This window comes from Dermacentor albipictus, chromosome 1 (assembly GCF_038994185.2).
Source record: "Dermacentor albipictus isolate Rhodes 1998 colony chromosome 1, USDA_Dalb.pri_finalv2, whole genome shotgun sequence".
NCBI classification, from domain to species: domain Eukaryota; kingdom Metazoa; phylum Arthropoda; class Arachnida; order Ixodida; family Ixodidae; genus Dermacentor; species Dermacentor albipictus.
The window spans coordinates 240,240,139-240,347,544 of record NC_091821.1 but is presented as its reverse complement, the minus strand read 5'-3'; the positions used below and the strand labels follow the sequence as shown (position 1 = coordinate 240,347,544).

Genomic DNA, 107,406 nt, shown 5'->3' with positions numbered 1-107,406 from the left:
CACATCTGAAGCCCAACGTGGGGCTAGATCCGGAGCTCGCCTTCAGCCCTAGCAGCACGCAGAGTGGAACCCCCGCACACTCGGCGTGGACAAAGTCCACCTCGCAGAGCAGTTCTCAACACAGCTGTTGCGACCGGCGTGTCTCGGGGACGTGCTATGTCAAGAGTCCATTTGGTACGCCTCATAACGCATGTAACGCGACGTCTGGCGCTGCTTTTACCACTATTCGCTCTCGAAAATGTCACTACGATGAACGTTAGGTGTAATACAAGGATTCTTTTCGTTCTGTTCCATATTTTCCTAATGAACCACCGTTGACGGCTGGCCGATCCCGGTGATCACATGGGTGGAAAGCCGCTTGCACAACTGACGAAGCGCTAAAAGAAATAGCAATGGTTGGAATCGTTATTCTATTTTGAACCCTGTTACCTTTACACCAGACAAAAACAAAAGACCGGGAACATAAAAGGTAGTAAAGATGTTATAAGTGGTTATAAGAACGCAGTTGTAACACATAAAAGGGGAAATGTGCGTGCGCAGAATGGCTACACTGTAGACTTACGTCACGTTAACCTTGACTCGTATACTTATAAGGCAGTTACCCGCCGTGGTTGCTCAGTGGCTATGGTGTTAGGCTGCTGAGCACGAGGTCGCGGGATCGAATCCCGGCCACGGCGGCCGCATTTCGATGGGGGTGAAATGCGAAAACACCCGTGTACTTAGATTTAGGTGCACGTTAAAGAACCCCAGGTGGTCGAAATTTCCGGAGTCCCCCACTACTGCGTGCCTCATAATCAGAAAGTGGTTTTGGCACGTAAAACCCCATATATTATATTATTATTATTATTATTATAAGGCAGTTAGCTAGTGCACCCTGCAGAGCGGCTTGTAAGAACCGACGTCGGCCAGCGAAAATCGGTTCTTAGTTGGAGAAAAGGCTTTGCGGATTCGAGGCCTGGCGATCTGATATTCGAAAGGAAAACGAGCATATCGGCGACGCCTCACACTGTTTATAGTCGAATACTTGGGTGTCACAACGAAGATAGTTGAGCCTGAAGGCTGAGGGTATACCGCGATCGTTACCTCGGCAGGCGTTGACTGATAAGCCGCGCTCTTAAAGGAAAAAAAGAAGGGGGGGGCGGGGGGGAGGAAAAGAGTCTGCGCTGGAGTTGTGCCGGTGTCAAGCATAAAGATAAATCGGGTGCCAAATCCGCGTGGGGTAGCGTTGATAGAGGCCGCGGCTTCCGTGGCCACTCGTTGGATTCGCCTCCGCGCGGGATGTTTGCTCGGCCCGTTGGCGCCCTCGGGCTCGCCCGGGGAGGTGCGGGAGGCGCGCGGCCAGACCTGTTCGGGTCTCTGGCGCGCGCGCCATTAGGATGCAAAGCGCGTCTTCGCATTTCGCTTTCAAATCGACGCGCGGGGCGCAACGAGGCGGAGAGCGAAAAACCAAGAAAGGCAACGCGGTTTGCTGCCGTCGCGGAATACTGATGACGCCCCGGCCCGGTCGCAAAGTTTCCCAAATTATCTCTCGGAGCAGGCGATTAGAGGGGGGCGCGAATTCCGCCACCGGCAGGTTTCGGCAGTCCTTCCGCGACGCGCGCGCCCGCCGTTGAGGCCTCGCACACAGGCGCTGCACGCCTGTTGCCGGGCTCGCCTCCCGTTCCTCATTTTTCGTTACATTCGCGGGATCCCCAGGCAGCCTTGTGCATCCGAGGTCACGACGGTAGGCGAAAACTTTGATGAATGAGGCCGGAAAGACTGCCGACAAAAGAGCGGCGCCGAGTGGCATCACTGTTACATGCAACGTCGAAGGCGCGGTGGCGTCAGTTCCGAAGGACGGATTAATAATGCCGAGTCTGGGAGGAGCCGCGAAGCTTTGTGGTTTAAATATTGACTACACATGTGTTCTCTCATAAATGTAGATTTCGGCAGCACAGATGCCAAACGAATTCGAAACAACGACCGCACTTCATTTTAAGCATTAGAACACAACCCCGTGAGCTGCATATGCAACCGACGATGGATTCAACTCGTTGTTGACGATAAATGTGTAGCTGTGTTTCAACAGACTGTAAGTACATTCAGTGTGCAACCTGTACGCTTACACAGAGCATGGAATGAGTGCCATTTTCAATGCTTATTTCACTCTAGTGCGGATATATATAGGTATACTAGATGGGCATCCATTTATCGACGTTGCAGCATTTCCCTTCAAGGTACATCAAGAACTCTAGATATCGTCATGCTATTGGGACGGTGAATAATAAATGGAACTGCCAAACGCGCTAGTTAGTGTTTTAACTGTGGATTTATTCGTCAATATCAATGCTCATTCGATGCCCTTCATCTCGTTCAATTTCAGTGTCCCATCAAGGAGTCACAAAGTCTTCGACTTTGCTTCACTTTCAGCAGCACTAGTTCCGCTGCGGTATGTATATAGTTCCTGTCAAGTATGCCTGCACTAGCGCAGTACGTTTATTTCAAAAATGAATACAAAGGTGCAAGCCTTGTTGTCTGCTCGGCGCATTTCGCGCGTTTGGCGCATTGTGTCGCAGCGTCGGCTTTTGTGACGCGCCACAGCGTGCTGTGGGGCGTGTCGTGACGTCTGCTGCTGTCGCCACATCGTTCTACGGACGCTTTTTGAATTGATGCGGTTCCTCGCGGTTCGAGGTATGTTTTGTTTTTTACTACGCTCGAAGTTTGCCTCCAGTGCTAACATGGTTCTGCATTCTATCAGCACCACCCATCAACTTAGTACAGGCCTGTCGTGAACTATTTCGACAAATTCCCTTGTAGCGAAACAAGAGCATTTCCTTTTCGTTGTCGCAATAAGAGCTGTCATAATAGTACTACCATACTACGTATAGTGAGAACGGAATGGTAGCCGTGGATGCTGGTTTTTAAGTCGGACAACGTCCCAAGCAATTTAACGATCGAGAGCAACTTAACGCATCACACGACTTTACTAAACTGCCCTTACAACCATTCAGGTATCGAAATCGCACCTCTCATTGTTATGCCTGCAACTATAAAACTGTTGTAACCAAAGCGGGAGATATTCACGTCCGCGCGCCATTGTTAAACTAGCGCTGTGCCGTGTCGTCTGCTGCCGAGAGCTTGCGCGATGCCTGCACTTCCAAAGTACTTTGTGAGTGCAGGAGAACCGGGAACTCGTGCAGAACTTGCCTTGCACGAAGTCAAATCGAAGAGCGCAGTGCACAACGCGCGCTGCAGTGTAAAATCGAGGACAAAAGTATTCCACTCCCTGAGCGCAGGACATACGTCACGCAAAAGCAGCATCATATATGGAACGCGTCAGCCAAAAATACGGCCGCAATTTTCCGCCGCAGAAGAAGCTTATAGTGGGACGCACCGTGCAAGTGAGCCACCTCGTTTGTTCCGTTTGATACTATAGCGTTATAGGCACGTTACAACTGTTGCTACGGGCCATGCCTGTCGAAGTAAACGTATATCTTCTGCAGTTTTCCTTTTTTTTTGTACATTCAGAGCATTTCTTCACAGCCGGATTCCGCAACAATGCCGCCGATGCACCCACGCCCCTGTTTTTTGCCCACGATATCTCCAGCAGCCTGTTCAGCGGCTTGCGCGCACCGCCGACCCCAGAACATCCATCACCGAAATTATACAACAGAGTTCGTTTTCTCGCTGCGCGCATATTCGTGTGTGGCAAGCACTGTAGCGAGCTGTATACGCTCGTGAGCCGCAATCCTAAAATTATGCACGCCGCCACAGTGTCCAAACCGGGGGCGGTTGCAGCCGGCGGAACATGTCGCAACCGTTCAACTTCCAGAGTGCGCCGCGATATGCGGCCGGACACGCATGGCGCGTCGCCCGCGTGACGTTCTTGCGCGGAAGAACCAAAACGGTCGTGCTCGGCAACACCGTCGCGACCGGCCTTCGTGTCCATGTTCCCATCGGCCGGCGTTACTAATGTAGATAAGGAAACTCAACCATCCGAAAGAATAAATGTCGGCCGATGACGCAAGGCGCAAAAGTTCGGGCGCAATGTGCGCAATCGACCGGCGGGCGCGGGAGACAAAGCAGAGGTGTGGCCAGAATGTGTGTTACACCTATGGCCCGGGTTAGCGCAAGGCGGCGTCCTTGACGTCGCCGTGTCCAGCCGTCCAGTTTTGTCGCCCGAGACGGCCTCGATGGTTTCAGTTACGCGCAATCAGTTGATTGGTAAGTTTTAGTTTGCTTATCATTAACGTATACGTAAACCGGTCGTGGAGACTCAGCTACGTTTGAGGTGCCGGGGTAAAAAAAGAAAAAGATCGCGGAAAGAGGCAAAATACAAACGCGACACAGTAGAGCTCGAAAGCACGAGCAGGTCGGAATGCAATACAGCAAAGTAGAGCACATATAACAGAACACGTATACTACTTGGAGTTGCGGTGCGGTATCATGTAGCGTGAGCAGTAGTGAACATTAGTTGTAGTAAAACAACAACAACAACAACAAGAATTGCTTAGTTCCTGGTCCTGTCACTATAAACACAGAGAAGCTGTGAAAGCCTTGCGCGATTTTCTAGTGGTCGGTGACCTCATTAGTTCCTTGTGAATAATGCTATTTGAGTGACGCAATCTTTTGACTCAGGATAACCGCATCATGACTTTGTAATGTCACCGACATTTTGCGTGCTTTGGTGTGTTTTTTCCTTCTTCATCTCAATTTATTATATGACACTTTTTCCGCGTTAGTGAATTTTTAAGCGCTGTGCTTCGAGAACAAACTACTGTTGCTTGTCACAGGTCATACGCTGACTCTGCTTTATGCATGATTTATATGGATTTACAACTTTACATAAAGTTCTTTGTATATTTGTAGCGTGAATGTAGAGTGGTTGTTTCACTCTATAAGCCACTCTAAAAGCTTTTGGCTCTTTCTTTTTAATTACATTTTCTACTGTAATGATTTTTAAATGTGTGTGTGTTTAGCAACGACCTTGAGATAGTGGGGCTCTTCAGTATACCCAGACACTGAACACTGCAGAGGAGGTCAGCGCCTATTCGCGCGTGCACTGGGTCCAGACACTGATGAGTAGCAAGAGTTCAGCAATATATACCATATAATTTTTAAGCAACAACATATAATGCAACATATAAGCAACATATAAGCAACATATAATTTTTAAGGTTGCCTGTGTCAGATAGCACAACTCTATAGTTCGTGAGCTGGTCTACTCGAAGCGGCGAACACTAAAAATTGCGCAAAAAATTGAAATGCATAATATACTAGTTATCAAAAATCACTAATTAACTTTGAACTAATTACCTTATGGCCCCTATAACAATTTACAAATTCTAGCCATGGAGTTCACAAGGCAAATCCTTAGGAACGCATTCTCAGGATGGCACCACATTCGAATCATTAATTCTTGAACTTCGCGGAGAAAAGCATTGGCGTTTATTTATTTATTTAGTGTGAATACTTTCAGGGCCCCAAGGCACTACAGAAAGGAGTGGTATGGAAACAAACGTGTGCAGTGAAATAACAGAAGAAAAAAAACGTTACAAGGTATTTTTCCAAGGCGATCTTGAATCGTACTGTATCTGCAATGGCAGAAAAGGGAGGCGGGAAGGCGGTTCCATTCGGTGGCTCTTCTTGGGACGAAAGAATCTTGATATAAGTTAGTGCGACACGACCGCAATCTTACTTTGAAAAAGTGATCTGTTGTAGCTAAAACACAACAAGGTGGTGAAAAGAGAGCGACTTTCAATGCTTGATTGTAATGGCAGATTTTATGAAAAAGAGTCAGGCGGAAGCATCTGTGGCAGAAGGAAAGGTCGGGTAAGTTTAACGTTCTTTTCGGCTATGGTATTGGGCTGGTGAGCACGAGATCGCGGGATCGAATCCCGGCCACGGCGGCCGCATTACGATGGGGGCGAAATGCGAAAACGCTTGCAGAGGCAGAAGAAAAGTTGTTCGATGTCACATACTGGGGGCGGTTAGATAGAAATTATTTTATTTATTCTAAGACATTGGGATCTATATTAAGCTGACTAAGTTTGAAGATAAGTAAATCATGTGAAACCGAATCAAAGGCCTTTGCGAAATCAATGAATATACAAGGTGTTCAAATCCGAGGTCTGCATTAGTGAACAGATCATTAGTGAAAGACAGCAGGTCCGTTTCGCACGCAAACGTTTTGCGGTACCCATGTTGGGAATTACTGAAAAAAACTATTGGACTCAAGTTAGTTCCAATTACTTTCTTAACAAAACATCGTTCTATGCATTGAAGCACAAAAGAACTTATGAGGAACGCCTTAGCGAAGAACATCGGACAAATTTTGGCTTCCTGGGGTTCTTTAACATTCACCTAAATCCAAGTACACGAGCCATTTTTTTTTAATTTTATGTTTGCTCCCAATATATGCGCGTGTGCGGCAGGCGACAGAGACAGAGCGTCCCATTGGGCCCTTGGCCGAAATATATGTAAACTAAGCAGGCTACACGGGTTTATGTTCGCGACGACGGTGATATACGGCCTCCAGGTCGCGAATTTTCACATACTAAAGTCTTACTGCTTGTCATAACCACTGCGATATCTCATTGGCTATAGCCACATTCATAGCCACTGAGCTAGCCACATTGCGAAGGGGGCGGAATGCAAAAACCCTTGTCTACCGTGCCTTGGATGCACTTTAAGAAACCTAGGTGGTCAAAGTTATATATGGAAACTAGAGTGTGCTTTTGGCACGTAAAACCCTCGCATTTATTTCATCAACCGTAATAGCCGTCATTAGTAACCCCATTGCCTCCGCGCATAGTAGCAAGCCATGGAAAGCGTTGAGCTCAGGCCGACCTTTCTGCCGTTTATCAAACAAATCTCGCCTCTCTGTTCAGCCATGTTAGCCTTTTGAATCACTCGCTGTTCATTTTTTATTACACCCATATAGTCCACTCGATGATAAATGCGCAGTGTGCAAGACAACATATAGCGCACGCGGATACTTTTGCCGAGAAATAATCCAGACGGTGTTCGTAAAAGCAATGCTAACTGACCTCAGTCTTTTATGCGAACAGCCCGCTTTCAAGAGTGGCGCATGCGGGCTTCCCGGAGTTGCCGAGTCTATTCAGATGAATCAGCCTGGGCGGAGCACGGGCCGGCTGCGGAAGCCACGCCGTCACCAGAGACGGAGGCGAACCGCTCATATATGACGACGGATGCCGCGCTGGGACTCTCAGCTGCCACTTCGCAAAGAATCAGAGCCGGTCTTCTGCTCGGTTCCTGTGATTAAACTGGGCGCCGAAGGCGGACGCCGGGCTGTTCGCCTCTCGCAATGCACGCTGTAACAGGGTTCATTATGCGGATCTAATTAAGGAATCAATTACCGACGAGAGGACGATGCCTGAAAAGGTGCCCGCAGCGCTATAGCTTCCTTCCGACAAAGCCGTCGCAATTTTTGCGTCGTGGCGCGCACAATTTCAACCCCCCCCCCCCCCATTACTCGACAATCTCAAAAGCTCAGTGGGCTTGTGCGTCTTCTGTGGACGCAGCCCAACGCGCACTATGGCTTGGGCGCAACTTTGCCTCGGTTGTGCGCGTTTTCATTAAATCCGACTGAACCGGCGACGAAGCACGCGCGTTCTGTGAATGGGATCGTGACGTCACGGGCGCGCCCGGGCACCCAGCGCAGCGAGACGGCAGCTGAATGCGGCCTGGGAAGATGCCGCACACTTGCGAGCGCGCACAATGCGTGCTTGTGCGCTACGTCTTGTGTGTTCGTGTGTGCGCGTGCGTCTCACGAAATACGAGCCATTTTCAGAGCGCTCAGTTCTAGATACTACAGAAGTTGCAAATGTTGGATTATTTAAATTAGAGGGTTTTAGGCTCTAAAAACACGATCTCATTACGAGGCATACCGTAGTGAGGGACTCCAGAAATTTAGACCGCCTGAGGTTCTGTAACGTGGACCTAAATCTACGTACACGGGTGTTCTCGCATTTCGCCCCCATCGAAATGCGGCCGCCGTGGCCGGGATTCGATCTCGCGACCTCGTGCTTCGCAGCCCAACGCCATAGTCACTAAGCAACCACGGCGGGTACAGATGTTTGTAACAGTGGAAGAACGCACAGCTTTCATAACTTCCAGCCCCGTTCACATGACTACCTCACCTATATATGTGGGTGCCGTGTGCCAGTAGGAATGCACGACTACCGCAGTACATGTACTAAGTGGCATGGGTTCAGTGTGGCAAGGCACAAACGTCGGGCTATATCAACAATTTGAAGAGCCTCGGCGACTTATTAACGCAATGAATTACATCCGCTGCTGCTTGGTAATAAGCTGCCAAACGCGAAAGAAAAGAAAAAGAACGCGAAAGGTAACGAAAGGAAAGAAAGCAAAATGCTCGAGCAGATGGCACACAACTGCAGCGATATGAAATAGGCCAATTTCGTAAATGAAGAGAATAACAAAAGTTTAGTTGGCGTGTCAGTAACGCAATCAACTTGCGGCGCGTTCAAGCCACATCACTCTCGTGCATTTTTGATGATGAGCGATGATGCTTTATGGCACAACGGCATCTAGGCTGAAGAGCGTCATTAACTTTGTATCAACTGTTCACCAGGTTATATAAATCAAGAGTAAATTTTGATTCATACCGCGCATTTTTATTGCTTAAGGTCACAAGCGGGTGTCAAATTGCACCTGTCGCATTCTTCTGGCTGGACTGGCTTCCTAGGCGTTCAACTGGCGACATAAGTCTTTTGAGAGTGAGTTTCGTGACTGCTGCATATTTACATTTTTTTAAGACTCCAACGCAAAGAAAGCGCTGACACACAAGCGAGAACTAATATATTGCCGTAAAGGGGAAAAAAAAAGAAAAAAGAAGTAAAAACGGTGGCCACCGTTGGTTCGCTACGGCGGCACCCCGAGTGACACCCTCCGCTTTCATTCTTTGCCGCCAGCATAAGGGGGCGTGTTGTCGGTGGCAGTGTTGCCATGGCAACCGCCGAAGAAGCGTAGCACATTTGATGGATTACCGGTCGCGAACCCCATCCTGTTACGAAGCCGCGCGCCTGGCAGCAGCAGTAGCGAGCTGCACCAGCCAGCTTGCCTGATTTATTGATTGGCGCCCTCATATGCGCGAGAAACCGTGAACCCCCCCCCCCCCCCCTCCCCAAGCGTCTGTGCTGCAGGGCACCGCTGCCGCCACGTGCTGAGTCGGCTGCGTGCCCGTGGCTCTCAAAAGTGTCCGCGTATTTCAAGTGCTCGAGCGCTATACCGGTACACGGGTTCTGCTGTAAAAACTTGCGAGGTCACTGCGCCAGTGACAAAAGCTGTCAGCCGAGCTCCGTGTCGGCGCTTCTGTAGCTCTGGTCGTGCTCACTCGGGTCATAAGGGAAACCGGCACATACCGGTAGCACTGAAAGTTATGGGAATTCCACGACGGCGCAAGCGTACGCGCCAAGATGACAGCTCCGGTCGCTTGCGCGATGGCTTACGAGCTCTGGGAACGTACTGTACATGCTAAGAGCAAACCCCTTTGATACTGAGCGCGCTCTAAACAGCGTACTCGTGACTGCGGCACATCTGAACAGCATACTTGTCAAGAAGTCATGCAGCGTTCAGTCTGAATGATATCGTTCTCAACTGTGAGAAGGAACAAAAAATCAGTTTCGCCCAACCGGTGAAGCATTGACAGAGATAGCAAACTACTAAAGAGCGAAACGAAGTATAAGATTAGTAGTTTTATCAGCTGCATAAACTGCTGTGAACATTCGCTTACTAACGTAATTATTTAAATTCTGGGGTTTTACGTGCCGAAACCACGATGCGATTATGATGCACGCCGTAGTGGGGCACTCCGGATTAATTTTGACCACCTGAGGATTAGTTTTGACCGCCTGACCGCCCAACGCACGGCACACTGGCGTGTTTGAATTTCGCCACCATCGAAATGCGCTCGCCGTGGCCGCGGGATTTGATATCGTGCTCTCGGGTTTAGCGGCGCAACGCCATAGACACTACGCCACCATGGCGGGTTAGTAATTAAATTACCAAGCACTTTGTCACGCACGCACCGGCAATCGCCGTCAGATGATTGCGGACACTCGCAGTCAGAACGTTGCTGTGAACAAGAGCGGCAGCAGCGGCGAGCGAATTCCCCCATTCGTGCTGCGTCTCGCTTCAACGCGAAGTAGGCGCGCGAGAACACAGCTGACACGAAGCAATCAGCTATCACTGGTCGGCTAGCCTCGAAACCTACCACAGATTGCCTCCAAGATAGGAAGCGCGATGCCGCGCTCAGCCACCGCAGCTGGAGTGGAAGTGGAGAACCGCACTAACCTGCTCCCTTGCCACCCCCCCCCCCTCTCTTCTAGCGCACGCACATCTCCCGCTCCCGCCCTTGCGGCTTGCGAGAAGACGGCGCGCACTTTCCCACCGTTTCCTCCCTTGCGAGCTCGAGAAGACACCATCGCATCAAGGCACCATCCTTCTCGGCTCACACCGTAAGCTTTTGCTCGCACCTATAGAGCATACGGCGCGCGGCCGCGATATTATCGCACTTGGACTTTATACGGAACATCACGGCGACGGCGATGACGACGGCGGAAATTCTCCTGGAGTGTCCGCATATATTTCGGCGACGAGAGGCAAAAGTCGAAAGCTATAGTTTATATTTTAATGCAGAGATGCTAGTGTGATATTAGTAATCCCAAAGAATGAATCTAGCAGAACGGTCCTAGGGTTTTCTAGAGCTTTAGTGAGATTAGATTGGCGTGTGGTTCGAAAATAGCGCATGAGTATTCAGATTTTGGTCGTACGAGTTCTTTATAAGCAACTGATTTTACGGAAGACGGTGCCACGTAAGAGATTACGGCGAAGATAAACAATAACCTTCTTATGTGAATTGATCGTGTGGGTTACATGTTTCGATGAAGACAAATATTTGGCCTAAGCACTTGGAGGAGTCAACGGTAGCTATAATACAGTTATTATTCTTGTAGGCAGGGGAGGTATAGTGAGGTCGACGATGGAATTAAATATATAGTCTTACTAGCACTCTGTGACGGGAGCCTAGTTGCACACCAATCTTTAATGTGAAAGGTTATCCTGGAGGGAAGAGACCTCAGTGAGGTTGTTGACAGGGCGGTTAAATACAGTTATCGGTAAGAACGCGGATCTATGAGGTTACTGAAAATGACAGGCCATTGCTGTATATAGATAACAAATACGAGAGGCCCAAGAACAGTGCACTCAGGTACACCAGACAGAATGGGAAAAACAGAAAATGCATGGTTGTTAGCGTATACGAACTGCTTTCGGTTGGTTAAGCAACCATAGATCCAGATAAAAACAGGGTGAATATTTACGCATGATAACTTCAGCAAAAGACGAGAGTGTGGCATCTTATCAAACACATTTTTGAAATCTAAAAATAGGTGATCAGTTGGAATATTAATCAAGAAGTTGTGTTTTCTTTTGTTTTTTCTTTACTACAAACACTTTATTTTTTATAGAAGCCCACAAATGTTCTCGGATCACGTCATTATGCATCATTATGTCCCTAGGCGGACATCATTTGAAAAAACAACAAAGCAATCAATTCACAAATTAGACTTATACTTTCATTAACCCTCTTAGTTACAAACTTCACAGCACATGTTTATGTTAAATAGTTGAAGAGAATCGTGATGGAAGTCTAATTCCGTGTTTCAACATTTCAAAACGGCCATGTAAAACGAGATAATTGGCCTGAAATAATTTGTTGAATTTACCTGATTACGTCACTCAGCACTGAAAAGCGCCGCTGGTGCTGCAGCTCTCCTGTGACGTAGCAGGGCGGCGTATAAAACTGGGGACAGATGCATAAAGCGGAGACGGGTGAACCGATCACGTGCGTATCTTTAATGTACACTAGTACAGTCAGCAAAAAAATCAGGTAGAACGATTGTGCAGGTTGTTAGGAATGGCCGTACGGGGTGGCAACGTGCCATTTTCAGCCCGCTGCACGTGTTCCAAGCCCCCCAGACGGGGCGCCCTTCAGAGAACTGCGGATGACCGGCAGCCACGTGACGCGCGGTCAGCTCAGGAATGTGGTACTCGGCAGCGCCACCGGGGACGGAGCAGAGTTCCACGAAGCCCTCTGACGTCGGCGCCGGACATCAGAATGTGTGTGCCTATGTGTACGTAAACTGTTCCGCAGAACGGCGCCCCTCTGTCGTCGGCGCCGGACATCGGAATGTGTGTGCATATGTGTGCATAAACTGTTCTGCGGGGCGGCGGCAAGTTTACAATGACTGGACGAACGTTTCCGTCTACTGGGACTCCGTCCACGTGGCCCTCGAACGGTGACGTCGAACGGTGACGTCGAACGATGACGTCGAACTATGACGTCAAGCGGAGAGGATATAAGCAGCGTTTGCCGGCTGCTAGAGTGCGCTCGTGTCGTGCTCGTCGTCGGGAGCTGAGTGCTCGTTGTCATGCTCGAAATGTAGTAGTGAGCTGTGTGCTCGTAAACTGTTTGCTGTATGTTAGTTTTGCGGGCTCCATATGGGAGTCGCGCTAGACTGCCAATGTATCTTGCTTAAAATGTAAAATCCTGTAAATAAATCCTGTTCACCGAGTTCTTCTCTACGACCTTCAACTCCTTCAAATGGTGGCAGCGACGAGATAGTCCGACGACTCCTACATCTGGTTGACAGCGGTAGGATCGTCCGCCAAATCTTACAAGGTTAAACTCGGAAGGTAGATTTGACAGAAATCGCACGCAATATGACAAGCATCTTGGAGAAAACTGCAAGGCGCTCGAAACATCGAACAAGATTTCCCATTTTGGATACAGAGTGAGCCGTTTGAGTTGATTTTTCTTTTTTAATCATCTACTTCTAATGCTGTTAACTGAAAACGAAGAATATTGCGGGTTGGTGGCCGGCACCGATGCAAGACCGATGGTTGCAGAACGAACCAGACGAAGTAGCCGGGGCCAGCGTACGGCAGACGGCGCATTAACGAGGACGCTGCATAGTGTGACAAGGAGCCAACGCCCTGCTTCGGTGGCGGCCTTAATTGCGCCCAGATGCGGGCTAGCGGTGATAGGGCAACGCGTACGTGCGCCGAAGAAAAAAAAAAAAAACACGAACGCGTCCGCAGCGCGTGATGAGCGGCTGGAGCCGATATGCGCGCGCACGGCCTCGAGCAGGCGGCGCGCAGCCGTGAGACAACCAGCGGTGGCATGCGCCCACGGATCAGCCGGCCGCCGCTGCTGTACGGCATCTTGGCCGCAAGACTCGAGTGTCGGTTGCAGCCGCGCTCTCCCGCCCGGCTTCGCGTGGACCACCGCTGTTCCCGCTCCTTCTCGTGCACGGAAGCACCCCAACCACGCTGCCGTGTCTGGACGCAGACTGCCTGTACTAGTAAAGCCGTCGAGAAAAAAAAAAACGAAGTACGATACGCCTAGCATGGATATCATCGAGTTTCCTACAAAAATCACTTCGGGAAACTATAGCGCTATACCGTGGAAACAGTGGGTAGTAGTAGTTCAGCTACCATGGGAATAATTGTGTAGTGCATAGCTTCAACGAGCCTGGTGGCACCACCAGCCATCCTGTTTCAAGGAGGTCGCTCACAAAATGTATCCGTCGATCCAATTCAAATCTATCCATCAATCCGCCCATTGACACATTCATCTGTCCTTACTGCTGCTTCTGTTATTACTGCTTCTCTGATTCCTCCACAATATATAGTCTTTCAAAATGTTGCAGTGTAATTGCCATTCGAGTCCATCCAAAGCAATACCTCATAATGGAGCTGCGGTCTCTCACCTATTTTTATTTTTTTGACATTATTGTGTTACGGAAACTTCGCCTTCTTCATTTCTAGAAAAATTGGTACCGATAACGCAGTACTATATTCGTGTCTACAATGTAAAATATTTGCCTACGATAGCGCTGCCAGATTTCGTCTCATAACTTTGGTAATCTATACTTCGATGAACACGCGCGGGATATTTGTTCTTTGGACTCCGTAATTACTGCATGCAGAAATTACTTTACGACTTGAGACTGACTCCAACCAAATAACTGAATTTTATTAGCCCGACGTTTCGGAGCCCATTCGGCTCCTTCTTCAGGGGGGTTTGTTCTTCGGGGGTGGCGGTGTGCCGCTTTTAAAGCATCTTTTTTGAAGAAAGGAGGGGGGCGGGAACACGGGAGGTGGGGAGACACTTCACAGACGGAAAGGTGGGGGGAACAAAAGGAAAGGGGGGGTGTGTTGTTGAGCGCTTCCATGGTGCTGGGATGACCGGTGCTGGGGGGAGTGCTCGCGACGGTGCCCTTGATGGGGGGGGGGAGGTTACAGGGTCGCGCCGACGTTCTGTGTTGGTGAAACAAGCGGGAGTCTATCTGGCTGCGCGTCCTTTTCTTCTTTTCGTCAGGTCGCCAAGGCCATGGACATACACCGAGGGTAGGTTGCCCTTCACGCGGTTTATGTTATTCCCCGTATTCTGAATGTGCCATGACTCCAGTAGTAGTCTCTTTCGCCAGTTCGTTTCTGTTTGAAGGATTTCAGTTTCCTTGAAAGCGATTTTGTGGTCGGCGACTTCAGAGTGTTCAGCGACGGCGCTGCGAATACGGTTGAATGTCCTGACGTCGTTCTCGTGCTGTCTGATCCTTTCTTTTAGATTTTTGGTTTCCCAAAAATCTAAACCAAAAATCTAAAAGAAAGGATCAGACAGCACGAGAACGATGTCAGGACATTCAACCGTATTCGCAGCGCCGTCGCTGAACACTCTGAAGTCGCCGACCACAAAATCGCTTTCAAGGAAACTGAAATCCTTCAAACAGAAACGAACTGGCGAAAGAGACTACTACTGGAGTCATGGCACATTCAGAATACGGGGAATAACATAAACCGCGTGAAGGGCAACCTACCCTCGGTGTATGTCCATGGCCTTGGCGACCTGACGAAAAGAAGAAAAGGACGCGCAGCCAGATAGACTCCCGCTTGTTTCACCAACACAGAACGTCGGCGCGACCCTGTAACCTCCCCCCCCCCATCAAGGGCACCGTCGCGAGCACTCCCCCCAGCACCGGTTATCCCAGCACCATGGAAGCGCTCAACAACACACCCCCCCTTTCCTTTTGTTCCCCCCACCTTTCCGTCTGTGAAGTGTCTCCCCACCTCCCGTGTTCCCGCCCCCCTCCTTTCTTCAAAAAAGATGCTTTAAAAGCGGCACACCGCCACCCCCGAAGAACAAACCCCCCTGAAGAAGGAGCCGAATGGGCTCCGAAACGTCGGGCTAATAAAATTCAGTTATTTGGTTGGAGTCAGTCTCAAGTCGTAATCAATTTCCCAACCAGACAGGCAATTCTGTCGAAATGTTTAGCTTCAAGAAATTACTTTGTTTCACGTCAAATTTTATATTCCCACTGCGTCTCTATTGCCCCATCCTGCAGGAATCACTTGTCGGAATGAACTAATAACTTATTTCGCTTAAATTCTAACGTTTCTTGTGTTTTCAGATTCGCTCTGCTTGAAGGTGCCTTGAAACGATTCAGAGTCTTGTGCAGGTTCACATGAATTTTGTCGACAAGTTACTTGAGGCTACTGTCGATCATGTTTAGGCCTGATCAACAGTGAACATAAGAGGGAGGGAACAAGGGGATGTCTCTTTGTAAGGACCCCTTGTTGTCCACATGTCGAAGCGTTGGTTTCAGGCTGCGAACTGTCTCCATATTTTAAGCTCTCTTTCCATAATTCTGTAATACATATACGAATTTTGAAGATATCTCATCCCTACCGATCAAAGTGACAGCTCTCCATGCATTTTATCACTCCTGTGTGCATTTCTACGTAGCATGGGTTAGTCATAATACTCGAGCAAGCGATCTCATTGGTGGCCTATTAGACGTCATTCAGAACATTAAAGCATGCAGTTCCTCTCTAATCATGTTTTCAATTGTATAGGTATACGTAATTTGTTTACCGGTCAAAATTAAGTAAACAAATGTAACAAACTTGAACGGTTTCTTGAAACTAATGCCGCATGTCCACCTGAGAACGCGGATTGTCTGCTGCAGCTGTCCGTACTGTTGTGCCACACAGCGCGCCTGTCGTTCAGGCAACGGGCGCTCTTCTCGCCCCCCTCGTTCTTCTGAAGGGGTTGTGCTGGGCTTCAAACATGCACTGACGACCTGCAATGTTCCAAGAAACTTTCCGTGAGTCGAAGTCAGGAGCCCAGGGGCACAGAGCACCACGACGAAGCTATTGACAGCCTTCAGAATTCCACAGAACGGCTGATCCCTTGCAGTGGAGACCAGTGGTATGCAGCTTGGACTTCTACCGCGACGAAAGAGGAAAGCGACGTGGTTGACGTCAGCACCGGTCCTGCCTCATTCCTGCCGACGACGGGACACCTGCCCCATTGTTAGGAAAGAGTCGCCACCAGCCCGTGCGCGTCGGTTTGGTGCGCTCTTCGACACCGCTACTTGTATGCTATTACCTGCTATATATGTATATATTTTATTGTATTGTGCATATTGTACATATAGTATACGTATACATATACATATTGTACATATTGCTATTTTATTTATTTATTTATTTTACAATACTGCCGCTCTCAGCCGAGAGCCTAGCAGACGGGCATGAACACTTTCTTTTCCCGACATAAATACATGTGCGAGTTACACAAAGAATGAAAAAGCAACAATATTCAACAAATTACAAAGGATAAGGTAGATAAGCTATACAACAGAACACTAAACAAAGCAGAACAAAATGAACAACAACCGGGGCATATCATAGTCGAAGCAAAAAACGTGAAGTATTGGAAACAAAGAAGTGTATACATTTTTTTTTTCTAAGCACTGTTAGTTTAGCATAAAGAGAACAGGGAACAAACATGAGAAATCATTAATAATCTCTTGTGATGAGCTCCAGTTGTGAAACGAACAGGGATAAAGAATTTGTCGCTGTTAATGATGAGTTAAGTTCATTCCATTCTCTGATTACTCGAGGAAAGAATGAGTACCTGAATGCGTCATTAGAAAAGGAATATTCAGTTAGCGTATGTTCGTGTTGATGCCGTGTTATTCTAGATTGCGAATATGAAATGTACCGGGTGATATCAATTTTATACTGATGGTGCAGCATTTGAAACAGAAATTTTAATCGACCTTGTTTCGCTCTCGTCGATAATGTGTTGAGGCCTGAGGAAGCTAAGAGACGTGAAGGAGAGTCAGTAGAACGATATTTACTATGAATGAACCTTGCGGCTTTTCTTTGTACAGCTTCAAGTTTAGCTATGTTAGTTGCTGTGTAAGGAAACCAAACTGTGTTAGCGTATTCTAAAATAGGTCTCACAAATGTTTTGTAGGCCAGAAGCTTAATGTTCGTTGGAGCGATCTTTAGGCGTCTTTTTAGATAAAATAGCTTTCGTAGTGCAGTAGTTGTAATATTAGTTATGTGTGTTTCCCAATTGAGGTTTGATGTCAGCGTTATTCCTAAATATTTCTGTTGCTCAACCATGGAAAGAGGCGTGCCATTAACGATATAGGTGAAATGAGAGGGTTGCTATTTCTTGTTATTGTCATTGCCACTGATTTATTGACGTTAATAGACATTTGCCACTGGGAACACCACTCGGCTAGCGTGTTAAGGGAATCAGAAAGATCGAGATGGTCGTTATGGCTGTTAATTTCCTTATATATCACGCAGTCATCCGCGAAGAGTTTGAATTTGCACCCTATATTATCGGTTATATCGTTAATAAAGATTAGAAATAACAGCGGCCCGAGTACCGAGCCTTGTGGTACTCCAGATGTGACAGGAACGACATCAGATGGCATGTGGTCAAACATAACAAATTGTGAGCGGTGTGTTAGAAAAGCTGTTATCCAAGCAGAAACTTCTCCTTTCCCGATGGCATGCTCCACTTTTGCAATTGATTTAGTGTGACTCACGCAATCAAAAGCTTTAGATAAGTCAAGTAAAATCATGTCAATTTGAGAACGATTATTAATACTAAGAGCGAGGTCATGAACTACCTCTGTTAGTTGAGTGATGGTTGATAAGCCAGATCGAAAACCATGCTGGTGAGGCGATAGGATGTTTTCACGTTCTAGAAATACTGTCATGTGTTTTAGAATGATGTGTTCTAGTATTTTGCATGAAGTGCTGGTGAGAGATATGGGTCTGAAATTGGCAACATTATTTTTGTCTTTTTTCTTGTGGATTGGTATTATTTTAGCCTTTTTCCAGTCATGTGGTAGATTAGAAGTTGCTAGTGATTTACGAAAAATGTGTCCCAGATATCTAATGCACCACTCAGCATATTTTTTTAGGAATTCGTTTGGAATTTCGTCAGGCCCCGTTGATTTCTTAGGGTCAATGTTGAGGAGAAGATTGTGGATGCCGGCATCCGTTATTATTAACCGATCAAGCACTGACGTACAGGATGGTGGAAGAAGGGGGAGTGTACCATTGTCTTCCGTGAAGACTGATTTGAAGAAATTGTTATATTTGTTTGCCGTGGCACTTTTTTCTTCTTCAGTTAGTTTGGTTGTTGTCTGCTCTGTACTGCGCAGATGTTTCCAGAATCTTTGTGGGTTATCTTTTAGGAAGTTAGCAAGAGTGACACTGTAGTAATGTTGTTTCGAATCTTTTAGTTTCTGCTTGAAATGCATAACTGCAGATTTTAACTTCAAGGTTGTAGATGGTTTTGGGTTATTCTTGTTATAATAATAATAATTGGGGTTTTACGTGCCAAAACCACTTTCTGATTATGAGGCACGCCGTAGTGGAGGACTCCGGAAATTTTGACCACCTGGGGTTCTTTAACGTGCACCTAAATCTAAGCACACGGGTGTTTTCGCATTTCGCCCCCATCGAAATGCGGCCGCCGTGGCCGGGATTCGATCCCGCGACCTCGTGCTCAGCAGCCCAGCACCATAGCCACTGAGCAACCACGGCGGGTCGGTTATTCTTGTTAGCCTTACGAAGCCGATTTGCGCGCCGCTTAGCATGGATTATTTCGCGTGTGATCCATGGATTCTTAAGGTGCTGTTTTTTCTTTTGCATTGGAATATAATTAGTTATACAGTGCAGGACGATGGTTTTAAAATGTAGCCACAATGCATCTACATCAGTAGATTCCTGAGATGCTTTTTCCGAAAAGGAATCGAATTCATGCGACAGATAAGTTAGTATGCTTGCGTCATCTGCTTTATGAAAGTTAAAAAAGCTTTTTACTGTTGACTGGGTAGTAATACAATGATCAAGCTGGAATGTACACATAGGTATACTATGATCAGATATTCCTTCAATAATGTCTATTTGTGCTTGACTTGTAGCAAAATGGTTGCTAAGAAATATGAGGTCGAGGATATTTTTCGTTGAGCCTTGAACGCGGGTAGGACGAGTGACAAGTTGTTGTAGGTTAAAATTTAGCATTAAGTCTATTAGCACTTCGGAGGCTTCTGGCGTACGATGCATTATGGACCAGTCTATGTCAGCTAGGTTAAAGTCGCCCGCAAGAATAATCCTGGATTGATGGACGTGACGCTGCATATATTTTTGAATTGCTGAAAGGCATGCACTGCCAGAGGAAGGGCTCCGATAAACGCAACCGGTTACGATTGACGTCCCGTCGCACAAAAGTTTGCAGAAAATGGCTTCAGCGTTGTCCACCTCGGGAAGAAGGACAAAGCGAAGACAGTTTTTTATCAGTAAGGCCACTCCTCCACCTCGTGAAGGTCGGTCTTTCCGGATGATTGTGTAGTTTGGCGGCGCAGTCTCGTGGTCGAATATGGGCTCCCTGCAATGGTCAGGCGGCGCGGCGATCGGCTCAGCCGTCAGCGCCACCGTGTCAGTTGCGCGAAACACTGAGGCGGCCGCTGCTGCGGAGGCATGCTTTTGCGGCGCTCGTTTGAAGCATTTCGAACGTTTTAAATTCCGGTTTTAAGGCAATGGAAAACGTAGAGGCCCATTTTTTACCACCGACGCTTGAGAAAGGACGTCAAATTTACGACTGCAACCACGTATACCGTGTCAAAGAAGTAAACAGCACGGACATTACAGTGAGGTGCTTAAATCAAATTGTGTTTTAGGTGCCAAATCCACGATCTGATTAGGAGGCACGCCATGGCGGGAGACTCCGGAATAATTTGGACCACCTGGGGTTTTTTAACGTGGACCTAAATCTAATTACACGGGTGTTTTGGTATTTCGACCCCATCGAAATTCGGCCGCCGTGGCCGGGATTTACTCCCGCGACCTCGCGCTCAGCAGCCCAACACCGTAGCCACTAAGCAACCGCCGCAGGTCGCGAAGTATTTAGCAGAACAAAGTAAGTATGCTTACGACGTCGATCTCAAAGTGCGTTAACAAATCATTATTTTATGCCACTTAAGTGAGCAGATACGGCCGTGGACGTCATTGAACTGTAATTTGTCGCTTCCTTACTTGGAGCGTGCCTTGCACCTCACATTGCAGAGGTTCTGGCGAATTGGCCGGTAAGTGCTTTTTTCTCCGTTGACAAAGTGCCTCGAGCATATTCTGGTGTTGTCGTTCGGGCTCGAATGTGAGAGACAGGCATTACCGCTGAAGCATCATAGATAGCAATCAGCTGAGATTAAACAACGTGAAGACTTAACAAATATGCGCTTGTGTGTGCGAGGGAAATGCTAATTTTCGAATATTCGACGTGTGCTGCAGTGTACTCCAACCTTAGTTCAGTTGTTCTAAGCGCGAGTAAACATCGGCACGAATGAGCTCGGTTCCAGCATTTGCGTCTTGATCTTGGCGCAGGAAGAAGCACAGCGCATACAAAGCTCCAGCACGGAGCGCTTACGAAGCTAGATTTGACACCTAACAACCACTGCGCGTTTGTTTTGGAGCAAGACGAGCTAAACAACTATCAAAACTGACTTACAACAGCCGGAATCAATTCACGCGTTTTTATGCAGCTGACGCTTTATTGCGTGTTTTTATAGATGCCGCTGCTGGCTCTTTTTCATTTCTTTTTCTTGTTGCACTTACGTCTTCGTTCTTTTAACAGAAAGTCGCAAGACCGACACGAACTGCGACGATCCACTTCAGCCGCCGGGTTGCTTCCCCTGGTTTTGAAGGGAAGCGGTACAATTTGATGCCGACATCCCCTTCGCGGTTGTGACAGTCCTTAACGCAGCAGTATCTGCGCTTGTTCTTTTTGTTCATGCTTCCCCCGAAGGAGCTGCGAAGAGGCCGCGGGGAATCCATTGGAAAATTGGAAAAGCAGGCTTGCAGGCGGGCCTGAGCGCACCACGGGCAATGGTGAAATGACGGTGAGGGCCTACCCGCGGGTGCTCACCGCCGCTGCCAGGTGGCGCGACATGTACAAGCAAACTGCATTGCAGGGAGCCTATAGCGGGTGATAGCCATGTTTCCGTGATGGCCACAATATCGGGCTCGTAATCGACTAGAAGGCTTTCCAAGGCTTCTGTTTTATCTAGGACACTGCGGGCGTTTACATTTATCAATGTTAATCTTTTGATTGTGCGGCTTGTGCCGCTTGTGCGGCTCTGCGGGTTATTCGGCGGTTTGTTTCTGCGTCGTTTTTTTGCATCAGTACTTTGTCCTTCTTCTCTTCGTCCCAAATATATGCGCGTTTGTTAATGTAAAGTTTGTCAAAAGAAAGTGATACTTTTTCCTTTCTTTCACGGTTTGGTATAGCACTATCCCAAAGTTTCTTCCGTATGTCTCTTATTCTTTTAGAGAAGTCTTCACCAATTGAGTAGTCAGTTGTTTTTAGTTTGAAACCTCGGCTTAAGATTGCCACTTTTTGTCTGTAGTCAAGTAACTTAATTATTACCGGTCGAGTTTTATCTGTGGCTCGTTTCCCCAACCTATGTATACGCTCGATGGCAACTTTTTCTAGTCCCAGGGTGTCTTCGATAATGTCTTTGTTTACAGTTTGCTCTAACGACTCGCTAGTTTCATCGTTTTTTTCCTTTAGGCCATAAATAATTAGGTTAGATCGCCTACTGCGGTTTTCAAGGTCGTCAATTTTATGTTGAAGAATGTCTATTACTTCGCTCATACAGGCGATTTCTTGTTGACAGGATTCGACTCTATTTTCAAGGACTGCAAGGAGGTCAAGCTTGTTTTCTATATCTACTAAACGTTTTTCTTTAATATCTTTGATGTCAGCTGCAATATCCTTCAGCTGTTTTGAAATTTGGGTTAGATCGGGGCCAGGGTTAGTTTCAATATCACCACCTAATAGCAGCAATTTTGTCAAGGCCAAGGCGACATCAAAAACCAGGATACAAAGCGGTGGGCACGGCAGCACTAGCAATAAAGGGTCGCTTGAGCGGATGCAATATCCAAAATCCTTTCTCACCTGTACAATGAATGCAAACGGGTTAGCGTGCCGCATACTGGCAGTGCCACCGTGCCCAGTGGCCGAGTCGATCCCAGGCAGGCTATTTAAGGCAGCGGAGAGCAGTGGCGCTGAACGCAGATCATGGGCCAATATCTCCAAGCATGCTATCTTCCGGTGTTGATGGTGCAATTCCCACGATGAGTATGGCGGTGGATCCAGCACGTGGCATCGGGTAGCGTAGAGCTCCTGCGCCACCCTGGTAGCCCCGGCTTGCGCAGTGCCGCCATCCCCGGCATGAAGCAGCAGGCCGAAGGACAGCTGTACAATGAATGCAAACGGGTTAGCGTGCCGCATACTGGCAGTGCCACCGTGCCCAGCCTGATATATGTACAGCTTTTCGTCTCCTCTGCGCCTGCTCCAAGAGTACGTCCCTCGTCTTCGACGCCGAGTCGCAATAGTACACGGGCATTTGTATGCGAGAGAGACTAATGGAGCGAAATAAAAATTTCTTCCAAAGATATGTGCTCCATGATGGATGTGTGAGGATGCATGTAGGCAGGGGAGGCATGAGAAATAATGCGACAATGGTTAATAATTGTGCATTGCTGAAAGAGCCCGGTGGGAGGCCACCACTATTATCTCACACGAACCTGTGATCCTGACCTCGAGAATAGAAATAAATGCCGCGATGTGTTCTACTCGCTTGAGAATGAATCGTGTCAACGGTATACTCTTATATCCCCATGCGTATTCTCAGAAACCAGGGTTCTCATTTTTGCGCTTCTGGTGTGTGCAATGAGTGAAATAAAAAGAATTATGCAGTTTTACGTGCCATAACCATGATTTGATGCGCCGCACAAACCGAGGCTACCTTGGCTGGTCCTGAACCCTGCGGCCTCCGTGCAACAAATCAAGTCACCAGAACTAGCGAACTCCTCCACCCAAGATTCTCGGTTTCGTGTACCGCAGTGGCTACATGTTGGGGAGGTTCCAGAACACTTGATGTTGATCGCATTGATCTTGCAGCTGATCTTGTACCCTCGCTGTCAGCGTGGCCAAACCTCTCGCGCACGAGTGGCACGCGGTGCTCGTCGCTTCCTGAAGGCAGAAAGCGGTTGACAATTCCCAGTCAAAATTTGTTTCAGAAAAGCCTGCGTGGAGAAAGAGAGTGCTATTCTTTCTTTTTCGCTTTTTTTTTTCAACAAAGCGGCATCAAGATGCGCAAACGTAATAGAGAATATAATAATAACATGATATTATTCTTAGTACTAGCACAAGTTGGCATTGCGTTATCCGTATCGATAACGGCTCGGCTTCACTTCAAAATACAGAGAAAAAAAAATGATGTCATTGTGGCAGAATATTGTCGCCTCATTTTCTGCATTACGTATATATGTCGCAATTCTTAATGGCTGGAGCTGCTAGCCTCTTGGCCTGTGATACATGAGAGGGATGAATATTGCTCAACGAATGCAAGCACGTAACGTGAGAAAGAAGTCTTCATCGTGGATCTGCGGTGTCTTTTGGGGGTGGACTATATACCCCTTTCACCGTTGATCACTGGAGAAAAAAATATTACATGGCTCGTGGATTTTCCCAATACGTGCCCATGTTTGTGATGTTTAGCAATGGTGCCTTCAATTCTAGCTGGCACCTTATTCGAAATGACTGGCGTGGCGATGACTACTGCGGGCACATACTTTTATTACGTCGTCTGCTATACGAAGTATAGGGCTCCTTAAAGTTTGTATGGCGCATTTGTTCCAGAGGCTGACTGCACAAAGTTTTTTGCCTATTGACTGTCACCTGAAAAACGTCCCGCGGGTCACCGTATGTTGTTGTATGGTCAGTTTCAAACAGGAGCTACCCGCCTCCCTGGCTCAGGTGAGATGGGCCGCTGGATCATGGCAGGAAGACAGTCACCCAGAGAGGAAAATTGAAGAATGGTATATCGGTGAACGTGGCATGGTTGAATGTTCTTCAGTTGGAAACGTTTTCAAGTATTACTCCTGGAGGGGTTAGTGAAAGAAACTTGGAAGGGTGAAGCGGTATGAACCTTCTGATAGAAGATGAAGCAGTGCAAGAGCCTGGGGAAGGGAGAAAAGATGATAATGTTGGCAGAAAGAAGCGACACTCAAAATATTGTAATGCTTAAGTTGCCTAATGTTTTGTTTTTTGATACTCTGCATTTTAGCCTTCTTTGTCTTTTGTTGGGTGCACCTTTCAATACCACAAGCGTGGTCGATCCCCCTCGTGTACGAGCAACAATAAGACGGATGCCAGGTTCACAACAAATCTTTGTATTGCGTCCTTTTAGATAGTAACCTACAGTTATGTCACCACAGACACATTTACGCCAGCAGATCAGTGGTGTCCAGAGCGGCAGAGGGTTAGAGGGAGGGACGAGTTTTATGAACTTTCCAGGCGTAGAATTAACTCGGCTAACACTGCACAGGAGTAATGGTAATTAATACAAGAGACCTTACTCCTGCAATGGCATTAAGCAGCAAATTAACCGTGATCAATCGGACAGTATACAATAAGTTTCTGCGTTTATTGGACAAGCACAGTGTGACGAGATGTCACTATCACAAGCGCTGCTCATTGCGGCCACGTATACGTAGACGCTCGCAGGTCTCCCTTATGCTATAAGCGATCAACACTTGTAAAACAAATAAAGTTGCTGGCGCCAACGTTTCGACAAAGGAACTTGTCCTCGTCAAACGAAAACGAAGTCCCGTTGTCGAATACATTAACTTCCGCAACATTCCTTGTTCGAGCATTGTTAATCTCTTCAAGCCTCCATCTTCCTATGAACATCTATCTTGTTTATTCATCCTACAAGAGCATCAGTAATGTACAAGGAACAGGGAACATCATGTAAACACTCTTTCAAATCATTAGGCGAGAGGACGCTTAAACGTGGTTTTATTAAGTATATTCGGTACCGTTAATCAATTGCAGTTTTTTATACACTTGCTGGCGAAACCGACAAGACTGACGAAGGTCGTAACCAAATGGCACAAGAACTGAACACATTTCCAAAAACATTTTTGGCACCGTAACGTTTACTAGCTGGAGAACTGCATCGCAACTGGAACATTTGCTTGCACAGTCAGTGAAAATGAAGGGTGACTGCAGGCACTTCTTTCCACTTTCGCTCGTCTGTATCAGAGCTGCTTTGGATCTCATAAGGTCGACGTGGATGTAGGCAAACACTTGGCAGGACACACGACACTTGTTGGACCAGAGATGTTGGACTCCTTGGGGGAGTTTCTGAAAAGAGACAATATTTATTCATTGCTAGCGCCATTACTATATATAATGCTAATGCCAGGGCGGTGAACAGAAATAGAGCTCCAGTGGTGGAGCTCGCCCCCAATACTATACACATTTGTTCTAGACAAATCATTTCTGCAGCATCCCGCAACTAGGTGAAGCAAGTATCATGAATGGGCATATGAATGGGGAATAGGTCCCGCATCAGGACGAATTTTTCCTCGAGCGCGAAGCGTTCTTTCTGAGAAACATGTATCAGTTTCGTTTGTAGCTTCGTGCTACATTCGAGTGAATGACAATTTTTTTCCATTCACGATACTTGCTCCACCTTGCGGGGTTCCGCAGAACTGATTTGCCATATTCTCTGTCCTTGTGCTTCGAGTTGTCAAGTAATTCGCCCTCGCACTGCGATCTGCTAGCCTCCTAGTCAGCTCAGATGGTAGAGTGACCGGCCCGGAAAGGTGTTGGTACCGGGTTCGTATCCTGGACCAGGACGAATTTTCCCTCAGCTGCGAAGCGTTCTTTATGAGACACCCGTATGGGTTTCCTTTGTAGCTTCGTGCTGCATTCGGATGGATGGCAACCTTTCCCTTTCATGAAATTTGTTATATCATTGGTTGCACCACATTAGATATATTTATTATTGTTTTGTTTTCCTAATTTGTGAATGTATCACCGCTTATTGCCATAGTAGACAATGCTAATGATGTGTTCTCTCATTGGCTGCTTGGTTCATCACCAGGCCGGACAGCATGAAACGTGAAAAATAACCTCAGTCGTTCTTGGGGGCGCACTTGTCAATCTTGAGAAGTCAGTGCCGCACAATTTGGCGCCATCTACATCAAAAAACGCCGAACACGGAGAAAAAGCTGTTGGTTTATTCATTCAGTCGTGTAGAAAACGTTTATCGCGCAATGCTACTTGTGTTAATGTCCTGAAGCAAATCACGGGGGCCTTGAGAAACGTCATATAGGGGTGGTGGTGTGACCCAGATTAATTTCTACCTCCTGGGTTTCATTAACGTACTCCCAATGCACATAATGTCGGTGTTCTTGCATTCTTCCCCCATCAAAATGCGGCTGCCGCAGCGGAGATTATTAATACCTGCATGCTCTGCCGCAGAATTCCAATGCCACAGAGTCACCGAGGCGGGTTGTTCAGTTGCAAAACGCTGAAAACACAACTTTGACGCTGTAACGGGAGGCGGTGTTATTCGAGTTGACCGCCATACTGCGAACATATGGCACGGAAGCTAATTATCCTTTTCGCACCTCTTGCTTGTCTTATATTCGACTTACCCAACGTGCCACTTTTTTCGTAACTACACTCTAAGAAAAATCCCGGGGAAAACGGGAGTAACTGGGCCGTTAGTCCTCAAAAAGGGCGCTTTCGTCCCTCAAAGGACTAACTGCATGAATGTGCCTGCCGTGTGCAAATTTTTGAGAGTAATATCATAAGAAGCCAGCAAACACTGCTACCAAGGGCAACATAGGCGAAATTACTTGTGCTTAATAAATGAAATAAGGAAACGATAAGTTAATGGAAATAAAAGTGGATGAAAAAACAACTTGCCGCAGGTGGGGACCGAACCCACAACCGTCGCATTTCGCGTGCGATGCTCTATCAATTGAGCTACAGCGGCGCCATTTCCCCATCCACTTTCTTGGGTATTTATTTTTTTACGACTACAACTAATCTTGGGAGTGTTAGCCAGTGCCACCACTCATAAACCTTGGCGCCGGATATGGATATGGATGTTCCATATCCGCCGCCAAAGTTTGTGAGTAGTAGTAGTAAAAACATAAATACCCGAGAAAGTAGATGGGGAAACTGCGCCGCTGTAGTTCAATTGATTAGAGCATCGCACGCGGAATGCGAAGACGTGGGATCGTTCCCCATCTGCGGCAAAGTTGTTTTTGATCCACTGTCATTGCCATTTATTTATCATTTCTTTAATTCAATTAGTAAGTACAAGTAATTTCCCCTATGCTGTCCTTGGCGCCTTTGTTTATTGGCTTCTCATATTACACAATGTAGGGAGACGGCCTATTGCCAGCCCCAGCTGCCTAATATTTTCTTCTCCACGTATTTCTTTTTTTGAAAAGGGAAGTGGATTCGTACGGCAATCGAATGATGCAATGACAACCTTTATTGTACTACTCAAAATAATTATATCAACCGTTTCTCCTATAACCAATGGTTTCAAACAGTTCTGAAACATGTTTTGTCTCGGTATAACCGCGAATATTGCGTGGGGTGAAGACGATGAAGATCGCGTGCGATCTCACCGCGAGGCGCTCGGCCACGCTGGAAGCGAGCGTATGACGTGGCTCGTTGGGACGCGTCGGGGCAGTCAATCAGAGAACGCATCACCTGCGCTGTGCACGACGGCGAAGCGGGCTACTGGACGACAACACTGCTGCTCCATACCTTCCCCGAAGAGATTGTTCGCAGCGGGAATCCTTCTGGACAAAGTGGACTACAGCCTGGCGAGGCGGATGGCAGAGCAGCAAGCCGACACAACGGGACGCCAAATTTGCCTGATGGAGCAGGGATTTACGGGCCGCGGTGACACGAGTTTCTGCAAGGCGGCCACCACGCTGCGGAACATCCAGGGCAGCATTGGGCTGTTCGGAACCTTGCACGACATCGTGGACGGGGAGCAGGGACACCACGACTATGCTGATGACATATTCCTGCAGCCGCAGCTGTCATCCCAGTCCTTGATCATCGCTGCTCGAGGAACCAGCGCAATGTGGACGCCTCGCACAGGAAACCTCTGCGGAGAAGGTGAGCAACCGTAATGAAAATTTCATTGCGACTGCACTTCTATGGACACTCCAGACGTATGTTTGTTGTCGGCGTCGCCGTCACCGAGATGTTCCATTTAACTTCCAATGGCGATTACCGTCGCCGCGCGCTGTATGCTGTATGTGCGAGTGAAAACGCGTGAGGGGAGACGGCGACCGCCGCTCAATCTGGCGCGCGCAAGGGCGTAAAGCTGAGACGAAACGCGCGGTCTTCCGTTGTTGAAATCGATCTGCAGACGGCTTGTGCTTGCTGTGTTCTCGCAGCTACTTGCGTTGAAGCGACACAGCGCGAAGGTCACTTCGCTCGCTGCTGCTGCCGTGCTTCCTCACGCAAGCGTTTTTACAGCGACTGTCCGCGGTCATCGAGTGGGATGTGTCCATGTTTGCCTATGCGCGCTGACACCATGCTTGTTAATTTAGTTAATAAGCAATTTTTTTTCGAGTTTATACAGCCGATAAAACTACTATCCATACTTCGTATAGCTGTCCACTAATTTGCTATCGCAATCGATGCTTCGCCTTTCGGACGAAACGGCGACATTTTTTGAAGATCACCTACGCTAAATGGGCGCCACACGGTCAACTAATGAGAACACTTGAGTGACTGAGGCTATAGAGAAAGCAACTGTTAGCTACTCTCCAACGCGAGGGACAAATGTAGGAATAACATTTAGTTAGTCTTGCTTGTACATACTGCCGCTTTCGCCCACCCGGGCGCAGCTTCGCATCCTTCTCGTGAACAGTATACTAAGTATTCTATTCACCACCTTACTTAAGCATAGTTGCGGTGGCGCTTGTAATAATTAATATAACTATGCAGAAACTCCTGGAACGAGTCCGACATCCCCGCTCCAACAGGCGTCCTTCTTGCTGCTGTGTCCAACCATCGAAACCATGCCAACGACATCATCGAGTGCCGTGAAGCAGACCGTCGAAACAACGAAGTGTCTGCAATTATTTTAATTTCACTGGCAGTGCTGGCACATGCTACAAGACATGGAACACAGTGCCCCAGCCAGTCAGAGCAATGGTGGAACAAAGGATAATTGAGAAATATGTTTATTTTTCTGCCATTCGCTTGTGCTAGCAATGAACCGATGGTTCGAAAAATGTTTGCTGTTTTAATTACCCATTTATGCAGCAAATGAATAATTCTGTAATGAAAACGATGTCGTACCACTAATTGGTATATTTAATAAAACCAGATTTAGGCGTCCTTGCTGTCTTATTATTCAAAATAGTTTTTGCATGTGTCACTGTACATTAATGACAAACTCACACTGTAGCAGGCACTAGGCGTGCGAGGACAGCGCACGTGAAGCCACCAGCCATCTCGACTCGCCAACATTTCACACGCCGGAGAGAGAGAGAGAGAGAGAAGTTTAATGATACGAAATGCTGAGAGGTCGGCCTGAGGTATATTCCTCTAGCCAGCTACTCGGCATTGGGGGAAGGGGTTACTTCCAAGGTATGGTTCCAGCGGTGAACACGCTCAAACGCTCGGGCAGCCATGCGCTGACACGGCCGGGCTATCGAAGGAGACTTAGGCGATTAATATCTCAAAACTGGTGTCATCCTGAGAATTCGTCCCAATTGGATGTACCTTGCAAACTCCCAGGCCCATGAGAGCGATCTTGTGCGCGACGGCGACGCGCGACGGTTTCGAACGACGAAACGTCCCGTCGCTTGAATAGATCGCTCGGTCTTGTCGCTCGATCGCTCGGTTGTGGAAGTCTAGAATTCGTTGCTCGTCAGCCGGAAGTGCTATGAGCGACTGGCCAATAGCGCGAAGCCGGTATTGGATGTATTTTACTGAAATACTAAGGGCACGTTCGATTCGCCTGCACCACCTGAACCAGCTCACGAGGGGCTGCACCCTGCCATTCGTTTCAGCGGTGCAGCAATGGCGCCCGCTGAGCCACGACGTTCGTTTCGACAGGTCCAGGAAAGGTGCGCAGGGCAGGTTCATGATTTTGCTGCCCCCACTCCGCTGTCGGTGCCGACTTGGTGCAGGCGTACAGGTGCGAAGCAGTGGCGCAGCAGACGCCGCAGCACACGGGCGCGAGCATCGTTAAAACACCGCTTACGCAGGTCTGATGTGTCTACGCAAGTCATCATCTATTGTCCCTTAAAAACCCCTGTCGGGGTATTACATAAGGGGGGAGCGTATACAAGGTAGAAAAGAACAAAGGTCAAAAACATAACAATCAACACAGGGACATAAAGAGAAGCAAGGAACGCAATAGTTAACACGGTGCTTGCCAATATTGCCTTGAAGCCACAAGCGCCACACATGTCGTCGAAAGGTTAGGGCAGCAGGGCGAGTACACAATGGTTACAGGGAAGAAAAAAAAAAACTCAATACAGGAAAAGGGATAAAATTTCATGAACACAAATCGGAGCAAAAAGAAACATGTCAACCCAGATGATTTAACAACATCGCCTTAAACCTTGTCGCGTCGTGCTCATTAGTTATTGTGTGGTGTGTATTTACGCCCCAGAAGCCGATCATACCTGCAGTTCAAGACCTCTCAAACTTACACACTCCGTATACACATTAGTCTGACATAGTATAACGCCTGCACCGTGTCTGCACCTTTGCATTAGTTTCGAGTGTCTCGATGGGTCTGCACCTCAGGAATGAAGCTGCGCAATTTCTGAACTGCTCGTGAACCTCTGTGAACTGGTTTACAGTGGTGCAGGCGAATCGAACAGATCGATTTTGAGCATAAACAGCGCTAAACAACAGGACGAAGTGAGGGACACAGACCACAGCGCTAACAACGAAGTGCCTTTATTCTTTCAGTCAGCATATATATATACTCCTCTACCGCTATCTCAAAGCACAAAAGCAACAGAAAACAGAAAGAAAGAAACAGAAAGCGCGCAAGGGCAATAAATTGCAATCAATGAGATAGGAAGGCTATCTCCTTCGGAAGGACGCAGGGGCAATAAATTGCAATCAATGAGATAGGAAGGCTATCTCCTTCGGAAAGACCGATTTTGTCGCACGGAACGAGCAAACGACTGGATTTTTATACGTGCAAGGATAAGAACCTACTGAAAGACCTTCAGAAATATTTCATGCTCTTTTTACAGTAAAACACATCAGCTTAAACTAATGAAGCACGCGTAACGCTATTTTCGACGCGTATTTGCTGCCCTCATACCGGCAACACCGGGATGACGTCGCTCAAAGTCGTCACTCGCATGGGGTACGACGTGTTGGCGACAAGCGAACACGAGAGCCATCTTTATCGCATGGCTTGTCGCTGCCGCGCGCAAGATCGCTTGAATGTGGTTTATACTTTATAGATTGTAATATGGGCTGTAAAGTAATTAGTTTAAATATAATTAGTGAACTAGCGTTATATTATTCGCTTATGCATCTCGATTTCTCGCCCAGATAATGCTCGCCTGTCTGGGCAATCAATAGCACAAAAGATTATCATTGCGCCATTTGCCACAGATTATTTTTTTTTAATTACTGAAAGACTTCGCAGAAAAACCCGGTATATGCCGTACGATATTATTTATGTGTCTATTATATCGCAGCGAACAGGGTACATATGTGCTGTGCGCGTATGTGCCTTTTGTTTTGTGCTGTGCGGACTATTGGGAAAATCAGCAAGTGCGCTATACACACTCGCTTAATATAGAAAGTTTCTTTTTTTTTCTTTTTGTTCCTGAGGGAAGCATGTCCGAATGGAGATGCTACCGCTATTGGAAGCTGTAAAGAAATATGCTACAATTTTTAAGCGTGAAAGGAATAAGCGTTGTACATGGCGCCATTCATTCACATAGGACCTGCGCCGAAAACGCGAAAGCCATTCGCATCGTCCGATTTTGTCACACAACGAGCTGGAATAGCGAAGGAGGACACGTAGCGCCATCTAGAACGTTGACGCCAAGTTGCGTTTCGTTCTCGCTGAAGGTCGCATATCGCGGGACACTTTGAAACGGTTCTCCAGCGCCTATCCCAGACGCCAGCCGCATCATTACTTCCACACCAACTGACTCCCTGTTTTGCCGTTCTCTTTTCGTCATATTGATGGGCGGGTCCCGATGAATTACATGCCACGTATCACACCATCTTCAAAATTACATGCCTGGGTTTTAAGTGGCAAAACCAGGATACGACTATGAAGCACGCCGAAGTGGTGGACTCCGGATTAATTTCAACCACCTGGGGTACTTTAACACGCACCCAATGCACGGTACACGGGCGTTTTTAAATTTCGTCGAAATGCTGCCGCCGCCGCGGTCGGGATTCGATCCCGCGCCCTCAGACTTAGCAGCGCAACGCCAAAGCTACTATACGTCACAACGACGGGTCAGTGTGAGCGTTCTTATTTCTTCTGCTGATCAGTTTGTCAATTAGCTATGCGCTATACCTTCTAACAAAAAGAAAGAGGAGTGAGACCTGCCACGTGGGGCTTATTTGTTCAATGAGGCGCTTGTGGGCATCCTGAACCAAAAAACCAGAAGAAACGTCCGCGGACTGAGCTCCAGGAAAGTGTGCAAGGGACCATAGCGGCAGCACGCCCTAGATGTCTCTATTCGCGCCCAGTGGCGTAGTCAGAAATGTTTTTCGGGGGCACCCACTTTACCGAGGAAGGGGAGGGGAAGGAAGGGGGGAGAGGCGCTGGGAAGGCTGTGTATACTCACAGAAATTTCGGGAGGGGCGCATGCCCTGTGTGCCACCTCCCGGCTACGCCACTGGTCGTGAACGCCAGTCTAGATGGCTGACAGCACATGCAGCCAAAGGATAGCCACTTCATAAATATTAGGAGGCTTGCGAGCTTTGAACCGCAATCTTACGCAGGTGGGTCGAGAGTCCATGCATTCCAAAGAGAGTCTCGGGCGACGATTGCGCAGTAATTTTGAATTCCAAAGCATAGCTTTCACTTTCAGCGTCTGGCTTTCAAGATGAAGTCACAGGTCGAGTTCGCCAGGCTTATGTTACCTAGGAGGCGTTGGGTAGAGAGAGTCGATTTTTGTTTTCGTTCTTATTTATTTTTTTCTTTAAGCGAGGTAGGACATTAGGCAGTATGATAGCAAGAGCTAGGTGGCACAACCCACCAACGCGTTCCAAACGGGACGCTCATAACATCCATCCATCCATCCATCCATCCATCCATCCATCCATCCATCCATCCATCCATCCATCCATCCATCCATCCATCCATCCATCCATCCATCCACCCCTCCGTCCGTCCGTCCGTCCGTCCGTCCGTCCGTCCATCCATCCATCCATCCATCCATCCATCCATCCATCCATCCATCCATCCATCCATCCATCCATCCATCCATCCGTAGACGTGCTATAAGACAGCTATAAAACATGCTATAAGTAGCACTTATAGCACGTCATTTGTCGTCCCTTGCCTTCTGATGGGAGCATTGCCTTTACCTCTTAATGTTTCTGCGCCTTTCGACATTCGCCAGTGTACTACAAATGAGGTCGTCAGGCCGTCACGTTCGCCGTCATACTGTCGCCGTCGCCGTCGCATCGCATGCTGCTGTCGTCGTAGCTTAAACGTTTATCGCATTCGTAATCTCAGGCACGTCGAATGCATTGGCAGGATGAATCCCTATGCCAACCAACGTGCTCGCTAGCACTTTGAGGAAATGTGTTACGCTGAACCATCTTCGGGATCGGCCCATATAATAATAATAATAACTTCTTTATTTCCATCAGCGATGGAGGAGACTGCGGGTAAAAGTCGCTTTAGAGGCAAGCGACTTGACTAGAGCCCGCAGCCTCCTTTACAAGGCAAACAGCGATTGTACAGGAGGTATATATATATATATATATATATATATATATATATATATATATATATATATATATATATATATATATATATATATATATATACATATATATACATATATATATATATATATATATATATATATATATATATATATATATATATATATATATATATATATATACACACATAGCAATTGACTACATGTGAAATATGCACAAAAAATAAACGCAAAAACACAAATTTTATGAAAAACGCTCTTCATTTATTTGATAAAGATTGAGTGACAAAATGTTCACGTAAAGCTCGTACATCAGTTATATAAATATCAAGACCTGATTTCAGAAACAAAGTTAAAAGTGTTAGTAACGTGTATGATATCATTTGTGTAGAATAATTGGCTCGCGGAGTGACTACCTTCCACTGTTCCGTACACTTTGTGATGTAAGAATGTGTGTTCCTGGTGAGGTTATATAACTCATGAAGAAACTTTATATTCTCTTTTACCTCCCGTTTGAAAGCTTGACTTAACTTGTAATTATAAAGGTTAAACACGGGTATTATATTTGCTTTCGGAAATAAGTCTGATGTGTGGGCATTGTAAGGCAAGTTAAATAGTACTCGCAAAAATATGTCCCGCTAATTTCCTTATTACCAGCTAGCGCTATGTCGGCGCGTTGTGACATTGTGCCACCTTTGGGAGTGATACAGGTCGTAACGGGCAGGTTGCAACATTTATTCGCCAAAGTACAGTACAGTCAGTCAGTCGTCAGGTCATCCCCGGTGCCATCATACTATCTTACAGCCAACCATCTGCAAAATGCTTCGCAATACATCCATTTCCCACGGTAGCTCGGATCCGCAAACTATTACAGTAAAATGTTTTTGATATATCTTCGCACTACAATTTCTCGCGAAACAAACCAGGGTACGGACGATTATGTCGCACATCGGCCGTTGTTTGAGCTGGTACAGTGATAAGCAAGCAGCGTAAACATGCAGGGTTGGAATTAGTTGCATTGCGATGTCTCGTCTTTTTATGTATACCTCCTCCAATTCCATACCACCTCGCTTCCAAGCATCACAGACACAACGCATCAGACACCGATCAGGATTTTAGACTTGTGAATTAGGGTGGAATAGCTCTGCCTATATTGTATGGAGTCGTTCGAAACCACGGAATAACTTCGCACATCGACCGCCATTGGCAGAACGAATCTAACTCTGCGTTAACGACCGTACTCGAGGGAAACTTAAAGTACGCGAAGCATTAGAGTGATCACAGTTATCCCGATATCACCCTCCTATATATTTCGAACCCACATGCTTCCGAGAACGACGTTCACCTGGGCTCCCGAGAAGGTTTTCTTTTTTTTTCATTAAGAATAGCAAATGCATGATGTCGAAGTGTGTTTTACCACTCCGTGATACAATTTCTTATGCCAGGGACAATATGCTACACCTAAATCGGCGGAGTGTTTTGAAGGCCGCTATGTAAGCGCCGTTGTAGCGACATATATGAGTAAATTTGTGTGCTGTCGAAGTGCCAGCGCGCCCAGAATCAATAAAACACAAAATAACGTTGACTGCATCTTTTTACGTTCTACATGAGGCCCCCATTATTAAGTAAAAGGCTTCAAAACTGCACCTCACGGTCATTATTGAGTTTTTTTTAAATATTCACAGATGGTCAAATAAGGTGAAGCTCATTTCGCTCACGGTGTGCAAACTGCTATATCTACTTGAAATACACTATCTGAAAACAAGGACGATCACGGTAAGTAAGTAGATGACTTGTTGGAGTATAAGCTAAGCGGTTACTGAGAACCGAACAAATGATGGCAATGGAATTTTTTTCTAGACAAATTTTTGAGGAATCGTGCTATCACTGTCAAAGTTTTCACGCCACATGCGCACATTGCCTATCTCGCTCTTACAGGAACCTTGATCAGGTGCACCCTTCAACATGCACGCAATTCCTATAATCGACGGCAGCTGCCATTCGATAGAAGCATCAGCGCGTCGCGGCACCTTTCGGCTATGTGGTAGAAGAAGAAGTATTTTAATGATTGGAAAATGTAGAGAGGTCGGCCGGATAATGGAGCATCTGGCCTGCTACTCTACGTAAGGGAGGGGGAAGAGGGGAAGAAAAGGGGTCGCAATGAGGGATGATAATGGGAGGAACGAGGTGAATGACACATTACACAACTGGTATCACAGGCGTGAGTCCAGACCCGTGTCACCTAGAAAACGTGAAAGTGCACGCATTGTCTCTGTTGTCTGCCAACTCTGTGGCCACGCGCCTAGCAAGAGGTCCTCCGGCAGTGGTCCAACTATGTGGTATGTGGCTATGGGTATGGCTATGTGGTAGATTTCCCAATAGCATTACGGAAAAGCTTCATGACCGGTAAAAAAGAAACAAAAAAATCATGAAGAGCCACACTGAGTTCGTATTATCTGCTTGATCGATCAGCCATTGAAATACATTGAGTGGCCTACAAAAGTTGGTTACTGTCAGAAAAAACGGAGGGCAATATTTGTGCTCTAACCACACTGTCAGCGCGTTACCTACAATGTCAGGAAATATGAAACATTTTTATCCATCTTTGAGCCGCTTTCCCACAGAAAGAGTGTTGAAAATTCACTACGCTGTGTCTTCGATTACTTTACCTTGAAATGTAACACTTGTTTGACATAAACTACTAAGTAGTCCTGAGCAGATGCCATTCGAATCTGATGACGTCGCGGGCAGGTAGCGCGGAAGTTAATAACGGTCGTTTGTTGTTACATCTTTTCTAGCTTACCAAGTCTGCACTCATGGTAAGACTTTCCTTTCTCGTATTAATAAACTTCATATCAGGGAGTTTTAGAAATAGCGTACCCAAGCGCCTTCGCGTATACCCAAAGCCTTACGCCCTGCTTTACGCCCTGCGTCTTCGAAGTCTTCGAAATATTTATCTATGTCTATGTGTCTGCATCTGTGAAGGAAGACTGGATGCGTCGTGATGGATAAACAAGACAAGGCCAATGTATACATCAGTCTTGACCAAACCAACGATTGCCCACTGCAATGCAACATCGCCCCTGCCCTTCCACTATAATGGTTTTTTAAAATTCGGGGCTTTTAGGCGCCAAAACCATGATATGATTATGAGGCACGACGTAGTAGGAGACTTCGGAAATTTTGACCACCTGGGGAACGCGCGTTTTTTGCATTCCTCCACCATCGAAACGTTATGGTGGTCATGCACGCCTACCACAGTGGTGATACCGCCAGCGTTTAGTAGCAGAGTAGTCACATCACAAACGGAACACCAAGACAGTGGTGAATGAGAACACGGATAAAAATATACGCAAAGTTATCCCTCCTAACACTTTATTTGGAGCTTTCTAGAATGAGACTATATGATGTAGCATGGATATTTGTTGCCCTGCAAAAGTTGGGGTATATAGCACGTTGTTATTAATAACGACCAGTGGCAATGGTCACATATGCACCGGTACATATGGGTCTGCGAAGTCGCTCTTCTTATCTATATCCGGAAGCTGTCATGTGCCCCACGTATCTAAACTGATCTCAAACAACCTTGTTGCATATTTGCTTGTTTGGTTTCATTGTTTCAGAACAAGGAGGAAGGTAACCCGCCGTGGTTGCTTAGTGGTTATGGAGTTGGGCTGTTAAGCACGAGGTCGCGGGATTGAATCCCGGCCACTGCGGACGCCACGGCGGACGCAGGGCGTCCTGTGAGTCCCTAGGAGCTCCAGGGCAGCCCGACAAGCCGAAAAGTCCGCCTCACTCATTAGCACGAAGCGTCGGCGGCCTCCTCCTTCCCCATCCCCTGCCACTGATGCATACGACCGTGGTGACCTGTTGACAAACATGACTGTCTTTGGTTGTAGGTAAATGCTAGAATTGCATCGGACTATCGCTTCTCTTTCCACAGCGCAGCCACGTCCTAGCGAAGCCGAATGATTCAGCGCGTGGAAAAAGGAAGCTTAGGAGAGGCCCCGGTCCCTCCTGCTGCGTCGGAGAAATTAGGTCCCTATTCATCAAAACACTTTCGCTAGAACTCTTTATACGGCCAACTGCGAGCCAATCCTGATGTTGGAAATATAAAACAGTGAAGTTGGCCAGCCATTGTCAAATTGTCTTTACGAATGAAAACCTTTGTGAAAGTGGACCATGTGGCGAAAGTTTTTCCCAGTAAGGCAGCATTGGTACTAGTTGTAGAAACAGTCACGTTGTCGTACTTGCAATTTTATGGTACAGCAGACAGTCATCGGCAAACATGCATATATTAGAGGAAACGTAAGTAGGTAAGTCATTTATATATATAAAGAAAACAACAAGGGGCCCAGCGCTGATCCCTGAGGCACCTGGATCTCGTACTCGTGTGGGGCGAGGGAACTGAGACTTCGCTAACAACTGTCGGCGCATTTGAGCCTACAAAGCCCAGTGCAAGTTGTAAGTGAATTAAAGGAGCAGCGTATCACACGAAAAATATTTGCGGAGTATGTGTTGTGTAGGAGTGAAAAAATTGTTGGCCTCCAGAAAATTAACCAGATCTGTGAAGATAATGTGCTCCATTATTTTGCAGGGTACGGATGTTAGGGACACTGGCCTGTAATTGTTAGGATTATGAGTTTCCCCGGGTATGTGGATCTGAATTACTTTGCTTGTCTTCCAGTCTGTGGAAATTGGGTGCAGAACTACTCGATTTCCAAAAACTACATTCAAGAATGATGGAACCATATTCAAACATTTTACGCAAGAATTTGGTATTTATTTGGTCAGCCACCATAAGAAGATTTTAGTTTTAAATTCTGGATTATTACCATTATTCTCGTCACGCGGATTACAGTAGGATCCATTAGATCATACTGAAAATGACATAGCACAGGAAGTTTACCACTAAAGTCTGACGACGTAAAAGAATTAACAAACGAACAGTTTAGCACGCTGGCGCAAACGTCGCTGTTCACAGCGTCCCCAGATATTGTTGATAACAATATTTTATTTTCACTATTTCCTCTAACAATATTCCAGAAACAATATGTTTGGATTTCAGTAAATTTGGAAGAGCTGTGTTGAAGACGTCGAAAAAAGAACATGCTGATTAATTAATTCTTAAACATTATTTTTTTGAAAATTCGCCAGTTTTTTTTCAACTGAGCAATAACGAAACTGCAGTAAGAAAGTGTATAGAAAAACAACAGAGAGCTTTGTTAATGGCAAGGAAAGTTAGGTTTCTTAAAAATCTCTGATAGGTTTGAGACGCGTGCGTGGCGTCGCCGTACGGAAAAACCTAAGCCGCGGCGAAATTAAGGTTGCTTGTCGGGCTCCGGATTCTAACCACCCCGCCAGCCGATTCAGCCTCGGTCGTTTCATCATACGCGACCTTTAAAGTGGGGTTTTATATGCATGAACAAGTATACGCAGCGCAAGGCGCGACCCAATCATAGGCGCCCCCTGGAGAAGGGAAAGGGTGAGATACCGCAGAGGAAGAAAACCCTGTCAGAAAGTCCTTAGAGTTCTTTATTGAGGACCAGCAAGAGGCAGAGTATGTCATGTTTCTCGGCACATGGAAAGTCCCCAGTCTACTGAGTCAAGTAAGTCTCAGCAGCAGTAATTAGCACACTTTTCTGTGCCTTCTAGCTCTTGTGCATTGCTCTTCGTGATGTATTTTAGCTCACAATGAAGGGTCTGGAGACCAGACTACTCCCATGATGGAATTCTAACAGCGCATCAAGAGAAAAAGCTGGAATCAGAAATAATTGAACATGCTGGTTTAGGTTATGAAAAGAAGGCTGAAGACACTGAGGCGCCACACCTAAAACGTCAATCAGATGCAGTAGTTCAGATAGCGGTTATCTGCCGAAGTCGGGGGAAGCAATTGTGTGTCCAGGATGAGTTGTAGCTTCTTTCACTTGCCGAGGTACATTTCACTGCATACATAGTTCACTATTCTGCGGTTATGTCATCACTAGTAAACATTTCATTACTCCAGAAAATTTTCTGAGTATCATATATTCATATATCACTCTTTGTAGGAATGAAGAGAGAAGAAAGTATGCAGTCTCGTGCTGTCCAGACCTACTGCTTTGAGATGCCACGAGCGTCGTCACCAGTGTGCCTTGAACCCACATCTGACTCTTGTGACATAGAATCTAGAAATGACACACAGGGTGGGAACGTTGATTCTTATTTTGCATTGTCTGACACTAGTGTTCTCAGGTATGTCAAAGAGTGTTTGCAGTACTACACTACAGTACTGACAGGGCCTATGTAAATTTCAGAGACTATGTTGACCAGACAGCACGGTCCCTAAGGAGCGAAAATGTATTGTATTTGAATCCTCACTGGACCAGCTGCTATTAACATGCCCAGTGTGTGGGCAAGTGTGCTCAGCTGTCGACAAAGGAATAAAAGGCACACTGTGGCGAACTGAAAGGGTGTGCAAGGAACCTGCATTCTATACTTAAACAAACAAGCTGACGATTCAGAGGAAACCAGCTGAAAATGTGTTACTTCCGACAGCATCCCTATACTTAGGGTGCAATGTTTCCTGATTTCTAAGAGCCCCGAAATGTATAGGAATATAGTGCGCCCTACCTATCGTTAATACCATACTGACAGACACATCTTCTGATTCCAGAAGTCAATAAGGTATGTCCCACGATTACTAAGTTCGTAATGAAGGCAGTTAAAATTAGTTCACATAAGAGTATTTGCACTATAATTGTATTCTTCTTCAACTGGTCTGGACTGAGCATCAAAACCTGCTTTTTGAAGAACTCGCTGAGAAGTCGCTGCGTGTTGCTGGGGATGGAAGAGCCGATTCGCCTGGTCACTGTGCCAAGTACGGTACATATTCACTGATTGACACTGACCACAACAAGGTCCTTGATGTGGAAACTGTGCAGGTAGGCACATTTTGCCACAAACTGAACCATGTGGTGTGGGAAATTACATTTTTCTGGATGAAATGTTTATTGCAGTTTAAACCGTTTTGTACAGAAATAAGTATTTTGTTCATCCGACAGTCCACTGAGGTGAATGGGTGCAGTCATTCACTGCTTTTTCCTAATTTTTTAGTCTAACGAGACAAATGGCAGCAAGAGGTCTCTCACCATTTTTGAGGCGAATGAAATAGTGATTCAAGTGATGGTGACTGACCGACATTCCCAAATTAGGGAGTTTGCTGCAAAAGAAGCAACCTTTGGTCACACCTATGATTGTTGGCACGTTGCTAAATGTAAGCTTTCTGATACAAATCTATACAAAAAAAATCTTATTCCTTAGAGAATAGAATGTATATCAGTTTCAGAGTTCACCTGCTTATTTCACGCTTTTCTGTTGAAATCGCTTGGGGCAGCGTGCGACCACGTGACAGGTGCGATCCTTTTAATTTTCTTCCTAATAATACTCACTACACTGACATTATTACAGTGACCTGTTCGCCTGATGTATATTAATTCAAAAATTCAAATTATTGAGTTTTATGTGCCAAAACCAGGACCTGGTTGTGAGGCGTGCCGTCGAGGGGGACTCCACAATAATGTGGACCACCTGGGGTTCTTTAACGTGCATCTAAACCTAAGTACAAGGGTGTTATCGCATTTCGCCCCCATCGAAATGCGGCCGCCGTGGCCGGGATTCGATCCTGCGAGCTCGTGATCAGCAGCCTAACACCGTAGCCACTTTAGCAACCACGGCAGGTCCGATGTATACGTTGAACAAGTCAGAAGTAATCGTTACCTTTTGGGCAACCCTAAGGCGTACAAGTGTTGTTCTGTTGCAAGGCTGATCGCTTCAAAAAGGCCAATGCACAAAAATACCTTCTTTCCAATTATCTCATGGCCGTCGCGTTTACGGCAGTATATTAGTGGTGACAAGGTGAGTAGAGCATTAGATACAGTGATGAGTTTTAGAAAATTTTCAGGCATAGAGTGGCCTATGCTGACGTAGCAAAGAAGGAAGTAGAGATCCATACAAAAAAAAAACCATCCTGCTGTGGACTCATGACGGTGTTTCATGAATTAAAAAAATAAAGCTTCTGCGTTCTTTCGACAGGTACAGTTCGACAGTGTACAGCGTGAGTTTGTCACTAATGTACAAGGTCACATGCAAAAACTATTTTAAATAATAAGACAGACAGGTCGACGCCTAAATCTGGTTTTATTAAACATACCAATTAATGGTACGACATCGTTTTCATTACAGAATTATTCATTTGGTGCATAAAATTGTAATTAAAAGAGCAAACATTTTGCAAACCGTTGGTTCTATGCTAGCACAAGCAAGTGGCAGAAAAATTAACATATTTTGCAATTATCGTCCTTTCCACCATTGCTATGACTTGCTGGGACACTGGGTTCCAAGTCTTGTAGCATGTGCCAGCGCTGCCAGTGAAATTAAAATTAATTGCAGACTCTTCCTTGCTTCGGCGGTCTGCTTCGCGGCAGTCGCCGATGTCCAAGGCACGGTGTCGATGGCTTGACACAGCAGCAAGAGGGACGCCTGTTGGAGCAGGGATGTCGGACTCGTTCCAGGAGTTTCTGCATAGTTATATTAATTATACACAACGTAACACAACCCTTATACACAACGTAACAAATTCACGTAAGATATAAATTGACATACCGAATTTGTCCGCTTTGAATGATCTAATGGGTGCTGCTTACAGAACCGCAATACCTGTTCTTGATCCAGAGCTAGTGATTAATAAACTTCGCGCGTCTATCTTTCTTGATTTTCGAATTTTTCAAAATCTTTTCACAATCTTCAGGCCCTAAATCGAAATTTAACTTTCTCTCTCAAATACAACAAATTTCATTAAAATCGGTCCAAGAGTATTTAAGAAAAGCGTTTTTGCATTTTACATGTATTTGAATATGCCACGTCGGAGTTGAGCCCGAGCTAAAGCTTGTAAAGCGGTTAACGGTATTGGGGGTGAGGACTTACGGAGTCGCCATGTGTCGGAAGCGACTCCCTTGCGTAATATGAAGGATCACGCGGCGCGCTTCTCGTAGGTTTGGCTTAGGGTGCTGAATAAAAACACCCCACGGCACCCTCCTGGACATTTATGTAAGTGTACTCTCAACACTAGGGATGTTTTTCACTGTCAAAATAATAATCTTGGACAAACTGAAAACACGGAACCGTTTACAGACGCTATCTTTTTGCCGAATACGTACAGCGAACGCCACTACGCGCGGTGGCCACGATGGAGTCTCCCGAACCGGCTTCTTGCGTGAAAGGTAGGCTAACGCTGAGAGTAAACTATGTGAAATATGTTCTTATAGTGGGCTGTCTGTATAACCAAACGGGGCATAACAGAATGAAGCCTCAATGCAGCGATGGCATGGGCTCGCAGAGACCGACTGTGCGTCTGCATGCATGTCCGCGCACAATGTTTTGCTTTCGCTGTGAGTGCGTTTTCGCACCGTGCCGTGAGCTTTAGGCCGCAGCATATGAGCATATTACAGTACACTAGCAACCTTTGTTGCGTGGACGCTATCAGAACTGTTCAAAAATAATTTCCTAATAGGGACTTCAACGCCTACGGCGACTCTGATGTGCCGTCGCGATCGACGATTCAATGTTTATTTGTCTTTTAAATTCTTGGACATTTCAATATTATTTATTAAGTTGCGTCACACTTTATGTTTATCGGTCTTCTCAGCGTGCAATTTTCCTCTGCTTCTTTTTTCGTAATCCAGTGTATTAATTCATAACACAAACATGGCCATATCCGCCTTTCTTTTAATGTGCGTCTTACCGCTCCTTTTCCGTTCCAGTGAACTTGCCAGTATCTAGCAACAACAAGTTCATAGACCAAACCTTCCTGACATTAGCCGGGCAGCGGGTTCGGGCGAGCGTCTCAGTGCGCGTTTTCTGCTATTCACCGAACATCGCGCAGTCCCGGTGCCGTAGCAGAAATCATCCTCGCGTGTGTGCTTGCTGCATACGCGAGTTGTAGCCGGTGGCTGTCTACCGGTTCTAAGTTTCGCCAGCCAAGCTTCACGCAGCTCCTTGCTCTGCGGCTACGTGTGAATAAGGCTGACACCGGGCTCCGTTGCGTACGTCCGGCACTGCGGCACCGAGCAGTAGCCTACCATGCTGCACGCCTCCAAAGAAGCCACTACCTATTATTGTACTTTCAAATGTTGTCAAGCAGACACCCAAGGCGGTAAAGGCTCACCACTTAATATGAACCGCAGCGCAGGTGGGACTTTAAGAAGCTTCCGAAGCGGCCGACACGGCCGCTATGTCCACGTGATCCCTCATGCTACATCACGCCGACGTTGGCGCCAGCTTTTCGAGTGGTGGAGCTCACCCCCATAATAATAAAAGAAGAGAAGGATGCGTAGCTGCGCCCGGGTGAGCAAAAGCGGCAGTATCTAGAAGCAAGATTGACTAAATGGTATTCCTACATGTGTCCCTCACGTTTTGGAGTAGCTAATAGTTGCTTTCTATATAGGCTCAGTCACTCAAATGTTTTCATTAGGTGACCATGTGGCACCCATTTGGCGCAGGTGCTATTAAAAATATGTCGCAGTTTCTCTCGAAAGGCGAAACATCGATTGCGATAGAAAATTAGTGGACAGCTATACGAAGTACGGATATTAGTTTTAACGGCTGTATAAATTCGGAAACATTCGCTTATTAACTAAATTACCAAACGTGGTGTCATCGCGTCTAGGCAAACATGAACACATCACACGCGATGACCGCGGACAGTCTCCGTAAAAGCGCTTGCGTGAGGAAGCGCGGCAGCAGCAGCGAGCGAAGTGACCTTCGCGCTGTCTATCGCTTCAACGCAAGTAGCGGTGAGAACACAGCAAGCACAAAGGTGTGAGCCGTCTGCATATCGCTTTCAAGGTAGGGCGCCAGCGACCGCGCGCAGCCTCGGAAAGTACACAGTTGCTGCCGGAGTAGAACGCCGCCGCCCCTTCCTCCTGCGCTGCCTGCCCGCTTTCCGCCCTCCCGCCCCAGATTGAGCTGCGGTCGTCGGTTCCCCTTGCGCGCGGTCGCGAAATACGCAGTTTCCGCCGAAGAACGCAGCCCCCTCACTCTCTCCCATTCCCTCACGGCATTTCGCGCGACGGAAGACCGCGCGTTTCCTCTCAGCTTCCCGCCCTTGCGCGCGCCAGATTGAGCGACGATCGTGGTCTCCCCTCGCGCGTTTTCACTCGCACATACAGCATACGGCGCGGCGACGGTTATCGCCATTGGAATTCAAACGGAACATCACGGTGATGGCGACAAAAATGTGCCTGTAGTTCAATATAAGTGCTATCGCAATAAAAAAATTCATTACGTTGCTCACCTTCTCCGCAGAGGTTTCCTGTGCGAGGCGTCCACTTTGCACTGGGTCCTCGAACAGCGATGAGGACAGGGATGACAGCTGCGGCTGCAGGAAGATGTCATCAGCATAGGCGTGGTGTCCGTGCTCCTCGTCCACGATGTCGTGCAAGGTGCCGAACAGCCCAATGTTGCCCTGGATGTTACGCAGCGTAGTGGCCGCCTTGCAGCAACTCGCGTCGCCGCGGCACGTAAATCCCTGCTCCGGCAGCCAAATTTGGCGTCCCGTGGTGTCGGCTTGCTGTTCTGCCATCCGCCTCGCCATGCTGTGGCCCACTTTGTCCAGAAGGATTCCCGCTACGAACAATCTTTTCGGGGAAGGTATGGAGCAGCCGTGTTGTCGTCCAGTAGCCCGCTTCGCCGTCGTGCACAGCGCAGGTGATGCGTTCTCTGATTGACTGCCCCGACGCATCCCAACGAGCCACGTCATACGCTTGCTTCCAGCGTGGCCGAGCGCCTCGCGGTCAGATCGCACGCGATCTTCGTCATCTTCGCCCCACACAATATTCGCGGTTATACCGAGACAAAACATGTTTCAGAACAGTTTGTAACCATTGGTTATAGCAGAAACAGTTGATAATGTAATTAATTTAGTCATATAATAAAGGTTGTCATTGCATCATTCGATTGGCGTACGAATCCACTTCCCTTTTCACAAAAATAAATACGTAGAGAAGAAAATATTAGACAGATGGGGGAGGCAATAGGCTGTCTCACTACATTGCGTAATATGAGAAGCCAACCAACAAAGGCGCCAAGGACAAATAGGGGAAATTACTTGTACTTAATAATTGAATTAAAGAAATGATAAATTAGTGGCAGTGAAAGTGGATGAAAAAACAACTTTGCCGCAGGTGGGGAACGATCCCACGTCTTCGCATTACGCGTGCGATGCTCTAACCAATTGAGCTACCGCGGCGACGTTTCCCCATCTACTTTCTTGGGTATTTATGTTTTTACTAGTACAACGCACAAACCTTGGCGGCGGACGTGGAACAGCCACATCCAAATCCGCCGCCAAGGTTTGTGAGTGGTGGCGCTGACTAACACTCTCAAGGTGCGCTCTGTGCAGTGAAGGACAGAGCGCTATGGGGATACAATAGGTCCGAGGTGCTCTGGGGTATGTGGAAAGGTGTAATGGTTCCAGGACTTTTGGAAATGCTATTGTTTGCTTGAAATCGGGGGTGCAATCAGGACTCGATGGGGACCGAAGGTCAGTGGGACGCCTCGCATTGGCCGCTCACGGGAAGACTACAAATGAAGCTGTGCAGGGTGATATGGGCTGAACTTGCTTTGAAGTGAGGGAAGCTCTCAGTAAACGTGATTATGAAGAATGACTGACAGAATGACTGAGGAATGTGGAAGAAAGTAAATGGGCTGGGAGAGTGTTGACGTATTTTTACAGGAAAAATATTGATTCACGTACAGTGGAGGAAAAGAACTAGAAAGCTTAGGAGCAAGTACGCGGGCTGTAGCGTGAGTAACAGCAACAAACAATGTCAAGCGGAAAGTCAGAGAGGCTGAAATAATCTCGTGGGTGGCGGCAATGGAAAAGGAACCAGCCATGAGTAACTACTTAAGAGGGAAAAAAACGAAATCTGGGAAGAAACAATTTATGATAACTCAAAGGGAAGCTCATCGCTTTTCGAAGAGAGATCAGTATGCTTTAGGACACGCATCTATAAAGCTAGATATAAGAAGGAAGAAGCATGTGCTTGCTGCGGTAAAGCTAGGGAAACGATGGAGCACGTTTTATTAGAATGGGAAGACATCTGCCCAGCGGTCGAGTTAGGCACCAGTGGCCTCCTTGAAGCCCTTGGGTTCAGCGAGAGCAAGGGTAAAGTAAACATGCCCGTAATAGAGATTAGTAAGAGGTGATTGGAAGACTGGTGGAAGAAAAGTAGGGAAACGACAAAAAATGGAGACGTACAAAAGCACAGTTCGCAATAGGGGATCAGAAAATTTGGTTGTGGGATTCATAGTGTTTAACATAGGTAGGACATTAGGCAGTATAATAGCGAGAGCCTGGCGGCACAACTCACCACCCCGTTCCAAATGGGGCGCTCATAGCGTCCGTCCGTCCGTCCGTCCGTCCATCCGTCCGTCCGTCCCTCCATCCATCCATCCATCCATCCATCCATCCATCCATCCATCCATCCATCCATCCATCCATCCATCCATCCATCCATGTTAGTTGTAGCAAAAAGATAAATACCCAAGAAAGTGGATGGGGAAACGGCGCCGCGGTAGCTCAATTGCTGTGAGCATCGCACGAGTAATGCAAAGACGTTCCCCACCTGCGGAAAAGTTGTCTTCTTCATCCACTTTCATTGCCATTAACTTATCATTTCTTTAAATCAATTCGTAAGCACAAGTGATTTCCCCTATGGTGTCCTTGGCGTCTTTCTTTGGTGGCTTCTCATGATATGATTAATAAAATTCGGGCCCCTCGGTTACACCGCTTTCTTTTCGTTCATTACATTGTGTAATAGCTATATGTTGCTATTAATACGAAGCACTCATTGCCTCACCCCAGCACTTAGCTATAGTTTGGTAGGTTCCTGTTCATTCTCTGATGCGCATCATTTACGAGATATGCACCACCGATTACACCAATGACTTGTCCTCCTTGGATGCTGACAACACCCAAAATTGAACTATCGGTTGAGGAAATAATAGCAAGAGAGGCATGTTCGTGATAGCCGCGCAACAACCGGCACTACACCTGATTTGCACCTTATATCCTCAATAACTCCAGTTGTATACAGACAGAACGTGCCGTAATAATTGCTGTTTATCAGCATTCGCCATACTGCATTTGGCATTGCAGCAAACATTTAAGTTATCCCCGGTGACATCTCCCACCGTCACTGAACTGTTTCCAATACTATCGCGTTGCGCTTCTAGCATCAGTCAATGACGCGGAAGAATTTTTAATTTTTAGTAATTCTCAAGCCTCACTCGTCTCACTAAAAAGCACAGACGAAAATTTGTTGAGTACATATATCTATTGTACGAAACACTGAAAGAGCTCACAAAAGCAAGTGCAAAGAATCACGTTACAGTGTTTTGGTGAATACCAGGCCACTGCAATATTCCTGGAAACACTTGAGCGGATGCAGCTACGAATCGGCGGCACAATAACAAAGAAACATTAAACCTTCCTCTTTAACGTAGTGAAGCCCGCTTGCTCCTGAGACAGTCGTCCGGTCGTCTCACAAAACGTACCTGGTTTGTCCTACAGTGTAAAGGTTCCGAATTATTTTTTTTATAGACCCTTGTATAAAATTGTCAGTTCCGCCAAAGCTGAGAGATAAGAGAAAATTTGAGACATTACTGCACTGCCTGCGATTTGGTACAGCATATACGTGGCACTTTTTGTGCAAGGTTAGCCGTGCCCTATAGTTCGCAGTGCTCGTGGTGTGGCCACCCGGACGAAGACCACCTCCTTCTCTAGTGCTCAAGGTACGAAACTGCAAGACGAAATTTGAGGGCACATCTAATGCTACTAGATCGACCGCCATTCACCTTAACAAACAAAAAATACTTGGCCCATGGTCATCAGTGAGGCTTCAGAGAAAAGCCCTGGCCACTTTAAAAGTTTTCTTAAAGAACACCAGTATCTTGCATCTACATTAAATTTTAGTGTCCGCTGAAAGATACGTGTATGATGTAAGTCTATGCTGATAAGTTTGTCAAAAGTTGATGTAGTATGTTATGCATGGGTGTACTTACGGTCCGTGCACGCATCTGTGAAACTGAACTTCATCTGTCAAATTGAACTTCTCTGTGTACACGGACATGTGTTCACGTAAGCAACTGTATACATGGTCACCTTCTGTGGATCCCTGGACTCATGTACGGAATGTTTTGGTATTGCTGACTCACTGCTTTTGTGATTATGTTGTGCTGCATTTTGGTGCAAATTTTGAGACAATATATTTTTTTTTCAAGGAGCAGCCAGTGCTAAAGGTTCTAAAGGTGCCAGCCTCTCCTATTATATCATGTCAATAAAAACATTTTGAAAATCTTACTGTAAAATTACACTATCGTTCCACTTACTTTTATAAAAAAAAACCTGTTTTGTGCATTAAAGCACAAAAGTAACTGGACCAACAATGTAGTTCTTAGATAAGTTCGGGAACTAATATCTCGAAATTGGTGTCATCCTGAGAATTTCTTGCACGTGGATCCCCCTTGTGAACAACCCAGTTAAAATTTGTAAATTACCATTTATGCTGTACTTAGTCGAAAACTTCATTATTGCATGTCTGTTAATTCTTGAAATATGCATTTCGATGTATCGTCCAAATAAAGTCCGCCTGTTTGGGCAATCCAGCTCAAGGACTATACTTGTGGTATCTGCCAAAGATTATTTTGAAAAATGGCTGAATGTCGTCGAAATTACGGTTGTTGGTTGCATTAGATATACTGATGAGTGTTAGAAACTTTTCAGGCATAGGGTGGCCTATGCTGACGTAGCAAATATGCAAGTGGAGATCGATACAAAAACCATCCTTCTGTGGACAGATGACCATATTTGGTGCATTAAAAAATATAGCTTCTGCGTCCTTTCGACAGGCACAGTTCGACACTGCACAGCGTGAGTTTGTCATTAATGTACAAGGCCACATGCTAAAGCTATATTAAATAAAAAGACAGACAGGACGCCTAAATCTGGTTTTATTAAATATACCAATTAATGGTACGACATAGTTTTCATTACAGAATTATTAATTTGGGGCGTAAAAGAGTAATTAAGAGAGCAAACATTTTGCAAACCATTGGTTTTATTCTCGCTCACGCGAATGGCAGAAAAATTAAGATATTTCTAAATTATCGTTCGTTGCACCATTGTTCTGACTTGCTGGGGCACTGTGCTCCAAGTCTTGTAGCATGTGCCAGCGCTGTCAGTGAAATTAAAATTCATTGTAGACTCTTCCTTGTTTCGACGGTCTGCTTCACGGCAGTCGCCGATGTCCAAGGCACGGTGTCGATGGCTGGACACAGCAGCAAGGAGGACGCCTGTTGGAGCAGGGATGTCGGACTCGTTCCAGGAGTTTCTGCATAGGTATAATAATTATCGCTAGCGCCACTGAAACTATATGCTTAAAACGAAACTTTAGGTCGGGTGTTAGTATCTGAATACGTGTAATAGAAGAACTCGTTTATTTCGGCAACCACTGCACCAAATTTGACGAGGTTTCTGCATTTTAAAACAAAACTTAAAATCTAGCAACTGCTCGTTTCGAATTTTCGATTTAGGTGGTAAATGTTTTATTAAAAACTGGCAAAAATCGAAAATTTTCAGAACACGATGCTATCAAGTTTACAACACTGTAACTCAGTAAGTGAAAATGATATCACAATTCTGCGAATTGCATCTGATAGTACATCTAAAGCGAACAAAATTGGAATGTCAAACATGAATGTGAAAAATGAAGCAATCTGAAAATGCAGCTTTTGCAATACCCTTATACACAACGTCACAAATACACGTAAGACATAAATTAACATATCGAATTTGTCCGCTTTGAATGATCTAATGATGCCGCTTACAGAACCACGCTATCTGTTTTTGATGCAGAGCTATTCTTTAATGAACTTCGTCTGTCTATTTTTTCGAACTTTCGAATTATGTATAATTCTTTTCCCTAAGTTCATGCCCTAAATCGAATTTCCGTTTCAAACAGTCACTAGAATTTACCTTTCTCTTTCAAATGCAACAAATTTCATTTAAATCAGTCCAAGAGTTATCTCAGACAATCGTTTTTACGTTTTACATGTTTTTGAATAGGTCGCGTAGGAGTTGAGCCCGAGCTAAAGCTTGTAAGGCGGTGAACAGTACACTAATAAAAGAAGAGAAGTATGCATAGCTGCGCGCTGGTGGCGTAAAGCGGCAGTATATTAAAGGAAGATTGACTAAATGTTATTCCTACATGTGTCCCTCACGTTGTGGAGTGGCTAACAGTTACTTTCTGTATAGGCTTAGTCACTCAAGTGTTCTCATTAGTTGACCGTGTCGCGTCCATTTGGCGCAGCTGGTGCTCTTTAAAAAATGTCGCAGTTTCTCTCTAAAGGCGAAGCATCGATTGCGATTGCAAATTAGTGGACAGCTATACGAAGTACAGATACTAGTTTTATCTACTGTATAAACTTGAAAATATTCGTTTATTAACTAAATTAACAAGCATGGCGTGAGCGCAAACAGGCAAACATGAACACCTCACACTCGATGACCGCGGACAGTCTTGCGTGAGGAAAAGCGCTTGCGTGAGGAAACGCGACAGCAGCAACGAGCGAAGTGACCTTCGCGCTGTCTATCGCTTCAACGCAAGTAGTGGCGAGAACACAGCAAGCACAAAGGTGTGAGCCGTCTGCAGATCGCTTTCAAGATTGGGCACGCCCGACCGCGCGTAGCCTCGCAAAGTACGCAGTTGCTGCTGGAGTAGAACGCCGCCCCCCTCCCTTCCTCCCGCGTTGTCTACTCGCTTTCCTCCCTGGCGCCCAAGATAGAGCTGCGGTCGTTGGTTCCCCTTGCGCGCGGTCGCGAAATACGCAGTTGCCGCCGAAGAACGCCGCCCCCTCTCTCCATTCCTCCCATCCCCTTACGGCCTTTAGCGCGACGGAAGACCGCGCGTTTCCTCTCAGCTTTCCGCCTTTTCGCGCGCCTGATTCAGCGGCGATGGTCGATCCCCCTCGCGCGTTTTCACTCGCACATACAGCGTACGGCGCGCGGCGACGTTTATCGCCATTGGAATTTAAACGGGATATCACGACGACGGCGAAGCCGACAACAGAAATGCGTCTTAAGAGTCCATATAAGCGCTATCGCAATAAAAATTTCATTACGTTGCTCACCTTCTCCGCAGAGGTTTCCTGTGCGAAGCGTCCACTTTGCACTGGGTCCTCGAACAGCGATGAGGACAGGGATGACAGCTGCGGCTGCAGGAAGATGTCATCAGCATAGGCGTGGTGTCCGTGCTCCTCGTCCATGATGTCGTGCAAGGTTCCGAACAGCCCAATGTTGCCCTGGATGTTCCGCGGCGTGGTGGCCCCCTTGCAGCAACTCGCGTCGCCGCGGCCCGTAAATCCCTGCTCCACCAGGCAAATTTGGCGTCCCGTGGTGTCAGCTTGCTGCTCTGCCATCCGCCTCGCCATGCTGTAGTCCACTTTGTCCAGAAGGATTCCCGCTACGAACAATCTTTTCGGGGAAGGTATGGAGCAGCCGTGTTGTCGTCCAGTAGCCCGCTTCGCCGTCGTGCACAGCGCAGGTGATGCGTTCTCTGATTGACTGCCCTGACGCATTCCAACGAGCCACGTCATATGCTTGCTTCCAGCGTGGCCGAGCGCCTCGCGGTCAGATTGCACGCGATCTTCATCGTCTTCGCCGCAAGCAATATTAGCTGTTATACTTAGAGATAACATGTTTCAGAACAGTTTGTAACCATTGGTTATAGCAGAAACAGTTGATAATGTAATTAATTAAGTCGTATAATAAAGGTTGTCATTGCATCATTCGATTGGCGTACGAATCCACTTCCCTTTTCACAAAAATAAATACGTAGAGAAGAAAATATTAGACAGATGGGGGTGGCAATAGGCTGTCTCACTACATTGTGTAATATGAGAAGCCAACCAACAAAGGCGCCAAGGACAAATAGGGGAAATTACTTGTACTTACTAATTGAATTAAAGAAATGATAAATTAGTGGCAGTGAAAGTGGATGAAAAAACAACTTTGCCGCAGGTGGGGAACGATCCCACGTCTTCGCATTACGCGTGCGATGCTCTAACGAATTGAGCTACCGCGGCGACGTTTCCCCATCTACTTTCTGGGGTATTTATGTTCTTACTAGTACAACGCACAAACCTTGGCGGCGGACGTGGAACAGCCACATCCAAATCCGCCGCCAAGGTTTCTGAGTGGTGGCGCTGACTAACACTCCCAAGGTGCGCTCTGTGCAATGAAGGACAGAGTGCTATGGGGATACAATAGGTCCGATGTGCTCTGGGGTATGTGAAAAGGTGTAGTGGTTCCAGGACTTTTGGAAATGCGATTGTTTGCTTGAAATTGGGGGTACAATCAGGACTCGATGGGGACCAAAGGTCAGTGGGACGCCTCGCATTTGCCGCTCACGGGAAGACTACAAATGAAGCTGTGCAGGGTCATATGGGCTGGACTTGTTTTGAAGTGAGGGAAGCTCTCAGTAAACTTGATTATGAAGAATGACTGACAGAATGACTGAGGAATATGGAAGAAAGTAAATGGGCTGGTAGAGTGTTGAGGTATTTTGACAGGAAAAATATTGATTCACGTACAGTGGAGGAAAAGAACTAGAAAGCTTAGGAGCAAGTACGCGGGCTGTAGCGTGAGTAAACAATGTCAAGCGGAAAGTCAGAGAGGCTGAAATAATCTCGTGGGTGGCGGCAATGGAAAAGGAACCAGCCATGACTAACTACTTAAGAGGAAAAAAACGAAATCAGGGAAGAAACAATTTATGATAACTCAAAGGGAAGCTCATTACTTTTCGAAGAGAGATCAGTATGCTTTAGGACACGCACCTATAAAGCTAGATATAAGAAGGAAGAAGCATGTGCTTGCTGCGGTAAAGCTAGGGAAACGATGGAGCACGTTTTATTAGAATGTGAAGACATCTGCCCAGCGGTCGAGTTAGGCACAAGTGGCCTCCTTGAAGCCCTTGGGTTCAGCGAGAGCAGAGGGAAAGTAAACATGCCCGCAGTAGAGATTAGTAAGAGGTGATTGGAAGATTGGTGGAAGAAAAGTAGGGAAACGACAAAAAACGGAGACGTACAAAAGCACAGTTCGCAATAGGGGATCAGAAAATTTGGTTGTGGGAGTTCATAATGTTTAACATAGGTAGGACATTAGGCAGTATAATAGCGAGAGCATCCATCCATCCATCCATCCATCCATCCATCCATCCATCCATCCATCCATCCATCCATCCATCCATCCATCCATCCATCCATCCATCCATCCATCCATCCATCCATCCATCCATCCATCCATCCATCCATCCATTCATCCATCCATCCATCTAAGTGGATGGGGAAACGGCGCCGCGGTAGCTCAATTGCTTTGAGCATCGCACGAATAATGCAAAGACGTTCCCCACCTGCGGAAAAGTTGTCTCCTTCATCCACTTTCATTGCCATTAACTTATCATTTCTTTAAATCAATTCGTAAGCACAAGTAATTTCCCCTATAGTGTCCTTGGCGTCTTTCTTTGTTGGCTTCTCATGATATGATTAATAAAATTCGGGCCCCTCGGTTACACCGCTTTCTTTTCGTTCATTACATTGTGTAATAGCTATATGTCGCTATTAATACGAAGCACTCATTGCCTCACTCCAGCACTTAGCTATAGTTGGGTAGGTTCCTGTTTCTTCATTCTCCGATGCGCATCATTTACGAGATATGCACCACCGATTACACCAATGACTTGTCCTCCTTGATGCTGACAACACCCAAAATTTAACTATCGGCTGAGGGAATAATAGCAAGAGAGGCATGTTGGTGATAGCCGCGCAACAACCGGCACTACGCCAGATTTGCACCTTATATCCTCAATAACTGCACGTGTATACAGACAGAACGTGCCGTAATAATTGCTGTTTATCAGCATTCGCCATACTGCATTTGGCATTGCAGCAAACATTTAAGTTATCCCGGGTGACATCTTCCACCGTCCCTGAACTGTTTACAATACTATCGCGTTGCGCTTCTAACGTAAGTCAATAATGCAGAAAAATTGGTAATTTTAGTGATTCTCAAGCCGCACTCGTCTCACTAAAAAGCAGATGAAAATTTGTTGAGTTCATATTTATTGTAAGAAACACTGAAAGACCTCACAAAAGCAAGTGTGAAGAATCACGTTATAGCATTTTGGTGAATACCAGGCCACTGCAATATTCCCGGAAACACTTGAGCGGATGCAGCTACGAATCACAATAACGAAGAAACATTAAACCTTCCCCTTTCACGTTGTGAAGCCCGCCTGCTCCTGAGACAGTCGTCCGGTCGTCTCACAAAATGTACCTGGTTTGTTCTACAGTCTAAAGGTTCTGAGTTAATTTTTTGTAGACCCTTGTATAAAATTGTGAGTTGCGCCAAAGCTGAGATATAAGAGAAAATTTGAGACGTTACTGCACCGCCTGCGACATGGTACAGCATATACGCGGCACTTTTTGTGCAGGATTAGCCGTGCCCTATGGTCGCAGTGCTCGTGTGGCCACCTGGACGAAGACCACCTTCTTCTCGAGTACCCAAGGCAGGAAACTGCAAGACGAAATTTGAGGTCACATCTAATGCTACTAGATCGACCGCCCTGCACCTTAACGAACAAAAAATACTTGGCCCATGGTCAACAGTAGGGCTTCAGAGAAAAGCCCTTGCCAATTTCAAAGTTTTCTTAGATAACACCAGTATCTTGCATCTATATTAAATTTTAGTGTCCGCTGAAAGATACACGTATGATGTACGTCTGTGGTTAGAAGTTTGTCAAAAGTTGATGTAGTATGTTATTTGTGGGTATACTTACGGTCTGTGCACTCATCTGTGAAACTGAACTTCATCTGTCAAATTGAACTTATTTGTGTTATCGGATATCTGTTCACGTAAGCAACTGTTTACATGTTCACCGTCTGTGGATCCCTGGACTCATGTGTGGAACGTTTTGGCATTGCTGACTCACTGCTTGTGTGATTATGTTGTGCTGCACTTTGGCACAAATCTTGAGTCTGTTTTTTTTTTTTTTGTCAAGGAGCAGCTGGTGCCTAAGGTTCTAAAGGCGCCAGCCTCTCCTATTATATCATGTCAATAAAAAACATTTTGAAAATCGTACTGCGAAAATGCGCTGTCGTTCCACTTACATTTATGAAAAAAACTCCGTTTTGTGCATTGAAGCACAAAAGTAACTGCACCGCCAATGTAGCTCTTAGATAAGTTCGGGAACTAATATATCGAAACTGGTGTCATCGTGGGAATTTCTTGCGCGCGGATCCCCCTTGCGAACAACCCGGTTAAAATTTTTAAATTACCATTTATGCTGTAATTAGTCGAAAACTTCATTATTGGATTTCTGTTAATTCTTGAAATATGCATTTGGCTTTATCGTCCAAATAAAGTCCGCCTGTTTGGGCAATCCAGCTCAAGGACTATAATTGTGCTATCTCTGCCAAAGATTATTTTAAAAAATTGCTGGATGTCGTCGAAAAAATACCATATATATATATATATATATATATATATATATATATATATATATATATATATATATATATAGCTATATATAGCCCTATATAGCCCTATATAGCCCCCCACATGAGGATGATCATGTACAGATGACAAAGAATACCTTATATCTCGCTACAATATATATATATATACATATATATATATATATATATATATATATATATATATATATATATATGTGTATATATATATATATATATATATATATATATATATATATATATATATATATATATATATATATATATATATATATATATATATATATATATATATATATATATATATATATATTGAGAAAAGGCGAGGGAGAGTGCAGGGTGTCTACCAACCGGGAAAACCGGCAATTCTCAGGTATTTTGAGTAGTCTGGAAATACTCAGGGAAAACACAGGGCATTTGTGCTTCTATCAGGGAAAATTAACTCTAGGTTTATTGAAGTGGAACGAAGGCTGCGGTAGTGCTGGCTAGAGTAACAGGCAGGAATCGCAACGAATCGTGTTTGACGCCGGGTCGTCGTCTGAAGGAGTTGCCAATGTAAAGTCAATGACAGACTATCCGGATGCGTGATCATTCGGACGGCATCGCGGCACCACCACGTGCCCCAAAGAGTCAATGTATGAGAACGTCTCTGAAGACGTATCTGAAATTTCATACGCAGGAACCCTACGCAATCCGATCTTCCGGACTTTTTGGCATGACCGCAGGTCCGAAATGACATTAATCAAAGCCACCACCACTGCCGTTTTTATTACCTCGCCGCCTCGAACAGGCGCTCTCGCACGCAGATCCGGTGGCAGCTGTAGCCACCACTGCGGCAACGTTAGGCCTAGCTGCTTCGACGTTCGCTATTAAGCTTCTTGTCGTTCAGTGCCGTGTTTTTCATTGAAAGCATTCGCCGCTGTCGGAAATGGCACCCACTCCGCCTTTGCGGTCCTCGCGATTAGCTTCGAAGCTCGGAAAGCACGGTGCGTTGCATAATGCCGGTTCCAGAAAGTCAGCTTCGCCTCAATAAGAAAATGTTACGCTGTGAAGCATACAAAAAGTATTGCGGTGAAGCATAACAAACTTGGAAAGGGTCAATTGTCACGGGACACAGTATGTATTCCTTAATTATACACGCGTGCACCCGCCATCTCCTGTCAAAGTACAAGCACCGATATGCCTAATAAGTGTACTGGCAGGCCTTTAAAGCCTTTTCGGATGTGCCTGTGGTGATTTGAGCCCTAATGGCGGTCGGCCCAAGCGCTGGTGACTAATTAGCACATTTACATTATTATAAATGCGAAACGAAATGTCGCTACATGTCAATAATAATTACTCTAGAAAGAAACACAATTACAACCACAGAAAAACTGAACACGCTCATGCCAATGCGCAACGTACCCTTTACGGGGCACTTATCGCGTTCGTCTTTCCTCGTTGTATGTCTTTAATGGAGCTTTTGTCTCTGAGTGTTTACACTGCTTTTATGATTTAGCAAGCGATGATTGCAGGGTCCCTTTAAAGGCCAACTGCAACAAAATTTATAAATTGGTTGTGCCCTGGTCTGAACAGTAGATGCGACTAAACCGATCATTCCAAAGCAGCAGTACTGGTAAATGTCTGTCTTTTTTTCTTTAATTATTAACAGCATTTAAATTGCACTTAATCATCCGAGGCGTGCATCTAGTTGTTTAGCGGATGTGACTTAAATCCCAGCATCTCGGGCATCCGAGGTTCTTACCGCCCGAGGTATAGACTCACTGTATAGCATTCACGGGGTCCTTGCGCGACAGTTACGCTAACCGCATGGCAGCCGCGAGCGCCGCCTCATCTCGGAGGCCATGCCTAAAAAGATGCGTCGTGGTTTTCCATGTTCTGGCTCGTGCTTCAATTTCGGCGAGTGGGAAAGGCGCCGTTTTTGGCCAATTTCGTTATCGAAAGCGCCAGTTTCTTCGAGCTACCCGTGACGCACCCACTCGTATTTTCAACGTAATTTCTTGCATGGAGGGTGCTCTATACGTAGGGCGTCCCAGCTAACTTTAGCCAGAGTTTAAAAATATGCAAATGTCCTCGTAGCTCGACAGAACAAATGTAATGTTGTTTGCCGTTGCTTGGAGATACTCAAACTATTTCTTTCGTTCCACCTAATTAGATAATCGGTGTTCTTTTTAATTAATCAATCTCGAATGTTATAATTTGATGGGAAGTGTCAAAGACAAAATTGTAGAGCGTCATGAAAAATTCCTAATGCAGCTTTCTTTTGCTCAAGACGTGCTGCATAAAAGTGTTTTACTAGCCTGAAATAAGCCCGCGAATGCACGCAAAGTGACCCGAGCGACCAGTCCTGCGACAGTATTGCGTGCATTTGCAGGCTGCTTTCATGCTCAGAAAAACACGTTCACGCAGCACGTATTGAGCAACAGAAAGCCGTAGCGGAATTTTTTCATGTGGCTCTACAATTTTCTCATTGACACATCTCATCTAATTATAATATTTGAGAAGTTGATTAATTAATTAAGACTAATCTAAGTAGGCGGAATGAAAAGAAAAGTTTGCTCGTCGGGCTGCCGATTCGAACCAGAGACCACCGGGTCACGAGACCACCCCGCTAGCCGATTCAGACGCTGTCGATTTTCTTTTTTTTTCGTTATGTCCAGCTTGGCTACACGCCTCAAAAGAGTTTGTGATCATAGATCACACTCGTTTTATATGTGTCAATGTATCAAGCATTGACACCACAGCTTCATCACAGTCCTTCGTCTTGTACACGTCACGTACCTTCACAACCATTTCCACAAAATATTCATACACAGTTCGGCCTTTAGCATCACATTGTCTATATGCCAATGCACTTCACCAGACTGCGTGCAGCCCAAGTAAAGAGATAAAATCCATCTGTTCAAAATCGCGTTCAGGTGGTAAAAAATGAATGCCATGTGGATTGAGGGGTAGGTCTATCTTTAAAGTTATCTGTAATATATCCCAAAAGAATATGCCATTATTACAATCAATGAAAACATGTTCGATCGTTTCAGCTTTGTTGCACCGAAAGCTTCTGCTTCCCCATGGCATATAAATCCCTTTTTCCTCTAACCACATTTTAACAGGCAAGGCTCCCGTGTGAAGCTTGAAGAAAAATGTTTTAACGTTTGCCGGTATCCACATATTTTTAACCCTGTTAAGTGTGTCTTGCCAGGTCCTTCTTGAAACATTAACGGATACAATGGAACAAACTTTTTTTATTATGGGGTTCTACGTGCCAAAACCACTATCTGATTATGAGGCTCGACGTAGTGGACTCCAGAAATTTTGACCACCTGGGGTTTTTAACGTGTACCCTAAACTAAGTACACCGGTGTTTTCGCATTTCGCCCCAATCGAAATGCGGCCGCTGTGGCCGGGATTCGATCCCGCGACCTCGTGCTCAGCAGCCCAACACCATAGCCACTGAGCAACCACGACGGGTCAGGAACACACTCTCAATGAGATCCTTCATAAGACGCGTTCTTTTTACATTGGAGAGGTACTCAAGGGAAAATCTTGCCCTAAGGAAACTATAGGACGTTACAACTTCACGCAAGAACCTTGAAATTGTGTAATGAGGGCCAATGGCTGAATAAACAAAAAAAAATCAGGCATAGAAACTGTTAACATGGTTAGAAGAAAAATAAACAGAAACGGGTCTATTTCGTCCCTTATCAATATGAAACGTGATACAACTTGCTGAAGAAACAAGTGGCACACCGACAGACCACCTTTATTTACTCGACGAAAAAAATGTATTCTTGATGTTCGCTCCCACGTATAGACCGTTTCATCGGGCGAGGAGGATAGGGCGCGCGGAGGGCCTTTCCTCCTCTCTGGCTTGGGCGATCCGGCGCGGCGCAGCTTGAAAGTACTGCTGTCGCGTGCTGCGGAACGATTTCTTGATGTTTTAGATCGTACTCTGTTAAATTTACGCCGTGTCCGTTCATATAAGGTCGTCAGGGAAGCCTTTCGGTGCATCGGTAACTACAATAGGCGGAAATATCTTTTGGGGGCGCGAAAATGTGACGCGTTTTATCAGCCGCGGTGTACCCACATTATCAGTCGCGGTGTGTGTATGTGTTGTGAACTATTTTGCTTATATCGGTTTTAACTCAGCAAAAAAAACCGGTGTCTCTTTATTAGCAGCATGAAATGGTGAATTTGCTCAATATCTGATCGCTTGGCGTAGGGAGTAAAACATAAAGCATAAGAGCGCATGCTCGTGCACGGCCAACCTAAGGCAACCACGAAACATCTAAGCGGCAGGCGCAATCAAATATTTGTGATGCACCGGCATCATTCTCGCGCATTTCAAGTCTAGTAGGCTTGAAATTACCATATGCCTACGCTAGCCTTCCTGCATGAGGCCGATGGCGCTGCTCAACACAGCGATCACTGCGGTTGGTGATCCAGCACGGTACATATGTAAGCTGTGCGCTTCGGCATTGCCTTTTTGGCCTGCGCACAGCCATAATATATGAGGGATCGCATAAAAAGAATGCGATGCCTATTTTTGAGGACAAAATTTCCGTAATACGTGTGAGTGCGTCGTAGAGAACGGAACGAACACAATTACCGAAAAAGAAATTCGGTTATCATCCTCTTTCTAGAAAACACAAGAGAAAACGGGCTAACACCGCAACAGGGCCTAGCATAGTCACGCCGCACAACGTTTATAAATATATAACCGCTGATGCGGTATGCTTGTACCAAGCGGTATATAGAACAAAGATATATGTAATCCAGCACCTACCACTGCTTAGGACGCTCGCGCAGTTCGTAAACAGTCCCTTTGCTGGACAAGCGTAATTCAGACTGTAAGGTATGCTGCTATCACTTGTCAAACCTATTTTATTCAGGGGCGGAAATCTCATCCATCGAACCAAGTAGTCACACAATGTAACCTGCAGCGAACAGTTTGAACGCTTGTCCAAGTATAACATCACAGCTCCTATCGTAGCAGAACGGTACCCACGCTCACGCTGTTACGATCGTCGCGTATGTTTCATGGCTCCTAAACCGCAGCTTAGAAATAGAGGACAATACTGCAATAAGGTCACATTAGTGACTGGAACATTCAGAAATACACAATTCATCTCCGAGGCTGAAAACTCGAATATGCGCGCACACATCGCGCTGCGTGTTCCGTCCACCTCAACGCCAGCAGAAATTCCGGTCATGACGCCTTAAAGGGAAGCTGAAGCGGTTTTCAATTTCCATGAATTGCTGGGATTGGGAAGAACAGACCTAATAATTTACGGTTCCGAAATTTTTTTCTTCGTTTTGTTAATATAAGGGGCGGAAATCGCTTTCTAAATCACCCCCGCGGACACGCCCCCATCACTTCCCGGAGCGCCGGGTGAGGAGGTTACCAGAGGAGAGAACCGGCGAGAGTGACGTCACTGGCGGGGACCGAGCTGCCGGACCGGCGTGCAGGCATGCGCTGGCATGTACTCCTTCCGTCCTGCGGTTTACTGAACGACGCTACGAGAGATTTGCCGCCGCCGCCGCTCACGTTTGTTTTGCGATTTTCGTAGACTGTTCTTTCCTTCTGTGCTGCGTGAGTGCCTACAGCCAAGGGCGCCCAACATGCCCTCGTTCTGTGCAGCAATCGGCTGCGCGAACACACGCGGGCGAGACGATGTGGTGTTTCACAGGTTCCCGAAACACAAGAAGCTTGTAGTGCGGTGAGGAGAGATAAGTTCGTGCCGACGAAATCAACTGTGCTGTGCTCGGACCATTTCCGCGATAGCCGGATAGCCTTACGACAAATGCGGAAACGCGTTGTTGCTAGCGTTGCTATACTCCGTTTCATACATCAGGTGCAACGCTGTGGAGGCTTGAGATACTTCTTGCAGTGGCTGCGTTCGCACTTAGAAAAAGTTCGGTGTCTCTTGACCCGATTTTTGAGAAAACTTTTCATATATAAGCTCAGTTCTGAATGAAAAAAAAAGAATTTACCCATAGAAACAATCCGTGTACTTATACGGCTGCTAACACGTTCTTTTAAATCAATTTTCTTTTCGGCATTCTTTAATTGCAGCCCGTCGCGGCAGCTTCACGTGCATGCTCGCGCGAGCAAATGCCGCTGGCACGCTGCGAACCATAGACGGAAACGCGCGCAGTAATAAATTTTGGTAACCGGACTTCGTGCGTAGTTTCCACAGCGTTGCACCTGAGGTATAAATTTGAGTATAGGCTTGCCTAGTGACATTCGACGTACGGTTGCAGTTATCATGTTTACCACACGGCGGTGCTAAAACTGCCTAATATCTTTATGTCAACACTAGCATGGAGCGCGCATACCGATTCTTGATCGAGCCACAATCGCAAAGTCGTCGAACCATATTCTGAGTAGTGCACATATAATCCCCCTGACCATCTCGATCTGGATGTGTATGATAAGCAACTTCCATGACTGTACCTCGCAGCACTGCATGTGCGCGCTTTGAAACGCGGCACTTATGTTCGCGATCGTGTATCAACGCTCAGAAAACCACGGGACTTCAGACAAGCAGCGGCAAGGTGCTTGACATCGCGGAATTGTACCCGTGTTTACAATCTAATGAGAAGTTTGTGCTTCGGCATTCTTCCAGCAGCAAGTTCCCAGTGACACTTTAGCGCATTTTTTTCTCCCGTCATTGTAACGTGCAGCTACATGAAAAAAAAAAGCATATGTAACAGCTAAGATTTCCAGCGCGCGAGAAGGTGTACACATCGCTCTCGCTTTTGGCACACTCAACATCGTCGTTGCCACCGTTGCCGCCATCGTTTTCCGTATCGGCTGTCGGTTCGAACATGTACGGCGAAAATACAAGCTGTCCGAGACAGCGAGAACGTTCCATAATGCTTACAACTCAGCTATGCAGCCAGAACAGAACAGCGTGCTACGCTCTCAAACGGCGGCGCCGACCGGCGACTGCCGCCACTGACGTCACAGAGACTCCGACCAATCACGGGCAACAGCGGCGTTCGCGAGATACCCTGAGGCGCTGGTGCGCGTTTTCATGAAAAAACAGCCGCTTGCGCTTGTTTCCGCCCTTTTTGAACGAGATATTCGTGTTCAGGGGACTCAAAACTGTAGAATGCCGCAGAGAACTCATTTTTTTCGAAAAGTGTTTCAGCTTCCCTTTAAACCACTTCAGCACGTCTCACAGAACCGTTTACCACGTAGAAGACACACGTAATACTAAACAGGCCGCACGCCGGCGAAAACAAACGCCAGAACCTGCCGCCGTGCAAAAAGACCGCTTTCACCCAAGCCAGTATGGCGCTGCTCATAGGCGGCGCCACTGCGCTCGCAATATGGCGGCGCCTACGAAAAAACGGTCTATAGAACGCCAAATAAACGTGGCAAAGATTCGGTGAAATTTTTGAATGTGCTTACGTGTACAATACAGTGCCTGCAGAAGACACATAATTTTCGCAGCGAGAAAAACGTTACAAATAGTGGCACGTGCAAAAGTCGATAATTCGCGGCCACCCCATGCTTCGGCCATCGCACGCATTTCATCCGGTTTTTCGAGCCAAAGTGACTCGTTCTACCCATCCAAAGGTAGAACGAGTACCCATCCAAAGGTACCCCCGGGTAAGTGCTAGGCGTCGTGAGCTACCGGATATTTTCAAAAACATCGGGCGTGACATTCCAATGGCCATGGCAGATACCAATACTCTTTTGCTTATTGATTTCACTGCCACTTTTCTCGTCAAACCTTGCAGTGATTCTTAATAATGAGCTAACACTCCCCCTATATGCAGCAAATAGGGCAGCGTCATCGGCATCAGATAGAACACGTAGTTCACAGGGTTGTATATTGAAACCCCCTGATTTCTGTACTATTAACTATTTTTCTATAGAGCGGCTCCAAAAATAAAGCAAAAAGTAAAGGACTTAGGGGACAACCCTGTCGAACGGAAGAGAGTACTTGCATGCGTTGTGAAAGTTCACCATTAACAATTAAATTGGTACATGAGCTTTGATATGCCATTTTGATGCCTTCAAACATGACGGAACCAAGTCCTACATAATTAATTAATAAAAAGAGAATACTGCGTGGTACCATGTCAAAAGCCTTAGCTAGATCTATTTGCAGCATCCCTACCTTGACGAGAGCGCTATCGCAATATTCTAAATGCTTCTAGCTTCTAGCAAATATGAATATTTGTAAATATTTTCCAACCCCTGATGCCGCATGTCTGATGCACCCCCAACTAACTTCCGTAGAACTCCCTGCAGCCTTGCTGCAAGAACTTTCATGAAAACCTTGTAGTCACCATTTTTCAACGTAATTGGCCTGTATCCCGTTACTTTACGTGATATATTTCTATCTTTGCCTTTTGGAATTAGTACTGTGTGCGCACGATTGAACGATGGAGGTTAAGTCCCCTGCTCGAATGCCTCTGAAAATACTTCATGTAATGCTGTTGCCATATCCGTCTTGAACACCTTGTAAAATGCCACGGCAATCCCATCCGGACCTGGAGATTTGCCCGAGCTTAGTTCCTCAATAGCCCTCTCAATCTCTCCCATACTAAGATACATTTCTAATAAATTCGTTTCCTCTTTGCCTAGCGTCGGCATTTCTGCCAAAAAGTCATCCTCGTAGCCCGGCACCTTTGGCTCACGACAAGCAAACAACTCTCTATAGTAACTTTCAAATGCCGTCATGATAACTTTCTGTCCTCTGAATATCTTACCATTATATTCTATTTCCAATATTTCATGTCCTCGAGCGTACGCCTTTTCATCTGACAAAGCTCACTTTGTTGGTACTTCCCCCGCGAGATATTTTTTCAGCTCGTGCACGTATAATTTCACCTCTGTATTTATCATCCTCTAAGCTTTCTAGTTTTCTTTTAATGACTTGCAGTTCTTGCTTCACCAAATCCGGATTAGCTGCTTCGATTCTCACCAAGCATTTCAGACCTTGCCCCAGAACTAATTCCTGTTTTTGAGCTTGATACTTCATATGCCCACCTCTTTCTATTGCGTTCAATTTTACCCTTTGTTTAAATATTTCCCAGTTCTGTTTGGCACTGCGTAGTGTGTCATTAAAGAACTGCTCCATTTCTTTTTTTTATCTATGAATACGTCATCGTCGATTAGCTTGGCATTCAATTTCCATCTTTCCCACTCAAGTTTCCTTTTTTGCTTTTGGCCGATCTCAAACGTCACTAAACAATGATCACTGAAACAAACAGCATCAACATCGTAGTTCTGACACAAAGGCGCAATTTCTGAACACACATACACTCGATCTAGTCGTGCATGACTGGTGTCTTGAAAGTGTGTGAAGTGCTAGCGACTTCCACCTCTTGCGAACTGTGCCACATCAATTAAAGAAAATTTGCTCACGCATTCTTGAAGATACGCAACGCTTTCATCATTTATACTAGCAGTGGTTGAATGGTCTTCCTGATTAAAGACACAATTGTAGTGATCCAACACAATCAAACACCTCTCACAATCAAAATACATACTCAATTCGCGAAAGAACAAACATATTAATTTCATGCGGCTTTGTAGGTGCGTAGACACAAATAAACCTAAATTTCACTTCCCCGTAAGAAAGATAGCAAAAAACAAAACGTCCTTGCAAGCAACTTGTAACCGTTTCAACGACAATGCCAATTGAATTTTTAACAAACAACATACCGCCGGCTGATGATCCCACCGCATGGATTACGCATACATTGTACCTTAAAGAAAATTTTGCCACCATGGGCCTTCGGCCGAATCCTCTCTGCTAAACTTAGTTTCTTGGACCACAAGCAGATCTAGGTCTCTTGCATTATGCGTTTGACCTGATATTGCTTGCGACTAGCCCCTAGACACCGTACATTGAGCGTACCGTAATGGTGCAGGTATACTAATCACGGTGATTGCGAGCGCGAACCACCAGGACAACGCTTACCGTGGCTCTACCGTCAAGTGGAAATACCTGGCTGTTATAATGTTCTCACTTTGGACAGCAAAGTCAACCCAGTGCACTTTCAGGATGGCGTCGTGTTGGACGGAGTAAATGACAGCGCAGAAGCCGCCTTTCACTTGAAGTCCACCCGTTTTCACCAGAGCATCCTTGTCCGCCGTGCCGCGCAACTTGACTAACCAGATGTGGTTCATCTGGAAGGCTCCTATACCCGTGACGTTCTTGATGATGCCAGCTTCCTCCAATGGCTCTCGAAAATCTTCCAAGCGATATGGTCTTCTTGCCAGGTCACCGTGCAAAAAAACGCACTGCTGCATGCTCTCACCTGAAGGTAATGTTGGCAGCAAAATCCTATAATCCGAGTGTGCAGAAGAAAAGCTGTCACCGCGGCCAACAGCGACCGCCAAAGAACCTCGCACGGAGCGAGCCATCACGCATTCGTCCTCCTCGAACTGTCTAACTGTGGGTTCATCGTACACGACCTTTAAGACGGGGTTTTATATGCATGAAGAAGTAGACGCAGCGCCAGGCGCAACCCAATCACAGGTGACCCCTGGAGGAGGGAAAGGGTGACATACATAACAGGAGGAAAACCCTCTCAGCAAGTAATTAAAATTTGATATTGAGGACCAGCAAGAGGCAGAGTACGTCACAGTTTCTCGGCACATTGAAAGTCCCCAGTCTGCTGAGTCAGGTAAGTCTCAGCAGCAGTAATTAACAAAATTTTCTGTGCCTTCTACGCAGTTGTGCATTGTTCTTCTTCGTGATGACTTTAGCTCACAGTGAAGGGGGTGGAGACCAGACTACTCCCCTTGATGGAATTTTAACAGCGCATCAAGATAAGCAGCCGGAATCAGAAATAATTGAATATGCCGGTTTAGGTTATGCCAAAAAGGCTGGAGACACTGAGGCGCCACACCTGAAACGTCAATACGATGCAGTAGTTCAGACAGCGGTCATCTGCCGAAGTTGCGGTAAGGATTTCTGTTTCTCCAGGATGAGTTTGTAGCTTCTTTGACTTGCCGAGGTGCATTTTACTGCATACATATTTCACTATTCTGTGGTTATGTCGCCACTAGTAAACATTTCATTACTGCAGAAAATTTTCTGCGCATCATATATTCATATATCGCACTTCGTAGGAATGCAGACGCAAGTCAGTATGCAGTCTCGTGCTGTTCTCACCTACTGCTTTGAGATGCCACGAGCATCGTCACCAGTGTGCCTTGAACCCACATCTGACTCTTGTGACATAGAATCTGGAAATGACATACAGGGCAGCAACATTTATTCTTCCTATGCATCATCTGACACTAGTGGTCTCAGCTATGTGAAAAAGTGTTTGTAGTACTGCACTACAGTACTGACATGGCATATGTGACTTTCATAAAGGATGTTGACCAGGCTCTACCATCCTTACATGAGGAGCGAAAATGTATTGTATTTGAATCCTCACTGGACCAGCTGCTATTAACATGCCCAGTGTGTTTGACAAGTGTGCTCAGCTGTCGACTAAGGAATAAAAGGCACACTGCAGCGAGTTGAAAGGATGTGCTGAAACCTGCATGTTTATACTTAAACAAACCAGCTGATGACTACGAGGAAAGCAGCTGCAAATGTGTTACTTCGGGCAGGAGCCCTATACTTAGGGTGTAACGTTTCCAGATTTCGCAGAGCCCCGAAGAGTATAGGAATATAGTGTGCCTTACCTATCGTTACCACCTCGCTGTACAGACATATCTTCTGATTCCAGAAATCACTAAGGTATGTGACACGATCACTATGTTCGTAGTGAAGGCAGTTAAAATTAAATCCCATAAGAGTATTTGCACTGTAATTGTATTTTTCTTCCACAGGTCTGGACTGAGCATCAAAACCTGCTTTTTGAAGAACTCGCTGAGAAGTCACTGCTTGTTGCTAGGGATGGAAGAGCGTATTCGCCGGGTCACTCTGCCAAGTATGGTACATATTCACTGATCGACATTGACCACAACAAGGTCCTGCATGTGGAAACTGTGCAGGTGGGTACATTTTGCCCCAAACTGAATCATGGTGTGGGAAATTACATATTTCTGGATGAAATGTTTATCGCAATTTAAACCGTTTTGTAAAAAAATAAGTATTTTTTCATTCGACAGTCCGCAGACGTGAAGGGGAGCAGTCATCCACAGCTTTCTCCTAATTTTTCAGTCTAACGAGGCGAAGGGCAGCAGCAACATGGAGCCCGAGGGCCTCAAAAGGTCTCTCAGCATTTTTGAGGCGAATGGCATGGTGATTGAAGTGATTGTGACTGACCGACTTTCCCAAGTTAAGGAGTTTGCTGCAAGGGAAGGAACCTTTGATCACATGTATGATTGTTGGCACGCTGCTAAATGTAAGCTTTCTAATATAAATCATTACAAAAAAATGTATTCCTTAGAGAATAAAATGCATATCAGTTTCAGAGTTCATCTGCTTGTTTCACGCTTTTCTATGTTGAATGCGTTTGGTGGAGCGCACGACCACGTGACAGGTACGATCCTTTTTTATTTTCGTCCCATTAATACTCACTATACTTGGATTATCACAGTAAGCTGTTCGCCCGATGTATATTAATTAAATTCAAGTCATGTAGTTTTACGTGCAAAACCCACGATCTGATTATGAGGAATGCCGTAGAGGGGGACTCCGAAATAATCTGGACCACCTGGGGTTCTTTAACGTGCACCTAAACCTAAGTACAAGGGTGTTATCGCATTTCACCCCAATCTAAATGCGGCCGGCGTGTCGGGGATTCCATCCCGCGACCTCGTGCTCAGCAGGCTAACATCGTAGCCACTGTAGCAACCATGGCAGGTTCGATGCATACGTTGAACAAGTCAGAAGTAATCGTTACCTTTTGGGCAACTCTAAGGCGTACAAGTGTTGTTCTGTTGCAAGGCTGATCGCTTCAAAAAGGCCAATGCACAAAAATACCTTCTTTCCAATTATCTCATGGCCGGCGCGTTTACGCCAGAAGATTATTGGTGAAAAGGTGAGTACAGAAATAGATATACTGATGGAGTTCTAGAAAATTTTCAGGCATAGAGTGGCCTATGCTGACGTAGCAAAGAGGCAAGTGGAGATCGATACAAAAAACCATACTTCTGTGGACTAATGACGATGTTTCGTGCATTAAAAAATAAAGCTTCTGCGTTCTTTTGACAGGTACAGTTCGACACTGCACAGTGTGAGTTTCTCATTAATGTACGAGGTCGCATGCTAAAGCTATATTAAATAATAAGACAGACAGGACGCCTAAATCTGGTTTTATTAGATATATCAATTAATGGTACGACATAGTTTTCGCTACATAATTATTCATTTGGTGCATGAAAGTGTAATTAAAAGAGCAAACATTTCGCAAACCGTCGGTTTTATTCTATCTCACGCGAATGGCAGAAAAATTAAGATATTTCTAAATTATCGTTCGTTGCACTATAGTTCTGACTTGCTGGGGCACTGTGCTCCAAGTCTTGTAGCATGTGCCAGCGCTGTCAGTGAAATTAAAATTCATTGTAGACTCTTGCTTTTTTCGGCGGTCTGCTTCACGGCAGTCGCCGATGTCCAAGGCACGCTGTCGACGGCTGGACACAGCAGCAAGAAGGTCGCTTGTTGGAGCAGGGATGTCGGACTCGTTCCAGGAGTTTCTGCAAGGTGTATTAATTATCACTAGCGCCACTGAAACTATATGCTTAAAAGGAAGCTTTAGGTCGGGTGCTACTATCCAAATACATGTAAAAAAAGAACTCGTTTATTTCGGCAACCACTGCACCAAATTTGACGAGGTTTCTGCATTTTAAAACAAAACTTAAGATCTAGTAACTGTTTGTTTCGAGTTTTCGATTTAGGTCGTAAATGTTTTATTAAAAACTGGCAAAAATCGAAAATTTTCAGAACACGAAGTTATCAAGTTTACAACCCTGTAACTAACTCAGTAAGTGAAAATGATATCACAATTCTGTGAATTGCATGTGATAGTACATCTAAAGCGGACAAAATTGGAATGACAAACATGAATGTGAAAAATGAAGCAATCTGAAAATGCAGCTTTTGCAATACCCTTATACACAACGTCACAAATACACGTAAGACATAAATTAACATATCGAATTTGTCCGCTTTGAATGATCTAATGATGCCGCTTACAGAACCACGCTATCTGTTTTTGATGCAGAGCTATTCTTTAATGAACTTCGTCTGTCTATTTTTTCGAACTTTCGAATTATGTATAATTCTTTTCCCTTAGTTCGTGCCCTAAATCGAATTTCCGTTTCAAACAGTCACTAGAATTTACCTTTCTCTTTCAAATGCAACAAATTTCATTTAAATCAGTCCAAGAGTTATCTCAGACAATCGTTTTTACGTTTTACATGTTTTTGAATAGGTCGCGTAGGAGTTGAGCCCGAGCTAAAGCTTGTAAGGCAGTGAACAGTACACTAATAAAAGAAGAGAAGTATGCATAGCTGCGCGCTGGTGGCGTAAAGCGGTAGTATATTAAAGGAAGATTGACTAAATGTTATTCCTACATGTGTCCCTCACGTTGTGGAGTGGCTAACAGTTACTTTCTGTATAGGCTTAGTCACTCAAGTGTTCTCATTAGTTGACCGTGTCGCGTCCATTTGGCGCAGCTGGTGCTCTTTAAAAAATGTCGCAGTTTCTTTCTAAAGGCGAAGCATCGATTGCGATAGCAAATTAGTGGACAGCTATACGAAGTACAGATACTAGTTTTATCTACTGTATAAACTTGAAAATATTCGCTTATTAACCAAATTAACAAGCATGGCGTGAGCGCAAACAGGCAAACATGAACACCTCACACTCAATGACCGCGGACAGTCGCTGTAAAAGCGCTTGCGTGAGGAAACGCGGCAGCAGCAACGAGCGAAGTGACCTTCGCGCTGTCTATCGCTTCAACGCAAGTAGCGGCGAGAACACAGCAAGCACAAAGGTGTGAGCCGTCTGCAGGTCGTTTTCAAGATTGGGCGCGCACGGCCGCGCGTAGCCTCGCAAAGTACGCAGTTGCTGCTGGAGTAGAACGCCGCCCCCCTCCCTTCCTCCCGCGTTGTCTACTCGCTTTCCTCCCTGGCGCCCCAGATTGAGCTGCGGTGGTCGGTTCCCCTTGCGCGCGGTCGCGAAATACGAAGTTGCCGCCGAAGAACGCCGCCCCCTCTCTCCCTTCCTCCCATCCCCTTACGGCCTTTCGCGCGACGGAAGACCGCGCGTTTCCTCTCAGCTTTCCGCCCTTTCGCGCGCCTGATTCAGCGGCGATGGCCGATCCCCCTCGCGCGTTTCCCTCGCACACACAGCGTACGGCGCGCGGCGACGGTTATCGCCATTGGAATTTAAACGGGACATCACGACGACGGCGAAGCCGACAACAGAAATGCGTCTGAAGTGTCCATATAAGCGCTATTGCAATAAAAATTTCATTACGTTGCTCACCTTCTCCGCAGAGGTTTCCTGTGCGAGGCGTCCAAATTGCACTGGGTCCTCGAACAGCGATGATCGAGGACTGGGACGACAGCTGCGGCTGCAGGAAGATGTCATCAGCATAGGCGTGGTGTCCGTGCTCCTCGTCCACGATGTCGTGCAAGATTCCGAACAGCCCAATGTTGCCCTGGATGTTCCGCAGCATGATGGCCGCCTTGCAGTAACTCGTGTCGCCGCGGCCCGTAAATCCCTGCTCCACCAGGCAAATTTGGCGTCCCGTTGTGTCGGCTTGCTGCTCTGCCATCCGCCTCGCCATGCTGTAGTCCACTTTGTCCAGAAGGATTCCCGCTGCGAACAATCTCTTCGGGGAAGGTATGCAGCAGCCGTGTTGTCGTCCAGTAGCCCGCTTCGCCGTCGTGCACAGCGCAGGTGATGCGTTCTCTGATTGACTGCCCCGACGCATTCCAACGAGCCACGTCATACGCTTGCTTCCAGCGTGGCCGAGCGCCTCGCGGTCAGATTGCACGTGATCTTCATCCTCTTCGCCGCAAGCAATATTCGCAGTTATACCGAGACAAAACATGTTTCAAAACAGTTTGTAACCATTGGTTATAAGAGAAACGGTTGATAATATAATTATTTTTAAAGAACCCCAGGTGGTCAAAATTTCCGGAGTCCTCCACTACGGCGTGCCTCATAATCAGAAAGTGGTTTTGGCACGTAAAACCCCAAATATTATTATTATTAATTATTTTTAGTGGTGTAATAAAGATTGTCACTGCATCATTCGATTGGCGTCCGTATCCACTTCCCTTTGCAAAAAAAAAAGAAAAACGTAGAGAAGAAAATATTAGCCAGTTGTGGCAATAGGCTGTCTCACTACATTGTGTAATATGAGAAGCCAACAAACACAGACGCCAAGGACAACATAGGGGAAAATACTTGCACCAGAGTCTTTTAAAGTTTTTTTGAAAGACTGCTTGTACTTACTAAATGATTTAAAGAAATGATAAATTAATGGCAATGAAAGCGGATGAAAAAAACTTTCCCGCAGGTGGATGCCCGATGATTCGGACGGCTTCGCGGCATCCCCACGTACCCCACATAGTCAATGTATGAGAACGTCTCTGAAGCATACAGAATTACTGGTCCCGTCTTAACTCTATTAAAAAGCTATTTGTTGGATAGGCAGTACATGGTTTCTGTAGCGGGCGGCCTTTCTCAAACTAATATAATTAACTTAGGTGCACCCCAGGGGTCCATTCTTGGTTCATTACTATTTATTATTTACATTAATGATCTACATGACCTTTTACACTCATCTCACTGCGTTTTATACGCCGACGACACCACCTTATCATTATCAGACACGTCGTTAATCTCATTAATATAAAAGTTAAATGCTGCGCTAACGGACGTTATAGAATGGTGTCGCGGTAATTACCTAGTCATTATTCCCGATAAAACGAAATATACAATATTCAGTAGTGGTCACAGGGTCCTAACTTCTCCGCTAGCGTTAACACTTGGTGCTAATCAAATTCCAGTCGGTGTCTTGGTTCTATTCCTCGATGTTCTTCTGGACACTAACCTCAAATTTGACTCGCGCATTAACAATATTAAGAAAAAAACGGCATTTGGCATTCGCCCTCTGATAAAAGCACGTGCCTTCTTTTCCCACAAGGCTCTTTTATCACTTTGTTTTTATTCGTAGTTACACTAACTATGAAATCGATGCCTGAGGTAACGCGTACAAGTGTCACCTATCATCAGTTCAGCATTTACAAAATAAAGCCATTCGTATCATTAGTAGCAGTCCTCGCCAGTCAAATTCATCCAATTTGCACCGTCAAAACCTCATTTTAACTACCGTGAACTTGTTTCAATACAATTTAACAATCTTATTTTTTCAAGTTACTTAACAACCGATTGCTTTACGAATTCGTTCACGCAAATGATTTACATAACTACGATAGAACTAGGTTGTCCTTTAAAGAAATTTTTTTACTGCCTAGTGTTCGTACCAATTATAGTAAACTAACGTCATGTTTTGCTGGCATATTTTATGGAATCGCTTACCATTAAACATAAAATCACCCACTTCGTTCTATGCCTTAAAAAAAATCCCTTAAAAATTTCCTTTTGACACATTGACAGAATTATGGTTACAAATGTTTTACTTATTTATTTTCTTAACACTGTTTTTTCCTACGTTTTGCTGTTCACATGCTTGCCGTTGCCCTTCACTTGTTTTGTTTATAAATGCTTCTTTTTATGTCTGTTGAAATTTTCTGTATGTATATTTTTTAGTACACAGATATCTTTACTTTATATTCATTTGGGTCTGCCGATTATATTTTTTTCTCTATTTCGTTCTGTTTTTTCTTTACATAATTTAAAGGTTCTGTTGTACACCGATTTCGTTTTCATTTTTTTTTTTCATAGTAACACTGTACATTGTAGTCCTAATCACGTTTATGTTGTTGCACTTCACCTCTTTGTTTCTCTCAGTGTACATTTTGTACATTTTATTTCTGTCCTGTCACCCATGTAATTTTTTTTTTATATTTACCCACCGAGGGTCCCGGTTACAGTCTTCGACTTTGGGACCCTCGTCTGTAAACCAAAAAATGCAGCCGTTTCCTTTTTTTTGTAATGAATGAGCTTGATTTGATTTGATTTGATTTGATCTGAAATTTTGGACGCAAGAACCCTTCGCCGTCCGATCTTCCGGCGGACTTGTTGCCGTGACCACAGGTCCGAAACGGCATTAATCAAAGCCACCATCGCGGCCGTTTCTGTTACCTCGGGTCAAACGCTGGTGACTAATTAACACATTTACGATATTATAACTGCTAAACGGAACGCCGCTAGATGTCAACGATAATTATTATAGAAAGAAGCACAGATATAACCATAGAAAAACTGAACACGCTCATGCCAATTTGCAACGTACTGTTTGCGGGACACTTATCGCGTTCGTCTTTCGTCGTTGTAAGCCTTTAACGAATCATCGGTCTCTGAGTGTTTCCATTTCTTCTATCATTTAGGAAGCGATGAGTCAGGGTCCTTTAAAAGGCCAACTGCAACAAAATTTATCTTTCGTTAAATAGGCTATGCCCCGGCCTGAACAGTAGATGTGACTGAAGCGATCATTCCGAAGCAGCTGTGCTGGTAATTGTCTTTCTTTTTTTTTAAATTTATATAGCACTTAATCAGCCGAGGCGTGCATGTCTTGTTTAGCGGATGTGACTTAAATCCCAGCACCTGCCCTCCGAGGTTTCTACCTCCCAAGGTACAGACTCACTGTACAGCATCCACGGGGTGCTTGCGCGAGAGTTACTCTAACCGCAGGCAGCCGCGAGCGCCGCCTCATCTCGGAGGCCATGCCTAAAAAGCTGCGTCGTGGTTTTCAATGTTCTGGCTCGTGCTTCACTTCCGGCGAGCGGGAAGGGCGCCGTCTTTGGCCAATTTCGCCATCGAAAGCGCCAGTTTCTTCGAGCTTCCCGTGACGCACCCACTCGTATTTTCAACGTAATTTTTTGCACGGAGGGTGCTCTGTATATAGGGGGTTTGAGTATAACTTTAGTGGCTCCAACCGACGGCAAACAACATTACTTTTGTTCTGTCCAGCTACGTGACATTTGCATATTTTTAAACTCTAGGGGCGACGGTACTGCGCATGTGCAGACTCCTACATCAGGATCTGCGCATGCGCAGTACCGTGGCCCCTAGTTCTTGCGTACGCAAGCCGCTTGCGTCCCCTAAACTAAAACTCTCTATTAATTCCCGAACTTTGCGGAGAAATTCATTGGCGTTGCAGTTAATTTTGTGCTTGAATGCATAAAACGCCGTTTTTTCAAGAAAGTAACCGGAACGCGAATGCATTTCTCTGCAATGTTCGAGAATTAACATCTCGAAACTGATGTCATCCTTCGTTCCAAGTGGATCCACCTTGCGAACTCCACGGCTAGAATTTGTAAATTGCAATGTGCGCCATAATGTAATTATTAAAAACTTAATTAGCGACGCCTTGTTAATTAGTCGATTATGCATTTCAATGTTTTTGCAAGTAATGTCCGCCTCTTCTAGTAGACCAGCTCATGAACTGGAACTGTGCTGTCTGCTACAGGCAAACATTAAACATTTTTGAAAGTTCCCTGAAACACCATAAGTATGCTATCTGATCTGATACCTGGATTTTAAGTGGCCCGAAATTTCGTTGCAGTTGTCATTTAAGCAAGACATAGGAATAAATTGTTCTTTTTCTAGCAAGCTAAGAAGCTATTCTCTGTTTTCTTCTCCATCATTACTTATACGAGTTGTTGAATGAAAATCCTAAGCGACCGACTGTTTCGTCCATTTGGTACTTGGCCTTTCTCTTCACGCCATATCTTACAACCTAAAGGGTAGCTCTGCTAAATGCGAAGAAAGAATAATATTTCCGAAAATATAATCCCATCCCCCCCCCCCATAAATAAAAGAAAGAAGAAATAAACAGAAGAAAAATGACGCGCTTTCCAAGATCGAAAGCAGCGAAGAATGACAGAAAATCAGCTTTATATATACCCTCGAAATTGTCCTTTTTCGCCATATAGACCAGAAAAGCGAGGAGTCCTCGGGAGGAAGAGCATGGAGCACGTTCACCCTTTATATTCAGGCCCATTTCTTCATTAAAGGTGATGGATGGTTGAGCTGACTCTCGCTCTAAACGGTGAGAGAGCAGACCGGCACGCGTCGAGATGGGCAGCGCACCCATAGCGCGGCCGCAGCGTTCTCTTCGTGCAAGTGTTCGAACTTGTCTCGAACCCCGGCGATGTGCATGCGTGTGCCCCTGCGCCTCTCGTTCCTTTCTTTCTCCCCTCGCGTTTCAAGGTGATGCAGATCCACGGCGCCGCAAGATGCTGACGCAATCGTATCTCGCCGTAAGTGATCGGAGGCCGTTCGGCGGCCATAGCAGTGGCCTTTGGCCCTTCGGCGTGGGAGTAAAAACGCAGCGGGCTGACGCCATCGGAACTCGGCCATCTGTCTTCGGGCGCGGGATATCCCGCTGTCGCGGACTGAGATCTCCATTTAGATCGTTTAGGGGCCCCCCCTCTCTCTCGTTGGCTGCTCGTGCGCGCGCTCGCTCTTTCTCGGCCCGGGCTCCTCTCGCCTCCAGCACGAGGGGCCAAAGCAGCAGCGAGCCCGTGGACAGCGCGTGATCATCGATCATGAATACGATCTCGCGCAGCTGGGCGCAAACGAGCTACCGCGGGACGGGCAGGCCGTGCCGGAATGCGCGTGTGTACCGAGGGGCTCCGCGGACACGAAGTTACGAGAAGGCGCCGCTCCCGCAGCGCAGCGCGGGCTCCTTCCACCGCGCCGTCAAGAGACGCGCGAGCCGCCTCTGACAAGAACCTGGCACGGCTAATGAATGATGCCCGCCCCATCTGCGCCTCTTCTGTCAGCGTGGTCGTTAAATGGCTGGTGTTTCTCGCACGGTGTTGTGTAAGATCATCGACCCCGCGATCCTGAGTTACGGTACGCGTCGACAGCACCGGAAAGCGTTCTTTCTTCGATCTTTCCACTTTTAACGCTCAGCATTCGCGTACCGCGACAACGTGCGCTCCGCGCCTGACGATTAGAAACCAAACGTATTCCAGGAGCAGCACGAATGCGCTGCTGCCAAACTGTCATCCGAATGTCTTCAACTTCATCGCAGTCCGTATGTGTCGCCGCCACACAGGATCGTTCGCAGTGGAGCCGTGGGAGAAGTGTTATGTTGGGAGGCTGCGAACCACTGCGCCAGCTGTTTTATGAGAGAGGAAAGGTGGAAAAACGCCTGTCCGCTAAAACAAGGTGGATGCCCAATGTGTGAGCAAAGTCGCTTGGATTAGCCGATAACGCTTAGTTTACTTTCAAATGTTCTTCTTTTCTAGCGACGGAGAGCGCTTTGTTTTCAAGCCGAGTTAATGAGTCGGCTGCGTATATCTTCGAGATCGCGTGCTGTGGTTTTGTCGTAGCCAGTGATGCATAGTCAATTTACGAAAGCATCTGCTCTTTTATATCCTATTATAAGTCACAATGTATCTGCTGTCCATTAAAATGTGATGCTGTGACTTTGTATAAGGTTGAGAAACTCCGGAACTTCTAGAGCTATAACGTAATATGTGTCACGTCTCATGTCTTATAAGATCACAATAAATCTGTGATCTTACGCCCTGTACAAATTCTTAGAAAATAAAATCCAAGGGCTGCCTGAGAAAGCTTTAGATTTATTTCAGATATGAAGCTAGGCTATATTATCAATTAACATATGCCTGCCCCCCCCCTTTCATATTTTTTTTTTATTTTTGTAACTGGCACAGACGTGCGCTTCGATTGTAAAATGTGCGCAAGTACTCAACAGACCTTGGACGGCAGCAATGATCGTGTCACCGCCTGCCGATAACAATAATTCGGTCATGGTGCGCCAGGGGGAAACAACTTCCCAACGACTGCTTATAAAGGAGTCAAGAAGCGTCCATGCTTACATTTCTGCAGCGGCGCATGTAGGATGCGCATCTGACCAAGCCATCTCCTTTTCGTAAGTAAGACATACTAAGCTATATCACGTGTGTAAATCTTGAGCGGGCGTTCTTTCCCAGCTGTGCACAGCTGCCGAACGCATAATATTTTGTTGGTGTGTGTTGTTGCTTTTCGGTATTTTTTTTTTTTTTGCGCTGGACATGCATAAATAAATGCGCGAGATTTTCGGTGCAAGCAGAACAATCGAGGACGGCTTGCAGGATGTTAAAGACTTGAGAAAATGCAGTGTAAAGCTGCTAGAAGAAAACCGGGAATTAAACGCTAATAATGCCCAACTTTCTCGTAAGATTGAAGAACTACAGAGCAGTATCAGCGCTCCAACAACTTAGAAATCAAATGAATACGACTTAACGAAGAATCTGCAGTTGCGTTGAAGAAAACTGGCGAACATGTCCAGGAATAAGCAGCTGAAGCTGACATCGACGTGTGTCATAGAGTGCCTACCGCGCAACATGATGAGACGAATATAATCGCATGGTTCGTTCCACGAAGCAAGATGAATGCCGTCCTTTCTAAATCAAGAAAGAATAAATACTACCAATCTCGGATGTCAGGCATTTTCTCCAGTCTTTGTTGATGAACACCTAACCCGTGAGATCAAGCAGCTTCTTCGTGCAACGACTAAAAAGACGGAAGAACTCAAGTGGTGATTTGTCTGGTCATCGGAGGGGGCAAAGTCTTCATTAGGAGAGATGAAGCCTTTTCAGCAAAGCGCGTTGTAACCGTGCATTATATGGAGATGATGACCGGGGGCACTGAATAAATGCCCCTTCGCCCTGTTTGTTGTACAGTGCTTCAACCAAAAAATGGTTGTTCCTACATCGTATACCTACCTTGACCCATAATTATTAAAATGCTCAAGGACCCTGTAAGCAGCTTCCAGTATTTCATTTAAACGCATGCAGTATTTGTGATAAGCATGATGAAATACTTCATTTGTTCGGGTCACTCTCCGTCAACAGTTTTGTTATGTTATTCACAGAGTCATGGCTATTGACTGATGAGAATCCGCCTTACTTTGCAAACTACTTGTACACTAGTCTTCTACGACAGTATAGCAGCGGGGCAGTGGTGTTGCAATTTATGTCAAAATAGCCTGCCCGACAAGTTATCGAAGACCTCTCAATTACATGCAGATATGTCAAATGCCTTTCGGTTCGTATTTCGACAACAATCGTTGTAGCTCTCTGTGGGCCACCTGCCGGAGTGTATTTCATTTGTTGAAAAACCTCTTGGTTACTTCGGCAATACAAGGTCTGTATTTTATGGTATACGTCAGACGTTGTCCGACGATGCGTCTTCAAAAGAAATGTCCGACTTAGCAAGCTAGGGCCTTTGTAGGCGTGAATGTGATTACCAAGCCAACCCGTCTGATACCAGAGAGTGCGTCGTAAAATGACATCTCCGTCACGAATGTACACACACTCCGCGGTTAGTACTGCTGGTCTGCTGGCTGTCGACGTTGGCGATCACCTTCCTTTATTCTGTTTTATACGTGTTTATCACAAAAATGTTAAATCTAAATTTAATATAATGACTCGCACTATATTAACGAACATCCATTGGAGACATTCCGTTCACTTGCGTGCACCGCAAGCTGAGAGGGTAAAACAAATACCTATGACGAGAATAAGGCTTCTGGTGCCTTCTTTAACAAACTTATGCAACCATATTACCTGGATTTTCCACTCAGATCAATGAAAGGAGAAAACAAGAAAAAAGATTGGATCAACCAAATTCCTTTTATAAATATTGTATAGAAAACCATAGTATGTTCCGCTCATTCTTGAAAAAACCGCTCTCTCGCCTTCGAGCTCAGAGGTTTAGGCGGCCCTCGCTGTAACACTAATGCATGCATCTATATCAAATGCCAGGCGGATGTCGCGTGTTACAGAGATGTTCGTAAAGCCAATTCTTCTTGTGCTAAAACTCCAGGGCTCGCCATTTTCTCCTCCCCCGCGTTTCTTTTCTTCTTCTTCTTCTTCGTTGTCTTCGTCTTCTTATTATTCTTACCGGTATGACGTCATGGCAGTTACCTCTCTTGGAGATAGTAGTGCTCGGATTGCATAGCGGTGCATATCTGTTTCTCCATTTTCTTTTTTGCGCTATAATATATGTAGAGTGTTATATATCTGCACCAATTTTTTTTAGATCACCTGTGGCTGCAGACAGCAAAATTCTAAGACATTACTTCCACGAGCAATCCAAGGCGTAATTTATTAACAAAATTTCCTTTGTTAGCCTTTCTTTTACTAAATAATTTAAATCATTTGCAGCAGATATTGCAAATTACAAATTGTAGCTAGTGAGTTTGCAACGCATATCGACTTGGAATGAATTCTGAAGTTGGCACCGGTTTCGAGATATGTGCCGTAAACTTGCGGTAAGCAATGCACTGTTGTTACGCTTGCCTTTTTAAGAAAACGCAGTTGTATGCATTTGATCACTAAAGTAGCTGGAACACCAGTGTATTTCGTCACACACTTTCAAAATTAATATCTCGAAACTGGTGTAATCCTGAGAATTCGTTCCAAGTGGATACGCCTTACGAACTCACCGGCTTCAATTTCGTAAGTTGCAATTACCTGGCATACCATCAAGTTCCTCACTCAGAAAATACATTTGGCTTGCCATTAGATTTTCTCTTCGTTTGTTCGCAACTGGCTCATCTACTTAAAGGACACCTCACCTGGACCTATTTAACAGTTTGGTTATCCATCACTTGAACTTGCCAAACGCCGTCTAAAGGGCGCTTTACCCCAACAATTTTTCGAAGTGGCTCTTTATTGGAGAATATAGGAGAAATTGAAATGTCGCATGGCGATGCCGCCCGGAGGCAAGCTTCAGTGCAAATACAAACTTTGCCTGGGTTAGAGTCCGGAAGCGACTTACCTTCCTTACTTTCTCCCATAACGTAACCGAGGTATCGCCTTACCTTTACGTCAGAAGAACCACTTCCTTGTTTTTTAATGTGTGTGTGTGTGGAGGGGGGCGGGGATGGAGGGGGTCATTATTTGCGGCACGGTTTGCACTTCCAGTGGAGGCAATTGCGCGATCTGTATGCATTGGATGCTTTAGCGAAGTCACGTGCCGTAATCGGTTACGTTGCAGGCAGCACGTCTTATGGAGAGGAATTTGTACGTGTGACTGCGACTCTCTGGCTGAGCGGGGCTCCGTCAAGAGAAAGGGTACGCCGGCTTCTGTTTAAAATTTCCTCTGTTTTCGCGCCGCGCAGCCGTTTGATACTTTGCAGATACGATTTCCAGCACGTGACCTACGCAATGCACTTGCGTGTTTGCAATGCGCTACCCTGCAATAGCAGCTCCTGAAGGGTTTATGTATTCTTTTGATCATCATCAGCGATGAAGTATAGCGGCGTCAGTGTGTATGGTAATTAGTGTGTCACGATGCTCTATGTTAAGATCGCACCTCTCCCTCTCGACATTCCGAAGGTTTAAAAAAAGTCGGGACTCAGCTTGCCCGAGCTTGGCTTTCACCACGTTCACGGCGGCATCGCGCCAAACGCTTGAGCAATATGCGCCGCTCGTTCGGTGCTTCGATCCCATCGCGGGATGGCCCGCGCGGTCACGACCCCCATTCAGGGTCCAGGGGCTCGCATGCCTGGAGGGCACTCTGCGCGTCGGATTTGGTGCGTCCTGCGGTAACGAGAAAAGCGGCCAGCTAAGCGAGAAATAATGGAAGCCGCTTGTTGGGGGCGCGTATACCCCGCTCGGCGCCCCGCCGACGGCGGCGCGTGCTGCCGCCGCGGCATCGCGATTAATCCGGCCGGCCCATCTCGGCCCGTTCGCTGCCTCGTGGGATGTGCGCCGCGGGGCAATCGCGCGGTGCTCGTAAATTCGCCACCACATCTAAGTCGTAAAACGAGAGGTGTACGCGGAAACGCAGATTTATGCGCCGAGGAGAACGGCGCGCGCGAAGAAGCGCCCACTCAGCTGTGCACGGCTGGACGGCGGTGTTCGAGTGCCTTGTCTGGTTAATGCACACGCAACTGCCAGGCTCGTTCGAACCTTGAGTGCAAACATTGTAGCGATGGATGTAGTCATGAGTGTCGACAGAAACTGGTCCCGCACCACCAGTTCTCGAACGGACCAAAACTATGTATAGTATATATTGTGAAATTCTCACACCCAACTGCAAACTTCAGCGCTTCACAGAGGAGCTGAGACGATGGCTTCGGTGTTTTAGTGTATACTAAATTAAATTCTGGGGTTTTACGTGGCAAAACCACGATGCGATTATGAAGCACGCCGTACCTGGGGCCTCCGGGTTAATTTCGACCACCTGGGGTTCTTCAATGTGCACCTAATGCGCGGTACACGGGTGTTGTTGCATTTCGGCCACATCGAAACGTGGCCGCCGCGGTCTGGTTTCGATCCCGCGACCTCCGGGCTTAGCAGCACAACACCAAAGCCACTACGACACCACGGCTGTTTACTACATATCCCGACCCACGAACTCGAATTATCTAGATCATTTCATGTGCAGACGAGACACCGAGCGCGGAATATTTCGTGCAGATGGCTGTGGGAACGCTGGAAAAACTGCGCCCGCACCTCTGGCGCGGACACGCGGGCTCCAGCGCGGCATATTCGCCGGGTGTTCTTGTTACGCGTATATATTTTAGGTGTATTGACTCGAGTTGTGTTAGCTTTGAATTACAACTCCTCAGCGATTTTGAATTCTGTGCCGGGTAATTATTCGAATAACAATAAACGCATGAAGTCGTTGCGCACAACTCCGGACACGCTGCAGAATATCGCTTTCGCACTCACTATGCAACCTGACTCTCCAAGACAATGCAGTGACGCTAGTGGTATTTAGATTGTTTTCATTGGGTATGGAAAATGCAAAAGTAAAAGCCTCAGGCATCGTAACTGTCGCACCTCTCGCTGAACACGTGAACTGTCCCGCGGCTGCGGCGAAGACAAAAATAACGGAAATAATGGGTAGAAGTGACGGAAAAGTTCCAGTAAGGTATAGTATGAATGAATGAATGAATGAATGAATGAATATGAATGAACTTTACGTTCAAAAAGAGGGGTGGGGCATCGAAAAAAAAAAGAAAGCTCGACAGAATTTGACGGGCTCCCGAGTCGCGCGTTTCTCGACAGCAAATGCGGCGCCGAAAATAAATGAACATAAACAAACAATATACGATACACAGTAAGAGGTCACATTTTGTGCAAAACGTGCAAATGCCGTTAGGTGCCGAACGTCCTGCTCGCATATTTTGCTCGTAGCTGAGTCTGGCGCCCAAGGCACTGTAGGAATTCGGAGCACTGACGCAGCAACCAACTCCACACCTTCGTTGAGTGCCGTGCATGCCTGACCAGGTCTGACGCGGTGTTGTGATGCACCGCTCTTCACGGTGTATTCCGGGGAGAGGGAGCTACCGTGAACACCTGTTCTTTCGGGGCATTCCCTTCTCTCCCTTAAAATGCACTGCTTTGCCTTCTTTCTTTAGCACGTGATGCATCGCGCCCTCAGCGTTAATCTGGCACGAGCGGAGAAACAGACGAAGGTTCTGGGGTGTTTCGCGTACTTGTATAGTGGCACGTGATCGTTCTCGATAAATAATTCAACGGTGAGCACACGTTCGCTTTTGCGCAAAGTGATTTGTTAGCCCGTTAAAATGGCGGAGATTGAGTTAATTAAAAGGCCGCATCATTTCAATGCAACTACCTGTTTGGCGTCTTAGGAATTGCTACAAACGTGTGACATATAGGTAATGAGCTTTCGGTGCGAGTTCTCAACAAGGGCTGTGTTATTTACGAGCGGGGTTTCGGGTGCGGCGGCCGTGTTCCGACGGAGGACAAAGTGCAGAAGCGCTCGAGCGCCGTTCTTTGTGTGCATTTTAAATTACCACAGGAGGTCAAAATTAATCGGGAACCTCCAACTACCCGCCGTCCCTCGTAGCTCATCTGTGCATTTTCGGGAGGTTAATCGCAGCAATTCAATTATTTTTTTAATTTGACCCGCCGTGGTTGCTCAGTGGCTATGGTGTTGGGCTGCTGAGCACGAGGTCGCGGGATCGAATCCCGGCCACGGCGGCCGCATTTCAATGGGGGCGAAAACACCCGTGTGCTGAGATTTAGGTGCACGTTAAAGAACCTCAGGTGGTCGAAATTTCCGGAGTCCTCCACTACGGCGTGCCTCGTAATCAGAAAGTGGTTTTGGCACGTAAAACCCCATAATTTAATTAATTTTTCTTTTAATTTGCCATCTGCACAATTCCCGCCTCTGTACCATCCCACCATGCCCTCGCCCCTTAGAGCTCGCACTGTGACGGGGTAGGGTCCGCAACACACGCGCGTGATAAAGTGAGAGGCTCGTTGACCGGGACGGATGTCGTATTCTTGGGTTCTTTATTCACCGCCGAGAACAATATGGCCGAGACAGAGCAGCTGTGCTTCGCTCGTGGCGGGTAGGTTGGCCTGTTTTAAGGTTACGCGTGGCCGAGACAAAAAGCGCCTCAGTTACAGCACGTCCCGCATCCAAGACAGCATGGTTGCCATAGCGAAGACTCGGTGCGCACTGGTGCTAGGCGTGTTGTTGTCACTCGCTACCAGGAGCGCCCAAGCCGCCCCACCGCCCCTGGACGAGAGTGAGTTCACTGCACACAAGTTTTAGCACCATCTCTAACTGCATTCGTCTGTAAGGACAGAGTTCCAAGAAAACGTCTGTCCTTACTTTTTTTTTTTTACTTGAAACGCTAGTGGCGGTACTGGAGTCCTTAAGGCAAAAATCTGGGCTAGTTGGTTTTTTATTTATTTCTTCATACTGTCAATCCTTTGGCAGGGTTGTTACAGGAGTGGTCTTTTGAAGATAGCATACTCATGAACAACAATAATAGGCAGGAGCAAGAAAACAGTTGGCTAACATGCAAACAAAAAGAATGAAGAGAAGGCGTGCACAACGCATAGTACTTGCGTAAGGGTAGTAGTCCACATAATATAGAAATAAATAACTGTCTAAGCTACAGAATAAATTCAATTAAAAATCGATCTAACGAAAGCCGATTTTACGAAATTTCCGATGTAACGAAGGCATTTCTATTCCCCGGCAAGTACCCATAAGGTTCACTTTTGTCATCAAACCGAATTAAAGAAACTAGCCTGCATTAAACCCGATTTAACGAAGCTTTTCCAGAAATAAGCGAGTAAAGAAGTGCTGTGATTTCTTTCTGATTTTGACGCAGACGGGTCTTTCTTCGCGCTTGCACTCTAACGCTATCGCCTTAAAACATCTAGGCACCCTAGTCACGGCCCTAGCTTTATTTTGACGAAGCTGCACGCCGTGCCCATGCACGGAACAACGGACTCGGCAGTCGCCAGCGTTCTTACGTACCAGATGCCGCTAGGGGCGCTGCTAGTTGGGCCCCCCTCGCGATCTTTTTAAACGCTCAGGCGTGGGTTAGCGGCAAATGCAGTGCCGCAGTACCTTTTGGGTGTCGCTACGTTACAATTTTAGATTTCGAAGGACCGAAAAATCCCTTACTCAATTTTCCGAACTTTCCGATTTAACGGAGTAATGCGAGCGTAGTCAACACTTCGTTAAATCGAGTTTCAACTGTACAACAGTAAGCAGAAATGCAAAAGTGTGAAGAGCGCCATTAAGGGAGAAACATCCTATACGAGGGAAGAAGAACAGTTATCTCCTTCCGGAGATAGGAAGCAATTATCTCCTCTTGTTTGGAAACACTCGCTGAATATACAACATGAAGAAGACAGAAACGGCGTTTGCGCCCCTTCTATCGCTCTCAAAGAAAGGCTAAGCTGCAAAGTCCACATACGCGATGAGCGGTTAATTTTTTTAATATTTTTTTCATCATCGCTCCCTGTTGTTTACCGGTGCTGTCTGTGCACTAGTAAACCAGTTCGGGGCCCGTCCTGTCTCCTTCATGGCGTGTGTTTCCGTTTTGTCAGGCAACTGGAGTTACCTTGGCCCCTCGGTCGTCCTCGCATGCGGGAGGCAGCTCACAAAGCACTGCGTGACTTCCTCGAGCAGTCGGGCCTCGCCACCCGGCTGCTCTATACGTGTCCTAACAGTGCCAGCGTGTGCGGCCGGGTGACAAACTCTCTAAAGGAAGTTGCTCCACAAGCGAACTATGGATAACCTTCACATATATATAGTCGCTCTGTTGCACATATGTAAATAGTTATCTTCTTTGCTCTGTGTCCTCTCTCCTTGTCCTTTTGCTCCCTTACGCTTAAGGTCTGCGATTAGGAAAGCCCTCCTGAGCGCGACAAAACGTGTGGTGCCGCAAGAACCTTGTTTGTAGATTATTTAGGAGCTTCAGGTTCACTCCACCGATGCACTAGCGCGATGACCGTCAACCCGGATTTATTGCGCAAACACAGCTGCAGCTGCGCACTGCTCTTCGAGATCCCGTAATACGATTTAGTCGAGTACACGGTGCAGTTATAGCACATAGCACCTACGGGTTATCTACTAAAGCAATGCACTTCCGCGCAAACCACTGCGCATGCGCAGAGTCCCTGTAAAGGCGCTCATCGCGGTAGCGAATCGCCCATCGTACTATGCTAGAAGGCCACTAAAAGCCCACCGATAAGGTTCTATAACATATGTTTAGTTCGCGTTTTAAACGTAATGTTATTCTCTATTCCAAGTTGTCAAAAGTTCAATTTCTTCGCTTCGCGTTATCTTCGTGCTAGATACAGTAAGTTCTTGAGTACGCTCCTTTTTAATTGGTCACGCTAAGACCACGCGCATATACACTTCCGTAGTGCATGTACATGACATCTGGGAAATGAGCGCTTTCATTTGCATGCCGACATCAGTCTACCTCATGTATACGACAAGAAATATTTTTCTTGTCGTACCCTGATGGTTCACCATTCTATAAACTGTGTGCTTACGCGCGGTCCGGCCGCGGATTCATGCACGAAAGTATTACTTAGCCTTTTTGCGTCTTGCGTGCGTCAGCTGATGGATACTTACTGTTCTTCACGTGTCCACATTCCGCACATAAGATGTATTGCTTAACTGAGCGCACTAACACCAGCCTACAAATCCGCGTCCGAAAGATAACCGCTTACTTAGTCCGTGGGTTTATTCTAATTCAGATTTAAAGCCTTTCGACTGTTTGGATTTTACAGAAGGTGACAGAGACGTACGGAATGTGGAAGTGTCCAGAGCCGATAAAAAGCACCAGGATCACGCTGTAAACATCGATCTGCCGCACCACCAACGGTCCCCCGGCCACCTCAAGACCAAGTACGTCGCGCAAAAGTTCAAGTGACCACGGCTCCAACATCCCCGCATCGTAACAAAGAACAAGTTTCAAAACCATTTGCGATGCAAGCCCAAAAGAAGGTGGATAAAGATAAGGTCATGAAAACAACGCTGCGGTCTGGCGTGGTTTTGTTCGTCCACTCATGCACGAGTTTTGCTAACGCATTTTTTTAGTCTTGCAGTTCTGCAAGAACACCTCTATAAAATGTGTGCTGAGCTTGTTTTGTGTGTCTGTGTGAAATACACCCGTTGTCTCAGCAGTTGCCACGATCACACACCCGATCACACACACCCACAATGCTATTGGAAAGACTACCACATTGTTACGCATGTACAAATGGAGCTCTAACCTGAGGTACGTTTGTAATGTTCGTCTCTTTTATTACGCACTGCGCTGCTGCGATTTTTCACTTGTCGCGTTTATGTGTGTCTTCACTTCGCTCGCGACAGGTTTGCAGATATGTCACCGCTAGGCGTTGCCAAAGGTGTGCCTAGTGCGCGCGCCATATTGTACACGTCACGTCGAAGCCAACGGGGAACAGATGGCGCTACTGGCGCTACGACATCAGTGTATAAAGTGAGCGCGTTCATGACATTCCGAGGTCTGCAAACGGTAATGCTTTCGTATTCCCACACGTAAGCAATCGTGTCTCTGCCGGTTTTTTTTTTTTTGTATAAGTAGTGAGACGATCGTCTATAAAGAACACACCTATATAGTATGCATCTGGTTTCCTATTGCTAACCGGAACAAGATGAAAGTTTTGTGGGTCGATTTGGTGCAGCTTAATGTCGTATCCTTCATCAGTGCGCGTGCTCAATTCATTAGCCGCTGCAAGATCGCGTAAAAAGCAGGTTCAAAGCGGGCCTATAGATCTTCGAGTACGCGAACTAAACATGCTATCCTGCATCTAGCCAATTGGAAAATTAAGCGTCCTCACAAGTTCGTGAAGCTTGCAGAAAGCTGTTCCACATCAGCCGGCAGAATTTGGCGTTAGAGATGTGCGCGTATGGCTTCGAATAGTTGCTTCTTAACAGAAAGCCGTGTGTACCGCAATATCCGAAGCGATTTGTGCAGTAGCAGCCCATATGTGACAGAGGTTCCTAACCTCGTAGTTCCCTTCGAAGTTGTACGTGTAGACGCGCTCGCAGCCGACAAGTTCCTGACGCCAGGAGATGACTAACGCACGAATAAAACGATTATGGCAGCTGAGACTTTCTTTCGTACTTCCCCTAATAATGAAAAAGTTAATAAAGAAAAAAGTAGCTTTGCAACACGGAAGTAATGCAGAAGCTTTAATAAAACGGGGAAATTTGTGAGGTACTATAATACTTCGGCTCAAGCTAGGTTCGAATGGGGATTAATGTAAAACCGTTGGCTTCACGGCTTAAGCTCTGTCTGTTTTATAGTATACTATAGCAGAGTGGCGTGTGCGTTGGAATATGTCATTAAATATTGATAAAACTGTTCACGTCACGTTCACAAGAAAACACGCTAATCATCCGTATACACATAAAATTCATGATTTTACTCTAAGCATAAACAAGCAGTTTAAATATCTAGGCGTCTATTCTACTTCTGACTTACGATAGAAAAGGCATGTTAAATATATTGGGAAAAAAAGCAGCACCAATTTTGGGATTCTTGCGGCAGAATTTCAACCCTTCACCGAGTAACTTAATAACGCATCTGTAATTCAGTAACGCAGGCTCAATACTTGAATATTGGTGTTTGTGTTGGGACCCACATACATATGCGCTTATAAATAAATTAGAAAAAAATCCGGAATAGCGCAGTTCGATTTGTTCTTGGTAACTACAGCCGGCAGCTTAGCATCACAGAAAGCAAACATAAACGTAAATGGCCAGAACTGAATGACCATAGAAGGCATGTCATATTAAAAATTTTCTTTATATTTATTATTTTAAACAGGCATAAACCGCGAACAATATACCCAGGCACCACACTATATTTCAAAGCGACTGGACAACAGCTTCAAGGGCAGGGAATTTTCTTGTAGGGGTAACGTCTTGCGCTTTTCCTTTTTACAGCGAAGCTGTATATGGCTAGCCGATTCGTCCGTCCGTCCGCCTGTCTCCTCCACGCCGAAAACTCCTCCGGCGCAGCCCCATGCGCATGCCCGAAAAAAAGAGAGAGAGAGAGAGAGAGGCGCGCTGTTGGCTGTGCCAGCAGTGACGTCGTTCCTCTCCGTCACAGCCGAGCGCGCGCGCAGCAGTTTCTCTGCGGCTCCGAAATGGGTAGGCCACGCGTCATACGTAATCCTGAGGAGCAGGCAGCTTTCGATCAGCAACGCCGCGAGCATAACCAAGAAAGAGCTCGTCTACGCCATGCCGATGCTGCAGCCTGGGCACAAGAACAGGCTCGTGCGGCCTAGCGCAAGCAGCAACTGCATACCGAGGATCCGGCAGCCTACCAAACCGTCGTTTAATGAACCGTCGATATTAACCCAGTGATAAACACCGGGGCTACACGTTTCAGCTTCGGTGCTTAACCATCTGTACGGAGTGCTCGGACGGTGATTTCTTGTTGCTAGAACTGTTCGAGACTGGAACAGTTTGCCATCGAGAATTGTATATACCAGATCAAATTATGCTTTTTTCCACGCATTGAAATAATTTGTTCATGTACCTACTTAAGTCTGTAAGCTCCCTGCTGTAATGCCCTACGAGGCGATGCAGGTAACTAATAAATGAAATTAACAAAATTCGCTTTCTTGTCATGTCATGCATTCTCTGCGTATGTCATGTCATTCCTGTCATGTTATTCATGCGATTTATGTTATGTCATGAGATAATATTGACACGTGTACTTATCCTTTTCTGGGGGACTGCATTTCACCCACTAACAATTTAAAGTTATCGCTCAGCGTAAGATGCGCATGCGTGATTGGAACTTACTGGAATGTTATCGATGGTTCTACGCGTTGTCTGTTGTCACTGAAACTTGCGTAATCTGATTGTATGCGCGACGCGAATTGTGTAATACTTTCTGGAAGACACTCGGGCACCTGTGATTACTCGGGAAACTTCCATGTCTCATGTATAAAAGCCGACGCGCTTGACCGGCAGATCAGATTTTCACGATCGCCGACTGTATTCGCCGCTATGGTTGTGCTTTGTGTGTAACTTGCCTTTGTGGGCACAGATTCGCCCATTAAAAATTCAGTTTCACTGCTGTGTTTTTCACTGGCATTACTACGTGACAGTATCGTACTATTCATGACATTGATGTCCCGTCATGACATGTAAATCATGAAAGCCCGAGAGAGGCGCCTGGCTGCATACACGTCTCATACATGACGCGTGTTGGCAATACGGCGTGCCGCTACGTTGTTTCACTGTTAATCGCCTTAACGTCGACCATGAGATAACGGGAATAACGTGTACACATGAGATGCAATGCTGCATATATCCAGCTATCCGCAAAATGCGTCGCATAAGATTGATTCCCACAGTTTCGTTGGTGGAATATCAAAACAGCAAAAAGGTAAAGCCCTGTCAGAGGCATACGCAGGATTCGATTTCGATGGGGGGAAGGTCCTCGTTCGAGAAAAAAAAAAATATATTATTGTAGCATCTGTCTGTTATGAAGATACTTTCCCCAGCTGGCCAACATTACCGAGCGTTCGTAGCACCTATTATTATTATTATTATTATTATTATTATTATTATTATTATTATTATTATTATTATTATTATTATTATTATTAATAACAGCCTCAGGAACCATACTTTGACGTACGTGCTCATTTGGTAAGAAATTGGCGTGCTCCTGAAATTGTCCAAATCCGCGTAGGGACGACGTGCCCTACGCCGTAAAGATTTCCCCAAGATGTTGACGTCGCGAGGGCTGTTTGGCATTGAGGCACCCTACCCACAATAAAACCCCCTTTATTCTGGAAAGTAGCAATACTCTCCTTGCCGCCGCTCCCTCACCCGCGCCGCTGTACTCCACTCTTTCATCCTCGCTGTCGCCATGCCTGCGCTTCCCGTGCGCTGACTGGTTGCGGCGCGCGAAACCGCCCTATCAACTCACCCTTTGAGGAGACGTCAAGAAACTTGTTTTAGCTAAAGCCCCTGAAGCTTTAGTTTTAGCCACTCTTTTAGCGTGTCCGCTATTGCGGCAAACGGGGGTGCTTGGGCGGATTGCCGGATTCGTGAGCGGCCTGAGCGGTGCAGCCGCTTGGCGGTGTAGAGCTCAAGCAGACAAACATAGAGCAAAATTTGCAGTAACCTGCTATATTCTGCTTCGCTGCTGGTGCAAATTTTCGGCAGTGGCGTAATTGCGAACACGATTCGCCGCTGTCGAAAATTTGCACCAACAGCTAAGCAGAATATAGTAATTGGCTCTGTGTTGACGTGGTTGAGCTTTTCGCCACCAGCTGGCGCCACCAATCTGGTCGCTCACGTTTACGTCCCGCTATTCCGGCAAACCGCCCGCTCTTCCCAGAATACCGGACACGCTAAATTTCGCAGACCACTGAAGCCAGGACACGGGGGCTTACGGGCCACGTGTTGATAGCGCTGCCACGGCGCACGTGCGTTTTGCAAGTGAGGTGAGCTTCCTTTGCCGGAAATATGCCTGACTGTTGAGCGTTTGAATGCAGCAGCAGGCGGGAAAAAGGAGTGGCGTTCTTTGCAATGGCCGGAGAAAAGCGGGACGTCGTGCGGCGAAAACAATGGCTGCACAATATCGGAAGACTTTGCATCCTCGAAACACGCCGTCTTTTGCGAGGCAAGTACTGTACCTCTCTTAATACTTGCAGGCAAAGTTGCACAAAGATGTCTATAATTTTATCAAGAGCATGGGCATGCACGCCGCTATGGCAAAGATGCGGCAAATATTTTATATGCTTGCAGTAATAAATGTTAATGCAAACATTGATTTTTTTGTGTATGCAGTGTGAAGAAGAAGGTACTTGTGATATGTGTAATTTTTCTTACCCATACGTGTTCTCTGCTGTTTACTGTATGAAAATTATGTTTGGTTGCTTCTGTAGTCTACATTATAATTGGTTAGTCATAAATAAAAGTTATATTGTGTGTGTCTAAAATGTTTCCCGCAAGTATTTTGAGATATTGCTTGAATTTTTATGAAAAAAAGTAAAGATCTCCACCCAAATTTGTTGGTCGGCTCTGTTAATCAGTGCAGTGAGCTTTCAGGCATAGTGTTAGTTCACTGGGCAAAGTACATTACGCACATATCTAGTGCAAGTTAAATTTCATGTTCATTATAATATTACTAACGTGCCCTTAAGAGCTACGTTTATCTAATAAAATTATATTCACCAATGAGAAAAAAACTTTCAGGTCACCATAACGACTCCAAGGCTAATGTCCGAGAGCATTTTTTTTTCTTGTTGAGAATCGCCTACCAGTCGTGAACGCTTAATCATGCTTAACGCTTAGCTCACCGGCCCGTGGGAAAATGAAATGTGAGAATGAGGAGGGAAGCGCGCGCTAGGAGGACAGTGTCGGTACTTTCCAGTATAGAGAGTTTCACGAAAGTAGCGATACTCTCCTTCCCGCGGCGCTGTCCTCGATTCTCCTCACGCGCCGGCTGCGCACGGCACGCTTTTTCTCCTTCGCTCCCGCGGACGGGCTGCAGCATTCAATGGAGGCGGATGATTTTGGGCCAGTTGCGTGCCCCAGTGGTGTAAAAAATTTGAAAAATAGTGATAACAACATCGAGAATGCTTAAGGTAACGTTTATGAGGTGTTTGGTTTCTTCTTTAATCCGTACGAATGGGGCATACAGATGTAAAAGGAGCTTTGTAGCGAGTTCTTTACTCCAGACATTTTGCCACATGATAAGCTTATTTACTTTGTGCATCTGATCTATAGTCGGATACAACTTTAGAAAAAAAGGGAACGTTTACTCCTCCGAGGCGGATGCACACGTGCATCCACCAGTGGGCGCGCACTCTGGACCGACGTCGTGGGCCGGACGGCCGGTGACCCCGCCGTCGGAGAAGATGGCCGCCCGGGCTTCGAACTGGGCTAAGTCACGTCAGCTGTGCGCGTCAACCCTTCGTCACACAATGAATCCCCAAACTGTTTGTAATTGTCTATCATGCCGGAAATATTACTGGGATCTTACTATGCCGCATTTGTGCCGCGTGTGTTTATTCTAAGCCGTGATCCGGAGAATAAACATTGCAGCGAGCATCGCTGACGCTGCGCTACGCTATGCCTGAAAACAGGATCCCGCTGTGACCGCTGCAAACACACATCCTGCGAGTTTGTTCCATGTTTTTTTTTTCGCTCCCGAGTGATATTACGACGAGAAAAGTTTGCCAAAGTCTGGTGCCTACTGCCAGCGGCGGGTGTGTTCGTGTAATGTGTACCACGCCACGAAGGTAGCGATTCCGCCATTCAGCGATGTCATCTCGGTCGATAAGCAGCGAATTGCGGCTCCTCTTCTCGTGCTTGAATCCGATCTCGATAGGCAGACGACGCACAGTACACCACTTCAGTGATGGGAGATCCATAGGGTTCGAGAACTCGTTAGTTATCTTCTCGACCGTCGGTATCTCGTTGCGGCGAAAGAAATCGTGCACACAGGACCTCAGCGCGCACAACGTGAAGCTGTCATACTTCGTGCTGCGCCTTCTTTTCTCCGCATTTCGTGAGCGCTTTCGCGAGGGCGTTGACAGTTTGCCACCCGAAATATGCGACGCTTTGCCCTACCTCCTCACCTTGAACACTGTGCTTTCACTGACACCGAGCATCACGGCGACAAACTTGGTCGTGGCCTCCACGCTGTGCTCAGGCTCCCTGTCACGCCAATACGTGTAGCAGTGGAGGATCATGTTGCGTGAATCGCTGTTCAGGATGTGGCCACTCTTGTTCTTGTCGAGGTTCCTTGGTGGTGTGGACATCGAGGCGACACAAGGCTCGTTCGGCAACAAAGGATCGCATTCCGATGTCACCTCGCTGGGCTCCATGGCTGAAAACTCGCACGGAATGCCTTGCGCGAACTGGCGAGATTGCAGGCTCGCAAAAGAGAGAAGGAAAAAATTGTGAAAACACAAAACCAAGAAATATAAATTTTGTGCTATTTAACGCCAAGAGTATTTATTTAAAACGATGAATGCAGTGATTTTGTACATTTCCTGCCTCGAGTATTCACGCCCCAGGTTTGTAATGGTTGCGATAAATGCATTGTTTTATATAAGTACTTGTTCAATAGCAACTGATTCATTTTAAGCTCGGAAAAGTAGTAGTAAATGTGCCGTGTACATGTAAACAAGCGCAAGAGCCATGGAGAGCTGCTCTTTCTACTTTTGTCACTTGCAATGAAGCTAAAGAGCAGACGACGGGCAGTGTTGTGAAAGGCACGGGGTTATTATTTTGTCGCGATCCGGCATGTGCTGTAGCACATGAGAGCTTTACTAAACCAGTCATCAAAATACAAAAGTCTTTGTTTATACCGAGAACTGCGCATTTCAGAAGCACGATTTTTTGAGCGGGATCATTTTAGTCGCGGAGGCAATCGGCTGTCGCGCTTCGGTCGTCTGGGCGGGGCCTCCCCTTTTTTTCTGAAGTTGTATCCGACTGTAGTATTGCTTTTGGCACATCAGACAGTTTTAGCAGAGCGTTTGCTTGCGCTCCGCTCCGCACACGTTTCGCGCGCACCGGTGGCCGTATAGAATGCAGTGATTTCGCTTATCTAACAAGCGCGTCTCCCAGAGACGCCACTGACGTGCTCTCAGCTTGCCGGTAAAACGATTACGAAAGCAACTACACGCCCCATGACGCACCGCTAATTCAGGTTCCGAGCGGAACGGGGTCAGCATCCCACGTTCCGCTGCCGCTAAATGTGCTGTGCGCACGCGCGTCAGTGTTCCCGGTAGCGTTTTGATGAGCGGCTGCGTGCCAATTGTTGTGATGGGCCGGTCTGAGCGGAGCGGACCGTAAACGCTCTGCTAAAACTCTCTATTCTTCTGTGTTGGGCTTTCTTTTTTTTTTGCCTGTACGCGCATGTGCACCGCAGGTATCATATTCAGCGTGCCTTCTTATAATGAATTAGTCGTAAGTGCATCGTCCGTCCATATGTTTGTCTTCTCAATGTGAAAGTATACTATAGCTTTTGCGCTGCGATCTCTAAACTGAATAGGACGGTTGCGCAATTTCACTGCGAGCAAGCGTGTGCGATCATGTGAACACCCCCTGCACATTGCCTCTTTCCGTGAAAAAACCTAATAATGATCATCACCCACTCATGCGTGTGTGGCAGCCCAATTCGAAGCATATTCGAGAACTGAAAAAAAAAAACGCAATACGTGGACTAGCTAGCACTGGCCACCCGTGATACCTCGGGTATACTTACCTTAATTTTTTTGCAGGGCCTGCATTCATTGTATCTAAGTGACTAACGCACACATCCAAGTAAGCTGGAAAGAAAGCTCCTCTACAAGCCGCTATTTCGATTTTCAGTGAAACAGGCAACAGATCTAACCATCATGAAAAGTGCAATCGCGAGGCTGTATCTTCGCACATAACTGTTCACAGCGGAAAGCAGAAACTCTATAGTGCTGCATTTCTGGCTGAATAACAGTTGACGAAGTGCGAGGTGGAGTCCCAGCAGAATATTCAGCATACTGAGGACAATATATATATATATATATATATATATATATATATATATATATATATATATATATATATATATATATATATATATATATATATATATATATATATATATATATATATATATATATATATATATATATATATATATATATATATATATAATTTTTATGCAACGTCCAAGTTGTCGCAGCAGAAAACGCTTATGAGCAGGCCGGAAGAATTAAATAAATGCATCACTGGGGGATGTTTTGATACGAGCAATAATAAATGTGATTGCCTCGCGAACAACACTGTAAAAAAATAAATTGTGGGACTTTACGTGCCAAAACCACTTTCTGATTATGAGACACGCCGTAGGGGGGGGACTCCGGAAATTTTGACCACCTGGGGTTAACGTGCACCTAAATCTAAGTACTTTGTCGGAATAAAGTTATTTCGGCCAATGCTGTGCAGCCACTGCTTCTTGCGCAAGCCATCACGCTTCTTGTTGTATCGTAAAAAAAGAATGCAGAAACTCCACTAGAGTGGTCCAAGTGTGCGTAAGCATACCTCCAAATTTAAGTTGGGCCACGTGCAAATTTGGGTAGCCAAGAAGTTGGCCCACCCCCAGGTTTGAAGTTGTCCCATCCTGAAAATTTCATGTTGGCCCACCCCTAAATTTCATTTGGCCCACGTTAAAATTTCAAGTTGGCCTACACCCAAGTTTAATTTGGCCCATGTCCAAATTTCAAGTTGGCCCACCCCCAAGTTTATGTTTGCTCACCCCCCAAATTTCAGTTGGCCCACCCCACATTTCAAGTTGATCCACCATCAAACTTCAGTTGGCCCACCCCTACCATAAGCTTCCCCATGCACTTTCTAAGGAGCCCTGTTTATCCATGTGGGTATTCTCTTTATATTTTATTAGTTTAGAGAGTTCCTTATAGCATGTAAAGCTGCTAATCATCTACATTTACCATACTATAACGATTAAATGTCTTAGCTTCGCAAAATATGCATTTTTGTGCAGATGCAAGACATTACACTTTTCGCGTGACGGTACTGGGGTACTCGCGAAAGAATGCTTGCGCATTAAAACTGCATAACCATTTTCAGGCTTGTTGCTGCAGTTATATGCACTACCAGCACGACATAACTCAGCCACACAGCCGCGCAACGTTCGCTGCGCCGAGCCAGCGGAGGAGACAAATGGCGCCAACAAAAAAGTAAAATAGAAGTAGAACGCAAGACGCGCGCGTTTCCAAGGACAACGGTAGGGAGACCAATCGTCGTGCAGAAAAGTGGTTCCCGCGGAGGGGACGCTGAAGGGGCGAGGAGGTCGCGCGGCGGCGGCAAGGTTCAAAGAGTGGCGGTACTTTCAAATTATCAAGGGACTTCACTCACGACGGCAAAGTATCGCCATCTCGCGGATTTGTGTTATGATGATTGCGTGACGTATGCACATATGGTACATATTTTCGGTATAGCCCTTCATAACGCACTATCTGCTAAAATGTAGGCCGTTCCAATGGGTACGTGCACCACTGGGTGTGTGCCGCTCTTCAATGAGCCTCTTTAACGCCAACTGGGTTCAATGTGTATACGCCACTGCGTAAGCTCGGAATTCACGGCGGTGCCGCCAGAAAACGCGGCGTGCCCAGAGGGAAGCGTGAGAGGGGAGCCCAGCTTCAGTATACGCCTCATACACGACGGGTTATGGCTATTCGAATACTTGGATAGTGATTGAACATGAGTTTTTCGGATTTTTTTTCTTCTGTTTCAACCGAAAACGCTGAACCATAGTGATAATTTGAATATATGCGCATGCTCAGTGGGGGACCCATACCAATCTAAACTGGCAACAGCACTGGAATCCATACAGAATCGTGCAGCAAGGTTCATTCACTCTGACTACTCTTACCACACTAGCGTCACTAAACGTAAGTCATCTCTGTACCTTCCACCCTTCGAGCACCACTGCAAAAGTTACGGCGTAGGTAGCCAAGCATGCGGTTAGCATTGCGAATTACGTAGTCGGTATGAACATTCCAAGATAAATTATCAGGGATATGCACACCTAGGTATTTATAAGAGTGAACTAATTCTAAGGGAACTTTATTTAGATAATATGTATGCGTGCTGCTAGTTATACGGGATACCCTCATCACCCTCATCACATACGGGATACCCTCAACGTTTAGTTACATTAGCCTATGTTTGCACCAGTTTGCTACACTAATTAGATCAGTCTGAAGGTGGTTAGCATCCTGTGCATTAGTTATTTCACAAAAGATCAATTATTTCACGAAAGCCATAAACACGAAATTGCGCAGCACCGTGAAACACTTCTGTGTCAGTGACATGCGCAGGTAACCATGTTTCAGTAAGCGCAATGATTTTTGCAGAACAGGTTTCAATTGCAGAAGATAAAGAATCGTATTTGTTGGAGGTGCTTCTGACGTTAGAATATAAAACTGAAGCTTGAAAAAATGAAGAAAATAAATCACTGCCCCTGGCGCTTTCCTAGACCGGAGGACGTGGCCGAACAGGATATGCACGCGCTATATTATCACTGAAATGCTTGAGTTCTTCAATTTGATCTGAATTCGCGTTGCACATGTATGATTTCCCGTTCAGGATTAACTTATATCGCAATTTGAAAGGTTCATAAGAGGCACTTGGCTCTTACCGAATGCAATAAGTTTTCTTCGCTCGGTTCGAGTAGCAGCGGAAAAATCTTCACTTAGATTGATGTTCTTATGCTTGAAATGGCTGCGCAGAGACAGTAGTTTTTCTTTGATTTTGAAGTTTGTGAACTTCACAAGAACAGGAAGGGATTTATTAGGCGCATACGAACCTAGGCGGTGCGCAAGTTGGATTGCGTCTGCAGGAAGTGGGTCGGTAGTACTGCTAGTTAATGTGATTATATTCAACTCTGTTGCCATTTCTGATTATTATCAGGGAGACCATGGAAAAATACATTGTCGCGGCCATATAAGCCACATATTGAGCATATATGCGCATTCTTTCCAGCGGTGCGACAGCCGGCATAGAAGGCGACTGCCGTCCTTCACTCCTGCCGCTGCTGCATGTTCCTTAAATAATTCTTTTAAGAGGTTGGTTACTGCATTGTATAGTACGAGTCCTACACCTATTAATGCTACTGTATCTGATGTTGGTGCTAAGTGCATGCTTTATGACATTAGGATGATGATGGTTGCAGTGAAGGTAGCAAGTATGAATCCCGATCCTTCCCAATCAGCCAATGGCCTTCAGTCCCCACCACCTGCGGAGCACCTGACCAAGGCGGCGGTCAGACCTGCAACGCAGCAGGTTGTGCTAAGAATGTCTGGACCCGGACAGGCCGCCAATGGAAACTGACCCTGGTAACGTATAACGCCCGAACTCTCACGAGTGAGACTAGCGTAGCAGGACTCTTTGATGAACTATCATGCATTGTTTGGGATATTATTGGCCTTAGTGAGGTTAGCAGAACTGGTAAGGTTTATACAATGCTGACTAACGGCCATGTCCTCTGCTATAGAGGACTCCCAGATAAGAAGTAATACGGGGTAGGATTTCTAATCCATAAGGACAGAGCGGGCAACATTGATGAATTCTACAGCATTAATGAGAGGGTAGTAGTAGTCGTAATAAAACTTAATAAGAGGTATAGAATCAAGGCAGTAGAAGCCTACACTCCCACCTCCAGTCATGATGATGATGAAAAGGATCAGTTATGTTGAATTAGCGATGAGAAAAGTGCAAACTCAGTATACTGTAGTATTGGGCGACTTAAATACAAAAGTGGGGAAAAAGAAGGCTGGCAAACAAGCAATTGGCAACTACGGCGGTGCTGGTAGAACTCGCGGAAAGGAATGAGCTGCGAATAATGAAAACCTTCTTGAGGAAGCGTAGCAACAGAAAATGGACGTGGAAAAGCCCTAATGGTGAAACAAGAAATGAAACAGATTTCATACTTCGAAGTATAGTAATGAACAGGTTACAGAGGCTCCTGCTATAGCTAGCGATGAAGTTAGAAAGGCCTTGCAAGACATGAAATGGGGGAAAGCGGCAGGAGAAGATGAAATAACAGTCGATTTAATTAAAGATGGAAGAGACAATGCTTGAAAAACTGGCGGCTCTTTATACGAACTATCTATCGACTTCAAGTGTCCCAGAGAACTGGAAGAATGCCTACATATTATACTAATCTACAAAAAGGGAGACGTTAAAGAATTGAAAACTTATAGGCCCTTTAGCTTACTTCCAGTATTATATAGAATATTCACCAAGATATTTTCCAGTAGATAAGGACAACACTGGACTTCAGACCACCAAGATAACAGGCTGGCTTCAAAAAGGGATACTCTATACAATGGATCTCATCCATGTCATCAAGCAAGTAATCGAGAAATCCGCAGAGTACTATCAGTCTTTCTATAAGGCTTTTATAGATTACGAAAAGGCATTTGATTCAGTAGAGATACCAGCAGTGATTGAGGCATTACGTAATCAAGGAGCACAGGACGCTAACGTAAATATCTTCGAAAATATTTACAGAGATTCCACAGCTACCTTAATTCTCCACAAGAAAAGTAGGAAGATACCTATAAAGAAAGGAGTCAGACAAGGAGACACAATTTCTCCTATGCTATTCACTGCGTGCTTTGAAGTATTCAAGCTATTAAACTGGGAAGGCTTAGGAGTGAGGATCAACAGCGAATATCCCAGCAACCTTCGATTTTCAGATGACATTGTCCTATTCAGCAACATTGGAGACGAGTTACAACAAATGATTAAGGACCTTAACAGAGAGAGTGTAAGAGTTGGGTTGAAGATTAATATGCAGAAAACGAAGATAATGGTCAATAGCCTGGCAAGGGAACAAGAGTTCATAATCGCCAGTCAACCTCTAGAGGAGTACGTTTACCTAGGTCAATTATTCACAGGGGACCCTGATCATGAGAAGGAAATTTACAGAATAGAAATGGGTTGGAGCGCATACGGCAGACATTCTCAGATCCTGACTGGAAGCTTATCATTATCATTGAAAAGAAAGATGTACAATCAGTGCATTTTACCGATGCTAACATATGGGGCAGGAACTTGGAGATTGACAAAGAAGCTTGAGAACACGTTAAGGACCGCGCCAAGAGCAATGGAACGAAGAATGTTCGGCGTAAGGTTAAGAGACAGAAAGAGAGCGGTAAGGATCAGAGAGCAAACGGAGATAGCCAATATTCTAATTGACTTTAAGAGAAAAAAATGGAGCTGGGAAGGTCATGTAATGCGTAGGTTAGATAACCTGTGGACAATTAGGGTTACAGAATGGGTGCCAAGAGAAGGGAAGCGCAGTCGATGACGGCAGAAGACTAGATGGGATGATGAAATTAGGAAATTCGCAGGCGCTAGTTGGAATCGGTTGGTGCAGAACAGGGGTGATTGGAGATCCTAGGAAGGGGACTTCGTCCTGCAGTAGACATAAAATAGGCTGATGATGATGATATTTTGCCTAGTTGCTTTAGGCGTTTCCTAACGGTTATACATGACATATAGTATGTGGCATGTTTATGAAGTGATATGTATATTTCCTCATCATTTATTAGAAATTATTCTCGCTCTTCTGTTATGTTGAAGTTTACTACTTCACCTTGACACATAATTCATCGTTTATATTTTATTTTATCATTTTTCACACACGCATAGACTTTGTATAAAAAACGGCTCGCCCAGACACAAAGGATATCACTTGTGCTAAGATTGCAATGGAACGCAGTTCGTTCAACTCAGAAGTCAGTGGAGGTCACAGTACAGGTGTCCTATAACGAAGTGGGGATATATTGACAGCCTTCGTGGCCGCACAAAAGTTGCAGCAACTTGTCCTGGCAGTGCGACCACACGCATGCTATTTGTTAACAAGTGACTCCTCTCTCCTACATTCCATTATCTGCGTTTTGCGTCTTCCCTCCCTTGTGGACACGACTGAATGTGCACCTGTTCACGTATGAGTTATTCACAAACTGCCTACCGTCTTTTTTTTCGTTACTCCACTGTATGTACGCGCAACTTTGTAGTCCCGTTGGAGCACCACTGCATGTGCGCTCAAGTTTGTATTCACGTTTTTTCTCTCTCTCTCACTTCCTTTTTTTTTTTGCGGAGAAAAATGTATAAATTGAGCTCGAACCGCACTCTTGAAGAAGGCCGGCGTCTTCAATTAAGAACTACAAGTAATTATCCCTATGCTGTCCTTAATTGGTACCATTGTTTGTTGACTTCTTGTGATGGGACTGATAAAAATCGGGCCCCTCGGTTTCCTTTCTCTCTCGTTCATATATATGTCTTGGCTTCTTCTGCACTTAAATGTATTTGGTTGTTACTCCACTATCCACAAATAAAAAGTATAAGTATGGCGTACTGGAATGGGGTAGTGTGTCTTCCGGTGGTGAAAGCGTGACTCTTTTTTTTTTTTTTGCGATGGCTACCTGGAGGGCTAGAGCACTCCCACAGAACACCTACGGATACATGGATGAATGTAGTGATTGATGGATCTTTTGAGCGTCCCACTTCGAACGGGGCGGTGGGTTGCTCCACCAAGCTCTTATTTTATTTCCTAATGTCCTACCTATGTTAAAAGAGAGAGAAAAAAAAACAATGATTAATTCCTATAACCAAAGTTTCTGAACCCCTATTGTGAACTTTGTTTTTGTACGCCTCCGTTTTTTGTCGTTTCCCTACTTTTCTTCCACCAATCTTCCGATCGCCTCAATTACTAGTCTCTATTGCGGACATGTTTACTTGCTCCCTGCTCTCGCTGAACCCAAGGGCTTCAAGGAGGCCAGTGCTTCCTAAATTGACCGCTGGGCAGATATCTTCACATTCTAATTCAACATGCTCCATCGTTTCCCTAGCTTCACCGCAGCAAGCACATGCTTCTTCTTCTCTATAGATATCTTCATATTCTAATTCAACATGATCCATCGTTTCCCTAGCTTCACCGCAGCAAGCACATGGTTCTTCTTCTTTCTTATATGTCGCTTTATAAGTGCGTGTTCTAAGGCATCCTGATCTCGCTTAGAAAAGTAGTGAGCTGAAAACGAAACCTGTAAGTAATGACCTGAAAACGAAACTATCAAGTTTAATACTCTGTAACTCAACAATGAGAAACGATGCCACAATTCTGTTAATTACATTTTATAGTACATCTAAAGCCGACAAAAGTGATATGTTACACATGAATCTAAAAATTTAGTAATATGGAAATGCAACTTTTACAGAACCCTTGTGCACAGCGTACAAATTCACGTAAAATATTAAATGACATATTGAATTTGTCCGCTTTCGATGATCGAATGGGTTCCATTTACAGAACCGCTATATTTGTTCTTAATGCAGAGCTATTCATTTGTTAACGTCGTGCTTCTATCTTTTCGAACTTTCGAATTTTTGAAAATTTTGTTAACAATATTCAGGCCCTAAATAAAAATTCCGTTTCCAACAGTCACTAGAATTTAACTTTCTCTCTCAAATGCAATACATTTCATTAAAATCGGTCCAGGGGTTATCTCAGAAAAGCGTTTCTGCGTATTACATTTATTTGAATAGGCTGCATAGGAGTGGGGCCCGAGCTAAATCTTCTTCTTAAGAGGAAGCTTTAAGAGAAGTCTTAAGAGAGAGAGAAAACTTTTATTTTCAAATCAACAAGATTCGAGTCCGGCGACCTTTTAGTGGGTCTGGGCACCCGCCGCGGACGCGGTTCCGAGACATTAGACAGTTTTAGTACTGCGTCATGACGATACGTACGCAGCACGCAAGGGCTTTGCGGAACGTAGGAGCGCGTGTCGCGTTAGGGCTTTTAGTACTGCGAAATGCCTACGTACGTAAGAGGGCGAGCGTTAGACGCCGGGCGCGTCGCAGCGCATTGGCCGTGTCCGCCAGTAAGTCGAACAAGACGCTGTTGATCTCGCTAACGTGATTTAACGTGTGGGCGCGTTCCCGCTTCGTCGAACTATATTTTTGTCTTTAAGAGACTCTACTTTTAATGCGGATATAATGCACGAATCACATCGACAAAAATAAAAACCGAGTACTTGCTTTCTGGGGCTGGCACGGTCATTTGCGACAAACTGCGACAAAAGCAGGTCGAGCCTTTCGCGCAAACAGCACACACTGAACACTTTCTCAAAAACAAAGTTCCTATTTTTGCTATGCATTCCCAACGTGCAGGATCTGGGAATGGGTTCTGCGTGTTCACTTCACGCAGCAAAGCCAAATCGGAGGCCATTGAAAAGTACCGCTTTCCGCTGGTCGCCTTTGACGCTGCCATTTTTCGAAACTCTTGTCTCGCGCTCTCCCGAACGAACGAGAACCACGAGAGCAGCACGCAAGGCTCCCCACGTACGCACGCAAGAATCGGATGCGTGCGTACGCAGCGGCCGCGTACGCATCTCGTAGCGTTTGTGTTGCGTTCTGCACATGCGCAGTTTGCAGAACGCAGCGATCTTACGTACGCAACGCCGTTGCGTACGCTACGTACGCAGTACTAAAACTGTCTATTGTCTCGAAGCGGCTTCCTCGGCTCGCTGGACGGTCCAGAGTTGTGCTGTCAAGTTCGAGCTGAGCAGTGTGGTCTTCCAGCGCGAGCGGAGGCTGGCGGTGGAAGAGACGGAGGGGTCGGCGCTGCCCGACTTGTTTGGTAAGTCCCGAAACTCCCATAGCATGTGATTAAGTGTGGCAACCTCGCCACATGATGTGCATTTGTTAGTGTATATGTGTGGGTACATGGCATGCATGAGTCTGGGGTTTCTGTAAGAATCCGTTTGTAATTGTCTGAAGTGTACTGCTTGTGTCCTGTCTATCCTATAGCGTGAGGGAATGGGTATACGCGTCTTTTCAACTGGTAGTGTGTCGTGATGTTGTGGAACCTGTTCATACGATCCTCCCACGCCCAGACGTTTGCAGTACCCCGCGGGGGCTCATCCTCCGATGATGCTCGGTAGGCCTCGAGCAACGCGGTGAGCCGCTTCGTTGGGGGTGCTCAATCCAGTGTGTGCCGGGATTCATAGCAAATGCCTTCGGTTATCGAAGTCGGCCTCTCCCTGGTGTATGGGATGTCGCTGAAGTATGTGATACGCCTCTTGCGACATGTGCCCATTAGCAAAATTGCGAATTGCCGTTTGCGAATCACAGATCACGTATGTAGCTTTCGTTTGTGTGAGGGCCAGTGCTATGGCTGCTTCCTCTGCCGCTTCGGCATGTGCCGTGTTCGGTGGCTAGTAACTGCCGCCACAAAACTCTTCCTGTCTCGATAACGGGCTGCGTCGGTGGAGACCGCCTCCTTGTCGTTGGAGTAACTTTTGTTCATGTGTTGTGCCCTGGCTTTACGCCAGGCTTTACGCCAGGGCTGGAATTTGGTTAAAACGATTTTCAAAAATTCGGAAGTCTGAAAAAAATAGAAGCATGAAGTTTACAACTTAATAGCTCTGAATTTAGAACAGATATCGTGGTTCTGTAAACGGCATCTATTAGATCATTGAAAGCGGACAAATTCGATATGTCATTTTATATCTTACGTCAATTTGTTACGTTGTGTACAAGGGCTCTGCAAAAGCTGTATTTCCATATTATTAATTTTTTGAGATTCATGTGTGACATATCAATTTTGTCCGCTATAGATGTACTATTATATGCATTCACAGAATTGTGATATCATTTTTCATTGCTGAGATACAGAGTCCGAAACTTAATAGTTTCGTTTTCAGAAAATTTTCAATTTTTGACAATTTTTAATAAAAAAATTGACCTCATAAATCAAACATTCGAAACAAACAGTCACTAGATTTTAAGTTTTTCTTTTAAATGCATTAAACCTCGCACAATTTGGTGCAGTGCTCGCCGAGGAAAACGAATTCTCCTTTTGCATGTATTTAGATAGGAGCACCCGAGCTAGTCATGACAGGTTTCTTTTCCATTGCCGCCACCCATTAGATTATCTCAACCTCTCTGACTTTCCGCTTGACGTTATTTGTTGCTGTGTTGCTCACCATACAGGCCGCATACTTGATGGTAAGCGTCCTAGTTATTTTCCTCCAATGTGAATCAATGTTATTCCTGCTCATACTACTAATGTTATGTGTTATTATCAGTGGCGTAGCAACAGGGGGGGGGGGGGAGGCGTGGGCCCCGGGTGCAAGGGGGGGGAGAGGATGTCATATACGTCTGAAGACATTCGGAACTTGTTGATATCCTCGCTTTCCTCGACTACAGCCGGGGGGGGGGGGGGGGCGGGGTGACAGAAGACCTATGGGCCCCGGGTGCCAGACGACCTAGCTACGCCACTGGTTATTATGTGTTAATAGAACGCTATTCTGTTCCTATTCCTGTCCACTGCAGCGCCATCTGTCGCTGCAGCCTGAAGTCATTGCTGGCAAGCGGAAAAAGAATGGTGCAACACGAGGCCTTCGGGATCAGCCATTAGGGTTGTCGCGGAAGTGATGCATGTTCATGCCGAGCTCGCCCATTGCTTGCTGCTGTTTCTCCTGCCACGTTCGCACATTGCTTATGTGCACGGCAAGCGCTGGGTTTGTAAACGCCTCTCTCTCTCGGTTTTTTTTCTTCATTGAGTTTCCTGCACAACGATCAGAACAACTCCGTGCTTCTTCAGATCGGGCACATTAAGAACATTGGCTGTTGTATTGCCCTTCGGCGCCCTTTTGTGGAGCAA

At 45.9% G+C, this 107,406-nt stretch overlaps 2 protein-coding genes, 4 long non-coding RNA genes and 2 other non-coding genes across 8 annotated transcripts; 3 read left to right on the top strand and 5 right to left on the bottom strand.

The window, feature by feature from the left end:
* Positions 1-1,438: 1,438 nt before the first annotated feature.
* LOC135901577 (uncharacterized) lies at positions 1,439-46,187 on the top strand. Its single transcript, XR_011511116.1, has 4 exons — positions 1,439-2,071; positions 2,363-2,670; positions 10,353-10,481; positions 45,547-46,187. It is a non-coding gene; the product is annotated as an uncharacterized lncRNA (long non-coding RNA).
* On the top strand, positions 27,883-29,641 carry LOC139054306 (uncharacterized). Its single transcript, XR_011511115.1, has 2 exons — positions 27,883-28,405; positions 29,246-29,641. It is a non-coding gene; the product is annotated as an uncharacterized lncRNA (long non-coding RNA).
* Positions 42,363-45,675, bottom strand: LOC135901578 (uncharacterized). Its single transcript, XR_010564191.2, has 2 exons — positions 45,536-45,675; positions 42,363-42,761 (listed from the first exon to the last, which is right to left on the bottom strand). It is a non-coding gene; the product is annotated as an uncharacterized lncRNA (long non-coding RNA).
* Positions 46,188-46,416: 229 nt separating the features above from the next.
* Positions 46,417-46,489, bottom strand: TRNAT-CGU (transfer RNA threonine (anticodon CGU)). Its single transcript has one exon. It is a non-coding gene; the product is annotated as a tRNA-Thr (tRNA).
* A 4,011-nt stretch (positions 46,490-50,500) lies between these two features.
* Positions 50,501-52,948, bottom strand: LOC135901639 (uncharacterized). Its single transcript, XM_065431491.2, has 2 exons — positions 52,432-52,948; positions 50,501-50,633 (listed from the first exon to the last, which is right to left on the bottom strand). Exons 1-2 carry the CDS (start codon positions 52,894-52,896, stop codon positions 50,532-50,534), a joined length of 567 nt encoding a protein of 188 aa, XP_065287563.1. The 5' UTR covers positions 52,897-52,948; the 3' UTR covers positions 50,501-50,531.
* Positions 52,949-53,312: 364 nt separating this feature from the next.
* Positions 53,313-53,385, bottom strand: TRNAT-CGU (transfer RNA threonine (anticodon CGU)). Its single transcript has one exon. It is a non-coding gene; the product is annotated as a tRNA-Thr (tRNA).
* A 16,783-nt stretch (positions 53,386-70,168) lies between these two features.
* On the bottom strand, positions 70,169-72,804 carry LOC135901638 (uncharacterized). Its single transcript, XM_065431490.1, has 2 exons — positions 72,255-72,804; positions 70,169-70,459 (listed from the first exon to the last, which is right to left on the bottom strand). Exons 1-2 carry the CDS (start codon positions 72,721-72,723, stop codon positions 70,323-70,325), a joined length of 606 nt encoding a protein of 201 aa, XP_065287562.1. The 5' UTR covers positions 72,724-72,804; the 3' UTR covers positions 70,169-70,322.
* A 5,963-nt stretch (positions 72,805-78,767) lies between these two features.
* Positions 78,768-88,310, top strand: LOC135901637 (uncharacterized). The gene is made up of 2 exons (XR_010564204.1): positions 78,768-78,810; positions 87,953-88,310. It is a non-coding gene; the product is annotated as an uncharacterized lncRNA (long non-coding RNA).
* Positions 88,311-107,406: the final 19,096 nt, after the last annotated feature.

What these genes read in the sequence shown, in the direction of transcription:
- LOC135901639 (XM_065431491.2), bottom strand. Translation starts at nt 52,896, where the DNA reads ATGACGTGGCTCGTTGGAATGCGTCAGGGCAGTCAATCAGAGAACGCA. An exon ending in AGGAAACCTCTGCGGAGAAG is followed by an intron (nt 50,634 to 52,431) that starts GTGAGCAACGTA and finishes ATACCTATGCAG; the next exon opens with AAACTCCTGGAACGAGTCCG.
- LOC135901638 (XM_065431490.1), bottom strand. Translation starts at nt 72,723, where the DNA reads ATGACGTGGCTCGTTGGAATGCGTCGGGGCAGTCAATCAGAGAACGCA. An exon ending in AGGAAACCTCTGCGGAGAAG is followed by an intron (nt 70,460 to 72,254) that starts GTGAGCAACGTA and finishes TACACCTTGCAG; the next exon opens with AAACTCCTGGAACGAGTCCG.